Source organism: Parus major, chromosome 1A, assembly GCF_001522545.3.
Source record: "Parus major isolate Abel chromosome 1A, Parus_major1.1, whole genome shotgun sequence".
Classification (NCBI taxonomy): domain Eukaryota; kingdom Metazoa; phylum Chordata; class Aves; order Passeriformes; family Paridae; genus Parus; species Parus major.
In genome coordinates, this window is record NC_031773.1 from 60620862 (window position 1) to 60765040 (window position 144179).

Sequence of the window (144179 nt, forward strand, 5' to 3'; positions counted from 1 at the left end):
GGTCTGCTGCTCTGTGTGATGCCAGCTATGTTACTGTTTCAAACAACTATTTCATAAAACTATCTACCAAAAGCCGACCTATGAATCATTAACAAGGTTGTTTACAACATGACTTTCATCTTCCTCGTGCTTTTCTATAGTAAATTTCCACTTTAAAACAAGCCACAGCTACACCCTTAAGCGGAAATTCATTACCCTTAAGCTGAGTGAAGATTTCTGCAAAAAGAGTTTGGCTTTTGTGCCGGTTGTTAACGATTAATGTTTAATAGGTTTTGACAACGTGTTCAGCCACTTGCAAGACAGAACTGAAGACAGTCCTCAGACTCAGTGCTTAGGAAAACAGTGCATGTAGCACAGTAGTAGCTTGTCAATCCAGAGAGCTAAGGACAGAACCTAGAGTTACAGGTACCTGTGGAGTTCAGTCTGTAGGTGACAGGATCCTGCCAGAAGCACAGACAATAGAACCCCTTCTATCCACAACTTTCATACAGAATCACTAGCTGGTTGAGGTTGGAAGGGACCATGGTGGGTCAGCTGGTCCCAACTCCCTGCCCTAGCAGGGCCATCCCAGAGCACAGGGCACAGGATTGTGTCCAGACAGCTCTGGAATATCTCCAGTGAGGAGACTCCCCACCCTCTCTGGACAATCTGTTCAGTGCTCAGTCACTGCCCAGGACAGAAGTTCTGCCTCATGTCCAGGTGGAACTTCCTGGGATCAGTCCCTGCCCATTCCTCTGGTGCCATTGCTGAGCCCCCTGGAGCAGAGCCTGGGCCCTGCTCTGAGCCCTCCCTGCTCACAGGGACACCCAGGGCTGAGGGCCCCTCTCAGCTGGGGCTCCTCTCGAGGCTGGACAGCCCCAGCTCCCTCAGCCTTTCCCTGTCAGAGATGCTCCAGGCCCTAAATCATCTCTGCAGCCTCTGCTGGCCCCGCTCCAGGAGCTCCCTGTCCCTCCTGTGCTGAGGATCCCAGGGCTGGACACAGCTCTCCAGGTGTGCCTCACAGGGCTGGGCAGAAGGACAGCATCACTCCCTGACCTGCTGGCACTGCTCTTCCCAATGCACCCCAGGAAACCACTGGACTTCTTGTTCCCCAGGGTGCTGCTGCCTCATGGACACCCTGTTGTCCATCAGGACCCCAAGTCCTTCTATGCAGAGCAGCTTCCCAGTAGGTCACCCCCAGCCTGTGCTGCTGCACTGAAATATTTCTCCAAATAAGTGCAGGATACTACATTTGCCTTTACTAAATTTCAGACATCTCCCCAGCCTGTTCAGGTCCATCTAAAGGACTGCCCAGCACTTGTGGTTACTCCTTTTACAGCTCAAAATTTGAGCACCACTCTGAGAAAATATCTTTGATAGCACAGACAGGAAAACTGAGACAGGAGCATAACAGGAATAGAGAAGTCTGTGGCCATGTAGAAAGTGATCCATAGATTTACTGGTGCTGAGATAGCCACATTTTTGTTTTACAGCTAAGTGCCAGCCATGAATGTTGGCTACTCAAGAACAACACACAGAGTAAACAAAGACTGTGGATTTTCCATGTAAAATGTTGACGTCTGAGCTCACAATCATCACAGGTAGCTCCTGCTGTGTTTTGGTGTACATTTGCCTGAATCCTTTCATTCTACCCTGCAAACTGGATTGTAACAAAACCTCAATTTTCACATACCCACTAAAGGCCGAGTGATCCCATTCTCAACCCTGCAGAAAGATCCTAAGCATGGAAGAGTTGGTGTGAAGAGAAACAGGATATGGCAAGTTACTGAAATTGTGTTGAGGCTAGAGAAATGCTATGTTTTTCAAGTGTTAACCTGTGTTATCAGACAATAATATATCCATAGTAGCTTAAAGAAATGGTGGAGATTTGCAGTAATTTTCCAGGCTTTTCTTCATTTTCAAAAATGAAATATGAAATGCAGGCAAATGTGTGATTAGCTAAACATAGTTTCTCCCATTGATTTTCCTTCCCTTGAAAAATCAGTTAAAATTTAGATCATTTGGAGCATTTTACCAGCTTTCATCAGTGCTGTTATTGATGTCCTGGTTATTTGCATTAACCACTTGATACGAGCTGAAATTATGAACTACTCCACCCCAGTCATGTTTCTCTATAATACAAGAGAAAACTTCACTCAAGAAATAAAGGCTACCACAAGTAAGAAATGCAGTGATGCTGATTGGTGTAAATTGGAAGGTGCTGAGAAATAGCAACATTTTCCTTCAACCAAAAGGCAGTAAAGTCTGAAAGAGAAGTTAAGGACGACTGTCAGTCAAATTTGATAAACAATTTGTGAAGAAAGGCAAAAGGAGAGGTGCCAGAGTCACATCTAGAGGAAACTGTATGAGTCTGATTTAGAGTAAGGCACAAAATGCACTGAGAATCCCCATAAAATCAGCAGCCATCTGACTGTAAAGTCTCTCCAAACACAGGTTGTGAGATGTTTTCTTCATAACATCATGGGGCATGCCAGAAAAATTAATAGCTCCTCTCATACAGACATTCAAACATTCAAATATTCAAACATTCCCATTGACACTGTGCAATGGAGTTTTTTTTTAATATTTTTTCTTGTCTAAGATTTCTATTCCTAATTTGAATATAACATGCCAAGATTTTTCCTTGTAAATATAACCAAGAAACCATAACTGTCCTTTATGAGATTAAAGAATTAAAGAATTCAGAACAGCCTCTAGGATGGGATGGATTCTTTAACTTCTGGGAGTTTTAGCTTTGATCATCCTCTATAGGCTAGGAAAGGCATTGTATTAACTTTAGGAGCACTACACCTGATTTAAAATAGTGGGAAAATGTGTGGGATCATGTGAAAATGGTGGTTCAGGTCTATATGTGCAGTGACTCACCACAGGTATTATAAAGCATTATTCTGCATTTACTTCTGACTTACTGAACAACAAAGAGGTCCTGACTGCATTGGAAGATTAAAACTCTTTTGCCACAAACTCTTGTTTTCATGTTTACAGTTCTTCCTGGGGAAAACCTGATTAGGATTAATTCTCCTTGGAAAATGTCTAAGTGAAGTTTAAGCATAACTCATTCATTGTGAAAAGAAAACTTTAGACATAATACTGTACATAGCCTGACAAGTTTTTACTCTGATAACTAGAAGAGCACTGGAAACATGGAACGGAGACTGCCTATAGTTCTCAGAGGGATGGTCTGTATTTGTAACCAAACTGGAAAAAAAAACCTGCCTAGGGATTATAAAATCTGGACTGTTTAAGAACTATGGACAGTAACAGCAAGAAATGTTATTAAGATTGAGAATTTGCCTCGGAGACATAACCAAGAGGCATTTCCATTCAGCTCAGTTTAAGGAAGATGTGGTAGTCTCAGTAAGACCTCCTTGCGTTTGCAGGATTTAGGAGCCACACACAGAATTTGGGGGTCAGAGTGTTTATTCAGTGAATTAAACATTACACTTATACATAATTACCAAATGAATGTTTAAAATGAAAGTTTAGTAGCATCAAAACTCTTCTGAATTTGGAACTGTTTAGAGTAGCTTGCAAGCTTTTTCCTTGTTCCCTAGACACAGCGATGTAGGAGTTGCTTTTTTAAAGTTCAAAGTAAATGTTTTCTTTCTTTGGTCAGTCAAAACAAAAAAAACCAAAAAAAAAAACCAAAACAGAGGGAAAGTGAAGCCAAAGCTTTTGTGGTTTTTTGGGCTCAGTTTGCTCGGTACTTGTTTTTGGCAATTCAGAAGAGTTGCCCACCTTACCTAGAAAGTTTGCCTGGGAAAAATATTTCTAAGAACAGAATTCCCTTGCAGCTTCCATAGACAAGGCTGACTGCAATTTTCTCTGCAAGATGTAGAATAAGTTTAGGCATCACCAAACAAAAAGGATTAACAGTGTTGTGTGCTGCATCATGTGTCTTATAAGAATGACTCTTCTCCAAAGTTCAGAGGCTGGATTTTGATTCATAAGGCAAAGGAAAAAAATGCCACTGATGTCCAAAAATGAAAGCACTTTCTGCTGGAAGAGAAAATTAGTTTCTTTAGTTGGATGAGAAAAATTCCAGTCAGCAACAAAATGAATATATTCCAGGGGGTCCAGTGGAGATAGTTTAGTGTCTGGAGCATCTCTGACAGGGAAAAATTGCTATCATCAGCTACAAAAGGGTAATTGGATAACAACAATTTTGCTGGTTGGAGATGACGATGCACATGAAGTGTGAAGCCATGATATCCTTTAATCACTTCTCTGGTTCTTTAATTTTTCATTTTGGTATGAATTTGGTGCATAAAGTTTCTAACATTGACAGCTTTATAAACTGACTTGACCTAAGTCAGCATAACCTCACTGACTTCCAAACAGCAAAGTTCATTTACAAGAACAAAGATGCTGGCCTAAACTTTTTTAATGTGTTCTCATAACTTTATTCCTGCATATCACCAGGTTCTGGGTGTCTGTCTGTGTTATATACACAATAGCTTTCAAGCCCCCAAATAAATGTTTATTGGTAGTACCATGGAAAGTTTTATTAACTTAGAGTTTGGATGCGAAAATGTTAACCATAGACTACCCAAACAAAATCAGTAGGATTGCATCAATTTAAAGCAGTGAAAAATCTAACAAGAAAAATCTCCTTTTTTAAAAAATATTCTATTTTTTCCCATTGAGAGATCACATGGGTTTCTGTTTCTATTTTTTCCTTTAAATATAAATTATCTGAGGAATACATAGTAGATAGTTGTATAATCTTACAGAGACTGAGCTGATTTTTCTTTTCTTTTTTCTTTTTTTTTATTCAAAGTACAAAGGCTGAAGTGCTAAACTTTATGAGACGTGTAATAGGTCCTTGGCTTGCAAAATAGTAAGGAATAAAAATAAATAATAATCATCTAATACCAAGCACTTATGTCATGCCTTTTATCCAAGGAAGTCAAACCACCTTATAAACAGCAATGAATTAATAAAGGAATGTTTTGCCATAGGCAAAAAAGCAAAACAAGAAACCATCCTTCTACTCACTACAGTCTTCTGAACTGCACAAAGGCAATAATTCTGTGAGTGAAAATTACATTGCTTTTGGTGCTTATTTCTTAGCACTTCTGGAAGCTTGGATCATGTTGCTCCTTCACACAAAGTCTCTCAGAGTGCAAGAACCATGTGGCAGGATCAGTTCAAGCAAATGTATTCTTTTCATCCTGTCCGGGCATCTCCACAACTCAGGAACATATGAAAAAACATGTTAAAATCAAGGCACTCTGTTGGGGTCAGAGGAACAGAATATGTGCCCTTATCTGTGATACCTGGCTCTGACACCCAAAAAGCACTGAATTTCACATAACAACATGGAGACAGCTGTTGAAGTTAAATAGAAAAACTGGGAATGTGAGTGTGTAAGTTAGAGAGTTTTCTTAAGTCATTGGGCGAGAAAGTTAAAGGTTTAAGCTATTTTAGAAAACAAGAGACATGATGGAGAACTTAGAGTGTTGTCCCTTTCTACTTCTTCTTCCTTCTTCATCTTCTTCTTCTAAGGGTTTTTGGATAATAATAAGTGGATAAAAAATGTTGCAGTGCAGCACACAGGTGTCAGGTCATTGGGTCATTAAGAAAAATAATTTACTTGGCATTTGTTAATTGGACAAACAGACATATAAAAGACCTTGAAGAGGCTCTTCGTTCTCCATTTTGCACCTCTCTATCTTAGTGTATATAGCTCCTTGTATTCTGTATATATGTAATATAGATAAGAAAAGAATAAACATCCAAGTGTGAACATGAGAAGACAGCCTCTGTCTCATCACTCTCCATCCTGGGGAAAAGAACCCAGTTATCAGTGTCGCATCCTGACAACATTCAGGCACACAGTGGAAACAAAGTGTAACTACTCTTTTTTGTTTGTTTTTCATATTTTCTAGAGATTTGTCCCTTTTTCTTTCCTTTTTCCACACTTTTTTTCTTTTTCCCCCCTTTAATTTTTATTTTCAACCCCTTTTTATTTTCAACCAGAAAAATTCTGAGAAACTCAAGTGGAAAAACCCAGACAACCCAAGGAAACAAAGCAGTTTTCATCTCTTGGATTACACATGGCAAAATAATATCTTTTAAATAGTAAAATAAGGTACCAAACTTTTACTCAACAGAAAATCTACCAAGAAGACATATTCAGTATCTTGACAATTTTTTTAATTATTAGTATTAATTTTTTTATCCTTTTTTAGAATCTATTTTTTTTTCTTTTTTTTTCTTTTTTTCTCCATGGTATAAAGGGATTGTTCCTATGTAAAACAAGCCACATGTTTTAGATTTGGGTTTTTTTGTTTTGTTTTAAATTTCTTTTTTTTTAATCTTTTTTTTTTTTTTTTAACCTACTCAAGATGTGCTATCATCTATTTTATAGCAAAAAAACCACTATACAAATGAATCACAGAGTCACGGAATCACAAGGTTGGAAGAGACCTTCAAGATGATCAAGTCCAACAAGCCCTAACACCTCAGCTAGACCACAGCATCAAGTGCCACATCCAGTCTGGTTTTGAACACATCCAGGGATGGTGACTCCACCACCTCCCCAGGCAGACCATTCCAGCCAGTATTTTATCACTCTTTCTGTGAAAAACTGTTTCGTAATATCCAACCTATATTTTGCTTGGCACATCTTGAGACTGTGTCCTCTCATTCTGTCAGTTGCTGCCTGAAGAGACCGACCCCCACCTGACTACACCCACCTCTCAGGAGGTTGTAGAGAGTGATAAGGTCACCTCCGAGTCTCCTTTTCTCCAGGCTAAACAACCCCAGCTCCCTCAGCCATTCCTCACAGGGTTTGTGTTCCCAGCCCCTCACCAGCCTCGTTGCCTCCTCTGGATGTGCTCAAGCGTCTCAACATCCTTCCTGAACTGAGAGGCCAGAACTGGACACAGCACTCATGGAGCGGCCTCACCAGTGCTGGGTACAGGGGAAGAATGACCTCCCTGCTCCTGTTGGCCACACTATTCCTCATCCAGGCCAGGAGCCATTGGCCTTCTTGGCCACCAGGGCACATATGATGGTTTGGCATTTAGGAAAAAAAGGTAGAAAACACAGAAGTGAAGGCTTTGAGAGAGAGGCTGCTGGGAGTTTCTTCTCTGTTTGAGACCTGGCCAATAGGTGGCCATTTCTGAAAATTGACAGTATTGTTCACCATTGAAAAGTGAAATCAACCCTGTGAATACCACCTTTTAAACCTAAGCCTGGGAGTTTCTGGGTCTCTTTGTTTCCATCTTTGAATGGTAACAGAACTCTGGCTGGCTCCCATTCCTCACCCCAGGTCCGTGCAGTTCTGGGGGGCCTGGGCTTGGCCTGCCATGACTCCTGGGTGGGGAATGAAGCCTGCAGGGCTTCCCCTCAGCCCTAGGCGAGGGCCAGGCTCTGCTACAGCCATCCCAGGAAGCCTTCCAGATCCTTTTCCAGCAGGGTGGCTGAAGACTTTCGCAGTCAGGGCCGGGCTCTCCGAGGCCTGATGAAAAGGCTATTGTATAGTTTGTACTGTTTTAACCACCAGGTTTTGTCTCTATGTTGTCAGTTGGACAAAGGAATGGTTGGGTGGTGGGGAGGAAGGGTTTCCAGAGATTTTATTCTGGTTTCTTTTTCTTGTAGTTCTATTAATAAACTTTATTTCTTTTAAGTTTTGAGCCTGTTTTGCCCTCCTCCTAATTCATATCTCACAGCAAGGTGTTCCATTGTTTAATGTCCTGTGCCTCCACAGCAGCTATTCCAAAAGCCCACCTGAGTCCCTTTGAGTCTTTGTAATAGCCATTCTGAAGGAAGTCCATGCCCAGAATACACGGGGCCTCTGGGCCAGTCACAATGGGATGTTTCTGCCACTCTTTCCCAGTCAGGCTCACTTCAGCTTCCAACAGAGTCAACTGCTGCGATCCCCCCGTCACCCCAGCAATGGAAACAGGTTCTGCCCCCACATGTCCTGATGGCATTAGGGTACACTGTGCCCCAGTATCAACTAAAGCTTCGTATTTTTGTGGCTCTGATGTGCCAGGCCATCGGATCCACACCATCCAAAAGACCCGGTTTTCCCGTGCCTCTTCCTGGCTAGAGGCAGGGCCCCTCTAGCACTGGTCATCCTCTCCTCCCTGGGCATACATGCTAGAGGATCCTTCAAGGGGATTTGACAGATCATACTCTTTTCTGTAATATCTGACAGTTTGGTCATAGGATGTTAAGACTACCTTCACTTTAATGGAACTTTTCCCATTTGTGTTTCCCACCCTGATTTGATGCACTCGTGCTGCCAGGGCAGAAGTAGGTTTCCCATTCCACTTTCCCATATCTTCCCCATGGTCACACAGAAAGAACCACAGCTAAGCTCATGGGGTGTATTGTCTCTCTCTAGCTGGGGGACGCTGGGCTTGGAGTTTTGGGCTTGTGACCCGCACTGGTGACATATGGGAACTGTTCTTCCTCATCTCCTCCCTCATTTCTCTCATTTCCTCTTTGAGTTTCTTAATCACAGCAGAGACCTGAGCCTGCATCAGGCCATGGACCATACTGCCAAAATTTCTAAGCCTGGTGGCGACAGAACCCACTGTCTCTTGGTTGTTATCAGCATTAATCATGGCAATGAAGGTGGTGTATTCACGTGGCCCTAGATTTGCCAGACTCCACAACATCTGCCCAGTGCACCTGACTTTGTCGGGGTCATTATCATGCTGTCCACCCCTCCCAAAAAGGACCTCTAATATCTCCACTTCTCTCAGCTGTTGGATCCCTTCCTCAATGGTTTTCCATTCCCTTCTACGATAGTGCTCTTCCATTCTCTCTCTGTGGACAAACCTCTCTCTTACACTCATCAAAACCCGCTCCCAGAGGGAAAGGAGCCCTGGCTCCCTGACGAATATCTGATTCACACCTGAGTCCTGGGTCAAGGGTCCCACATTCCTTGCCTCACCACCATCCAGCTGCACACCTGTACCCATAAGGTCCCAGACCCGAAGTAACCAGGTTGTATAAGGCTCAAGCTCCCGCCTCACAATGTCTTTTTGCAAGTTACAGAGACTCTCATATGTCAGAGACTCAGTAATGATTTCAACTTCTGGCTCCACTGTGGGTTGTGAGGGCCCTCCTTTCTTATCCTTATCAACAGGGTGCTGTGATTTCATCTTAGACTTCCTTGTTTCCACAGGGGCAACAGCTGCTGGCTGTGACTGCCCTTGTGGTTCAGCTGAAACCTGGACGGTTGTAACGTCTGTGGGTTCCACTGCTGCACCATCAGACTCTCCCTCTTCGAGGCAGGGGGAGGGTTTCCCAACAGCTGGGGAAATGCACTCTATCTTCTGGCCTATTTCATGTATCTCCCTTACTAGAACCCCCACCCACTCTGGGTGTTTCTTTTCTGAGGTGGGCTGAGGGGCAGGGGCAGGCTCTGGAGCAGCACCCCTAGTCTCTGGGGCTGTGCCAGGTTCTGGGGCAGCAACCCTATTCTCTAGGGTACGCGTCAGGGTGCTTATCCCAGTCCATCTCCCCTTATCTCTAAATGACAAACAGAAGAGGCACATCAACAACACCAGCCACTGTATGATGTAATTTGCATCTAGAGAAGATTTTAACCCTTTGAAAACTCATGGGGTAGGCCCAAGGAACTGGGTGAAGGATTGGGAGAAATCTTCCCCTGGTGTCATTTCCTCACAGTAGGTACCATTATTAAAGCAACCCCAAAACCATCCAGTTAGTGTGTGATAGCTCTGAACCAATATGCCCACCTTCCAGAGGAAGTTATGCATCTATGAATTCCTCACCTTATCAACCCACAAAACAAACTGGATAATAGCCACAGTAGCCTTAGTAATAGGACCCATATTTAGGTAAGGTGCAGCAAATGGGAGAAGTATAGCTGTGACCACGTGCCCCCAGCCAAACTCTTTGTGTTTCTCAAGCACTCACCAGCAGTCGGATTTTCCCCACCACTAATGGGTAAAAATTCCATATGTGAGACAGAACAAAAGGAAGGACACGTAACTCCCAACACTGTGTCAAAATCTCCCCAACTGTTCTTTTCCCAATGATATGTCAGATGTTTTTAGTTGATGGTTTTATTTAATGTTTACCATGTCTCTGATTTCCTCCCCATCAACCACTCTCAGTGGCCTGCTAGATGACAAGGAGATAACCAGGAAAGCAATCTTACAAAATTACGCTGCCATTGACTTTCTGCTTCTTGCACATGGTCATGGGTGTGAAGACTTTGAAAGGCTCTGTTGTTTTAACTTAACATCCAAAAGCAAAATTGTCCACACTTCCATCAATAAAATGCAAGAACTCCTTGGAGACATCAAACAAGAAACCAAGGATCAGATGAGTTCCATCTTTAAAGGATAGGGACTAAAAGGATGGCTAGCTTCTATTGTCAGGACCATTCTGTTGATTTTCTTAATTATATTTCTTATTCTAATTGCCTTTTCCATTTTAAAGAGAGTTGTCTTTGTCCCTTCCACCAATGAAGTCGATCATACAGCAGTATCCACACAGCAGTCCTGGTAGAGAACATGTACCCCAGGTCAGAATCTATTCCTCAACACCAAAACTCTCCTTAAACAGAAAATAGGGAGTTGTTTCTTTTTAATTGTGTGTTCTGTTATTGCCCAAGTTGATGGTTTGGTCCAAATGAGACCCTTCCGCCTCACATTGTCAATCTATCCTGAATGTCCTGTCTATCCTGTCATAGGTCCACCATATGCTTAGAATTCCACTTCGGAAATCCCCTAAACTTTGACATTTGATTAGTCCATGTGACCCAATTTTCTCCCCCTCTACCTCCCTCATTGGATGATGATTTTATGAACCCTGCCTTTTCCCGTCCCCAGGATATCTCTGATTAGCTGATGCTTTGTACCCTCCCTTTGAACCACCTCCATATTTTAGCTGTTGCATGCTCGCATTTTCTCTCTTTTGCCCCCAAGATTCCTCAGAGCAATAATTATTATTACCCCATGCAAAAGACCTCCCTCTTGTCCTTGCCTCCTCAGAGCGCAGACTGACAGCCAAAAAGCCGTAGAGCAAGTGCTCTTGTTGCACCTCAGGTCCTCCTACTCCAGGGGTGTGACCCACTCTTGGCACGGGCCAAAGTGATAGAGCCAGATAAGCTCTGGCCCAATGTGTTAGATCCACCTGCAGCATCTGTTCAAGATCCCTCCTCTTCAGGAATCTGGCTGCACAATGCAATGTTTCCCGGGAGGTCTGGAGAGCAGCAAAGACCCAGAGATGGCACCACAGCCCAGGGCACAGGAGCATCCCAGTTCCAAGGCCCCGAGGAGGCTACAGCCTGCAAGGCTCCAGGGCAGGAGGCAGTTGAGCTCACTCCCAGGGGGACACCAGCAGCTCACAAGTCCTCACCTCCACCATACACTGGTTCTGGTCATGGCAGTGGGAGGAGAGTGGGTGTAGGCTCTGGTGCACATGTGTGTCTTCAGGGCCTTTTCTCTCTCTTTCATTAATAGATGCATTATCTCTTGGAAGAAATGCGTGGAGCAGAGCTGAACCTGGTTATCATCCTGTATGAAAGGAAGGAAAAAAGACCTCAGCATCAGCTGCTTCAGGCCCACCTGGGCACAGACCTGAAAATTCATGGGGCACCAAGTGTCCAGGCAGCACCCAGAGCCTGTGGCTGTGGCCACAGGGATTTAACATTGCCACAGAGTGGCAGGAGCACCTCAGCCAGCTGCAGGGCGATGGGGCTGGGTATCAGGGCGCCATTATCCATGAACAAACAGCTGGGTAGAATGACGGTCATCCTGTCATCCGCATCACTTTTTTTTTTCCCACAGGTGCTCCATAAGTCTTTCAGTCAGACTGCACCTTCTTTTTGGCCTGTGCAGAACACAAGTCTGTGAAACCCCACCCTGCTCCCGTAGGGCCCAGAAGCCAAAGGCATGTCCCGAAGCACTGGGGCAGCTGAAGCAGGAGGCAGGAGAGCTGGGAGTAGCTGCCTCAGTGCCCAAAGCCCAGCCAAGCCCTATCAACTGCATTCCCCTGCCCCACACTGCCCACATGGCTTCAGCCGCTGCCCCCTTCTCCCCATTGAGGGATTATCCCTGAGCCAGAGGAAGGCCCTGAGAACCTGATGACGCATCTCTGTGAGCTTGTTCTGCAAGGTTCTTTGACATGATCTCCAGGATGCTGTCACTGCATTCACTCGAGTTCAGGTACTCCAGGATCTAAAAGTGACAGAGGACCCAGCCGGCGGGAGCCAGGAACCGCATAAGGCAGCAGCACAGGGCGCAGGCATCATCCCAGGCAGCTGCAGCTATGCGAGGGCAGAGAGCTGGGAGGCAGCTCAGCGAGGCAGCAGTGGCCATCAGGCTCACGTCCTCAAGGAATGCCAGGGTAAGGAAATCCCAGTATGGCATCTCTTTGCTGAGCCGCCCAAGCAGGTAGAATGCAATCCCGGAACACAAAGCGTATGGACGCATGGCACATTTCTCTGACAGGAAGAAAAAAAGAACCAAGACCCTGAGCCAGCAGGGGCAAACCTCTCCCAGGACTAACTCACAGACATCTTTCCCTACAACCCTGTGAGGGGACCTGGGCCCTTTGGGAGGCAGATGCTCTTAAGCATCCTCCTCTTGCAGCCTTTTCCAGTCTCCTTGGCCATCACTTGATGATGAGGCCATCTGGCCTATGACTGTATGGGGCACCCCAGGCACAGTGCTGGGTGTCAGAACAGAGAAGCATGTCCCACCCATGCTTGCATTTCATTGCCATGACCACATCCTCATACTGAAGAAAGCAGATATTAAAAACGAGATTCACTTAATAAATTATAAAAAGAATTTAATATAAATAAAAAGACAATTAGGAGACAAAAGAAATAAAGCAAAGGGTTAAAACGGCCGGGTGCCCTGGCACCTTGCCAGGAACACACCTGGTATCCCAGGAACTCTCCCTTTTATCTCCCCCTGCTATGAAGGTCCAATGAATATTCAAAGCGTCCCCTCCCCTGGTTCCGCCTTCCTGGATCATGCTTTTGTACAATTTTTATTTTCTGCTGGTCAGCATTTATTTTGCTGGTCAGCATTATTTTGGAGTTTGGTTTCCTTTCTTCTGCAGATGGTCATTGGCTGATAATGAGTCTGGGCCCCTCATCCTTCCCCTGAGGGTATCTGGGCTTCATATCTTTCCGCTGATAACAGTTTGGCTTCTATTGTTCTCCTGATAACAGCCTGGGCCCCAGTGTCCTTGCCCTCTGGGGTTTCCTTGCCTTGGACCTAGGAAATTCTTTTAAATTTAAAACTTGTTAGCAAGAAAAAGGTACATACATAGCTAAAAAGTATTTAATATATAATATTCATCTGCGAAATCCAATATTATAATACAAATTTATAACACAGAGCAGGGCCTTCAGGGTCTGCACTGCATACCTGTGTGCACAGCAAAGCTCAGGTCATGCTGGGAGTACTGGCTCCTGCCCTGGGGACATGGCAAGGACAGGAGGACTGGGATTGAGCACCTGTTGGGGCTGCTGGCAAGGCTGTGTTGCTCCTGGCATCCCATCCAGAAGGTATTGACCTCCTCTGGCATATGCAAAGTGCTGAAGAACACTTGGAAGAACAGATGCACAAAGAGGCGGGAGAAATACAGCATCACTATATGTGGGACACAGGGCACCTGGAGAATCTTCCACATCACCACAGTTGCCTGCAGAGGACAAAGCACCTTGAGACAGTGTTCAGTGCTAAGGTATCCATGTGGCAGGGCCCAAGCATGGCAGGGAGAGGCCAGGGGAGATGCAGGGAGAGCACTGGGCCTAGTGCCTCTGCAGCTGCCCCTAGGCAAGATTTTAGCCCAGTGCCTGAGGCAGGGAGATGCAGTAGAGGAAGGAGGATGGAGAGCTGCAGGAGAGGTGGCCTTGGGGTGAGCAAAGGCCAGTTCCAGAAACTTACAGCCAGGGCAAAGACACCCATTTTGTCCCATTGGAGGTACATGTGCTGGGCTCTGGCCAGTTCCCCAGTACACCGAGGAGTAGCAGCTGTGCCAGCTCTGCAGTCCTGGGTGAGGACATGATCATCTTCCACATGGTCACAGCAGCTCTCTCTGCAGGGTCAGAGCTCTGACTCAGGGGTGTCTCAGACACAGCATCATTGCCTGGGTAGTAGTGGGGAGCTGAGCAGGCTGAGCAGGGTTCCAGCTCTGCCTCTGCCCACTGCATCTCACTGGCAGCACCCAGGCAGCCCAGCCTTATGGGGACAGGCCCCTGAGTGGCAGGAAGGGAGCATGGCAGGAGGCTCAGGGGCTGATGTTCCAGGTCTGGGAAAGGGAGCAGCCAGAGGGGCCTGGCACTCTCATGGATCAGACACCTGGGACTGGCTGTGGCAGGTAATGGGCTGGGGAGCCCTGAGCCCTCTGGGCAGGTGGGCCCCATACCTGTCACATGATGGGACTACGTGCAGGAGAGCAATGACCATATCTGTGGGGTCATTACTCTCCTGTAATGACCCACACCAAGGCAGAGTGTGCCTTGGTGAGATCCAGCGGAGTCCTGTCCAGTCTGTGCTCAGCAGACTCAGTTCTGTTCCACGGAAAGGGAGTGACATACGTTGGGGAGGATGAAACAGGGAAACCTTATGAATATGATTGTTTAGCAAAAGGTTCTGAAAATATGAAGCCTAGAATCAAAATAAATGAGAGCTAGCTTTGAGTCATGGGATACTGAATGCTAGTTAATAAATATCCAAAGAACAATAGCCTAGCCAGCTAAAGGAGAATCCCTGTTGATGAAACAATGCCCTTCTGCTGATAGAGAATCCAAAGGTCAAGCAGCAAGAGAAGAATTTGTACAGCTTTTAGAGTTTGAAATGTAACACTGTATGGTAATGTAGTAATTCCTATAGGCTACATATAAATTCTTTAGTGGGTGTTTCTCGTAGTGATTGGTTACTGGGAATTAGAATATTCACTATAGAAAGACATATATTGAATTGTAATAGGAACTTCGCTCTCTTACTCTTGTGTTTTCCAACTCTTACTCTTACTCTTACTCTTACTCTTACTCTTACTCTTACTCTTCCCACCCTCTTAACCCTCTTGATTCCTCCCACCCTCTCTCTCTCTCCCTCTCTCTCTCCCCCTATTCTCTTGTTTTCCCCCTCTCTCTTAAGCCTCCCTTGCTCTCCCTGCTCTCCCTCTCTTGCTCTTGATTCCTCCCTCCCCCTCTTTAACCTCTATTCTCCCTTTCCTCGCTCCACTCTCTCAGGCCCTCCCTGGCCACCTGGACGCCGAGGCTGGCAGCGGACAAGGGTCTCTCCCTCTCTTTACCCATATAATAAATTGCTTATACCTGAACAGCTTGACCCTGGAGAAGTCTCTCACCGCAAGCGTTTTCAACTACAATAACACATAGGGAATTATGAGTATGTTCCCAGTCACAGTGCAGGGATAGATGAGTTTTTTGGTCCTCAACTCTCTTACCTACCCAAATAAGAGCACTTTCCAAGTGCTAATCTAAGTTCTAATTTCTAATCTAGCCATTATTTCTTTATCAGTGTTTTCTTGTGTTTATAATTCTTTTGTGATATTAGTTAAAGCCTGTCCCATGATATGGGTAGTTTGAATGGAATGAGTTAAGGCAATGACAGCCACATAGGCTATGGTTAATATGATTATGGCAGGAACAATAACAAAGATAAACCAACCCAGAAATTTGTGAACTCATTTCTTAGTTGTTTGGATCTCCTCTTGGACTATTTGAGACAGTTGCAAGAGACCATTCTGTCTTTCCAAAGCCTGAGTCATATTTACAGGTACCCAAATTTCATATCATCTTTTAAATGGAAGGAGGACAGAAAAGTTACACATATCTCTGTAGGTTGTACATGATTTGAAAACAAAAGAATCAGATGATAAAAAATATAAACCATTTCTATAATCTACCGAAAATCATTAGCTAAAGCAAAAACATACAGGTGTGAAGTACAAGTCATTAATAATTGTTCCTCTAGCAGTGTCAAATTAGCAATTGCTGCATTCTCATCTAATTTTGCTTGGTATATTCTATTGCCAAAAGCAGGTAACAACATTTTCCATGACTGTTTGTGTACATGGAACTGAGTATTACTTAAATAATATTGAATTAATGATCCGGCCATCCCACCATCATGCCAAACAATAGTGCAGTTTGTCTGTTGGGATGGGAGAATGTTTGCATTGGTCCCACTTTCTCTAAAGATACCATGTGGTCTCAAATCAATTACCCTCCCACACTGTAAGAATTGTTATTGTAGCCATTGTCTTATACACTATGTCAACTCCAACTGCCTTCCCAACTGAGATGGGTGTAAAAGGACCTCAGGAAATGAGGTGGAGTGGCATCCACAGATTTGTTGGAGGTAGAATGGCCAGAAATGTAATAGCAGTCAATTTCCTTGCATTCTCTGAGTGTACATCTATTAAATGCAATTGCAAAGAAAATTAAGCACAAGATAAAGAGGTATTTGTCCTACTTCATGTTAAGTATATAACAGGTATAAAGTATATAAATCAGTAACAAAAGTAGTGTTACTGTAATACAATATGTATCTACAATATCCTGATCCAGGGGAGGAAGCCAGGTTCCTCCTACCTATTCTGTTCCATTGTTGTTGAGGGGAGGCTGTAGATCCTACCACGTGAGAGGCTGAAACAGTGGAAGTTGATGGCAGTACAGCAGAAATATTACAAGGTTAATTGTTGTCATCCTTGGCTGGATTTGATTAATCTTGCCAGGACCCAGTATGGTCCTGTAGGTAAAGAAACATCCATAACCTCCTCTCCAAGCTAAAAGTAGAACTGGACCTTTCCAATGTACTGACTGCTATGTACATCCTTGTATGTAATTTTAATTTCTGGGTAAACATTTTCGCCATAAGTGGTCTGACCCAGGAGCCTTTTATGTGCAGTTAAGTTGTCTCTAGTGGAGAAATCCAGAAAATTTAAAACATAGGTTGCTTTGTCAAGCTGCTCTTGAGGGAGCATTCCTATTTTATCCTTTATGATATATATTAAATATAATATCAAATTTTGGTTTTGTAGCATGTTTTCTAATGTATAATGTGCCCTTTCCACTATAGCTTGCCCTGTTGGGGAATGGGCAATACCAGAGACGTGTTTGATATCTCGAGCATGGAAGAATTCTTGTGTTTTATGAGATGCATATGCACATCCATTTTCTGTTTTTATCTGCTGAGGGACACCCATCATGCTGAAGCATCTCTTGATTTCTCACCCTTGTGTGCTGTTGCTACTATGAATCTGGAAATGGTATCAATAGAAACATGGAGACATTTAAAAGTCCCAAAGCTCAAAATGTGTGATACATCTGTTTGCTACAAGTACGGGATGTAGTGAATATTTGCTCACAATGTCAGCAGATTCTTTCTTTGCCACAAATTTAGGTACAAACCCATGAGGGTTGAAACCTAATGACATTTGGCAAAGTCAGATTGAATTGTTTTGCCAGTGCTTGGGCATTTTGATGGCAGAAGTCATGAGAAAATGTTGCCTGCCCTAACTTTTGTGGTATGGTGACTGTCATGGCAAGGGCATCTGTTCTCGCAGTACCTTCTACTATAGGTCCAGGCAGAGCAGTGTGTGACCTAAGGTGCAGGATGTAGTATTCATGAGACCTGTGAAGTAAAAAGCTATACAGAGTGGTTATAACACAAAAAGATCTTTTTTAGAGACTTCCTTCAGGAAGTCTCTAAATTGAGTGCTCAATTCTCTCAACAATTCCTGTAATCTAAAGAGAATCACAAACAATGTTAATAGGTTCCTGTGAAAAAGAGCAGTGTTTCTAGCACAGCTGCCAGTCCCACTACCTGGGTAGATCCAGATTGAAAGGTTATTGAATGTTCCCACTTGTGGACATGACTTACTGAGCCTGAGAGAGTTTTCAGCCTGTCAGTGGATGATCTGTTCCCAAAGGAAAGTTTCTGGAGAACATGTTTCTCTCAAGGACTGTTTTTTGTAAATAAGTTTTTGGTTCCCAGAACAGTATTATACAAATGTCTTGAGTGTTTGTCTTGTTCCACCAATGGTACAAGAGAGGTGTTGTTCCCTTTACTAATCATGTTAAACCTGTATCGTAACACCTTATAAAAGGGACTGAAAACCCTGAAATAAAGCCTTCTGCCTTCTGCCTTCTTTGGATGAAAAACCTCTGGCTGCTGTGATTGAATCCACGCTCCTATTTTGTGCTGACTAGTGACACCCACTGTCTCTTATCATTTCTCCACAGGGTAACAGCTTTGTGTGTCTTTCCTGATCCGTCAGTGAAAACAATCTTTGCATCAGGAACTGAAGTTTGTTTGTAGTCACTGTTGTTGAAAGGGGAGTTCATTGAAGGATTGTATTAGGGCATGTTGAGGCATTTTGTGAAAAAAATTGTCCATTATAGTCAGCAAGAGCAATTTGAAATTACTCTGAATCCTTGAGCAGATTCTCTAATTCTGCTGCAGTAACAGGGAGATGGACTGCTGGATCATATCCTATCAGGCTCTGGCATCAAAGTCATCCCACTGACAGCAGTCAAATAAGCATCTCAAGTTGACTGGTTACAGTTTTTGAAAAGGTGTGTGGCAAAAAACCCACTCTAATAACCAGAGACAATGTTCCTGCACATCACATTGACAAATAAAAGGCGTGGGGTTGGAAAGATTGCAGAATCCCCAACAGTTGCAAGGGCAAATCTGGGTTTTGACGTGTGGCAAAGAACTTACTGATTTTATCACTTACAGTCTCTATAGCCTTTTGGCTGTTTTTGTCAACTGCCATGGGGAAAAGAGATCTGGGTCCCCTTTTAACAATTGAAATAAGGGGGATAATTGCTTTGTGGTGATTCCCAATAAAGGGCAAATCCAATTAATGGTTGTGGATGCTAGCTCTGGAGCAAGCTGCAGGGAGCCTGCAGAAACTGCAGACCCCATAGCCTATCAGTCCTGCCTGAGAGCTAGCCTGAGAAATTCATGGGAGGATTTGAAAACAATCCTCACAGACAGAAAACAGCCCTTGCAGGAGTTGTTTGTCTGCCTCTTGTTTTCTTTGCAGGAGAAGGTCAGGAGGTGGTGTACACCACTGACCAATGATGGTGATGTAGCAGTTTACTAACCAATAAGAGTTTCCTTTCTGTACTTTCCACGAACTAGTCTATAAAACAAGTCTAGAGTAATAAACTAGAGGAATTCTCCTGTTCTGACTCCATGAGAGTCTGTGTCGTCTCTACCCAGCCGTTCCTTAATAGACCGACAAATGGTACCTAAAAACTTTTGAAAATCATTCAATGTGTTCATTCATTCAGTCTGGTGTTAGGGTCACTGGCTATGGGGTGACAGTTGTCTCCAATAATTTAAACCCCAGGTATTTCCAGGGAGGTTGTTTGGATTTTTTCTGTGGCTATGCACAAGCCTCTGCTGGCAAGTGTTACCTTTAAAGCAGCAAGACAGTCACATAATTTTGTCAGAAGCAATTACAGTTTTGTCCTTGTAGTGATACAGCAAAATAGATGGTTATTTTTGCTGTACTGATTGTGTCACTGAATGAATGACAAATTGACAGATAGTAGGACTGTTTTTCATACCCTGAGATAGCACAAGCCAGTGGTATCATTCCATGGGAATGTCATGATTGACAGAAGGTAAAGAAAAGGCAAATTTAAGTGTGTCATCAGGATGCAAACGAACTGTAAAAATGCAGTCTTTTAAGTCAATTATCACTAATTCCCAGTGTTCTGCAATCATTGTGGGGTTATGTGTTCCAGGCTGCAATGTTCCTTATAGGTAAAATGACTGCCTTGATTGCCCTGAGATCCTGTAAAAACCTTCACTTTCCTGATTTCTTAAAATAAGGGGAAAAATAAAATAAATGACAAAATATAAATTGCAAAAATAAGTGTCTTCCAGGGGAAGGAATTATATGAGCCAAATGTAATTGTTCTTGCACAAGGATCTGGGCTTGCTGAAGCTACTCATTTTTCAGGGGCCATTGGTTTATCTAGATCAGCCTATTTGAAATCTAAGTCAGTTTAAGAAGCAGCTTTTCATCAATGGCCTTTATCAAAAATGTGTTGAAATGATCAAACCCCATTGTGTCATCAGGTGCGCCCCCACAGAGCTGGTGGGATCAGGAGTACATACAGTTGCAAGGGAGTAGTCTTGCCCTCCGGTCTGATGATTTTCAGCTTCCTAGTGGACTGCCAAGGAATCTTCTGACCTCTGACGCCTGCTACAATTGCTGCTGAGGGGACCAGGGGCCACTCCAATGGCCAGTCCTTTTGGGATATGATGGAAACATCTGCTCCAGTGTTGACTAAACCTGTAAAAGGCTTGAATTCTATTTGACAAGTAATGATTGTTGTACCCCTAAAATATTAGTGACCAAAATATCTGTGAGGTGCCTGTGCTCCCAAATCCTCCTGCATCTCGTTGTTGCTGTAAAGGTTGGTGCTGAATAGGAAATTGCTGGCAGTGGTATTAATTGTGCCAGTCTGCTCTCCTGTGCCACAGTACAGGGAGGATTAGGTGTCCAAGCCATGATTTTAATTTCCCCTTTATAGTTGGCATCAATGATTCCTGGCAATATAAACAGTCCTGTGTGGGTGGTAGAGGACCATCCCAGGAGTAAACCATGTGTTTGAAAAGGCAGTGGCCCACACACAGAGGTGGGCAGCAGGTGAACCAAGGTATCATTAAGGGTTATGGTAGTGCTGATGGCCATGGCACTCCCAGTGGTACCACTTGCAAGGCTTCTGCTTGTGTTTGTGTCAGATTGAGTGGGGTCCTGTTGAATTGAGGGGTACTGGACCCCAGCATGCCCCACTTTGAGTTTCCCTACTGTGGAAGAAGGCTGCCATGTTTGTCATATATAGACTGGCATTGATTGCTCCAGTAAAATCCTTTTCTGGCAGTGAGAACAGGGTTTACTGGGCCTTTTATTGCCCCTTTGGCCCTTTGGACATTGCTTCCTGGTATGTCCTAGCCCCACCCGCATTCAAAGCACTTAACAGCTGCTCTGGCCACTTGCAGCTGTTGGGCTATTGAAGTAGCAATTAGTTGTGCTTTAAATTGTTCCAAGACGAAATTTGTGCATGCCTTGATAGAATCACAAAGTTCAACAACAGCATGATTACAAATTGAGTCCAGGGCTTTTTTAGAGTCATTGTCAGCATTTTCATAAGCAAGAGATTTTAAGACAGCATCAGCTGCTTCTTGAATATCAATTTTCTGTCTAACCACGAATTGTAATCAATCAATGAATGTAATACATGGTTGCTGAGGCTCCTGCCTTACAGCAGCAAAACCAGACTCCAACTTTTTTCTATCAGGTACCTTTCACTGTATACTATATAGTACTATACACACTATATAGTGCTCACATGGCAATAACAGTAGACTGATCCCATGCTTGGGGGGAGAGTCTTAATTGAGCCCAAACAGTAGCATATAGATGTGTAACAGAGAACTGTGATCCAGTGATACTGATGGATGGTTGTTGATTACCATTATTCAATGCCTGAGTCTGAGCCAAATCCACCAGACAGAGTATTGTCCTCCTGTCAAAATTGTCTTAAAAAGAGATTGCCAATCCAGTGGTAATATAGTATGTCCTTCTGCAATTGCATCCAATAAATTTGTAGTAAAGGAGGAGTGTAAACCATTTTCTTTCACCAATCTGCACAGTTCATTACCATCTCATATGATAAGCTGTTCATTATGCTGGTTTTGATTATGATATACAACAGGCATTGCTTGAAAGAATTTAATATCGCCCTCCTCTAACACTTGCTCTAGCATTTCTGTATAGACCTTTCTGGCTCAGGTCCTATAGGTGGTATTGTTTTCTCTTTATAGTCACTAGAGGAATAGGACAAGGTATAAGACAGTGGTAGAATATGTGAAATACTTGCTGCAACCTTTTTGCATGCTATTTATAGTATTTCTTCTGCACTAGAGGATGCTGCAGCCACAGCACATACTGGGGCTAAAGGACAACATAAATCTCGTTCTTGTCCACAATCAATAGGACCAGGATCAAACAAATCCTTTTTCTCCAGGTCATTATCCTCAGGTGATGTTTCATTAATAAAAACAACAGAATCTGATGGCAGAGCATCCCCAAGGGCATGATCTGCTAACTTAAATTGTTGCAGAGCCGAGTATACCACACACCAAGTAATAACATCATCAGGGTGGACATTGTGATGAGAAATTTGGTGGGTTGGTAAACATTCAGCAACCTTTTGCCAGTGAGTAAGGTCATAGGAAGCATCTGATGGATACCAGGGACAAAACTGTTTGACCCTTTTAAGTAATTGGATGAGGCTTTGGGGTTGGAGTTTATAACTTTGTTCCCTGGTGATGTGCCACAGTCAGTCTTTATGCCATTTTTGGGATTTCATTGCACCTCGGCCCATTATAAGAAATGCTGCCCAGACATTCACAAAAGTCTAACTTGTTCTATAGCCAGCGATGAAAGGAGCTCCTTCGTGATCAGCTGAACACACACATGCTTGATTCAGTCAGGTTACACCACTGGACTGGATCAAAACAGTAGCACTGAAGTCCCTGTAAATTGGGAGCCATTGTATGAATGAGAGACTCACAAGCTGAGAGCAAAATTAAACTGTTCATTGCAGAGTTAAGACAGTACTTAGTATGAGAATCTGTTCATTCCTTTGCAAGAAACAGGGCTGCAGGAGCCTTGTTGTAATAAATTCATCAGCCTGACAGTTTGTTAGTTTACTCAAAGTTTGCAAGTTTTGAAGAAATGGGATGCCTTTCCTGTTCTCAGATAGTGCGTAATCTACCTTCTTCCATGCTTCCCAGGAATCTTCTGCACTGTCAGGCTTGCTTCTTCCTCACACTTACCTGCCTACCTTTTTGTTTCCTTCTACTATTTCCATTCCTGTTTTAAGAGTAACGGCTCTATACCTTTACCTTTACACAGTATGTGTTTGGCTCAGGTGTTGGTGAATGAGACATCATGAGATGTAGGAGGTTCCCCATGTAGGGATTGTTATTCTTGGGGTTTGCACACTACATCTTCCCTGACTTTGTGCTGTCTCCCCACTAAACAATCTCTTAGTACAGTTGGGGTCCCTCTCAGAAAAGGTCTTAATACATTAAGAATAATTTCTACAGAGGTTGGGATCTTTTCATCTGCATGTTTGTGTTTTGTTGCTAAGCTGTGAGTTTTTGTAGCAGCAGCAGAGATATTCTTAGCTGACAGCATAGGGGTCAAGGTAGGTTCCCCTTTTTCTAGAATATATATTCCTCCTGCCCAATGTAGCAGCAATTCTGCTGGTTGTTGAATGGGTTTTGTCAGGAGGGTCTGGCCTGTGGTGCAGAAGGACAGATACATCCCAGAATCCAACTTTCCATACCATCTGTATTGGTTCTGACCAAGGTAAAGTCCACAGCCCTTCCAGGGCTGTGCTTTGCATTGGTACCTAGGTGGGTGTTGAGAACAGACCGGTGTTTTGGCTACTGCCTGGCAGTGCTGTCCCTCTGACATTCCTTCCCCCATCAAAGGGGATGGGAGTGGGCAAGATCCTGGGAAGGGACACAGCCAAGCCACCTGACCCAAATCGGCCAAAGGCATATTCCATACCTTGTAATGACAGCTCAGAAAGCTAAGCTAAGGGAGAGAGGAGGAAACGGGGGCATTTGTGAGTTTTCAGTGTTTGCCTTCTGGAGGACATTACACATGCTGAAACCCTTCTTTCCAGAAAATGTCCAAACATCACTGCTGATGGAAAGTAGAGACAGACATTTTTTGTCTTTAGCCCATGCACACACAGATCTCTGTTTATTTCTTTCTCTTACTGCAATAAAATTGCCTTATCTCACCCTGGTGGTTGTACTCCATCTTATCCTCTTCCCTGTCCCAGTGGGAAAGAGAGTATAGAGCAACAGAGTGGACACCTGGCACCCAGCCAGGGTTGACCCACTACAGTCATTTTGGCACCTGAATGTGGGACGATAAAGCTGGTGAAATGGACTATAGCAGGAACCTCAGGGCTCTGGGCTGGAACAGCAGAGGAGTGCAGGCCCGGGGTGGCAAACAAAGTTTAGCAATAACCCCAAAGCTGTGGTAGGAGCAGCATGGGGCTGGGTGGACCCAGGTGTATCAAGCTAAAAGTGTACTAAAAATCCAGAACAGCAGCAGAAACAGTGGGGGCTGGGCAGCCTGGAAGGGCAGATAAGGTGTTGGGGGGATTGTTTCAGGTTTCTCCTGGCTATTGCCTGTGTAATGGCCTGGCAATAGCAGCAGCTGCCCGGCTCCCGCAAGCACCCCTGAGAGCCTCCCTTTCAGAGGGTGTCAGGGTCCCCATTTTCCCCTGAGCAGATGGTAAGGATACCTTCCAGAGTGATTGGGTATTGAAAAGATCCACTTATACGGCCACACTTGTGAGCAGAGGCTCACCCACAGTACAGAGACACAGAAACGGAAAAGCTCTGCAGTAGCACTGAATCCTCTGGGCAGCAGCAGCAGTCCAACACCAAAACCTCAACCATTTGCCACTTGAGCCGCATCCCCTAGCTAAGAGACAGCCACAACCCCACCACCTCTCCCAAGCATGACTCCCAAATGCTCCTTTCCCTTGGCTGACTCCAGGTGGGATGTAAGAGTTCTCAGCCACATCTTTTGTTTCTTCATGACCTGTATTTGTCCCCCAGAGAACCACTCCCTTCACAGGCTCTTACTTTCAGATGGGAAAAAATTCCCTATAGAATCCAAACCAAAAGAAGGGTCTCTGCTGTATTGAGACAAAATTAAACACTAAAAAGCAGCTAAAATATAGAATAAAAAAATAATTTCTTAGCTCATAATAAAGATACAGCCCCTTATCAAATTCAGGGATCACTAAATTTCTAGTTAAATACAATCTAACTCTTTTTCAACGTGTAAACAAAAGAGCCAGTCCTGTCCTGCAGGGTTCCAGCAGTGCCTCACAGCAGTCCTGCATTCACGCCAGGATGTTGACCAACACAGGGCTTGCAAACTAAGGCAGCTTCCAGCAAATTAAAGCAGTACTGAAAGGTCAAGAGCTCCCTCAGGATATAGTAATCCTGAACAATCACCACAGAGCTACCTGATGACTCCCACTCCTTGTGGCACCAGTTGCTTTCCTGTGGAATGTTCTACCTGCTCTGAGAGTAAAGAGGGATGTGGAGAAAGAGCTTGCCAGGCTGCTCTCAATCCCTTACCAGCAATCCTGGTTATGTGGAGAAGTCCGAGCAGAGTGCAAATGTGCAAACATAACAGCCATGCATAGGAAGGGTTGGCAGGAAGGATGATCCAGGATCCACTGGCCTGGAAGCCTGAACTTGCTGCTGGGAAAGGCTTTGGAACAGATCCTCCTGAGTGCTATCCCACAGCATGTGCAGGGAACCAAGGGGTCTGCTGGAGGATGGGAAAGCTCTGTGGAGGGATGGGGACAGCTGGGGCTCCTGGCAGGATGCTGAAGGATTCTGTGTGTGTGTTTTGGGGGCATTGGTGTTGGCAGGCATGTTGGAGAAGGAGTTGTCTGGAAGTGAGAGGTCTAGGCTGGAATTTGAGTCAGTTTGACAGCAATATCTGTGGTTCGGCACAGCTTTGGTTAGGGAAGACAGAAGGAATATCTGTGACTTTACCTGTTAGTAGTCCTAATTCTCCTGCAGGGAAGAAGAGGGGAGAGCTGTACTTTATTGGCCACTTAGATATCTGTACCAGGGGGAGGATTAGCCTTTTTTCAACCTGCTCATTTGTTTGGGCTACTTTTGTAATACTGAGTGGACTTTCATTCCTTGAGAACTTTTATTTCTTAAGAGAATTAGGATATTATCATCCCTTCATAGAAAATCATTTGCAATCCAAAGAATGGCCGTTTGTCATGAGGTGGCTTTACCTTTAAGGTGGTTTTGAGAGCTAAGGAAGTTGAAGCTGCTGGTGACTGATGGGAGTCTTTTCTCCTGACCAATTATCGGTCATTTCTAAGAACTAACAGCAGTTTTGACCATTAAAAAGTGAGATCAACCTGTGAACACCACCTTAAGACCTAAGCCTGGGAATTTCTTGGGCTCTTTGTTTCCTGGCTGTGAAAGGTAACAGAGCTCCAGCTGGCCTTCCATTCCCTCCCCAGGCCATGTGGCCCAGCGGCTCTCAGCCATGAGATGGGGCCTGCGGGGCTTCACCCAGGCCCAGGCCGGGCCAGGCCGGTCCCTGGCTCAGCTACAGGTTTTGCCGTGACGGAATTCACCAGAGACTGCCGAGTAAAGAAAGAAAAAAGCTTTTTTCTGCTGGGGGCTGAGACAGTGACCACACTCTCTAGAGCAGCCATGAAGAATCTTCCATCGCAGACAACTCCAGCTGCTGCTCCAGCAGAGGTCACAGAACCATCTACAAAGCCTGGGCAAGATTTTAACCTTTTCATTACCTAGATGAGACTTGCAGATTAATCCTTTTTTCCAGAGAGAGAAAAAGAGAGTAATCAACATGTAAAGAGACTTTATAAACTATCAGAGACGTAAAGAAAAGAAGCTTCAGAAAAGGTAGAGAATAAGGAGATGCTTTATAAGCTGAAATATTTTTCTGTTAAAGCTATGGAGATGGACAATAGGGTCTTGAAAAAAAACTCCTTTAATTCATGACAGAGTATATAGGGAGGAATGGAGTGTTCAAAGTTTAGATTTTGAGCAAAAGGTGGAGTAATTGTGATACAGTGAAGTGCTGGAACAGAGTGAGATAAAGTAATAGTTGAAGATTTGAGGCCTTGAGAGCCAATGAGAAAACTGTTTCCAGGGAAGCTCACAGAAACAGATGAAGAGAACTTTTACCTTTAAATAATTCATCCTTAAAAATGACATCCCTAGACTCATTGACCCATACACACCTCAGAGTGATGTGAAATGGGAGGAATGAACTGATGGCAGGATTTCTGGGCAGCTGGCATCAGAAAAATAGAAAGCTATAACAGAAATAGCTTTCTTGTGGAAAACTCCATAGATTAGCAGAAGACTTCTGTTTCTCTACAAAGACTGATGAAAAGACTCTAGCAGGAATTGGGACTGTTTTAAACACCAAAGTTCCAAAGTTTTTTGTCTCTATGTTGTCATGTGAACAAGGGAATGGTGAGTAGTAGGAGATAAAAAGGGTTTTCTGGAAGTTTATTCTGGTGTTCTTATTCTTGTAGTTTTGTTAATAAACTTTCTTTATTCCTTTTTAAGTTTTATGCCTGTTTTGCTCTTGCTCTAATCCATATCTCACAGCAAAAAAATAAGTAAGTCTTCAAGTAATTTTTTAGTTACTGCTTTAAAACCATGACACCGTTTTTTACTCTCTGTGTAGTGTTATGATTTGTAAAGTGACTCTCAATTGATGACGTTAACGAAATGAGTTGCTGCTTTGAGATGGGAAGCAAACTTCCAAATCTTTCATATTTTCCTGCCATTCTAGTTAATTTATGAAGTTTGAAACTTTTTGGAACTACTTGAGCTGAACACCGGGGAAGTAAAGCTATCCTGAATTGAGGATTCTTAAATGCCCTGAGCCTGCAGAGCAGGGCAGCATTTGCTGATGGTTTGACCCATTCCTAAAGATCCTGTCAGGCTGTCTTAAACACTTGTGTCAAAGAATTCCTTCCAACCTGGGCCACTTCAGGTGGGCTGGGGGTGGCCCCAGGGCACCAGGTGGCAGTGGGTGCAAGGGCCCTTTGTGACACGGTGCAGCATGGTCACCCTGGGATGGAATGGGACAGGGTATCCAAGGTCACATGATGACATAGGAGCTGGCGGTGACAGGGCCACACCGCAGCATTCAGAGCACACAACGGGACAGGACGCACCAGAGCAGTGCTGTGAGGAGCCCCCGCACAGCACACTCGTTCGTGCCTGACCCAGACCTTTTTGAGGCATTACTCCTGCAGCTGACCTTGCGGCCAGACTGTGGGATTCTGTGACTCAGACCTTTCCCAAGGCATCTTCTATGCCTGCGGCCTGTACCCTTCCAGGCTAGACTGTGGGATTTGGTGACCTGAATAATTTACATGGAATCTCCTGTCATTGTGTCAGGAGCTCTCAAAACCAGATCGTGGGATTTGGTCACCTGAATCATTTATGACCACTCATTGGTCTCCTGTCATTGTGGCAGGAGCCATCAACACCAGAGTGCAGGATTTGCTGACCTGCAGCCTTCCTGAGGCTTCTGTCACAGGTGCCCTCCAGGCACAACTGCACAACTCGTTGCCTCAGAGCATTCCTGTGGCATCTCTCTCTAGAAGGTGCCCTCGAGGCCAGACTGCGGCATGGCGGGCAGGCTCCTCAGCCTGTTCAGGCAGAAAAATACTAGAGGCCCTGGAACTGCCCCAGCACAACAGCCTGAGGAGCCGGAGCAGTTCCAGACATGTCAGGATGGTGAGGGGCAGAGCTGTTGCACTATATTGGGAATGGTGAAAGTAACAACACGGACTCTCTTGTGGATTGTACAGGAGAGCAAGGTTTATTACTCTGGATCTTCTTTTATAGAGAAGTCCAAGAAGGTCTGGAAAGGTAAAACTCTTATTGGTCAGTAAACTAACACATCACCATCATTGGTCAGTTGTGTACACCATCCCTCGACCTTCTCTTGCAAGAAAACAAGAAATTGACAAACAACACCTGCAAGGTTGTCTTCTGTCTCTAAGGATTATTTTGATTCCTCCTTATGATTTCCCAGGCCACATCTCAGAACAGTCTGAGCAAGTTATGTGACTTGGTTTTCCACAGACACTGTGCTCCCTGCTTGCTTCTTGCATTTAGCATCCACAGCAGAGCTGGGCCACAAGACTGATTGCTGCAGCTGGCTTGGCCCCATCCCATCCCATCCCATCCCACCTCCTGTGGACATGCCCACGGATAGGACAGAAGCTGGGCCAGGGCTGTCCCTCACAGTGACTATGCTCCATCTCCTGGGGCATCCGCAGGGCTGTCCCTGCCTGGGGAGCGCAGGGCTGGGCTGTGTTCTCCCGCCTCCCCTGCAGTCCCTCAGCTCTGACTGTGCTTGCTCTTTGCCAGATGCAGCCATGGACCCGACACGAGAGCAGCACCCTGCCCATGGCAGCTTCCACAGAACTCTGAAGGTACCTGCAGCCATCCCCACCTGGGCCTGCTGTCACTGCTCAGCCGAGAATTGTGCTTGAAGCACTCCATGGAACATTCCTTTCTTCCCTGTCCTTGGTTCTCCTGCAGATGTTCTGGAAGTTTGTGCCCATTCAGCGCAGAAAGAGCAGTACCACAGCAACTGAGAGCACAGCTGAGCCTGACTCTGGGCTGACCGAGCTCCAGGCAGAGCCTGATGTCAGCCCAGATTCAGCTAAGTGCTCAGAAAACTCTGACACCTCAGCGACTGAAGACTGGGCAAAGGCTCTCCTCATATCAATGACTGAGGATGTGGTCATCACGTACATTATCAATAGAGAGACTCAGGGCATAACAAAGACTGAAATCAGCCCAGATTTGTCTGAGTGCTCAGAAGACTCTGACAGCACAATGAATGATCACAGGGCAAAGGCTGTCATACCAGTGATTGAGCACATGGCCATTGCAAACACCAACACCGGTGGGACTCTGAGGATCACAAATACTGACACCATACCCACTCCCACTGTGATTCACACTCCCATTATGGATTTTTTCGAGGAAAGTACTGTATCTTCTCTGCAGCAGGTAACCAGCCTGGGGCCAGGGCTGGAGGCCTCCCAGGTTCGTGTGCTCCTTCATTCCGTAGTCACTGGGCCCCCTCAGTCTTTGAGGCCAGCACAGTGTGGCAGGAAGGGAAGCACTTCTTGGGGGAAGCTGGAGAAGTGGATTCCTTGGACAGCACTCCAAGTCTTCCTCATGCCTCCTCCAGGTGCCAGACATTGTAAGGACCATTCACCAGAGTATTATGTTCCACACCACTGTGTGTGCCAGGCTGCAAATCAACATTCTGAGGCTGGCTGAAGAATACCCTAATGATGTGGTGCTGAGCCTCCTTCACTGTGCTCCAACATGTGACAGGTACAGGGCCCACGTGCCTTGAGAGGTCAGGGCTCACCAGCCTTTAGGGCACATCAACCCTCACAGCCTGTCCAATGGGGTCTGCCCAGCTGGTGGAGCGGTCCAGGACCCTCGGGCCCCTCTGTTTCCCAAGCCTGCTGCCAATGGTCCCTCCCTTCCCCTCAGGGCACAAGGCCTCTGTCACCTGGGCCCCACAGCTGCACAGGGCATAGTACTGTGACTGAGATGCCTCTGACACAGAGCTCTGATCCCACAGAGCTGCCACAATGATGTGGAGAGTCATAGGTTCGTCAGGACCAACACTGCAGAAGGTGCTTCCAACACTGCTCTGTGTGATGGAGCACTGGCCACTGTACAGGATGTGCACTACCAGTGGGGACAACAAGGACGTTTTTGCCCTGGCTGTGAGTTTATGGAATTAGCCTTTGCTTACCCCCAGGTTTCCTCTCCAGCAGCTCTCCATTCTCTCCATGCTTCAGGCGCTGTGCTAAAACCTGGGCTAGGGGCAGGCTCAGGGGGCACCAGGCCCACTGCTCCCCCTGCATCTCCCCTCAGGCCCTGCCCCAGGGACACCTCAGCACTGGGCGCTGTCTTGGGTTGTTTCTTTTGCAGGCAGCTCTGGTGCTCTGGGTGATTGTGCCTCAGTGCCACAAGGCAGTGATCCCTTATTCTGGGCGACTGTTTGTGGCTCTGCTCTTCCATGTTGTCATCACCACACAGCAGATGCCACCAGAGGAAGTTGGTACCTTCTGGAAAGCATGCAAGGAGGAACATTGCCTTCCCAGCAACCCCAACAGGTCCCAGTCCTCCTGTCCTTCCCACACCTTTGTGGCCAGCACCTGTGCTTCCAGTGTGACCTGGGCTTTGCTCTGCACACAGGTTTGCAGTGAAGGCCATGAAGACTCTGCTCCACCGACTGCGGTGTGACAAAGAGTTGATGACTATGGAGCGCAAGAGTGTCTGGAACATGCTGGTCTCTGCTAACACCCAGCACTATGGCACTGGTCTGATGGCCAGGTGAGACCCCCTTCTCCCCACTACCTCTAGCATTTGTGACCTTTGCCTGGGGGGCCCCCCACAGTCCCTGTGGTCATGGTCAGAGGGCCTTGTCACCGAGAGTTGGTCGAGCAGACTGGAAAAGGCTGGGAGAGGAGGGTGTCCAGAAGGAGCTGCCTCCCAAAGTGCCCATATCCTCTCCAAGGAGGTTGAGGAAAGACAGGACCTCTGTGAGTCAGTCCTGGGAGAGATCTGCCCCCCAACCTCAGGGTCTTGGTGCCTTTTTCCCCCTTCCAGGGAGCTGCGCCGTATCTTTGTGCCTTTGTGTTCCCTCATTGCATTACACCTACTCCGGCTGCTCAACAGGGAGGAGACATACTGGGATCTGCCCTTCCTGGCATTCCTTGTGGAGGTGAGCCTGATGGCCAACACTACTTCACTGAGTTGCCTGCCAGCCCTCTCCCCTTGCATAGCCACAGCTGCCTGGGACAGGGTGCCCGCACCCTGTGCTGCTGCCTGGACCCAGCCCTGCACAGTTCCAAGCTCCTGCTGGCCGGGTTCCCTGCCACTACCTGTGCCTTTCAGGTCTTCGAGTGCCTGGACTTGAGTAAATATGGTGATAGCATCCTGGAGATAATGTCGAGGCACCTGCACAGCAAGTGCAGGGAGAGGCGTCGCCTGGCACTCAAAGGCCTCCTGGTGCTCAGCAAGGATCCCTCGAGGGTGAGAAGGGGGCAGCGGCTGAAGCTGTGCTGGAAAGGTGGGGGTGGGGAAAGCAGCCCCTTGGTCTGGCTGGGCTTCAAGAGCTGAGGCATCTGCTCTCAGTTCTCCTGCCTCCTCGCTCAGCTGCCTAAGTGCTTTGGGACACACCTTTGGCCTCTGGGCCCTGCAGCAGCAGGGTGGGGTTGCAGTGCCAGGGTGGTGTTGGCAGTGCAGCCATTCTGGCTTCCCAGCACAGCCTTGTGTTCCACACAGGCCAGAAAAATGTGCAGTCTCTCTCAAACTCTTCTGGAGCTGCTGGGTGATGCACATGGATATGTTGTCAGCATGACCCTCTCTGTGCTCACAAATATACTCGAGAATGAACACATCCTGATATCCAGCACCACTGCCCCAAAGCTGGCTGAGGCACTCCTGCCACTCTTTGACAAGGTAAGGCTCTGTGCCCCCAGCCACGAGCACTGATCGTTGCTCAGAAATTTTGTGGATTTTCAGGCCCTTTCCCAGATGGGCCTTAGGCAGTTGATGCTGAGGTGTTTTCTTTTTTTCCAGGATGACATCCATATGCAGCTGCTCTCCCTACACCTCTTCTTCAAGGTCATGGACTTGGCAGTGGACAAAAGAAAAAAGCCCCTGAAGAGGATTGTGAGGCAGAGCCTGCTCCCACTCTTCTTTCATTGCTATGATGAGAACAAGCGCGTGGCAAAGGTGAGGTTCTGAGTGATTCTGGTGCATCCTTGGGAAGGGGCTCAGACATCTCCTGGCTTACCCTCTCCCAGGCTCCAGCTTTCTGCTTCTGGCCTTGCCACAGGGACGCAAGTCCTTTTCTTTAGGCTGCAGTGGTATGCCCATATGTCTGCTGCTCTCCAGGCCTCTCTTCAAGTGCTCCTTTGTGTGACCACACTCCTGAAGAAGAAGAAGCTCAAGAGACTGCTGAAGAAGAAGAAGATGTGGAAGTTTCACAACTGCCTGGTAAGTACAGCCTGGAGAAGACTGAGCTGAAGCCTGGAGAAGCCCCTTGCCCCCATGCTGCCTTCTGCGAGGCAGAGGACCTGGTTCAGGAACGGCACAGGGACCAATCCCAGGTCACTCGGTCCATTAGCACACAACACCAATGTGGTGGATGGCAAAATGGCGTTGGTGAAGAATTTGACACTTTATAACCTAGATTCACAGTGTCACTCCGATCTGCTTTCATCACAGCTAGGTGCTATTGGCTAATTACGGGATAATTACCATAAACTATAGAGGAGGGGGGTGACTCTATCTTTCCGTACACCACGTTATCTTCCGACCGCCGGGCCCTAGCTCCGCACACCCCCGGCACTCAGTGTATGGGGCTGGCAGCTGTGGGCCCCGCCCAGTGGTGCACCTAGGGGTGCCAGCCTGCACCTCACACGCCGCTCCCTTCCCTGGGCAGCACAGCTTCTTCTCCAGGCTCCTGTGGCCCCGAGCCGGGTGTCGATAAAGCCCCGGCCCAGCGGGGCTGCGGGGCGGGCGGCACCGCGGTTCCCCTGGTAGCAGCCGGCCCTCTGCCCCCTCCAGAGCCCGGCGCCAGTGGCTGCTGGCCGGGCCTCAGGGCTGTGGGAGCTCAGGGTTGTGCGGGCAGGGGAGGCCAGGGCTGGGCGCAGGGAGTGCCCGGCCGAGGGGCAGAGCCCGCGCCAACTCTTCCCTTCTGCCTCCCTCTCCAGCTGGCACAGGACAGGAAACGAGCGGCCGAGTACGCACGCCAGGCCCTGCCATACCTGGAGAGCCGGCAGGAGCACCTGAGAGAGGTGGCCAGGAGGTTCATCGGTGAGCCACAAGCCCGGGCTCCCTCCCCGCCCCTCCGCAGCTCGGCCCCGGCCGCGGCTGCTGCCCCAGCAGCGGCAACCGGGCCCGGCGCCCTGGAGCCCCCCCTGTCCTTGGAGCTGCTGCCGGCCTCTGGCAGCCGTGCCCCTGGGCGTCCGGGTGCAGCAAGGGCTGAGCCCTGCTGGGGCAGGAGGGCGTGTGGCCACAGGGAGCTGTGCCGCTGGGGCTCTGACAGGTTCTGTGTTCCCAGGGTCCGCCAGGATTCTCTTGAGGGGGCAGAAGGAAGAGCTCCGATTCCTCAGCGAGGGTGAGTGAGGGCAGTGGGCTGTCAGCGGAGGCTGGCACAGGGAGCTGCAATCCCTGCCCCAGATGCAGAGGACTTCACTCCCTGTGCGGACGAGGGTGGCGTGGGCAAAGCACAGAGAGATTGCAGGGATGCGGCGGGGATTTGTGGTGAGCACCTTCTGGCTGATCCTGTTGGCCTCTCCTCTCTTGAGGTCCTTGCAAGAGCTGAGTGGGACACTCTAGGCAGGAATGTCTCCTAGGATTCCCGCAGATGTGGGCCAATGACTGTGGCTCTCTTCCTCTCTGTTGCAGCCCTTCAAGCCTCAAAGAAAAAAACGGTCTAACCTGTATGTTCAAGAGCAGTTTGCCAGAGAAGCAGAAGAATTAGTCATCTTCAGGATCCAGTGAACCAGTGTCCCAAGAACAGCAGGAGACACTGAAGAGGACAGACACCACCTCCCAGTGGCACTAGAGCTCCAGGCACAGCTGAGCCTGTGGGAAGCTCAAGTAGCTTCAGCCCTCTCCCTCTCTCCAGCCCTGAGACCGTGCCTACCACCTTTTTTTCCCTTCCAGCTCATCCCTTTGCTTCATCTTCCAAATAATAAACAGTTTGGCTTTTCATTTTATCTGCATCTCTGTGGAACTGAAGTGGTGCAAATCCTGAGTGCTGGGACACACAGACCCCTCCTGCCATTCTCTTCCACACCGTGTTTTGTGTAGAGACGCAGAGGAACGAGGGCAGATCAAACTGGAAAGGTCCTTGGGCTGAAGTTCCAGTTACACAACATTGTAGAGGTAAAGATCTTGCTGAGCACCCTGAATGCCAGTTGTGAGAGAAGGAGCCTGTGTGTCAGGAACCAAAGTTGTGTCTAAGGCCCTGCCATATTTGGTCTGCTGCTGTGCACATTGACAAGATAATGACTAAACCCATTTACACCACTGGACCTTCAGAGGAAAACTGTGCCCTTCTACAGGATCATTACTTCAACAGAAACACATCTGTTCCTCCAGGAGGACTGCAGACACCATTTAACTGGACTGCTACCAACACCCTGACTAACAGGGTGTCAGATTGAATTCAGACTCTGGCACTAGGTTGGTTTTTGTTAGCTTTCTTTTTTGTACTACTCCATTTTCCTAGTAAAGAACTGTTATTCCTATTCCCATGTCTTTGCCTGAGAGCCCCTTGATTTCAAGACTATAATAATTCAGATGAAGGGGGTAGGTTACATTTTTTCATTTCAAAGAAACTTTCTACCTTCCTTAATGGACACCTGTCCTTTAAAACCAAAACGAATGAATTAGTCAGTCGATGGGAAGTTAACGTGTGAAAGAGGAACAGTACACAATGTAGCTGTTGTTGGCATGGAGGTGGTATCACAAGCTGATGTGACCTTGTCTCACGCACTGGCTAAGCATGAGAAGATGTCATAACTGTAATAATTCCACTCCAGTGGTGTAAGAGCCAATGGAGAGATGGGAACTTCAGATGGCTTTTCTTTATAATGTTGTTTATTCCATATACTAGGTTACAGCAGGGCATCATAGGTCAGCCTACAGCTGCTGGCTATAGGCAAGCCATGTGTCCTGAAGCCCCTATGGTTCAGGTTATAATGCATTATATCTCTTCCTTTTTCTGCGCATATTATTACATAACAACCAATCAGCGTAGTACACAATACCTTTACATTTACATATATCCTATCAAAACTGCTAAAATTACAATACTATGTTAGTGACTAACAATCACCTGAGTTAGCAATTACATGTTAAACTTGAAACTTGTTTTGCAGTGGAAAATTCTTTTTGCTTTGGTAAAAAAAACATCTTTCTGTCTGCCTATGCTTTTTTACTTGGTAGCAAACATGCTTTGTTTGAAGACCACTTAACGTATTGGATTTTAGCCATAAAACTCCCTTCTAATTGATTAAACCTTTGCTATAAACCTTCCAACTCGACTAAACCTTTGTTCTTTCAGCTGTTTCAGCAACAATTATCCCTAAAAACATCTTTTTATAATATCAAAGCTTGCTTTCATTTCTAGAGAACTTTCTGCTAAGCATTCATATCCATAAAACTTTTCTGTTAAATTCTCATCCTTTCCAAGACAGTGGAGAAGAGATGAGGCCTGGTTCTGGAGACGCAAGGACAAAATGCAAGCCTTTTTGATGCATAGGGTGCCCTGAAGGTGCACAGCCTGCCTGCCCCTCCCACTGGAGCACCATATCCATCTCCTGCTGCTGCTCAGTGGCTTTTCACCAATCCAGGTGTTGGTATGTATTATTTGCAACAGCTACTAATAAAATAAAACTTGCTTTGCAATCACATGACTTTTGCATAGTTGTCCTCCATAGTCCATGAGATTATTGTCAATGAGGATGGGATGCCCAGAGCACAAAAACTGATGGTGTTTTGAGCATGTGTGAATGAAAAATTGGTGCACATTTGAGTGTGGGTAAGAAAACAGGGACAGGGTTTGGGCAGTGGAGCATGTGGTTGCACCATGAGCATGGGCACATAGCTGGAAAACAAGAAAGGAGTGCCATGGGTGTGTGTGTGCCAAGAACAGGGCCTGGTCAGTGGGGCACATAGCTGTCCCAGCACAAGCTGTTCTGTGGTCAGTGGGTGGTGTGGTTGCAATTTCATTGGATAGAGTTACCAGCCTCACTTCTTTTTGTGGTCTGCAGTCTCTTTGTGTGAGTGCATTGGTAACAATGTTTGGTGAAAAGGAGCCTCGGGTGGTGGTTTTGTCAGTGGAGCCATCAGGCTGGATGCAGGAACTGTGGAGCACATTATCACATAAGCTAGAAACCTGGATAAGTATTGGGCCAAAGCATGGGAGGCCAAGAACCTTGTGGGGGTGTTGAAATATTGCAGAGAACTTATAGAAACTTTTCTCCGAGACCCTCTAAAGAGTGGCTGACTCCTGCTGCTCAGATGGCTGGTTGCCTATTATTTGCAGACACAGTTGCTGTTTAAGTGAATGCAGAGCTTGGAAAACAGGTGAACAAGATGAAAAAACAAGCTGGAATGGTGATACAATGTTGAGCATTTGTAACTGCTGTAGAACAGATTGAGCAACTCAGGTAGGTCTACCAATGATGCTGTTTGGCCACCTGTGGCCAAAGGATGGACTACTTTAGGACAAGCAGGCAATCTGCTTAAAGGAGAAGGAATGAAAATTCGTGTCCTAATGGGGTCTCTCTAGCTTTATATGGGCCAACCCTTAAGCCCCAGGATAGAGAACATTATCCTAGAGGGATGCCTGAAGGGATGGAAAGCCTACAGTCATGGAACACCACCCCTGCATCTGCAGGCTACTGGAACATGCTGTCTCACCTTAAAATTGCCTCTGTAATTTTCTTTTCCTTGTCTTCCTGCCATTCCACCAAATACCAGGGAAGGAGATACAAATCTCTGATGCATTGATTACTCATTTAATCTTTTTAATTTTTTCCTCTTACTTCTACAGGGGTAAAAATAACCATTTCATGCTCATGACAAATGGGGGGCAGCCCCAAATTTCTCAGCCCTTATCAACTTTGTGGCCTCTTCTGGATGCTCCCCTACCCAAGTGCAGCACCAGCTTGGTCTTGGTGAACTTCATGAGGTATCTAGTGTGACTGATGTTTCCTGCTCTTGGGTGACACTAAGTTTTGACAATATCAGTGTCTTGGTTTAGGGCAAATTTGGGACAGAACTTCCGAATGGGGTCTTTCCAGAAAAAAAATTCAAGCGGCCCCTCCCCCAACTGGTTCAGGAAGAGATTTCTTTGGAGAAAAGTGGAAAAAAAACCTATTTATTTAACAGAAATTGAATAATATTAAACAATAAAACTTGTCGCTGTTCGATGAGATGGCAAGTTCAGGAAAAGTCCTTTTCATATGGTGTAGCTCAGCTCATTCAGTCTCTTATCACTGGAAAATGCCAAGGCCCAGGCCCCTGTGGGCCACAGGCATGAGTTCCCAGGGTTTGGCTGGGTTTTCAGTCCAGAGCAGGTTTGCACAGATCCAGGAAAAAGGGAAAAAAAAATTGTCCAGGGAACTTCCCTGCCTCAGCTACCTAAAACTAACTAAAAGCAAAGGAGAGCTCGGTCCTGCTGTCTGTCCATGCTGCAGACAAAACAGTCCAGGAGCAGGATGAGGGGCAGTGAGTGCTCTTTCTCAACACAAACTGTGGTTTCTTCTTCCCCCTCTTCGCTCTCAGAGCCAGTCTTACAGGTGCAGAACTTAATATGTAATATAAACCAGGTGACTGGGGATACAAATATCACAAAGTCACCCCAGGACAGAGATCACTGAGAAGGAAGGAGATATCTTTATGCCACTGTGTACGTATCTGATAGACTCCTGAGGCGGGGCTCCACAAAGACTAGGACAAGTCTGGAAAAGGCTCACAAAGGAGGTCAGAAAAAGAAAAGTCTTCCACATGCAGTAAGACTGAACAGACTACAACTCATCAGCTTGGATATCTGAAGAGAGCTATGATGGAGGCCTGTAAAGTAGCAAATGATGTGAATAAAGTGACTGAGGAGTGATCATTCATTATTTCTTGCAGAACATGAATCCAGGAACATGGAGGCCAAAGAACCGGCCAACAGGGAGCTTGCTGTGCTCCCTTGGAGAAGTTATCCATGATCCACAGACCCTTTTGTTATGGTGAGCAAAATTTCTCCCCCAGAGGCCTTTGCAACCCTGTGTTAATCCCTGGTTCACTGCTGTTTTTTCTCTTTACTCTCTGACCATGCCTGCATCCCATTGGTTACTGGTTTCTCCCTGCCCCTTGCATTCCCTATATCTACCCCATTTTCTTCCCTCAGTTTGGAAAGTTTCTGTGCTGGGTCTCTTCACAGAGGGCCCTGCTCTAATAAAGGCTGGTTTCTCTGTGGAGTCATTAGCCAGAGCTCTAGTTCATTCTTCCCTGCGTTGCCTGGGAGAAGCTGCTGCTGAGCTGAACGCCACTCGCCAGGCCAGGAGAGGGTTGTGCCTGTGGCTGTGAGAACTGTCCTTCTCAGGATGCTCCTTCAGGAAGGTTGTGGCCCCCCTGCCATCCCAGCTGCCACAGCACAGGAATACCAGAGACAGCCTTCAAATGAAAAATAGGAAATTCTTTTCCATTCCATTATCACAGAAAATAGTGTACACTGTATGTAGAAACACATTTAAAATCTGCAAGAGAAATTCCTGGACACTAGGCAGATACTAAACACCATTGAACAGATATGAGCTCCAGATGTGGGAGCTTTTGTTTATAATTTCAAAATAATTCAGAATACAGATTACTGTAGTCATCCACATTCTTCTTTCCCTGTATACTGGGCCAGACAGATCTTTGGTCTCCCCTAGCACACCATTAGTTTCATTGATATGTATCATCTAATGTCTGTCAATCAAAATCCAACTTCTAGGCTTAAATCATGCTTGAAGACTGATTACCTAGTTTTAGAAAGGGTATATTTTATTTGTTCAGGAATAACATCTATCATTTTATAGATTATAATTTAATCTCTCAAAACCAAAATGAAAACTGTTACAAAAATATCAGGTAAAATCCTCCTGTCTGATTATGTATTTGTCATCAGAGAACTTTTAGAGCAGGTTAAATCATCCTGCAATAGAAAGAGCACTAGTATATTTTTATTGCAAGGTAAAATTGTGATTCAGGAAAATGCTTCTTCAATAGATAAGGTTACTATTAACAGTCACACACCAGAAATTCAGTATACCATTGTATGGGCTGCATTTCAGACATGTAGCAAAAGAAAAGTCATTGCTATGTCAAACCATTTAAAACCGTCAACACACCTTTTGATAGGGGATGTGGCTGATGTTCAGCATCAATTTCTAATAAAAGACCCAAGACAGGTGTAAAAGAGGAATCTGGTATTTTTGGTACCATTGTACACAATTAAAAATAAGAAATCTTTTGGGGATGAAAAAGTAACCAGGGCTTAGATAAATAAAACTAGAACTCGGTCTCCTGAAAAAAGTGGGATCTAAGAATCAGCAGTTTCATTTTGTACCTGAAAAAATACTGCTCTAAACAGCTGTAGACACAAAAATCCATGTACAAAACTGAGAGGGAAAGTAAGAAGCCTTTAAAAATAAAAACAAATAAGCTAAAGAAAGATAATGGGAATGGCTCAGGCTGTTTGATGCTGCTGTCACTGTAAAAATCATCCTGTTTTAGCACAAGGAATCTTTGCTGGCATAAAAGCAGCATCTTGCAGCTATGCCAGGAAGAAAAAAGATGTATGTGGTAGAGGACAAGCATGGGAAGAATTTAGTTGCATGTCACATTCTAGGTGATGTGACGTGGCTTGGCAGCCAATCCCCAGATGACCTCTGAAGTCAGGGTGAGTTAGAGCTGGCCAAATGAGTTAGCAATATGAAATAAGGCAACAGAAGAGACTTACTTAAAAAACAATTCTGTTTTCAAGCCAAACTGAGCCCCTTTTAAGGTCCTTAAAATGCAATTAGAAGTCACAGGAAGTTCAAAATACACCAAGAAGCAATAGATAAAAGGAAAAAGAAATTTCAATTTTTTTTTAATTTATTGACTATAATTAGTGTTAGAAACTATTTCTCAGGCTCTGTTAATTATTCAGAGAATGTCACTTCCATTTACATTTATTCCTTTAGTTTGTGAAAAACACCTCAAAACAATAACACGTCAAACTCACAGATTCCATGTGTCCTTTTCACACTTGCAAAGGTACAAATCCTTGTGAACACTTGTGAACACAGTGATTTCTCTTTACTCACACAAGGATACTTTTGCTGTGCTATCCAGAGATATCCAATGTCATCCAGAGATACACTTTGGATAAATATTTTCTTCCCAATTATTAGTGTAACTTCCTTATAAACAAACTTGCAATTAAATATCCTTTAATTTGGAAGTCAACCCTGTGACTTCTTTGTGACTATTTTTTAGTAACTGAGTTTCTGATACTTCTCTCTTTTTTTTCTGTCTGTTTTACATTTTCCCACTGCACTCTGCCTCCAAGTTTTCATTTGGGGAGACAAAAATTACTAAAAGAAGCAGGAAAATCAAGTAGAAATATAATAATTGAGTAGAAATTAGTAAAGATGTTAATCTTATAATATTAGGAAGAAAAAGAAGAATTATAGAGAAGCACCAGAAATTGTACAACAAACCAATTTTGTCCTCCTTTTAGTATAAAAACATCTGATTTAAATGATGTTTTCTCTTTTCAGATTTTGTAGATTTTTGCCATGATGCTTTGCCATGATGCAGGTAGAGTTGCACAATTCTGGTGCTACTGGAGCAGGCTGAGAGCAGATTTGGGGTTTTCAGTCATAACCTGGTCTCCATTAGCTGTGATAGAAAAAGGATTAAACTGCCAGGGCAAACCATGATTTGATGCTCTTATGAGGTGTAGGCCTTAAGATCAATTAACTATTCAATATTTTTAAAAATCACTTGATCCCTGAAAAGCATGAGGTCCAAGATGAGGTCCAACAATTCAGACAACAACATGCTCCACAAAATTGAAAGCAGAAAAGGCAAATTAGGCTTAAATCTCCAGAATATTTTATCAAGATGTCTGCCTTTTGCTTAGAATGTCAAGCACTGATTTTATTGTTTTGAGGCATGTAAAGCCTCTCCTTTAAAAGGCAATTTGTATAGACCAATGCAATGTAGGTCTCCCCTGAACAGCCCTCCCATGGATAAGTGAATCTTTACAGCTCCAGAAGAATTTTGGCTGTTTTGTGGCAGGAAATCAGGTTAATGAAGAGATTTGAGCCCCACACGTGCCCACAGTGACACTGGCCAGAGAGCTCCTCCAGCTTCAGACAAACAAGCCAGCAGGAATTCCTGCCCATGGCTGAAGGCCAGGATGAAACTCTTCCCTGGACAGCACCCCCCACAAACCACTAACCCAATGGGAGGGCAATTTCATTACAGCTTTACAGCATTTATGGAGTATTTAATTACTTTCGTACACCCTGGTCCCATTTTAAGGTTTGTTTAATCATTTGTATCTCTGTTTCTAATGGGGATTTCAGTTTCCAAATGGGCCTGAAGCCAGAGATGTAAATGGAAGGCACAATATATTGCTTCCTGAAAGATGACACAGGGCAGAGGGGAGGAGAAGAGGAGGGCACAGAAGGAAAACAAAGGATGGGGGAATGTGAGGGAAAATGTAATCTTAAGGGTCAGGCTAATTGAACACCCCAGCAGAAAATGGATGATCCTCTTGTGCAATTAGCAGACTAAGCAATATCAATAAATGAGTCTTTTATAGGAGACCTTCAACAGAGAGAAAGTGGCTCTGATGGAGGAGCTGAAGAGAAGAGCTCTGATGTGGGAGGGAAGTGAGATGCGCAGAGCAGCCATTAAATCAAATTAGGGAGGAAGGTGGTGACTGGAAGGGTTGCCGCTCTGAGCTTCCCAAGGATGGAATTCAGGAGAGCTTAACCTTCAGGGAGATGAAGAGTTTCCAACAAGCTAGGACACAACACAGTGGTAACAGTGGGTTCAGAGCCAACACTGGGTCTCATTTCCAAGCAGTTCTTCCAGGAGCATTTATGCCTGGCTGGCAAAATGGCCCCATCCCACAGGAATCACACAATGGGTGAGGCTGGATCAGCTGGTCCAATCTCCCTGCCCTAGCAGGGCCATCCCAGAGCACAGGACACAGGATTGTGTCCAGACAGCTCGGGAATATCTCTAGTGAGGAGACTCCCCACCCTCTCTGGACAATCTGTTCAGTGCTCAGTCACTGCCCAGGACAGAAGTTCTTCCTCATGTCCAGGTGGAACTTCCTGGGATCAGTCCCTGGTGCCATTGCTGGGGCCCCCAGAGCAGAGCCTGGGCCCTGCTCTGAGCCCTCCCTTTGGATATTTATACACACTTATACTCTCAGTCATGTCTACTGGAGCAGTTTTTTATCTGGCTTTTTTCTGCCTTTTTTTTTCCTTAACATTCTTTAGAACCACAGGAGAGAGGACGGGATTTCACAGGGTCACCAAGCCCTAGCTACTACAGTCTCAGGAAATCGTACAGTCCCAGTAAAAAATCTGCTCAGATTATTGTCTTGCTTCCCCTTTACTCCTGCTGAACAGCTGTTGCAAGAATCTCTGTCCTTGAAGATTTCAGAGTGCTTAACAAATTTCCAGCCTAGATGTATTCCTGTCTAGGTTATAACCATGTGTTCTTGTGCCAATGTTTTCCTTCAGTTTAATCTCTCTTCTACCTTCCTGCTGTTTATTTAACTGCTTTTATCAACTTGATTTAAGAGCTTGTTATGAAGTGGTTTTAACTGTCTTTTAGTTTTAGTAACTGAGTTTCTAACTAGACTGTACAATGCCCCAAGGGGTTTGGCAGGGGCTTTCTGTTGTCATAATTCTCTGATTATTCTTAATCCTGTGCACCATTCCTCTATCAGGGATAATTTGGAGGTATTTAGAAACAGTACTGCTGCGGTGTCGCCAGGTTACTAAACCAAGAATAACTCAAAACCCAGTTCCACTGACAGCTGTGAAAATTCAGAATGCAGGATTTGTATTGGGCTCTATGGGGTCCCATGAAAGTGGTGCTGTGACATTTTCCAGTTTAGAGTGACTGAACTGCTTCTTGGCCCAAGAAATTATTGGACATCATTCAAATGACTAAGGATGTTTTTCAAATACGAGTGGAATCTATGTAAAGTGTCAGCTTCCCACAGATGTACTCATAAATAGCAATTATTGATAATATTCCTGCCACTGTTTAAACCTTTCTGTTAATATGTGTTTAGAGGGTAGTGTGTTTATAAGAACACACTGCTCCTTTCTTGCTCCAGTATCCTGGCATTTCTTCACCAAATGGGCTTTATGCCACGGCATAAATACTGTCCCTTCTGATAACTCACATTTGGAAAGGTAATTCCTGCAGCTAGATGGTGATGACTGCATCTTTTGCACCATGACTGCCTAAACCACCAGCAGCTCATGGAAGGTTTTTCCGTATGAGAGCATCACGCCAGTGACATGTCTGCAAGTTTGGTATCTTGTACTGAATTGTTGGAGCAGTTCCCCTCAGAGCAAATCCCTGGATGCCTCCGCTTTGCTGGGACCCTGCAGCCTGTCTACGGGAGCAGGGGAGAAGAGTGCTTCAAGCTTTCCTCGTACCTGCTTTGCCACTCCTGAGCCAGCAGACAGCATGTGCATTTGATTTATTTAATGAATGAGAGTCTAATTATAAAACAGAGGAAATCACTGAAGCATAAATTTATGGGCTGCCTGAGTTCACCTCCCATGTTGGCAGAAAGCAGTGGTGGGAGTGGATGTTAGCAGTGTTGAAGACGTCAGGGAAGAAGGTGGATAGCTGCAGGCTTTCCCTGACTCCTGGGTGGAGGGGAACAGGGATGAGGTGCCAGCTATAGGAGAGGCTCAGCTGGCAATGGCTTTCAAGCATCTCCTTGAGTCCAGGATGTTATGACAAGAGAAATAGGGAGACTTGGATAAAAAGTCCAGTGTGTTCTGACAGCAGTCTGTCCCTCTGTTTGGATATAGCTTGAAAAACTGAGTCATAAAGGGCTGCAGCTATACACTGTAACTTTGTGCCCATTTTTGGCTACGTCTTATATTACAAAAATTACAATGACTTCTTAGAAAGGAAATCCTTGCCTTTCTACTAATATGCTGTAATATTCCTGGAAGGGAGCCAATGTGTCGATTTAAGTACCCTCTCAAAGTGCGAGGGGCTGTGATATTTCCAAGTTCCAATGCCAGCTAGAGCCTCTCTGGAATGTGTGCCAAAGTCTTCCCACCGAGAAGAATGCCTCACATTAAGCGTGTCATTCCTGGGCTGGCCTTCAGCTCCTTCCCCAGCTCGGGAGTCTCAGCTTTAACCTTCATTCCTGTATCCCATTTCCCAGCCCCATGGAATAAAATGTCATGGAGAGCTCTCCCCTCACCCCCATCATCCCTTTACATTTTAATGTGAAATGAAGCGTTCTCATGGCTGGCTGTTGAACAGCAGACAGCAATTCCTGCATGGGGAATTTTAATGTCACATTTATTTCCTAAACTGGATGCTGCTCAATGTCACTGCAGCTTAGAATTTGTGGGTGCCCAATGACCCAGCCCTGCAGAGCTGATCAAAAAATTTTAAAAGTCCAAATTTGAGCCCAAAGGATGGAAAATAGAAGTTTTGTCTAGATAAAACATATTTCAGAAAGACTTTTTGTGACAAGCTATCTTTGTCCTCAAGAACATCCCCAGACTTGTGCAGTAACACATTTAAAAATCCATCATGCACTTGTAGTTTAATGGAAACAAAAGTACAGTCCATTTTAAGACTGAGGGAAACTGAAGCCCTTAGAAGAATATAATCATATTTATTTTCAAATTAAGCCTAAATTTTTGTGAAGCCAAGCTCACAAATATTGATGATTCCTTAGAAAAATTTAATCTGCTTTTATGAGTTTTTAAAAACACCAAAATATTAATCTTCATCTTGACTTCTTTGGGCCTCAAATATTTTCCATTTTTTCTCAAAATATTGGAGCAAAGTCTTTTTAATTTTTAACACTTTTCTTTGACAAGATCAGTAATTACAGAAAAGAAGAAAATCTTAATAACTTTTCATATTATTTGGATCTTTCTTTTTAAGACATACTGGGACAGGAAATGACATATTTGGACTAGAAATATACAGGATATCACAACTTAGTAGCAGCGGGAAATACAAAGAAACTGCACACAGGTGTGAAACTATCAGACAAGTAGAAGTCTTCTAAAAAAACAAGACTAAAAGCCCTAATTTGAAAAAAAATAAGTTTAATAATCTGTTCTCCCATATTCTGAGGTCTGAAAGGAGAGATGCACCATAGTAACATTGTGACATTTTACCCCATACTTGGTCATCCTTTTAACATCATTCCCAATCACATTTGAAATGTCTCAGTCTTTACTGTTTGGGCTTTTTGCTTTTGCTTTAAAAAAGTTTGGGGAGATAAATGAGTAAGTATCCTTGAACTCCCCAGGACATGGGAAATCCAGACAACTTACTTTGAATTTTTCTTTTTTTCTTGTATTATTCAATCCATCATTCTTTCTTTACAAATGACATGGAAATGTCAACTTTTCTCCATGTTTTTTATTTTGATTTTGTTTCAGGGGACATTATCAATGGTTTTTTTTGTTTTGGTTGGATTTTTTTCTTTTTTTTTTTTGCTATTTTGGTTTTATTGTTTTGTTTTTAGGGTTTTTTAAATTAAGGGATATAGTAAGGGAGATCCTCTGCTGCTGTAAATCAGGATAGAGTTAAGAATTTAAACAGTGTTTTGAGACTGAGTTAGGTTCCAGCATTTAGGGACTGTGGATATAGAGTGAATGAATACAAATAAAAAGGTTTCTGCACTTGTTAACCACACAGAAATATAAGAAGAGTAGGCTGAAAAATAATACATATATATGTGTGTGTATATACATATATATATTAAAGAAAGAATACATAAATTAATGCATAAATATTATTTAATGTATTTTTATGTAATAATGTGTTTATTTAAAATAAATGTAATAATATAAATGCACTATTAATCCCTTTACATTTACAAATATGTGGATTTAGTGATAATTAATACTTATATTTATTAATATTAATATTTAATATATTTACAGCAAAAATGTTGCTTATTTGCTGCTTTTTTAGAAAACAAAGGCATTAAGGATTGACTTTATAGTTGAGAGAAGGAAGGTGGAATAACACAGATCAAAATTTGGAAATCCACATCTGCACATCGGGTTGATCATGAATGACCTTAGAGTACCTTTTGTTGAATTTTCCTTGGGCATAATTTGTAATCAAGGAATTAAACCTGAAAATGACTGTGCTTTCTATTAGGAGTCTTTACTTACAGAGAAAAAAAAGCCTTCCCTAAAAGATAACTTGGCTTCTCCTTTTTCCTAATGGAAAAAACTTTTGGGAACTCACGCTCAAATACAGAATTACCGGATTGGTGAGGTTGGAAAATAATTCCAAGGTCATTGAGTTCCACCTATGACTGATCCCCACTGAGCCAACCAGACCACAGTACTGAGTGCCACATCCAGGCATTCCTTGGATACCTCCAGGGATGGGGACTCCACCACCTTCTTTCCAACTTTTATCAACCCTTCCTAGGAAGAAATTCTTCCTGGTGTCTAACCTGAATGTCTAACCTCCTCCAATGCAGCTTGAGGCCATTTCTTCTTGTCCTGTCAGAATGGCACAGTCTCAGGATTATGGCCACAGATGAGGAGCTAGGACAGTCTTGTCCTTTCTTTGACAAGCGAGAGGACCAAGATGCTTGGAGTTTCCACAGAGAACCTCTGAGCCCGTTTTCCACAATTTGCTTATTCCTACACTGTCTTTAACCTTAGGCACTCATAGACACCTTGAAGAGTCTCTCCAAAGAGTGTTGAGCTCCCCTCTTGGCTATGCTGGTGAAAATCCAAGAAGTCCTCTGGAAGTAACTTGGGTTTTGATCTCTGATTGACTTTGGCTACTGAGGGAGCTGATCCTGCAGGATGCTGAGCCCTTCTGTTAAATCTGAAATGTTTGGTTGTGATTTCACTACTACAAACCCCTGGTTTTATGGGGCAAGGGACCTTTCCAGGGCCAGAGCAGCAGCTGAATGAAGTGACCCCCTCAGAGGACTGGGCCTGTGGTTTGTTTATGGAAAACTGATCCGGGGCTGGAAAGCCGTAGTGGTGATTACACAGAGCACTCGCCGGCTCCCGCTCCGTCCCTGTGCCAACAACAACAGCACGACGGCCCGAGTCAAACCTGTTCGTGGAGCTGCGGCTGAGCAGAGGCAGCAGTCAATGGATGGGATTCCTGCCAGCTCCCAGCCAGCCAGGGGTGTTTTGTTCCTCTTTAATTCACTTGGATCACGCTTGTCTCCAATGCTGAAATTCGGAGGTGCCGCAGGAATCCGCCAGGAATGCTTTGAGAGCTTTGGCACTGTCCCCAATGGCAGGAGAGTCCAACCACCCAGTGTTATCTCCTTCCTTTGTCCATCCCATGACACTTCCCAGCTCCTTTCAGCTTCTAGTTTAACCTTCCCATGGAATAATGTGATGCAGATTATTTAACTATGTCTTTGTTTTTAAAATTTAATGTTTTCATTTCCTTACCCAAATTGACCAGTGAACTTGAGGCATGGGTAGTGTGGAGGGAAGAGTCAAGAATATAAATATTATAGACAAAAGAAATAGTTAGGTTTAAGCACACTTACCTTTAATAACCCTATGTATATGTTATATACATACATATAAATATATATATGTTTTAATATCAATTGAGATGTATACAAGTATAAGCTGCCTATGAGTACCCTTTATAAAAATCTATGTTTTAAAAGACATAAATGCTTGTTGAGGGTGAAACAGCCGCTAGTTCTTCATCACTGGAAGGTGCGATAGAAATAGAAATAAACCTTTAAAAGTCACCAGTCAATTTTTTAAGCTCTTCTGCTCAGCACTAAAAGAAGGCAAAAATCATGAGAGTACCAAGGAAAAGGAGTTCAGATGCCAGCATGCTGGAAAAACAAAGATCCTCACCTGCAATAAATCAATACACTTTTAATTGAATCCTCAGCTTCTTCAATTCCTACAAAGAAATAATTTCTTTGTAAAATTTTGCTGTTGCATTTAGGGAGAGAAAAGCTTAGCCAGTTGTTTATTCAGGGAACATGAGCAAAAATGTGTAAATTTTAGTGTTATAAATTCTTGTAGCTGCACTGAAGCAAAAGAAACAGCTGCTGTTGATCTAACACAGCTTAGCACCTTTCTAAAACATCTTCTAATGCCTCCGAGCACTCTCATGAGGTTTTGTCATTTTGTTTTAATTAGATAGAGGGGGTAAAAAGCCTCTAGAAATATAAAGACAAAATCTTCAAGGAAGGGAATGTAAAAATCTGTGGGATAAGGGAAATGAAAACATCCAATTTTAAAGGAGGACAAAAAAGGGCAAATAATAAGATTAAAATAATAAATTTATTAATACTATTCAGAAACTGAAAAACATTTTAAGTGTAAAACTCCCAAAATTTAGAACTGCTGCTAAAATAGAATACAAATAAATTTATATGGAGAAATGGATCAGAAGTACTCTTTGTAATATTTTAAAAGAGTACTTGACTTTATGAAGATGATTCTAGTAAAATTTTCTTTACATCTGTTCAAAGAGACAAAACACTCCTCACCATTTCTCATTCATATAATGAGAAACTAGAGGCAGGAAATCAGCATTTATTATGCTTTTAAAACTATTGAGAACCGAACTGAGGTATGGTTTACCCCTCTGATATCTGTCACCAACATTTTTGTTGATCTTGGGGTTAACTATGATCAAAAATATGACTTTGGCCTGCATAGGAAGATTATATTGTGAGATAACCTGAAGCACAACTCCCAGGAATATTGTAGATAAAAGAAAGAAATAGAGACCCTGATTAATGTGAAACCAACCCACAGGAGAAAATTCTGCTTAAAATATATTTAATGTCTTGGCATAATATATTACTATTTATCTAGCCTTTTTTTCAAATATATTTTCTTTTTTTTTTTTTTTTTTTTTTTTCTTTCTCCACTGAAAAAAAGCTCCAAAAAATCCCCAAAAACCTTGGAGAAAAGATTTTTTTTTTCCTTCCTTAAAAGAAATGTAGTGGTTTTCACTGAAATTCAGACAAGAACTGCAAGGAAAGAGTCCAATTTATGCTGCAATCTCTTCTGTATCACTCTAGTAATGAAGAAGAGATATAAAATGGGAAAGAAATTACATTGGGTTTCACCTGTTTGATTTGGTTTTCAGCTGTGTGTAAAGCAATTTTATTCTCAGTGGGTTTTAGCTCTGTGGCAAAAAGAGTTTCTGGACTGCCTAAAATTTGATAAAGGGGTCGTTTTACCTCTCCTGTTCACAGGGCAGTGAAAGGAACACTAAAATTTCCTCCATACTCACAGAGCCAGAAGACTTTCATAATAGTATCTAATGGAAGAAAAATTCCTCTATGCTCTATGTCTTTCCTCCACTAACCCAGAGCAAAAGCAGGGATATTTCCCAGCACAGCAAGCAGCTGCCAGCGAGGGAACAGAGTGTTTATCCACTTCCCTGGGAGCTGAAGTGTGCTTTTCCACTCTTGTTATGTTAACCTCTGATACCAAATGTTAGTCTTGCCTGCCCTGTGTATGACATTGGCAGGCACAGGGGATTAACAAAAAAAAAAAATTATTATTTTGGCTCTTCACAGAAAAACAACAAGAAAGGACCATTTGTGCATCCCTTCAGTTGCTAAACTGTCATCTCTCAGGGTTTTCTGCCTGTGTTGTCTCAGTCATATCCATCCAGAATGAAGGAGCTCCAGTGCTTTATCCATGTTTGCAAAGTTGCAAAGTGGACTTTTTGCTTGAATCTTAGCTGGGAGTGCCCAATTGCATGGGTCTCCTTCAGAAGAAGTTATTAGAAAATATTCAAGATCAGCTTTCCTGCACCATTTCCAATGCCCCAAGCCAGAACAGAGCCATGAAAGGGTGTTAACATTTTCATACTGGGTAGAAAACTTTTAGTCAAAAATTTTTGCAATAAATCATAAATATAAGGTAAGTATTGTAGTAGCATGGTGTTCTCATTCAAGTTTTCTGGTCTTTTAGCTTAAAACAGTGACTGAACACTGTTTTTGTGTCTGATCTAGATTAATCTCACTGATAACTTTTAAGGTTTTAACTGGACTTTAAAAACAGAATATTTTGGAGTACAAGAGTTGCAAAACCAAAATAATCTTTTAAGCAGAAATTTCAATAGTAGAAACCTTTCCTCATGCAAAATATTTCTGAAATATTTTTGTTTGCTTCTTTGTTTCAGAGAAAAAAACTGTTGGGTGGGGTTTTTGGGGGGTTTTTTGTTTGTTTTTGGGTTTTGTTGTGTTTTGGTTTATTTTTTGTTTTGGTTTATTTTTTGTTTTGTTTGATTTTGTTTTGTTGGTTGCTTTGTTTTGGGGTTTTTATGTTTTGATTTGGGTTTTGGTTTGGTTTTTTTTGGGGGGGGAAGGGGGTGTTACAATACAGTGGCAAAGCAAACATCTCATTTGAGATTTGGAAACATCCAGTACCAGCACCAATGTTCGTGATAATCTGGGAGCACTGGTGAAAGACCATGTTTACACGTCAGAGCTGGACTCTGGGTGCATTTTTGAGTAGAGAGGATGACTCGAATTATAGCTTTGAACAACTGGCCTGAGTAGGCGGCAGGGTAAATAATTGCAAAAGTGATTGTGCCTCAGGCCACTGTAGAAGAGGTAAAGTCATGCCTTATCACCTTCCTCTGCATGTTGACATGATTTTATAGCCTCAGATTGCAAAAAGTGTTATCTCTGCTTCTCTAAATTCCTCTGGCTGCAGCTATTCTTGCCCTTTTCAGTCCTATTTACTTTTCCAACCAGCTCTTCTGTCCCTCCTTTGTCTTCTTGCTGACCTCCCACTTCCTACAGGCTGCTACTCCACTTTCATTCACACAAACACAACAAGTGTTGCTATAAAAGGGTAGGTGATATGTTAAACATTTAGTTGTGACCCCAGCCCTTGTGTTATATGCACAAAGTCACGAGTGCAGAGCACGGGGAGGTGGGATTTTCTGTAAAAAGGGGTCAGTGATAATGGCCTGCACAGCAGCTGAGACGCCAGATCAGGCCTATAGAAAGAATCACAGGGTCATGGAATCACTGAGGTTGGGAAAGACCTACAAGAACATCCAGTCCAACCTGTGACCAAATACCACTACATCAACCAAACCAGAGCACTGAGTGTCATGTCCAGGCTTTTCTTGGACACCTCCAATGATGGGAACTCCACCACCTCCCCAGGCAGCCCATTCCAGTGTTTAGGAGCCCCTTCAGTGCATCCCACACAGCCATCCATGAGACTGACCCAAGCATTGATGGCTATCCAAGCTCCACAGCAGGATCTCTGTGGGGTGTTTTAATAGCACAAGCTATTTCTGTGTGAGCAGGGAATGCTCTACTGTATTTAACAAGCAGTCCAAGGATAATCACACCGAAATTTTCCATGTTCTTCATTTTATTGAGCTGATTCAGGATCCCATCCCTGGGAAAAACATGGTGGAGCATGGAAATTGCCTTAAAGAACTTGAGACTGCAGCAGAACTGACATGTGGCATTTCTCTCGGTGCAAAGTAAGGCATGCTGCATGGTCAGTTTTTCCCAAGTGAAACAATTTCCACTTGCTGTAGGTATCACATCACAGGACAAAAGCCTCTGTGTGGGGGGAGGACTTAAAACTGGGTTGCATGCTAGGAAATTTGTAGGTTCTAGCTGGGCATTTTTAGGATTTAGTGATATTTTCTCACTTTACTGGCTCAGTAAGACCCTCCGATTTGTCACCTTGTTTGATACAGTGCAGCATCTTTTTTTTTTTTCTTTTTCTTTGATGTATTTAAAGAAATAGAAGTCATGCATAAAAGAGAAATTTTCAAAAATTAAGGGAAGATATCAAGGTACAATGAAGAAAGTGAGCTAATCCCTGAGGATGTGGAGTTTGGTATAGACAGATTTAAACAAGTGCTTATTTGTTTAACATTCTGGGCCTAGCTCGGTACACTCATATTTCTATAAAGAAATCAGGCATTTCTGGAGTTTTGCTTTATTTGGGGTTAATGAGTGTTGCACTATAATAGGAATGGCGAGACACTGACTCTCTTAGCTGTATTGTCCAAAAGAGCAAAGTTTATTATTTTAGATCTTCTTTTATAGACAGGTTCAAGAAGGTCTGAGAGGTAAAGCTCTGGCTGGTCATTAAAGCAGCACATCACCAGCATTGATTAAGTGGAACACTATCCCTTGACTCTTTCTTGTAAGTAAACAACAAGGATCTTAAACAACACCTGCAAAGATTGTTGTCCTTTACCAAGGACTGTTTGGATTTTTATTTACGTTTTCTCAGGCTAGAGTGAGAAGCTTGTGTGACTTAGTTTCACACAGGCTCTGTGTTCCTGCTTGCTTTTTGTATTTAGCATCTGCAGATGAGAGCCAAAATATCTGTCTCTATCAGATGAGGTGTGACTGTAACACTGACTGTGCCTTGTTGCAAGAATAATCTCTAATTTCAAAAGATGTAGCCATGCAAATCAGTCTTATTCTCTCTCAGGATAAAAATTTCATCTTATTCTCTTCATAATATTTAGGCAGAGACCACAATAATTAAGGGAAAGCCTAGATGCTTCCTTAGACTGTAAATAGTGCCACAAAAATTGTCCTTAATGCCTTTAGATTCAACTTCTTACACACATTTCAAGCAATTCTACAGCATAAGGATGTCTTGCTTTATATCAAAGGCAGAGCTTGCAGGGACAGAGGTTGTGTTTAACAAACACTGCTGGCTACTGAGAGAAGCTATACTGGGGAATTGCCTCCAGCAGGAACTTCTCAGCAAGGGAAAAGTGTCGAATTAACTGCTAAAGGAAAGATAAAAATCAAGCCCAGCGTGTGCACTGGAGAGAACATACATGCCATAACCTCATAACAGTCCTAAAACCCCATAAATTTTCCTATTGTTGCTTGTGTGTACAAGCTTGGATGATTCACACATTAGGCTATGTCAGTCAGGGATGATTGTGTGACCATCCCTATCTTCCTGAAATAAACACTCTCTGTGTCCTCTGCTCAACGCGTGATTTCTTCCTTTTCCTCCCTTGCAGGGCAGAAACCTCAGTTGCTATTCTGGTCCTTGATAAAGGAATTGCTCAGCTGCAGAACTGGAATGAGACATGGGGCAGACAGTAAAGCATGTGAGTAAGAACCTTTTACACAACCACAGGCATGGGTTAAATGATGATATTTGGGAAGAGAGATTTGCCACGAGCATGTAGCAGAACAGAATTTGGCATGAGCTTCCTCAGAGGGAAAAGAGTTCCTTATAAACTAAGAACTTAGTCTAAACTTAGCTCCAGGCGTGGACAGCCTGAAGCACAATCAGCCTCAAGCGTCAGTAGTGCAATTCAATCAAAAGAACGTGCTGGATTTTTCCATCCAGCCGCTTTTTTTACCCACTACTCCCATCATGAGAGATGGGGTCAAAAGCCATATAGTTTTCAGACCAAAAAGAAATTATAATTTTAAAAGTTGCCATGCCTTTGTTTTTTTCCTTATCCTGCTTGATTCCTAACAGACTGAATTTGTTCTTCCAAATAAAACTGGAGAACCCTGGAATGTGGGTGAAAACCATTTGTCTGTTTACTTGGTTTTAAAAAAGATATGCATAGCAATGAAAGAAAAAGGTAATCCCTTTCTTTGAATTGAGGCTAAGAAAAGGCTCTGAGCATACAGAAGACTCCATTGCCTGTTCATGCAGCTCCTAAGGAGTGGTTTTGACTTTGTTGTGAATCCTTCATCCCTTGATCCAGGTCTTGTGCCTGATGCTCTGCATCAGTACATCCCATGCCTGCAGGAGGGAAGGGGCATCCCACTCAGGATGGGGTTGGAATGGTCCAGCTGCCTGGCCTTCCTGGAAGCTGCTGGGGACACCATCATTTGAAACAGTCCCAAATCAGTCCAGGGACTTCCTAATTACCTCAGAGAAAACTCCAGTGAGCTTTAACTTAATACTATGGAAAGATGCATTAAATGTTCTACCTATAGGCCCTTAAAGAATACTTAGTTACATGCATGTACTAGGCTTGGGAAATGCCTTATTTAAGAATAATAAATAAATAAATAAAAAGATAGGCCAGAATGGACAGAGAGCACACTTTGGCCCAGGGTTGTTCCAAACCCCCTGCCTGTACATATGCATTGTCTCAAATGGCCTTTTGGTTTTTGGCTGCCTGAAAATTGATCCATACCATGTTTTCTGCTCTGCCCCTCCTCCAGCAGATGTGATTTCACACTAAAGTTTTAGGAAATTAAGGTGTAGTAGCTCAGCCAAATGGGCATCAGCATCCATCAGACAAAAAGTTTGAATAAAAGTTGTTTTAATTTAAATAAAATTGCCTTGTAAGGACACAACACACAAATATTAACTACAGGAGATACAAGCCAGTGCTGAGAAGTTCCCCACTGGCTTCAACAAGCTGACTTGTGCTGTTAAATATACCTTTTCAGCTCTACTTTGAACCAAGACTTTTTTTATTCCAGTAGACAAAAATAAGAATGTTAACTCAATAGGTTTATGCAGAATATCCTTGCCCATTGTTACATCAACTTTTGTTGCTGCTTGCAAGTGAATGAGCTTCTCTTTTAACAGAGTGTTTCACTATTCAACCTTGCTTTTCTTTGGTCTTTCTATTTCTTCTGGTTGTGACCATTAAGAAGAGCACATGTATTTGACACTAAGAGTAGGAATAAACACACAGGTTAGGACACATTTCCTGGATGTGATGTGTGGAACTGAGCCTGTCATTTCAGTGATGGGAAACCTGCTTGGATCTAACAGATACCAGAACAGAAGTGCTCTGATCCCCTTCCATTTGGAACTGCTTGACTTGTGTTTATTTTTATCTTTGTTTTGAAAAATATTAATATGTTGTCCGTTTTTTCATCCTCTTTCAACTTGCTCCAGCTATTACAATTCCACTGCACCTGAAAGATGCAGAAGCACCTGTCCAGGAGGGAAAACCAGTACAGGTTTACCTCTCTGTGGAAAAATTTCCCCATTATAAAGACATTTAGTGTCCCAAACCAAGTCATATGAATATGTAGTGGAAACTTCCTGAAAGATTTCACTGGGAAGTTTTCTTCAAGAGCTATGTCAGAGTCCTGAGTACAAGATGTTCCTGAACATTTTTGCTTTCTGTGATGGTGTAAGTCACGTAGTCATGGGAGAGATGGGGGGAGAGAGACCACCTAGACCTTCCCTTGCCCTAGCCAGGGTCGATTACAGGCTTGTGAGTCCTGACTGATTTCTTAACTCTGTTGGGGTTTTTAATCATATTTTAAACTACACATTTAATCATTGCTTCTGTCATTTCCCAGGTCTTCTCTGACTTGAACATGGTCAGAATTGAGTCCCAGCATCCCAGCTGACAACTTACCAAGCACCTTATATATCTTTTTATATGTCCCAGTGTGGAATTTATCTTCCTCACAAAAGAATGGTGTTGTGACTCCAAATCTCCTTCATCATTAAAAACTTTTCACAGTTTTAGCATAAGTAATGGAACCAAACTTCTTCACATGGTTTTAATTTTATATTTTTTCCTTAGCATTTTTCTTAGTGATAGTCATGCAAATTCTCTTCAGCTAATTTGGAATTATAACAAATGAGTAGGGGTTCAAAGTATGCTTATAATTACAAGGAATAGATTTTCTTTCCCAAAATGTTGCCTATCATCAACTAACCTTATAGTTAGTTATAGCTGCAATAAAGACCATCTTTGGAAAAAATGGATACCATCAGAAAAAGACAAATATTATATAAATCCAAAATATGAGTTAAGCTGATAAGGGATGTAACACATTAGTACATTGGAGAGATTTGTAATCATCCATAACTCTATTGACAAAACACACCTACATATTGAAGAGTGTAAATCCCCTTTTGTATATCACCTAATATATAGCTTTATTTTGATATAGGAGTACAGATCAATACATTTCCTTTGAAATGAAAAATATTTGTAAAATTAATTAAAATTTTGGTCTGAGCACTGGAGTGTTGTGTGTATGTGTGAAATCTTTCATGCAAGAAAGTAATTGTAGTTGTACTCACTAGGTGCATTTTAATGCATCTGGATGTTATTTAATTAATACTATTATAATTTCATTTAATCTCACTTTTTTAATTCTCTGTCAAGGAAATAAGCTTGAAGGTGAGCTGCATAAAAGCTGTCTCTGTAAAATGCCTTTCTTTGAGGAAAAGCTCTGAAGAGTAATGTCTTTCAGAGTGTGGCCAGAATTCCTGCTTATTTACGTGCATTATTCCCATCCTCCCTCTCAGCATGCACATACAGTTCTGGGTACACATTTTACACTGTGTCATCTTTGACCCACCATGTTAATTGTTATGAGCTGTCCCAATTATTTTTAAGGAAGAAGAAAAGCTGCAGAAGACAACTTTCCAAGAAATGTGTAATAAAACCAAGTTTGAAGTTGTTTGTTTGTTTGTTTGTTTGTTTGTTTGAATCTTGCTTGGAATTCCTTTCTAATCCTTCTCGTTTGCCTAGCCTGGGTGCAAGTGAGGATGCCAATGAGGTTTCAGAAATTCCTTCAGCTATGAAATGGTACCATTGGTAATTATAATGTTTAAATAAATAATTTCAATTCTTTTGCATCACAATTCCCACCAAATAAAAACATAGTTGGATTCCTTTTTAGTTCCAACAAAACATTTGCAGCACATTTCAAGAAAAAAAATAAATTCTGGAGATGTTGTCAGGCCCTTTATAAAATTCTGGAAATACGAACAAAAGTGATTTTGGCATTTGTAAGGTGAACAGCCTTCTGTACTGAAGATACCAGTTGGTCAAAATTCTCAAAGCTAATCTTCTGCTCCCGCTTCTTCTTCCTTGCCTGTACTTCAAACCCACCATCTTAAAAAGAGAGAATCATATGGCTGGAACACATTTCCATCTCAGGTAGGTGCATTTGTCAATGGATATTAAAACCAACTACCATGGGAGCTGCTCAGACTTGCTGAGGTACATGTGGTGCCCCTACAGTCCCTTTCTGGGATCTGTTTGGGATTTCAACCACAAAGTGGTGCTGTTGCAAAAGCTAATCATTACAGAACATGCTCCCTGTTTTTAGAATGACCCAAGGCATGCATTAAACCAAATAAAATTTTCATGTATTTGCATACTCACACGCATATCTTCCCTATAAATATTCAATTTTTTATCATCAAACGAAGTCACAGAGGTATCTGTTAATATGTAGAGAAAAATACATGTCTTCAAAGTATATAAAATATCACATGTTTTGAAGTCTGGTCAAGTGCCTAATTAATTAGATCAATGCCTTGTAATTATCCCAACTAAAATCCCCAGAACTCAAAGATGACTTTCTCCAGCAAGCTTTGAGCAATGTTTCGGATTCTTCAAGACAGAGCAGGGACTTGTTCAAAGAAATACTTTATTTATTTTTTTTTTTAACTTTTTTTTTCTCCCTTTTTTTTTTTTTTTTTTTTCATGTCAGAACCTCAGATCCAAGGGCGACAGATAAAATAAGATAACCATTTGGGAGCTGGATCACTTCTCATTAAAAATTAAAAAAGCTGCTTAAAGTGTCAAAGAAAGGCACCTCTGCTAAGGGTTAGCATGAGGGAAAAAACCTCCCCACCCCCAGAATAACAACAGAAGGTGTAGAAATACCTAGAAAGAAGCAGCTCCAGAAACATCTGTAGGGGAAAGGCTGGAAAACAGCGAGGACCAAACATGTCTCCATTTTCCCTGGCTATGAAAACAGGCTGTCTACAATGCTTTTTGCAGTGCACACATATTTGGCGAGATTAAGGTGTCACATCTCAAATTACAAGGCATCTGATTGCCCACAGACCCAGACACAGAGCACAACCCCTCCATTCGTGCAAGCTCTGGGAGGTTTGCCTCCCATCAGAGGTAGGCAGCCCCTCTGCCCAGGTCTTTTGCTTCTTGACTTCTTCTTTTGCTGCTTTTTTTTCTATATTTTTTTTTTCCTTGCTGCAAATGTGAAGTTCCCGGGCTAGGGCTGCCTTCAGAGGCTTAACCCTTTGCCTACCTCCAGAGGAACATTCGTTCGCCAGCCACAGGAAAATTTTCTATTCCTAGCACGGTTTGTCTACTTCAGGAGATTAAAAGCTGAGTCACATTTTAGGCATTTCTCAGATATGACTACAGTGCCTGGGCTGGGTGGGGGATGCACAGGATTTAATTCGAGTTCCCTCATCTTAGCTGACAAAGCTCTAAATGAGATGGAAACAGCATTCAGGAACAGGGTGAGACACAAACCATTGGACCTAGAGTTATTCAAGTTTGAGGAGGGTGTTTTTTTGGTTTTGTTTTGGGGGTTTTTTTTGTTGGTTTTTTTTTTTGTTGTTGTTTTTTTGGTTTTTTGTTTTTTTGATTGGCAGAGCAGCAAGTTTTAGTACAGAATTCCTAGGAGGCAGTGGTGGGAGATGACTTTTGTTCTCCCATTTGGGCAACAAAAGACTCAGGCAGAACTTATAAGATAGATACAAATTGTGGAATCCTTTCAACAGGACCATTTAAATGGCAAAATCCCCTAAATGGGACCATTTTATACTTAAAACAATTCAGAGACAGGACAACTGCAACTAATGACACCATCTGTATTTCAATCTATGGTGGTAAATATTTCAATAAAACTGTAAAAACTTTCCCGGTAGATTAAAATGTCTTAAAGGAGATGGTACAAATCTTTGACAGCAAGAGAGGGCTAATTATCTTTACACAGGGAGGAAAAAGAGAAAAAATCTAGGGTTAAACAGGAAAAGAAAAAACTTACTGAGCTAGTAAAAGTATTCGTTAAGGAAACAATCTGGTGACCCTTATGATTTAAAGTGTCACCTCATATCTTATATGACCACATTCTTATGGTTATGACTTGCTCAATTATGCTCAAATCAAACAGAAAAGAAAGATGACTTAAGCATGTAAATTTAGAGGGAGACTTAGAGGCATGCAGCTAAATTTATCAGCCATCTCTGTGAGCGATCTCTCTAAATAAAAAGTTTGGGAACCAGTCGCTGCTGGTTGCTGATGATCTTTCCATGTTTTTGGCACTTGCTATCCTTAATGGATGAATCTGCGAGTCAAAACAGGAGGAACTGTACATAAATCCAGCCTAAAGTCTGTTCTTAACTGTGGGTGTTTTCTCCCAGCACTTATTTTCGTGTCAGGGTGGGTGACTTCCATGATAGAAATGGTGACCAAAGAAAAATTTGTCAAAGCTTTGCAAATAATTGGGAAAAAAAAATTAATAGAGAAGTCAGAATGGGAGAGCAAGGGCTTCTGGTACTGTAGGTCTGTATGTCTGTTTCACCTGTTTGACACGTCCTGTAGTGACTTATGAACAGGGGTAGGAATAGCAGCACATGCTGGCAGTGTGAGCAAAGTGTGTGCATGTGAGAGACAGAGGGAGCGTGGGGGACCGAGGGGCGGGAAGTGGGGAGTGGATGGACCATTAGAGTGCAAACACAGAGACATTCCTGCAATAAAATACTTGTCTGCTGAGAATCGCAGTCTGGAAGGGATGGTGGTGATTTAACAAAAGAATTCTCTAAAATGTTCCCTGGTGCTAATAGTGTTCTTAATAATATGAAGAGGTTTTGCCAGGAAGAGGAATAAAACCATTGATTGGATTTTAAAAAAAAATAGGCACAGGATGGTGGGTTTGTTTTTTTTTTTAGAGCACACAGGGGGAAAAATGACCTTTACAACAGTTTTGTCATTTTCAAAAAAATTCCTCATTCTCTGAATTTCCCCAGCCAGGCAAGGTTGTTACAAATGGTATGTAGGGAAAGCAGAGTGTGGCAATAAAGGGGTTAATCCACAAAGCACAGAGCCATCTGGCTGAGCTGGTTTGTTATAATCGAGCAGATTATGTTCACGGGACTCAGAGTTTAAGGCTCCTCTCCCATAGAGCAACTCTGCACAACCCAAGCAGACCAACTTTGAGACTTTGAATGAACGTATTTACATCCACCTTTCTCTTCATGTCGACTTTTCTGGAAACATTCACACGGATGCCATGGTTACTCCTACCACGGTAAGGGAAATTTGACGTTTTCTAATAGGGTCCTAAGAGGGCAGGGAGGGGAGGGGGGAGAGGGGTCCTTTAAAGAAGTATAATGGGGAGGAGGTGGGGGTCTTGAAAGCAGTAGACGTGTCCCAAATGTTGCCTTTCCCATTGTGCCTCCTCCTTCCCTCACCCCTACTTGCCGTATAGTTTGCTTCAGTCTTGAGGTTCCCCTCTCCTCCTGCTCCTCACACTGTTGTTCGGGTCCCTGGAAAGAAAGTGGCGGAGGAGAAATATGAGGTGCTACAGGAAATATGATTTAAGAGGTAAAAGCAAAGGAGACTTTTTGTTTTGTCTTAAGAGGGAAACCAGCAAGTTCAGATATAACAAAAGGGGTTGAAAGTCTTGACCGTGGATTGCAAGAACCAGCTTCAGCACACATAGCGTAGCACGCTCGCCCTCTGGCAAAGTTAGAGCCCCTGACAAGCAAAGCCAAAATTCCCAATTTCTAGACCTCGCCTGCTGCAGGTAACCAGTTTCACTGGAGCTTTTATATTTTGTGTGTGTGCCAGACGCTGAAAACCCTGTTCATGACCTTTGAATCAATCCTCATTCTTCCCAAACCCAAACACTAAATTCTCTGGGAAGAGCTGAAGATCAAAAGATTCTCTGCACATCTGTGTCTAGGTGAAAAAGATACACTTGCTCTGTGCTGGAATGGCAGGGAAACTAGTCTTATGTTGCAGCTCCCAGCACTTGGTGAGTGCCTTCTAGGAATGCAGCACACAACTAATCAACAGAGATGCACATCTAGAGAGCAAAATAGAAAGCTGTTTCTCATCTAAACAGCTGAAATGCAGCTTAAAGCGTCAGTTACTGGCGAGTCCTTATGGAGACACCAAACTGCTCTTAGCCAAGAGGGGAAAAAGTCCTTGGATGGTTTAGATAGTTTTCTGATCAGTTCTTAATCCTTCATTAAAATAAACGGGAAAGCTCTGTGCTGGTCCTATCTCTCAAACTATAAATATGCAGTATCTGGAGAGATGGATATTTTGGATTGAATAGGGCTGCTATGTGTGCATTCTCTGGTTCCTATATTGCAAAACCAGTTATTTAGAGATGACTCTGTGTGTGTATGCGCGTGTGTGTGCGTGCGCGTGTGTGTGTGTGTGAGGGGAGTTGCTTCTCCCCCTTCCCCCTTTTTAAATAGACAGGGATATGTGTTATTTGGTCCAGACAATTGTTGTGAGCTACAACCTTTCAAAAAACACTCTTTGCTCTCAGGCTCATGTGATTTGTTGCATGAGGAGTGCAAATGGTATGTAAAGTTTTGCTTTTGCATTGTGCCTTCAGGAAAATATCCAGACAAGTAAGAGAGGCATTCTCAGGCACAAAAATACCTGATATGTGCAAGCTTGCATGTGGAGAACCAGCACGAGAAGTGCATATAAATGGGATGCAAGGAAAAGGGAAATTTAATAGTAAAAAAGAAAAAAAAAGAAGGAAAAAAAAAAAAGGAAAAAAAAAAGAAAAAAAAAAAGGCTTGCCAGACAAAAGCAGCAAATAATGGAAGAGTTCAGCATGGTCCCAGCTGCTGGTAGTAAAAACACTGGTCTGAGATACACGTGTAAATACCAGGGTCTCTGTGTGTGAGCACAGTGCGGGGACAAAATCCAGGAATGACTACAGGTAGTAGAGCCAAAACATGGGGAGAAGAGGAGGCACCAGCAGAGGCAAGAGGGGAATGCATTGTGTAGAAGGGTGCTGCATGTTGAGTTATGCAAAACACATAGGTTTAAGGGATTTTGTTGGTATTGTTCTGCTGTGGGTTGGGGTCTTTTTATCTTCAGGGAACAAAAAATGAGATGGTGCCTATAAAGGTAGATAAAAACTGGAGGGAAGGTGTTATACAGCAGAAATAAAGTCCTACATGTTCATTGTTGTGCACTGGGCTAATAACAGCAGGTGAGACATGCTAAGGTGGTTGGCTTGAAAGGGAAACTGCTGCACATCAACTGGAAAAAGAGGATCCTTGTGGGTGGCAGAAAGTTTAGGAGCTTGCAAGAGGAAGTAACACTCGAGAGGGATGGGAAAAGGTACGGGCTGGAGGCTGAGTGAGGATATGAAAGGGACATACAAGGATGGTAGGATGGTCTGCAAGGGGGAGGTTGGGCATGGAGTGGGAGTGGAGGGAGAAAGGTGAAAGCACATAGGATGTTTGGAGGAGGAGTTAAAATGTAAACTATTAGCTATTTGGAGAAAGGTATGGAAAATAATCAGCTACATGATGCTTGTGGGGGGCCTCAAAAGGAGACACCTTTGATTCATCAAGAAATAGATACACAGATGTATTTACAAGGAAGGTATCAGAGTATGAAAGGCAAGACTTGAATGGTGATGGAAACATGTGCTGAGAACAGGAACACAGAGGGGAAAATGAGCAGGATGGAGTTAGGATGTAGTGAGGGGAAAAGGATTCTGTAAGTATGTGAAGGGGTAACTGATTAGAGATATTTAAGAGGAGGCTGGAAACCTGCTGGAGTGTGCTGCCTGCCTGTAAGGGAGAGACAGAACTGCGGGAAAAGCCACGAAGAAGTGGTGTGAGGAAATGCAAGGGAGTGGAAATCACAGGGGCAAGATGAACTGCAACAAGGATATAAAGTCATGGCAGGTGTTGAGAAGTGCACGAATGAGGAAAAATGAAGAAATGTAGGAGGCATGAATGGGGATGAAATGAAGAGCTATGTTTTCTGGAATGCCTAGGAAAGAGGTGATTTAGAGATAGAGGGTGAGAGAGCAGAGAGTGAAGGGAAATTTGGGGGTATGTTTCTTAGTAGGCAAAGAAAGGGAGTGGTGCAAAGATGGAGTGGTTTCCTCAGCAGAACAGGGGATGCCTCTTTACTGGGGAGTAGGAGCAGCACAGGGAAAAAACAGGCAGTAAGTTACAGGGGAAACAGTTGGGGCAAGGAACAGCAAGTAAGGAATAATGGGAAGACTGTGGGAGGAGGAGAACATAAACAAAAAGGAGCGATTTTCTGTTGCAACAGACGTAACAAATTTGTTTATATCTCTGTGGTAGGTACTGGATGAGTGAAACAGCAAGAGGGAATGGAACAAATGTGCTGGTGGAGAAATTACTAAAGATATGGTAGGAAAAGGAATGGGAGGAGAAATTACCTGGAGGGCCAAATAAGCCACATGACTGTGCTACGGTCAAAAGTAAAGTGTGAAGTGTGTGGGGAGGCAAATGCAGGTGGGATCTGTGGGGCAGGAGGTAGAAGTGGATGGGAATGACAGTTCCTGTTACAAGGGGCGAGGAGCTCATCGTGGGTTGGCACACAGTGGTGTGGGAGTGAGGAAGGGACCTGTCAGGCTGTGCCTCCATGCAAGGGCTGTGGAAGGGAAGGTGAAGGGAGGGAAAAGTTGTGTCTGATGAGAGACATTTGTGCACACAGCATGCTTGAAGAAAATGAGGGAAGTGCAGGTGAGGGTTGCAGACCTAGGTGTGGGGCCTGGGAAGGAAGGAAGGAAGGAAGAGTGAGAAAAAGTTTATGATGACTTAAGCCATTTGTTGTTATTTGCCTCTTGCTGTGAGGGGGGCTTGCTGTGCAAGGGGCCCTAGGTGCATGCAGTGCACCAAGAGAGCAGATTGGGAGTTGAGTGCAAGGGCACAGGTAAGTCCATAGAGACCTTGATGATAGGTACATGGATAAATGGAATGCTGGTTCTGTGTAAGGGCCAGGGGTGAATATGTTCAGTGGGTGCTGTGCTTATGGGACTGGAAGAGTTGCAGGTGATGAGGACAACCCAGGAAGAAGCTGAAACCCTTGTAGGGAGTGTAAGAGCCCTGGGCTGCTGTAAGGGACAAAGGCCTGCATGGAAGGCCCAAAGAGCCACAAAGGAGGCCGTGCTGACATGCAGGGTAGCATGCAGAGGCTGAGTGGAGCATCACGTGTCCACTGCATTCGTGGCACAGCTCTCCATGTCGAAATCACTTACGTAAGGCCAGCACCAGGGGTGAGTTTCATGAGTGCTAGGAAAGCAATGTTTGCACTGAGAAGGAGGGTAGGAAAGGATGACTAACCGGGAAAATGGTTTGGTGCGTGGGTAGTGATCGGACCCGACGTACTCTAGATGTACCTGCCTTCTACATGACTTGCACAGCAGGCAGGCTCTCCTCTAGAGGTATTTTGAAGGTTTTTTATAAAGAACTGCTGAATAATCCTTAGAAAATCCCAGTACATTTAACTGCAATATTTAAACCAGCTTCATTCAGAAGGATACCAACTCACCTTATTTTCACACATTAAAACCTCTGAATACTGCCGCTGGTGCAAAAGGGCAGAGAGGTTTCTCTGGGACAAGTTATCAGGGCTCTTGGATGAACAATCATTGGGCTGAAGCACAAAGAAGGACTACAGATGTCAATCAAAAGAAAGAGGAAAGCACTGGCTTTCTCCATGGCTTGAAGCAGTGCTGAAGTAATATGCAGTTGGTTGAAGGTTGAAAACATAGGATGCATCTTGGGTGTCAGAGACAAGCACTATGAACTTATTTCACTTCAAAACAACTGCATTTATTGACAACAGCTGTTCTTCAGATCGGGTCTAAAAACATCTTCAAATTGTGTGGCTCACTTTGGACTTTGGGTTAGTCTACACTGAATAGGAAAGTGCTTGTTTCCACCTGTAGCTGATGAGAAGATTGTGAGTAATCCTGTGGGTCTTGCACTGGAAGAAATCAGTCTGATCACACAGAACCTCTAAACTTAAATGTTGAAGCGTCTGAGCCTAGACCTTAATAGACCATGGTTCATAGATCCCTTTTCTGTTCATTGCAAGGACAAATTCCTGCTAAAATAAAAGCAAGCACCCTGTGAAATGATAAGCCATTACTGTTCTTGCAGCCACAGGTTGGGTTGGGAACCCATTGTCCTGGTTTTTACACTGGTTTCCCACTGCAGAGTCCAGTTCAAGCTCTCCAGCTGGATAATTTTTCCTGCCAGTTCTTGCAGCTCGTTGCAGTCTGTGGGAAGCACCTTTCTTTTCTGGTGGGAGCAAACTTCCCACCATGGCAGGCTGTGGGTGGAGGGGATGGTGAAGCAGCTGTCCATGAGGGGGAGATGCAGTCTCAGATATTGGGATTCAGCTGGGCTGAAACCACACACCACAGCTTACTCAGTTCACTACCACCAGTGCTCCCCTGGCCTCTGACCACTCTGCTCCCTCCACTAGGAAAAATAAAAATCAAACAATGGCATCAACCTGTCAGCTGGCTGAGAAAAGAGAAAGGGATCAATGGATTGCTGCAGGAAGGGAAGCAAAGCAAGAATGAATGAGTTGTTCTCAGTGTGGAGAACATGGGCATTTGTGTCTGCCTGGACCCTTTGCAGCCATGACACAGCCATAGATATCTGATTGCAAGGGGCTGGAACATCTGGGTGTCCATGAAGAAGTTTGTCTGGCCATGTGTGTGTGTCTCCTGGTGATGTCCAGGAGCAGCCAGTGGGAAGGGATGACAGAGGGGGATGGCAGCTGTTGCTGTGTGGGAGACTTTTCGTGCATCTGTCAGTGGGGGATGCGGGGATCAGTCACTTTCTGAGGGGACAGATGGGATGTGCGTGTTAAGAGAGAAGCACTAAGGGTGGGTATGGAGTGGTTTCAAGGTTGTGAAATGAGTGCTAGAGGGAACATCCACAGCTATGTTTCTGATTGTATCATGAGCCTTAAGTCCATAGGGGAAGGTGAGTCCTCTGCAGGAAGCCTCAAGGGAGATTATACTTCCCAAAGAACTAAAACAACCTCACTCAAGCATCCAGTTCAGTTCAGAGCCTCCTTCTCTCCTTCAGATGGTACAAGCAAGCCAGGAAACATGGCCCTTTCCTTCAGGGCAGCAAGCACTTGAAAGAACACAGCAGGACCATATACTCCTTCCTTTCTGATTTTTCCCTGCCTCCATCTCATCTCCACCTTTTCACACACATGAGGCAGGTCTTTCCCTCTCAGTTTGTGTGTGGAATTCCCACCTGAGGGAACGCATGACAAAGCTGAGCATGAGCAAGGACACAGCAGCATGGGGGAAGGCTGTGTCTGTGCATGTCGAAACAGAAATTGCTGGTTGTTATCTCAGCCTCAGAGAAGGAGCCTGTTGGTTGCATTTGGATGCACATGGGAAGGATGGCAGGGTATTCCATGTTTCCATCAGGCAGAGTGTGACTCATTGGGAGGCACTGCTTGAGTAGCTGTGAAAATGCGCAGATCCTGCGGAGCAAAGTCCACTGTGTTATCTGTTAAAAAACCTGTACTAGAGGTGATAAAAACACTCTGGAAGGACTGCAACCCACAGGCTAAGATTTGCAGCACTTCTCCAACATTTCCTGTGCTTCCAATGTCCATGTTGCCCGTAATGGAACCACAGCAATAAATGTGCTCCTCAGATGCTCTTTCACACTGTCCAGCAATAAATTTCTGTATTTTGAGTCTGACCCTGCTATAGATTTCACATATTTTATCTTACAATAGCTGAGTTAGCATGCAAAAATCTAATTAATTCAAAAATATGTATTTCTAGGCAATGTCTTAAAAAAATTCAACCACATTTGCCAAAAGTCTGAATCAATACAATCAGAGGTAACTTGCAGAGAATTGTAGAGCTGCAGAAGGAAGAAGTATTTTGTACTTGTCGTGGTTTTAAATCAGTAACTAAAAAATTACTTATTTTTTGCTGTGAGATATGGATTAGAATAAGAGCAAAACAGGCTTAAAATTTAAAAGAAAAAAGACAGTTTATTAACAAACTACAAGAATAAGAACACCAGAATAAACCTTCAGAAAACCCTTTTATCTTTCACTACTTGACCATTTCTTTATACACATGATAACGTAGAGACAAAAAAACTTTAGAACTTTGGTGGTCAAAAACAGTCTCAATTTTTGCTAGAGTCTTTTCTTCAGTCTTTGTAGAGAAACAGAAGTCTCTTTCTGCTAATTTATGGAGTTTTTTAGAGTTCACTCCTCCCATTTCTACATCACTCTGAGGTGTGCATGGGTCACTGAGTCTAGAGATATCATTTTTAAGGATGAGTTATTCAATGGCAGAAGTCTTCTTCATCTGTCTCTGTGAGCCGTCCTGGAAAAACAGCTTTTCTCTTGCCCCCCCAAGGCTTTAAAATCTTCACTTTACTCATTTCCAGCAACTCACAGTATCACAACTACTCTCTTTTTCTCTCAAAAGTCCACACTTTGAACACTCTATTCCTCCCATACTCTAGTCATGAATTAAAGGAGTCTTTTAAACTACTATTGCTCATCTCCATAGCTTTAACAGAAAGATATTTCAGCTGTACCCATCTTCTTATTCTCTCTTTCTTATTTAAACTTAACTCTTTTCCTCACTGGTTTTTGGTGGTTCTATGTTGTCTTTTGCATGTTGATTGTCTCTCTTTCTCTGTCTTTACTGTCAAAAGCCGGAAACCAAAGAGGGCAAGAGAACTCTGTCTGTACTTCTTAAGGGCGTGTTTACATGTTGAATTCACTTTTTAATGGTCAGATCTGCTGTCAATTCTTGGAAATTACTGATAATTGGTCAGGAGGAAAAACTCCCATCAGCCACCAGCAGCTTCAACTTCCCCTCTTTCCAAGCTGTCTTAAAGGTAAAGCTACCCCATGACAGTACTCTATATGAATTCAGGTTGTGAGTGTGAAATTTAAGCCCAACCACTTCTTTTGAAAAGCTCTGTTGTTAGACAAGTTTGAATACAGCTTCCTTTCCTGTGACTTCTGCCTCACCCAGGAGATGGACACACTTACAAGACAAAATCAGCTTCTGTCCCCTCCAGAGATGGGATTTGGGATTTGGTTTCTGCTCCAAAGCAAGATGAGATGTTTTGGCTTTTAGGTATCAAATATAGACCTCATAAATCTGATGGAGATTAAACCAGAGTTGTTAAGAGGTAGGCATCATTTCATGTGCTGAGGGGTCTTTCCTGGATTTGTACATTCAAAAGTTAGAAAATATTTACCCATTTCAGGGTTTTCAGTTCTTGTGAGAGGTAAAACTATTTCCTCCACTCATTTCTCAAACAATTTGCACAGTCAGATTTTACATGATCAGCTTTCCAAATGAATGATGCAGATAACTCCATAACATAAAAGTATCTTCCTGAAGTGATGGTTTTTCTTTGCTGTTTTTTCATATTTGCATGTTATCCCACTTAGATCCCTTAACATCTTTAGCAGCTTTCCTTCTTTATTATTGTTTACTACAGATATCATTCACATATTTGACTTAAGCTGTCCTTTGTTTAGGCCCATTCTTTTCTTACAGTTAGTATGACTTTTTTTCCTCTAAGCATATTCTTCAATGTCTTAATTATGTTTTTCCAGTTTTCTGACTTAAAGCCATACCTCTTTCCTCTATTTGCCTGCCTTCTTCAATTATACTTTTTGCATTCACTATTTTTCTCTTTCGTGTCTCCTCCTACTCTAAAAGAACTTCTATCTAATAAATCCAGCACTAATTCCTTGTTTAGCTAATTTTCAATATTACACCTTTCCAACTTCCTCCCTAACACTTAATAGAGTTGCTCTGAATTGATTTTTCCTAGACATATTATCATAGGCTTTTCTCCTCTGAATCTCTTACTTTTTTCCCATTTTTCTGACAAATATGTCCTTCTATGTAGCATTTTTTTCTATGCTTTCCAATTCTTCTATTCATCTACAGCCTGTTTCTTCTCCCGTTTAATTTTTCTTTACCTTTACTCTTTAATGCTTTCAGACTGAGATGGTTTTTGAGGTCCCTTCCAACCCAAACCATTCTATGTTTCTAAGATTTTTACGGAGTAAAACTCTTATGAGAGAGAGGAAAACCATCTCATCATATAGGGGCACCTTCAGGAAATATTGCCTCAATATGTAATTCTTCCTAGATGTGCTCTAGATGTACTTAGAACAAAGTATTAATTTATTTATACAAAATTTATTCATGAATTAATCTGGGCAGAGACTTTTTTTTCTGCTCAGAGAAAATGTCTGTGTTCAAACTGCCTTTCTGTGTTCCCTTGCTGTTTGAACTGCTTTATTAAGTCTGAAACACTCAGGAAATATATTTAGTTTTTCTATTGAAAGACAAACCATCACAAGCTCTGAGAAAAGAAAAACAATCTAAATAGTACTGCAAAATGAGATGTGGGGGGAGTTTTTGTTGTTGTTGTTGTTGTTTTACCAAAACAAAACAAAAGCTTCACAAAGTTAAATCTTGCCCTGGGAAGCTAAAGCTGCTTTTCACATCTGCTAGGACAGGGAGTTGTCTCCATTGGAAAAGTTTGCATTTTTGGGAAACAGAAATGTTTTTAAAGTCTGGTGATTTTTATTTTTTTTTTATCCCTGTCTTTCCTCTAGTAGGAAATCTTCCTGTTAATTTTTTTTTTCTTTTTGATCAGAGGTTGTTCTCTTTTTTTTAACCACTATTAAGCAAATCTTATTTGTGTAGTTGTCCTTTGGCAAGTTAATTTGTTTACTTCAATCTTTCTTTGCACCTCTGGTTCAGACTGTGCCTTTCTTGGCTCTGGTTTGACACCAGCACTTCCACTGATCCAAATGCATTTCTGATTTACCCAGGATCAGGGCAAGCACAGAAACCCATCTGACTGCAGGTCAGATGCAGTTCTGCTCTCAGTTGCACCCAGGTGATCTTAATAAAATTTGTGAGGCTGTTACTTTGAATTTGTGTATTTGAGTTTGTTTTGGGGGATTTTTTTTAAGCCATGAATGCACATCCAAAGCATTTTTGTATGTTGAGCCACAGAAATCACAGAAGGGGAGACAATATGCCTACATTAGATAAGTAGTATTTTGACTGGAAAAACTGCAGAACTTTTTTTCTTTCTTTTTTTGTTTTTTTTTTGGTTGTTGTTGTTGTTTGGAATTTGTCAGTTCCTCAGAAACCAATCATTCCCTGCTTGTTCTAATAAATCTCAACTGAGTCCCTGTGGACACTAAAGTTTAAAAGACTTTTTCAGGCTTCTCCTTTGCTCAAAACCCTGTGTCCTTGTTAACCTTGTTAACCTTGGTGACCCATCCACAGAGCAGGGAATTGGTACTTGGAACTACAAGGGCTAAACCAGCAAAGCACATTAACCTGGAGAAAACAAGGGCATGATGCTTCTGCCTCACAGGGGACTCGGGATTAGGAGGCAAAGAGAAATTCCTCAGGACTGGAGAATTAAACCCAACAAAATCTATCTCTAGTACAGTCTAATATCTCCTAATACGGTCTGTGTCTCTAAGATCTCAGCCAGTCAGATAGAATATTCTTCAAAGCTCTGTCATGTCTAATTTTAAATTCATCAAGTGATTGGGCTTCCACCACTCCACTTAAAATTTTCATACCATTCCCAATCCAGCTTGAGTGCCATTCATTACTACAGGATTGAGTGCTTTCCCATGGGCAACTTGTTAGCAACGACACAGTCACGGGTGGCAGTAGAACAGCTGGCAGGAGACCAGGTTGGATGAGTGGTTTGGCTTCAATTTTATTTTTTCATTAGTTAAATTCTAGTGGTTACCTTTTTGTGATGGCATTCTTTGAGGAAAAAGTGAAAATAAAATGTGTCATTGTTGAAAGTAACATATTTTTAATAAATAACCTGTTCTTGGAGAACAACTCTTTTTTCAAAAGGAAGGTTGCACTGTGAGGCCACGCCTTGAGTCATGGGCCCAGTTTGGGGGCCCTCACTACAAGAAATACATTGAGGGGTTGGAGTGTGTCCAGAGAAGGGAATGGAGCTGGGGAAGGGTTTGGAGCACCAGGAGGGGCTGAGGGAGCTGGAGAGGCTCAGCCTGGAGAAAAGGAGGCTCAGGGGAAACCTTCTGGCTCTGCACAACTCCCTGACAGGAGGGGACAGCTGGTGCTGTGCTCCCAGGGAACAAGGGACAGGACAAGAGAAAATGGCCTCAAGCTGTGCCAGAGGAGGTTCAGATTGGACATCAGGAGGAATTTCTTCATGGAAAGGGTGCTCAGGCCTTGGAAGGGGCTGCCCAGGGAGGTGGTGAATCCCTGTCCCTTGAAATCTCCAAGAAACTGCTGGACCTGTCACTCAGTGCTCTGAGCCAGGTGACAAGGTGGAGATCAGTCACAGGTTGGATTCAATGATGTGGGAGGTTTTTTCCAACCTCAGTAATTCTGTGGTTTTGTGAAAAGCTCAGTACAATCTCCTCAAGATGATGTGTGTGTCTGTAGCCTGGCAGCAACCTGGACAGTGTTCCAGGAGGTAACTCCATACAAATTACTGGGCCTGTACTTTCCCCCATGAGGAGTCTCCAGATCCTCCAACCTATTAGCAGAACTGCACCAGGATAGCCAACCTTATTTCTGTTTGGATGGCAGAGCAAAACTAGCTCCTCAGGGACAAATTGCCCAAAGACACTCTGCAGGCTGGTGTTAAGACATCCTGCTGTGTAGAGCAGTTCTGGTGGGGCAGCAGAGACAGCAGTTTCTGAGCCAGCACCCTGCAGGGTGAGCACAGAGGGCAGACCCTTGCTCTGCCAGGGCAATGCAAACTGCCTGAGGCTCTTCTCAGGTATTCACACTGTTTGGTGAGGCACATGAGCTAAGCTAAAGCCTTTTTCCAGCTCCCCCAGGACAACATGGTCCTTTAGGATGACTGGAATCAGAAACCTTCCTGGTCCTCTACAGGAATCATTGAAAGGCTTAGGTTAGAATGGACCTTAAAAATCATTGAGTTCCAACCCCTTCTATGGGCAGGGACACCTTCCACTATCCCAGGTTGCTCAGAGCCCCACCCAACCTGGCCTGGAACATTGCCAGGGATGGGGCAGCCACAGCTGCTCTGGGCAACCTGTGCCAGGGCCTTACCACCCTCACAGGGGAGAATTTCTTCCTAATACCTAGCCTAAATTTCCCTTTTCAGTTTGAAGCTCTTCTCCCTTGCCCTGTCACTACAGTTCCTGATGAAAAGTCCCTCTCCAGCTTCCCTGAATCATTTTCAGATTCTGGAAGGTGGTCTGAGGTTTCCACAGCCTACTCCTCCCCAGGCTGAAGAGCTCCAGCTTTCCCAGACTGTCTCCATAGGGAGGTGCTCCAGTCTTCTAATGAACTTTGTGGCCTCCTCTGGACTTGCTCTGACAGTTCCATATCTTTATTTTGTTGGGGCCACCAGAACTGGATTCAATATTCCAGGTGGGGTTTTACCAGACCACAGTACAGATGGGCACCACAACCTTCCTTCAGCTGGGTCCATGAATTCAATTATTTTCATTTTATTCATAAAAACCCTAAATATTTATCACTATTTAGGGAGATTTGTGTATTCTAATTGCTTTCTGAACTTTCTTCTGATTAACTAATTTTTTTTAGCAGTACATGGAAACTTATAGACTACAAAAAAGCATCCAAAATTATTTCCTGGTTACCTGGCAGATTTCCATTGATGGATTTCACTTTGGGTTTTTTCCATCTTTTCCCATCTATCCACTTCTATTTTTCTCTTGCTGAATATTCTTGAACAGCCAGTTGCTAGCTCTAGAGCTAACTAACTTAACAGAGGCCTAATTCTGACCCCACTTACTTGGAAGAAGCCTAATGGCCCCCCAGAGAATAAGTTCATCTTAAGGCAGTGAAAATTTAGACCAGAGTCAAGACCTGAGAAGTCAACAGAGAAATTATTGCAAATAGCCAGGGAAATGAGAGTGGTTGTTTCTGAAAATAAAAAAAAAAGGGGGGTGGGAGTTTCTTAATGTAGAAACAGTTTTCCAAACATGAACTAGCAAAGCTTCCTCCAAAATTCTGCTCTGACCTGTCAAAAATTATCTAATCATAGATACTGCTCTTGCTTGTTTGTTTGTTTCCTTGGTTGTTTTCTCCTCTCTTTTTGCAAGAAGGTGTTGGTGAGGTGACTCCTGCTCTTTCGATTTTTCCATCCATGAAGTTCTCATCCAGATGAAATATATCAGACCAAATATGAAAAATGAAACCCGACATCCTACCTTTGATCTGAGGCAAATAATTGTAGGTGCCATCGCCAGCCTTCTACAGGAATGTGGTCCAGAGCAAAGGACTTGAAAAGAACCTCAAAGATACTTCTAAAAGCCATAAAATGTTTTAGCAATTTTGGGTTTTCCTCCCCTTTTCCTTTCTGAAAAGGAACAGATGGGAACAGAAGTAAACTCTGCCATCTGGAAAGACTGAAGGATCAGTATGAAATGAGCCAGGTGTCAAGTTTGTTCATCACCAGCCCAGCTTTGTCAATTATCAACATCAAAACCTTGTCTCAACAACGGCTGAATTACACTAAAGAGAAATGGCTTTGCAAAGCCATTTTTTCTGTATCTTTTTGTCACCTAATTGTTCTACTACCTTGAAAACTCCAATTCTGAACAGAAAAAGGAAAGAAATTAATTTAAAGTTTTACTTCTTTTGCCACAGGAAATTGTCTGCTTTGGTCTTTCTTGCCTTCCACTGAACACTGCAGTCTGGATTCCACTTAAAGTCCATTATCTCTGTCATGACCTTTTAATATTATGCTAAACTGAATTTATATATAGGTAATTTAGACCTTGTTCTTATAACAGTTTGAAATGGAAATGTAGCACCTTTGGGAAATCAGAAGCACGAAAATCACTATAGTGCTTTTCAGTCTCTGGAGAGTGTCTGAATCACTATCTTTTTTGCTTTAAATATTGGAAATTGTGTGTAAATACAATTATAACTATATATATATAATAGTATTACATATGTGTACACATATACATGTGTGCATATATACATGTGCACTTACTGTACCCAGAAAAAGACTGAAGATGCCTTGTTCTTTATCTGAGTAGATTTTCATTTTTTAAATTATGTTTTAGTTGCATTTAATTTATGAGATTTCACAGCACCTTTGGTTTTAATCTTATTATGTAATGCCTTATCTTGCTTTAAGCTTTCTACTAAAGGACATATGAGCAAATAATTTCCTATCCGCATACTAATAAGACTGGTAATACAATGCCCAAAAAATATAAATAAGGTACCTGGAGTGGCAGGACAAGGGGGAATGGCTTCATACTGAAAAGGAAAATTTAGGTTAGATATTAAGAAGAAATTCTCCCCTTTGATGTTTGTAAGGCCCTGGCACAGGTTGCCCAAAGAACCTGTGGCTGCCCCATCCCTAGCAGTGTTCCAGGACAGGCTGGATGGGGCCCTGAGCAGCCTGGGATAGTGGAAGGTGTCCCTGCCCATAGCAGGAGCCTGTAATGAGATGATTTTTAAGGTCCCCTCCAACCCAAAGCATTCTGTGGTTCTGTGACTCTCATATGTATATATATACATATATACATATACATACATACATACAAATATATATATATATACACACACACACACGTATATATATGTTATCCACCAGTTCCAATCAATATTTCTATTCTTCAGACATGCACACACACTGATTTTCTTGGTAAATACCCTCAGCCTTCTCTTGCCATCTTTGCAGAACAATATTACTTCTCTTTTGCAAAACAAATCTTTCCAAAAAGCTGGAGCTGCATAAACTGGTACTGTTTTTCTATGCATAATGCAATCCATGATGCTTCTTTTACATCTTGGCTCTGATTGCCTTTTGTCAAATTTTGACTATAGTCCTCAATTATATTCTGTGTCTGCATATTTCCATGGGTTTTTGGTTTGGTAACATAGTCAGCTGTGGTTGTCTTCTGTTTTCCTTCCAAAACATGCAATTTGTTTTGTTTCTGCTGTGCAACCTGACAAATTTTCTTTTTTCTCTCTGTGGGGCAGCCACAACTTCTCTGGGAAACCTGTGCCAGGGCCTCACCACCCTCACAGGGAAGAATTTCTTCCCAATATCCAATCTAACCCTGCTCTCTGTCAGTGTGAAGCCATTGCCCCTTGTCTTGTCTCTGCAGGCCCCTGTCAAGAGTCTCTCTCCATCTTTCCTGTGGGTTCCCTTCAGACACTGCAAGGCCACAATGAGCTCACTTCTCTTCTCCAGGCTGAGCAACCCCCAATTCTAAAGCAATAGCTGCATGGCTAAAAAAATATTTCCTTTCCAACAAATATTGTCATATCTATTTTGTTATCATACCTAATTTTTAACATTTATTTCAATGTAACTGGGAGCCAGACCAGACTGTCTCTATGTTGGGGAATTCTGGAAGAGCAGACAAATCTTATTTCTTCTTTTCTTGTGTATTCTGATGGTTACTTGCCCTGAAATAAGTTGAAGACAGCTTTCCTTTTTAGTCCAAAAGGGAGGTCAGTCTGTTATCCAGTTTAATTTTATTTATTGCCTGTTGCAGTGAGGGAAGCACTTGATCACAGTGTAAACCTGTGATCTTCAGTGCTGACAGTCCAATTTGTACAGTCCTCATACTTAGTGCCTCTGTAAACTCAGCAAACTCAAAGGCTTATAGTGAGGGCCTGATACTGGAGAAAAAATGCAATTATCTGATTTACTGATCACTCCAGCTGTTTCAGAGGGATCAGCAGTCCTTGAGAGTTATAATCATGCTATTGAAGAAGAGTGGGACCAAAGCTTTCAGGCTCTTTCACCCACAACAAGCTGAAACTTGCATTCGCATTCGCACGGAGCTAAGTGAGTAAATTCCTTTCATCACCTGGTTGTAGAAGGGTGTGCATCTGAAAAATGCAGTCCTTCTCACTGGGCATGGGTATGTGGGGGGCTTTCCCAAAGCTATTGATCTTGCCTTTTTATCAGGTGAGAATCTTCAAGTCATGCACTGAAGTTCCAGGTGACAGACAGCTAGTGCTTGCCATAGAAAAATCCTTTACAATTCTTTAAAAAGAATTGGACCAGCTTTACCATGTGTGTTTGAATTGCCAGGTTGTACTAGAATCAGCTCATGGGGATATGTGTTTTCATTTTGAACCCTTGCTCTGCAAATATCTCAGGGTGGGAATTTGTCAGGCAGTGGTCTGCCCATATCATAATGAATTCACACCCAAACCAGTTTGAATGAATGCTTTAAGGAAGATTCCTTGAGCTGTAATTAGTAATGCATTGCTAGAACCCAGGTACTGCACGTTTAAATACTCCTCCATTGGCTCTGATTAGTAACACACTGCTAAACCCCAGCACAGGCCTGTGACATCTATTCAGTTGTTTATTCACTCACTCGTTCATTCACTGTTTCTTTTGTTTTGGGGAGCAAGTAGATTTCTTTATATTTTTCCATTTATACACTCAGTTCTTGGGGTATAAGCTGATTTCCTCAGATGAACAGAAGATTTCTGAGGGATTTCAGTTGAAACAAATTTAATTCTTCATGGATCAGGTGTAAAGCTGTTTTGGCCTCTGTCTCCAAAGCACCACAATATAAATTTTATGGACACATTGATACAAACCACCTTTCTATTTATACATAAAAATTCCTTTTATGTTGACCTACGTAGTTTCAGCTTCTAGGCAGTTCCTCTGCTTTAAAAGAAAAGAAAAAATTATGAAGTACAGTTTGAGAGAGCAGAAACATTTTTTCATTAACAAAAAAAAAAATATAATAATTTTGCCAGTGGTCAGTCCCCCTTTTTGGTTTTCTTTCCACAGTTACTACTTCAAGCTCATGTACTTGTAAGGGAATTTTGGACTTCAAGCTGAGGGTGGTTATTGTAAATTCATAAAAATAAGTATCGGTATAGAGACTTCTTGAAAATGGAGAGTTTTGGAGAGGATGGGACAAACCCATTCCACCCATTTATCACTGCAGCCTGACACTTTGGAATACCCAGCCAAGCAAGGAAAAAGGTGATCAGGACCAATCACCAAAAGAGACACATGGCAGAACTGCTCCCCTTTTCTAAGAGGGGACCCTGCAGATCTTTTGGGATGCAGGAATCTTTGCTGGCAGCAGCTGGTAGGAGCTCAAAAAATGGAAAGGAGGATGAAGGGCTGCCAAAACAGGCTCCAAAGTGTCTTGCTGTGACTCTGACCAAGTGCTTACAACAAACTGTCCAGGAGTAAGTTCCAGCTCAAAAAAAGCAGTCACTTCGTGGAGGTTATTTGGCATGTCTGCCTGAATAACAAACACACTGGGGTGGTGGCAGGGCTGTCATAATTCACTTAAAACTTGTACTCAAAGCTAAATTTCACCCTTACAGAGACCCAGCTTTGAGGTCTTCTTCCTCTTAGGGCCTATTTTTCCAGGAGCTCAGCCTAAGTCCAGCCCCCTACCCAGTCTTGTAACAGAGTGAGTTTCAGACAGAAAGAAAAAGGGAATTCACTGAATATTTTAATATTTTTGACATTTTCATTCAGTTCCCCACACCTTAATGCTCTTCATTGATCCAGTGATATCTGGGCCATGTGTGGTGGTGCCAGCAGTTTCCAAAATTGTGCAAATACCCATGAAACATGGCTTATTATGCATAGCTTGGCAGTTCAGTGTAAAGAGTCTGCCAAAAGGAGACAGGAGCCTTATCAGAAAGAGACAGGAAATTCTACAGCAAATTTGGGAGTTGACTTTTGAGTTAGGAGTGTTGACAGGCGCAGATCCCTCTGTCTGGCAATTACCAATTCTTCCTCTCATAGCTACAAGGAAAATCCAAGTACTTCGAATTTTGACTGGGCAGGAGGTATGTCCAAGACCTGTTTCTCCAGAGCCATTCCACTTCTGCAGTTCTGTTTCTGACCTCAGACCAAAAATGCAAGGGTCACATTTCCCTGCTCCAGAGATCCCAGACCAGCTTTTGTTGCTTATGGAAGATTTCCACCCAAACATGGTAGAAGTTTCTAAATATGTCTGACAAAACTATGACATTGTCAAAATGTGAATGAAACATTTAATCTGAATATAAAACCTTGCCTAGGAAATGTGAGAGGTGCTGTTCCAAGTTGGCAGGTTGGTTTCCCTGTCAGGTGTGTGGGTTTCTTTGTTTTGTTTTCTCAGCCATACATCACTTGGCTCTGCCAAATACCTAGATAGCTGGGATCAGCTCTAGCCATGAGGATGTTAATCTCTTTGTTTTAGTGTCTTATAGGATTGCTTCAGCACTAGACAATGCATTCAGACACTGGAAGGAGTAGGATTGAACACAAGGTGAATGACAAACTCTTGAAGTGGAAAACTTGCTTGATTTTCTGCTAAATTATTCTGTCCCTATTGGCAGTTTGCTATTTCCACAGACTTGGCTCATAAATATTGGATGTCTGCCTAGCTGGGAAATTGCATTTCCATTTTCAACACCTGCTATGTGCTAGACTTCTATGAGAGTGCTTAGCTGGCTCTCTGCAAAGAGGGGTGCTTACAGTTAGTGTTGTTACCTGTGAGTGTCTTTAAAACGTGCTTAATACTCACCCCAGTTTTACCTTTCCAAGACAACTCCAGTTTTCTATGGATTTTGAAGTATTGGTGAGATTCTCACCAGATTTTCTGTTGTTCTTACACCACCGTATCTCATGCAGACATAAAAGATTCCATGCTCTTCCCTTATAAACCCAGGCTTGGATATTCCTGTCTGGTATCTCCTCTACACTCAGCTTTCACATTGTGTTTGTTCAGGAGTGTTTAGGAAGAGCCAATGTTTGCATTTCATGGCACTGTATGTATAGAGGCCACAGAGAATTCAGCAGATCCACTGAGGTGTTATGTAAACAGAGGATATTGATGATAATTGTAATTATACGCGGTTGCATAGAATTACTCATGGAAGCTCGGAAACCGTTGTTGCGTATTTTGTTTACCAGATCTCAACAACTATTTTAGTAAGACAGGCTCAGGGCTAAATTCATTCCCTGACAAGCTAGCAAACCTGGGTTTCTGCCCAAACGTAGCATGGGTACAGAATCAGTGTCATATTCTGGGATTTTCTTACACAATGAGGCATAAATAAGCAAAGGAAGAAAAATAGTTTAGGAAAAACTTAAGCCAGTTGTTTTTCTGGTAGGTTTTGGGGGATTTTTTAAAGATCTGTTATCTTTTGTTGTCCAGTGTGTTTGCAAAAACAATGAATTCAGAAGTAGGCATTAATGGAAAACCTGAAATAACATATCACAGTGTTTCTGTGCAAGTTTTGTCATCTATTGATCATAAATTTATAAATACATTTTTGTGCATGAAACACACGTCCCTCTCCTCTTGCAGCAGCCCTGGGAATCTCATAGAGTAAAAGATTCAGTCAAGAAAATCACATAGAATCATAAATGAAAATAAAGAGATCACCATTTTCTTATTCACAGACTCTTCCCTGTAAATAAATGCCTGTTTATCCTGTTCTCAACTGCCTCCAGTGATGAAAATTGCATGTTTTCTAAGCAACCTGTTGCTGTTAGAAGGACACCCTATGCCTGCCTGGTCCTTCAGCCAAGCAGTTCATATCTTGCTTCACTGCCATGTTAAGATGGCAAAAATGTTCTGGCCACTTGAGCTCATGGGGTTTTGGCTCATATCTTAATTTTCTCCTCATGTAACAGTCATTTAGAAAGAGGCACAAGTGCATGTCTCATTCTGTAGCAAGGCTATATTAGTAACAGGATTTGGCTGGAAAATTAAGACACATTTGCTGAACAGGTCATTGACGTTTTCCTGAACCTTAAGATCTCTTACTTTCAATTGCGCAATTCAGATTCATTCTAAGGTTGAAGCACTTGAGGTCCCTCTCCACTTTTACATTTTTGGTAGTGCTGGAACCAACAGCACTGTGCAAAGCTTCACCTGCTGCTTCTCACAACTGCATCACATAGGCAAAGTTCCTCCTCCATCTGGTACAACCATGAACAGTAGAAGGGTAGAGCTCAAATGACTGATGAGCAAAGTGGCAGGAGATTGCTGTACTTAATGCATTTGTTGCTACAGCCTTCAAGTATGGGTTTAGCTTACAGCTGGTGGAAGAATATTGCATGAAAATGCAATTTCCTGCTTCTCAGACTGTGTGAAATACACCTGGGAGTGAACAGGACTAGGGAACACAATTGTCTGGAGTCCCTGAAATGGAGGCTGGGTGGCACATGAGCTTTGCTGCTTGTCATAGGAACACATTTATCTGCTGTGTTCTTTCCTCTGGACTCTGCTAAAGGTTATCACTGCCCTAGCTTTTATGCTAGTTTCAAACATTTATGCATTAATCATCAGAGATATGGCACTTTTCCTTGCAATGTCTGCATATTTACGGTCTTGCATGACATATGTATATATCATTACTGGATGTTGATAAGAACAAACGAGAAGGAAATATTTAACAGACCCAAACAAGCACTATACTTAGTATGTGATTTATAGGCTTAAAATGGAGTCCAAATGCTAGTGGTGGGAGCCCTGTAAGCTCCATGTGCAGTATTGTATTCTGCATCAGCACTTAAAAATGAAAAATTAAACATCAGCTCCATTTACTTGGGCTACAGTGAATAACTTCAGTGCTTTATGAATTACTGAGGTGTGCTTACATGCCAAACTAAAAGCAAACTTAAAAAAAACCCAAACACCTACAAGAAAACTCTTCTCTTCTCTTGACAAGACTTTTTGAGTCAGAGAGTAACATGTGCTTATGCCATCACAGTCTGGATAAGGCACAACAGAGCATTGCAGAGTACATGGAAACAAATTAATTCACTGGGAAAGTCCTTTGCAGGTCACTCCTGGAAGGCAAAGAAAGTGATCTCCATGTTCAGTCCTCCCCAAAATAATGACCCAGCAGCATTTCAGAAGGTCAAGGGGTCTCAGAAGGAGGTGGAACCAATGGAAAAACTTTCCAGTGTCAGACTTTCATCTGTAACAGCTAAAACTAGGGATTTAACTAGGAAAGGACTGAAGGAGAGGAGTGGAGAGGAGTGGAGAGTTTTCATACAAAAGAAAAACACAAACAGAGAGAACCTGCCTTCAGAGAAAGCAAACAGTACTGTTTATTTTCTGACCACTCTGAAAGCGAAGATGTTAGAACCCTATAGACCAGTCCACATGAAGTTAGCGGAGAGATTCCTAAGTATTTTGGTGGACTTTGGGGTTATGCTGAACTTTTGATGTTTCATGGGCAGGCTGCTGGCATGTGGGTTGGAAGGATCCAGTCCTGCCCATTTTATTCCAGAAATTAAGCAGTTAGTCACAGTCCTAGGGGTTCACGGCCTACTTGTCCCATGGAAAAAAAATAGGTAGGCTTTCAGGATGCTGAAAATTTTCTTGTTCTCTCCCCTTCCCAAGACTTGTGAACTGGAAACAGTCTCAAATCAAGATAAAATGTTAAGGCAGATAGGAATCAAGAGCAAGCTATGCTGGCTAGTGCTTGGGGAGACGAGAGGCATCACTGAGATGGAGTGTTTACAGAAAAAAAAATCTCACAGCTCATATTTGTATTATGCATTTATAAATTTCCTGGAACTCATTTTTATATGTTTTTTTGATTAATGGCTGTGCTGCAGTTCAGCTCCAGGCCTATTGAACTTACTGTACGGGAACTGAGCAAGCCAAATATGAGAACTACTACTGGACTATGATTTAAAGGTGGTTCTTTGTTCAAAGGCATTGTTGGGGCAGCTCTGCTTATTGTACACGTAGAGATCAAAGTCAGAGCAGGGCCTCTCAGCAGCCTTCTTAAAATCAGAGTCAGGGTTATGTTTGTCTCAGGTACCTCCACAGCAGAAGAGCTGAAGAGCAGTGAAAAGTGCTGCGATTTCCCCAACACCTTTACAGCAAAGCAGGTGCAGATCTTGTTGATGTATGGATTATCCTAATTACATATTTATGTCACTTCCATCACAGTATCTTCCAGGAGCATGGCCAAATGCTCCATTTCCTTGTGCTGGTGTTGCATGCCAAGTGTTCCCACACTGTGGTATTTGACATTACTGCTGTTTCTCCCACACTTCAAAGAAGACATCTGTGGTTATGGCTGGCAAATGCCAACTTAATTGTTGATTATCATGGTAATGTAGTCAAAGCAGTCTCAGTTCTGCTGAGGTGGGAGTCACTTCATTAAATATAGTCCTTATGGCAATTAGGATTTGTGAGGCAAAACGGGATGCTTGTAATTCATTGGTGTGCCAACTGGAGTCAAATTAAGGCAATGTGAAAAAAACAACAACAACAGAAACCCACCCAAAACTGGATGGGAAACCTAAAGAATTGCCAACATTGAGAGAAATATCAACAGACGACACCATGGTCTGTGGTCTTCCCAGACAATGCAGTGAATCACTCTAGAAGGTGAAATATCTGTTTGATCCCAGAGGTGGGATGGAAGATCAGGATCCTTGGCATATTTCACCCAGCCTCCTGCAATCACTTCTAGCAAGAAATAAAACAAAAGATTGATAATCATTGTTGATAATGCAAATCTTTAAAAATACAAGGGACCCTTTGAAAACATAGGATCCAGGCAATTAAATCTGTTTCACCTCTCTTCTTTCTGAGTGTAGCAGAAGTTTGAAGCTCCGTATCTCTTCTTCCATGCACTTTGTAACAACAACAACAACAAAAAGGACGCCACCCACCCCTGAACAAAGAGTAAATTCTGGAAAACTGAATTTTCAGGTAAAAATTAATACTGTAAAATTGTTTCTAAGAAAGAGTTTCTCCTCTAGGGGATTGGTTTTGTGTTTATAAAGACAAGAAACAGTTGCAATGAATGCTGGATTACTAAATAGACCCAGACAAAAAAAAAAAAAAAAAAAAAAAAAAAAAAAGAAAATTAGGAAGTATAAAGTTGCTGAAATTAAATTAATTTAATTACACTTATGCAGTGTAATGGGCTTGACATGAAGACAAGCTTAGTCTAGCTTTAATGAAAATGTTACTAGTTTTTATGACTGCTTGCACTTGGATGAATGTCCTTTATTGTTAAATATAAGTATTATACGTATGAAATTAGTGTGATCTATTTATGGCAGAATTACATCAAATTTTTTTATTTTTTTTTCATTACTCATCCTCAATTAACTTCATTTTTTCTTAGCTCTTTTTAATTTCTTTGAGCTTTGCAAAGCATAGTGGCTGTGATTTCCTACTTGGGGTACTATTTTGAAAGATCAACTGTGTGGAGCAGCTCATGTGCTTCCTTTTAAAGAAAACTTTAATTCATATCTGTTGAAGTCCTTGCTTCCAGATGATTCAAATATAAAGTAGCATTTATCTTGCCATGCCACACTGTGATGGTTCAGTCACAACTGGAGGCTGTTGAGCAGATGAGACCCTGATTTGGTACTTCAGAAGTCCCTGCTGCACAATTTAAGGGTGCCAAGTGGGTCAGCCATCAGTCAGACACTGCACCAGACAGTCAAGCTGCAACAGGAGTGACAAGCAGTCATAAAGTTGCCATTTTTATGGGAGATTTTTTTAAAAATAAAAATTATTTAAAAAATACAATCTGAGTACATTAACCCTGGAGCAAAAAAAGAGGTGCTTTAAAGAGGAAAGGAAAAGCTGTTGAAAGTGTGTTCATATATCTATAGACTGTCAAGATTTTGGATCCATACACATTCTCATGCTTTCAAAGCAGGAACAACATGAGGTTATGTCTTTGAAAGTAGCAGAAGTTAGAGTTTAGCTTGAGGATGCAGAAGATCATTCACACTGGATAGTTCAGGTTCATAAACTGGTGATCTGTGCCACCTTGGATGCCATGCCTGGGAGTATTGGGGAGCAAAAGGTGGAGGAGCCACAAGTAACCTCACTCCTCACCTCCCAGAATTTAGGTGTCCTTGACACAGCATTGAGATGAACAATGTGAAGAGATGAGAGTCTCCACTGCTTGGTCTCACTGTGGGTTTGGTGGGTTTAGGGGATAAATTCCAGACTCCAGTATCTTAACATTCAGTATGACTGAAAACATGGAGGATTAGGGAATACCAGAGGGATTGTGTATTTTCATCTTGACTCATTAAGTAATTCTGAGTAAGTGTTCCCAAAGGTTTCCCGGGTGATTTTTTTATCAGTCCAATTCAATCTTTCCAAAAGGAGACAGACAAACTCCCACTAACTTCTGGAGCTGGACTGAAATGTGCTGCATGCAGAATACACAGCTGTTTGCTTAGAAACATGAAAATAGACAAAATCATATCAGGGAAAGTGCATGGAAGCTCATTAATTGAAATTATTTTTGTTTGAGTTGTATTCATGTGATGATTCATGTTTCTGGCTGTCAATTACAAACCAATGACCAAAAGAAAAGTCATAAAAGATTGAGAAAAACACAGGATCACAGTCTCTGATTATGTCATGTAACCTGTGTGACAGGAGAACAAGGACAGTCTGTTTTTGGAATCAGTGAAACTATGACTACTTAACGCTATTCATACTTGTAATTTACTTTTCTATGTCCATTCTTAGGGTGATAAGATTTTTTTTCACTGACATACTTTCAGAACTAGATACAATTTTCATGCTTTCCTGTGAGAGTTATGAAAATGGGAGGACTTGCTGAAACATTGCAGTGATTCATTCCATCCCTAACCAAGAGACATACTTTTTTGCAGAACAAAATTATCAACAAAAGGTAATTCTACACAGACTGCATGTGCTAAATCCCTTAGTGTTCCTATTTATCTGTGTAGAGAATATAAAACCAGATTCTCTTTTTTATCAGTCCCACATTCCAGGGAAGCTGCGTCTTTGACAGACTGCATAGGAGCAGGACTTTCCCAGCTAGTAGATGCACTCATCCCATTAATTCTCCTCAGACACCTATCCTGTCCAAAAATGTTGAGCCATTTTCTAAGGCCATCAAAGGACAGGGAATTTAATGTATTTGTCACTTCCCAGAGTGTTAGAGAGCTCTTTAGTTATTCATCCTGAAAACTGCAAAGGCACCAAAACATCTTTGTCAACTGAGGGGGTTAAGCACTTCTATCAGAGTTTGGAAATCCCTCCTGTCATACTGGTTTTCCCCATTTTTTTCTGGAGTGGATGATTCACTGAAAGGAACTGAATGTATTTGTGTTCCTTCTTGAACCAAGATCTTGTCTAAGCCATCACTGTGAGGTTTTACATGTAGGAGGGGCAGATCCACAAGGAAACTTCATTACTGTGATCACCTCAAACGTTTTCACACTGATAACAAAGGGAGGCTGCACACACAGTTTCTATGGTTACACATAGCCATGTAAACAGTTACAGAGAATTAAGAGGGTCACTTTTTTTTTTTAAACTGAAATTGATTCTGCATGGCCTTATGTAAAAACAAATAAAGAGCTGGGATCAAAAATTAGTGTCTGGATAAACGTTTTAGCAAAATTGGTATCATGGTTTACACAGACAAGCCAAAATATGTGAAAGTCAGGTTGGATGGGGCTCTGAACAGCCTGGGATAGTGGAAGCTGTCCCTGCCCATGGCAGTGGGGGGTGGAATGAGATGATCTTTAAGGTCCCTTCCAGCCCAGGCAGTTCTGTGGTTCTGTGATCATATGATCCACTAAAACATCAGCAAAACCCCCTCCCTGCAATTATCCTCCTGGAGGTGAGGGCTGCGTGAGTGCACACCTTTCTCAAACACTTTTTCAAGCTGCCCACATTCCACTCAATCACTGTCTGCATCAATCATGAGTCTCAGAGGTCTGTGTCTGGCATCACTTGTAGCTATGTTCATGCAAACCTTTATTACAGATATTCTGCAACTAGGGAAATAATGGCCAGCAAAAACATAGTTTTCCCTAGTTTTTATTTTTAGTTGTTGTGACACAGATGAATGAAATGTCCAGTTGAGACAAATATCTAGACATATTTTTGTCCATACTTGAATATATCCAGGGAACCTTGGGTACAAAGCTATCTTCATCTCCCACAGCAGCTCCCACCACAAATATAACCTCAGTTTTTACAGTAACCACAGTATCTCAATAGTATCATTGAGATTAATTACTTTCATTCCCATTTCACAGGTAGAAAAGTAGCTTAAAAAAGCTGTATTCTTCTTTTACTTCAGAACCACTAAATGCATTCTAGTTATAAAACAAATCTTTCAACTGTGCTACTGAATTAACCCAAATAAACCCATCTCAGACTAAAACGAACATGTTTTGTCTGTACTGGTGCAAAATGTAGCAGCTACATGTTCGTCAGTAATGCTGCAGGACAAAAAAAAAAAATTAAAAAAAAAAAAATTAAGTTAATTTTAGCAGCATAAACAAGTCCTTAATATCTTTCCCAAACTTATAAAGGCAATTCCCAAGGGAGTTAGAAGCTGAACAAGGGTAGTGACTTAACCACTGGACACTCATTTCTGGCTAGCTGACCTCTGAGGAGGAATCCTGCAAAATTTTCAAGACCCATCAGCAGGTCTCAGCAGGACTCAAAGTCCTGAGCGCTTGGAATGCCACAAACACAATCTCCACAATGCTGAAGCCAAGTTACGATAAGACCATGGGTGTTGGCAACATTTTTATAAACCCCTTTGAAAAGCACAATCCTAAATGTATTGTACATCATTCACATAGTTATGGTGCATTTTTAATTACTGTTGCAGTAACATCTGGAGGCCTTGGTCAGGATCTGGCCTCACTGCCCCCAAACTGTTGAGATGCATCTTTTCTGTGTCGTAGTGAATGAGACCCTGCATAATTCCTCGTGTACGGGGAGAGGAAATGGGGACATGCTTCTGGCATCTGGGGCTGGCAGGCAACCAGGATGCTGTGGGATTGTCCGATGGGCACACGTCCAGCCAAGAAAAGGGCCACAGCATGAGGCTGCAGCTGAAAATAAAAACTTATCCTAGGTCTGCTTTCATACCCAGCCCCATGAGGTGAGGCCAGTCATCTGCAGGGCAGGGACACAACACTTCTCCTGCTCTGTAACCTCAGTTAGTCCAGCCTGCAGTTTGTTCGAGCAGCAGATGCTTGATAAGGGCAGGAAGGTTGGCCTTCCCTGCTGGGGAGAGATGGGAGCATCACTTACTGCTCCAGATCCAACAGTGCTCACATCCCAGCACAATGCAAGACACCAGCCTCCCTCCCAAAAAGCTCAGAATCCAAGAACTTTGAACACTCAGCTTAAGGAAACAAGACTGATGAGAGGAAGGGGTGTATTTCTGGATGGAGATGGGAGCTCTATTCCCAGATATGCCCTCAGGCAGTCTATACCAGCAAACACAGCAGTAAGCTGTACTTGTAAATATATATTTTCACTTACTCAAACTGTAAACAGTGATGACAGCTGGGAGAAGAGCAAAGATGGGTAAGAGGGAGGAGAAGAGAGATTTTTTTGTTTTAATTTCTCATGAAGAAATTAAATTGCCAATCTCAGAACTGGTGAAAAAGTGTGCTGGCATCAAACCAAAACCAATGTGTCCTGCATGACACATGCTGACAATCAAGGTTCATTGTTTTTTCACTGAATGAGATAATTTCACAAAGCATCGGAATATTTTCAGGTTAGGGCCAGATCCTCACAGTGATGCAAACCAGTGGGGTGACTCAGTTCAGCTAAACTACAGAAGATCTGGCTTTCTAGAAAAAATTCAGGTGCCTGCATTGTCAGAGAAAATAGACTTTCAAGGCTTTTATATCCTTGTTCCTCAGATCATGTGGATAATATTGTTAGATCTTACAGTTCCACACTAATGATATTATCCTTCAAGTCATAGACTTCCTAAGGAAATCACGAGAGTCTCACATTGTAATAAACACTCATACATCCCAATCTCCCAAATTCCTGAAAAGGTTTTGAATCAGAAAAATCAAATCAATTAAATTCAAACCATGTGGAAGGAAGGCCTGTTAACTTCAAACAGTTAAACAATTTGTGCTTTTAAACATATTTTGTTTGTTTATTTATTTTTAAGTCAAATAAGCTGTTTTGATCTGTTGAACCGAACCCAAAATATTTTCAGATGGTCAACTTGTAAACTTTTTGACTCATGTTTTTTCTTCCCAGATTCATGACTTTGAGACTCCCTTGGCTTTTAAGTGCCTCTTCTCAATTTTAAATAGTGGTTCAAACCCCCGTTAGGTTCTTTGTACCTGAGACAAGTTACAGAGATTTAAAGCATTTTCAACTCCTTGCAAAGCAGAAAAATTATAGTGCAACACCAGTTTCTTCTGTACACTTAAAAAAACACCACTTCAGCTTTGCAGGGCACTAAGCAACAAAGCTGTAGTAGAGATGTAAAGCTCAATCACTCTCTGATAATTTTGCTCCATTTTCTGCATTCAAAGCCTGTCCTGCTTTGCCCACCTGAGCTAAAGTGTTCATGGACTTCTCTGGAGTAAGAAAGTACCTGCTTAACATGTGAAGGGGGGGACTATGTTTTGCAGCTCTTCTTTCTTCTGTCAGCTGTTGTGCAGAGATGGCAGAGAGGAAAGAACATTTTGTTTAGCTGCTCTTAGTGGAGGAGACACCAGGGGAAACTGGGGCTGTGGCAGAGGGAATGAAACAACTGTTGTGTGCTGCACAGACTGAGAGGGTCCAACAGAGAAAATGGGGCAAAATCCAGAAGTGTTTCTCCATGTCTCCATAGCCCATCTAACCCAATTCCCAGCAATTTCTGTCATACATGAGTCAGATGTGCTGATACAGCCTGTGTGTCTTTCTCTAAGTCCCTCCTAATTAACTTTTCACTTGGCCACTGCTGAGAGAGGATCTCAAGGTGTTTAACTTTCACCAGACAGCCAGAGTGAAAGGATGGAAGTGTTATTCCCCCTGAGAGAAGTCCAGCCAAGGGAGAGAATCTTGAAGCCATTGGTATCAGGCAATCCACACAGCATAAAAATTTAAGAACATCCAAACTGCTGAAGGAGTTTCTGTTGCAGTTTGATTTTTTAGGAAACCAAAGAATCTAACCACAAGTCACAGCATAAAACAAAAATCATTTTTGGTACTACTAAAGGAAGTGTGTTGCTGCAGGAACCAGCAGGTTCAGACCCAGAAGCTTCTCTGGCCTCTGCTTAAATTGTCTCCTTGCAGTTCAGCTCTGTCATACCACGGGCCTCCTGTGCACCTCAGGCAGGTCAGCTTCTCTGTTTGGCAGGAAGATTTTCACCTGCAAAACAAGAATCACTGGAGCACCATTCAGCCTAGTGGGAATATCATGACAGTAGATACTCTAAAATACCAAATCACAAGTTTCCTGAAGCTGAGGAGAAAAAAAAGGCTGGTCTGGAGCCACAATTTAGGCAGTTGCCTCTGCCCAAAAAGCTCTAATGGGATGACAGGAGATGACCAAAAAAAAAAAAGGATTTCAATTTCACCTCCACCAGAGCCATTCCCTTTCCCAAGCATAAGCTGTATAACACAAGAACATTGCAACAACATGTGTGTCCATTCTGTATGGGTAACCTCTGTCTGACAGAGACTTTTGTTTAAAAAAATAAAATTAAAAAAACAAGCATAGATCTGGCCTGGGCTTACAGCATGTTTGCCAGGTTGAGTCCATCTGGAAAAAAACAGAGACACAATCATGTATAGGTAGATGGAGCTGCCTTCCACAAGCAGAGACACTGAGAGAATGAAGATCCATCCCTGACAGACAGATTCAGAAAGTCTTCTGCCCATGTGGCTGTGTCAGAGGCAAGAGGAAGCATGGGATCACAGAATCATAGGGTTGATAAGGTTGGAAAAGGCCTCTGATATCACCAAATCCTACTGGTAACCCAGCAGCTCCAGGGTCACCACTAAACTGTGTGAGTGCCATATTCACATGTGTTTTCAACACTTCCATGGATGGTGACTCTGCCATTTCCCTGGGTAATCTGTTCCAATGCTTTACAACCCTTTCTGTGGAGAAATTTTTCCTAATATTGCAGCCCCTGATTGATTCTGCTTTACACCAGTGCCTCTTTGATACAGGATCAGTTAAAATTTCATGGCTGAGCTGGTGCAACTTTTCTATGTGATCCTTTTTAAAACAGTTTGATTTTTTTTTTCTCCACCAGGAGAACAAACAGAACCTGGACTGATAGCATGCAGATTAACCTACTGAAAAGGCATCATGTCAGGATCGTGGTTTGGAATATTTGAAGAATGGGAATATTGATAGAACAGAATCAGGAAGAGTGGGGGCCCTTCTTTTGTCACTTGTGCTTAGTTTGCACAAGTTTCACTTTATCACCTGCAGTGGAATTTCTCCCAGTCTAAACCAGTGTTAGAAAAAGAGGTGAGGCACAGGGAACACCAAGAGTGAGAATTTTTGAATTAGTAAACTGAACAATCTGGACCATATTTAAGCACAGACATTTCATACACAGAAGACTGATGGGAAGGCATAAAGAAAAAAATAAAAAAGCTTGTGAAGATGCTACATGCACTTTATTCCAAAAAATAAGATCAAAAGAAGTGTTTGAGCCAGAAAAAAATATGTTGTATGCAAAGCATAAAAAAAACAACTTAGCAAAAATAAATCCTCCTTGGCATTTACTCCAGAGAATAGCAACCAGGAAAACAAGAAGATAATTAAGCTTCTGTGTTGCATTACTTCAAAAATTCACTTGAATGAAAGCAGTAGTACAATAATGAACTGAGTCAGAGAGCACTGTTCAATTAGAGGTTGATTTTAAGGGAGTTTATAAGAATAACACTTAACAAAGAACAACTTGGTTAGGCTTATTGTTATGGAAAAAGGGGGGAAAAAGGTTGTGGTGAGTTAAATGGCATTTATAAAATAGAAGGGTCTGATCAAACCAATCCAGATTAGTCCTCCACAGCAGTAAAACCTTAAAATTAGGTCAGGGGGATGAAAGGAGAGCTGAGTCTGAACCGTTTCATACAAAAGCAATGTGACATATGGAACATGTTACAACTAAAGCAGGGAACATGAATGTTTTCAGGAAAGAAAATGACAGGGCACTCCATAAGGAAATTTACAACCATGGAAGTTTCAAAAGCAATACAATTCCTATTTATTTGTGTATTTGTTTAAGGGAGGCAACCACTGTTTGTGCTCCGAAGGATAGGCATTATTTATTCTCCTTTACACCTTCCCAACAATGGTGTTTGTGAGGTTTGGTTTGTTCCATTTTCCTTTGGATGCAATTTTGCTTTCCCAGAGCACAAAAGACAAGAGCTACCAATATTTTAAGGGCTATATTCTTAAAGTTCAATAGTAATGTTTTAAAGACCTTCTTTTGCTGTAGTCTCTTGTGCTTTCACAAGGAGTCTTATAAGTGAAGACTTTTTAGTACAAAACTGCCCTTGAACAAGTTGTTCCTCAGCCCACCTGCTAGGTATCTCAGATTCTGTCTCTTGAAGGAAAATATTGAATATTAATCCAGAACTTCAATTTCAAATCTTGAACCTGCGACCTTACTGTAGAAAAGAAACTTTCTCTTCAGTTAGAAACAAAATTTAAAAAATTGAGAAATCATTTATTGTCTTTACACTCTGCATAAAACTTTCATTTTCACTGCCAAAAATTGCAGGTTATGAGGAAGGCCATGAAGTTACATTACATTTTTGTGTAGTGATACCTATGTCAAAGGCATTTCTTCTGTTAGAATGTAGACAAACTAATCTCTTTTCTCACAGTAATGCTGGTTTTTTCTTACTCATAGCTGTAGACCAGCATAACCAGCTCCTAAGATGTCTAAAAAGTCTAAGATCAGTATTAATCCCAAATTTAAGGAAAAGGATTTAAAGGAATTTAATCTTTAATTTAAAATTAAAATATTAAAATATTAAAAAATAATAAAATTTAAATTAAATTAAATTTAAAGGAATTTCTTCCACATAGCTGTAGACAAGCACAACCAGCTTCTAAGATGTCTAAGCTCAGTATTAATCCCAAATTTAAGGAAAAGGAAAGAATTTGGTGAACTGCTTATCTTAGCTTCAGCTTCTGTGCTCTATCAAGAGCACAGAAAGGAGGACAAAAAAATTTTGTTTCACCAGCAAGTTGTTAAGACATTTGCGTATTCCATTTTTCAATATTGTTAGAGATCTGCTACAGAAAGATCTTCCAAAAACAGTCACACTTTCTTCATCCAGGTAAATCTGAAGCAGTACCACACAAGTCTGCAGAGTTATTTTAAGTCTATGCAAGCAACTTTTAAGCCAGAGACACAGCACTGTTTCTTAAATTCCTCCAGTTTATTTGGAATCATGCTGATTGTGAGCATTAACACCTGACCCATTCCCTATTGGATTTCCTCATAACAGTTTACCAGTACTGACATTAGCTGAAGAGAAAACCAAGCCAGCTCAGACTTTATGCCAGATAATGACCTCAGTTTTATGCAACTCAGTCTGTAGTCGCCTGCTTTCTGCGTGACCAAAAGCAGAGTTTGGCCTCAAGCTCTAATTTTAAAGAGTTGCATATACACAACTGTCTCCAAGCATAATTCCATTTAATAATTTAAAACGGGAATAAATGTCCTTTTCAATTTCCCCTAATTTCTAACAGTCTAAAAATACATGTCTTATCTTTGCTGTATAACTCTAGCAAAGTATTTTGCTTGTAAACCCAACTTCTGCACATGCCCCTGAGTTCTATGGTCCAGACAATTTGAATCCCCCAGACTTGACCTGCCAAGTTCTCTTCTGCTTTCCACTCACCTATATCTCAATCAAAGCCCTTCTAGAGGTTTAATATCCCAAACTGTGCTCTCATATAAATTCTGACAAGAAAGAGGTCTTCATGACACTGTAAAGGAAGAAATTTCTGAGGCTTGAGGTGCTTTCAGCCCAGAGATGTTGGTTTAGGATGAGATGATGAGAGAGCAGCACAGAAAAGAGGCTTGTGTATGGTTTTGTCTTTTCCTGGGAGGGCCCAGGAGATATCTTCTGGATCTGTATAAGCTTCCCATCAGTGCCATCCGCAGGAAAAGCTGCTTTCCATTGAAAAAGCCCTTTACTCCTGTGTGTAGCTCAGCAAAGCTCTTTGTGTTCTCACTGTCAAAAAGGCCTGAGAACTTTTTATCCCCTTTACATGCAGTTATCCCAAGATATTGACTGACCTCTCAGCTTTTGTAAAAAGTTCCCCCATATGTTTGCCTCCCCAAAGTTCCTAAGGATGTGATTGCTTTGTTTTGTTTTTGCAGTGGGCTTCTTTCCATATTTTCTGGTAATAGACCACAAGCAGGTTAGGAAGGTCCTTCCCAGGTCTCAGGGAATATGCTCCCCAGTTTTGCAGCATTAGTAATAACCTACCTCATTTGAACACAGGCCTTTACCTCACAATTTGCACAGGATGCACTTGCTACTCACCACATATTGTCAGTGCTGGTACCTAATCAGGAATATAAAAGGGAGGGAGGATTGTCCCGTCCCCCCCGTCCCTGCCCTTTCCCAGCTTTGCTCCCAGCTTTGCTTGAACATGACTGCTCAAGCTCAGCTTGCTCAAAACAACTGTTCCTGCAGCCAGAGGAGCAGGGACTGCTCACCCAATACTCCCTACTGAGAGGAAGTGGGTGGAGAGGGGATACTGAGATGACAGGAGTGCAGAGAGCCCAAGCTTCACCCCACTCTACTTCCTCACTCGCCAAAAGAGCTGGCTGGGAGCATGGGAGAGTAAACTGCTCCATGAAAAAAAAAGAGGATGAAGTAATTGACTTTTGCAGCAGAGCAAAGGGAGTGCAAGTGGTGGTGGAGGGAAGATAGGAAGGAACTGTGACTGACTCACAATATATTCAATTCCCCGCTCTTGGGGAGATGCAGCTGTGCATCTCCCCTCGTATAGGCTGTAAAGTTACACCATCGTCCAAAGTAAGCATCCCTAATTCTCCTATTTCCTGAAGCACAACAGTGTTTGGCTCCTTTTTAATCAGGGATTTCTACTGTGCAAATTGAAGTCTAGAATCAGCCTTTTCCTATGTGTAGAATTAAAAATCCTTCCCTTGATTTTTTTGACGGTTCCTGGGGAAAACTACTGAACTGTTACAGCTGATTTACATTGGCTTTATCCTTTTTTAAAGCTCATTCCAAGTTATTCTTAATTCCTCAAGGCACCTGAGGTGTTATGCGTGAGCCAGCCACAGACACCTTTGGCAAATCTTTCCACATCCTTTTTCTTCCCCTCTGCTTCTTCCCAGCTACTCCTGACTTCACTTGAGTAAGGACTGTTTCCCTTTTCTACCACTTCACTAGGAAGAAACATGGCATAGAATTACTTCTGATTTTGGCCAGCTTTGGTTAAGGCTAGCAGAGTCTGGGGAAGAAGCTGAAGAAAGAGGCTAATCTAGTGTGTAGAACTAACCTAGACCAGCCCAGACTTCATGAGAGGAAGGGCTGAAGGTCCACTCTCCCATTTTCTTCCCATGTGAGCTTTGGCCTGCATGACTTAGGAAAAGTCACACAACCTGCCTGGGTTTCACTTTCCAAACTGTAAAACAACAGCAGCCCTCTCTGACCCTCTGCTAGCAGAGGAGTTGAAACTAGATGATCCTTGAGGTCTCTTCCAACCCAAACCATTCCATGACTCTGTGATTCTGTGAATTTTGGGGTGCTTAGATGTGAGTAGGATCCTTTTGAGAAATGTATAAAGTGTGCATCTGAAAAGAGGTGACCAAAAGTCAGCTAAAATATTACTCTTTCCTGGTTCTCATACCCTGAGAATTACTTCTACCCTGCCCTTCTATAATATTTTTCATAACTATGATTTCTTCAGTAAGAAGGTTTTTTCTAAAAAGCCATACAAGTTAGTGACTGTATAAGGGGAGCTAAGGCCAGCTGTGGTATATCGCACTTGCCTCCTTCACATGCCCAGTTTAAGACTCTGGTTTTCTGTCAAATATCTGGAGATAATATGCTTGGTAAGAGACAGTATGTGTCAAAACACTCCCAGGTCTAAAATTCCCCTTGCAAGGATTTTTGGCAAGGGAGAGCAGGGAATGCATTGTGTATCAACAGCAAAATGGCATCTGGATTGAAAGATAAGAAAAACCGCCATGGTTTCCAAAAACCAAGGCCATTTTCAGATGAGTTTTGGACCTGGCAGAGGTGCAGAGCTTGCATTAGTGCAGTGGGAGAACACAGAAATCATGCTTTGAGTTTGGAAAGGCTTCTAGAGATCCTAATTTGCAAATTATTTTGGATGGAAATTAGCAGAGCATTCAACCATGAGCTGAATGTGTGAGCAGTCTGCACTTCACTCACAAACTTAAAAATCAGATATTCTGCTAGACTGGGACCAGAATACTCTCACCACCCTTAAGCATTAATCCCCAAATATAGTCAAACTCATGGTGAAGTGTGAACTGAGAGTTAAAACTGGAAAACTTCCACATCTTGAGGAGAATTGCATACAGGAAATTTTATCCACATGCACATCAATGAACTGGGGTACTCTAAGACAAAGTTCCTCTTCTGGCAGAAGAACTTTTCTACCAAGGAAAAAATGCAGAGGAGCTGAATTGCCAGAACAGTCCTTACCCTTAGGACAGGCCTATGTGTAAATAATTTGCTGTAAACTAATGCAAATTAGCAGGATGACTTTTTTCTCTAAATGGGCAATGGCTTTTTGAAAGATTCAGATACATTGGGAAAAAACACAAGCCTGTCACGGGCACACATTGTATTTGTGAGCTCTTCTCCATAAGAAGGGCTCAAGGGTTTCACTTTGCACCTAGGAGCAACTCTAGGAGAGCCCTCATGATTTCACTGAGGTAGAGGTTATATCTCCTATTAACCAGCTTATTTAACAGGTCAGAACAGACAAGCTCTTTCTGTACAAAGCTCGTTTTAAAGTCTGACACCTTTTGCAAAGAAGCAAACTTCTAAACTTTCCTCCCACCAAAACACTTATGTTTTATCAGAAATACAAAACTCCTTTTTCTCTGAGAATGAATTTTAAAACATCATTTTAAGCTGGTTGTGACTGAGCTACTGCACCTGTGCAAAGGGCATGGAAAAAATATTAATTATACACAGCAATGCTAATTTTTGACCATAGTTCTGATGGAAACAATTCAGTTGCATGCTGTGTGTGTTAAAATAAGGTTCAAACATCAGCTGTATGTAATTTCATTGTCATTCCCTGCTTCCCTTACTGTCCAAAAGCTTTGCACAGTATTCCAATTAATGCTGATTTCTCTTAGTTCCTATGGTGGTTTTAAAGTATTTGGATCGGGTCTGGGGTCCTTTTCTTAAGAATGCTGCATCAGATACTTTGCACCTGCAAAAAGCCTAACCAGATTTTTTATATCTGGGGGGCTGTGAAGCTTTGAGGAATAGGGAGAGGCAATTCAGAGAGCAGCCTTTGATTCACGGAGTGTCGTGGATGTATTTCTGCATGGATTCAGGGAAACCTCGAGTCACAGGCTTTGGAAAAGCAAACACAGGTGCAGCTTTGGGTGAAACAAAGCGGCTCTTCCCTGGCAAGGCTCAGTGCTTGGAACAAACTCCAGAGCAGCAATGTTGGTCCTTCTAAACCATCTTAACACTGGAAGGGGCTGCCCAAGGAGGTCTGGAGCCCCCACCCCTGGCAGTATGCGAGGAATGACTGGATGCGGCACTCAGTGCTCGAGGCTGGGTGACAAAGTGCTTGTCAGTCACAGGTTGGACTTGATGCTCTTAAAGATATTTTCCAGCCTTAATGATTTTGTGATTTAGTGATTCTATACCCTCAATGCAAACATCTATGTTCAAGGGTCATGGCAGAGCTCTCAGAAAAACAAATAAATGCCTTTTTTTAAGAAAAATTACAGAAATAGCATAACTTTAGGATCTATTTTAATTCTACCCAAACAAAAACTCACTTCATTTCTAACTAGCACTCCCTATATTCCCTATATTTCTTTTTCCTTTTAGGTGTGAGTCCTGTCTGTACTAATGAATCAGACTTAGGAATACAAGATTTTTTCATAATCAGACTCTAACACTTTTGAATTTGCAGCCCTTGCTTTATTCTGTTTGTTTGCTTGATTTCACTGTTTTCCTTACTTCACAAAAGATAGAGGAAATCAGAATATGTTAAAAACTACAGAAGATGCTTTCAGCTTCTGAAACAAAACAAAAAAACACAGAAATTCTTTCTCTTTCAATATAAAATCCTGCAAAATAATGATATCCTGAAAGTCAAAGCTGAAAACAGTTTTCCCTTTGAGTTTCCTAGTATCAGAAAAACTAGCAAATAGTGGTTTAAAACTTCTCTTTTTTTCTGCAGTTTTTTTTTTTCCCCTAAAAAAATGAGTTGTCCAGTGGCAATGTTAATGTAAAAACATGTCAGACCATCCAGCATCACAGGGTCTCCAGCAGGCTGCTCTTTCAAAATAGCCTAACAGGACAGGGACAAAATTCTGATAATTTGAGAGGTGCTTCCCCCTTTTCCTCCTACTGCCAGGTTAAAAAAAATCCACTTCTGGCATTTTTAAATGGAGCAATCAGGACAATCTGTTACAAGGACAGGCTTGAAGAGCCAGAACTGTGGGGAGGTGAAAGAAGTGAGTTTCATCTGGAAGGCTGCCCTCAACTTTAATTATGGACAACTTAAGCCCTCAAAGCATCTCTGATAAAAATAAGAGGAACTGCATCTACTGCCTGACTTTAATACAATACAATTAATATGCCCTGGTTGAGCCAAAGTAGGTCCAGGTTGGCTTGAAAGGTTAATGGATCTTCAAACTGTTTCAAGAAAAGACTTACATGGAGTTTCAGTGCTGCAAGGAAACATGAAACCCAGGCCTCTTTGGTGTGGCTTTGGGTTTGTTACAAACATCTTGCAGAGCTTGAAAACTGCTTTTGATGATCAACCTAACTTCCCTTTCCTCAGCTTAATCCCAGTTTTCCTGATTGCACTCCTTTGCCCCACCCCAAAGTGAATGTTCCCTTTCCCCAATGCTTACACTGTCCAGATCTTTGCCCTGGGTTTTCTGTCATGTGCTTTTTGCCAGCTCAAGGCAAATGCATGCACCTTCAAGGTAATTTCCTCAAAGGTCAGTTTTACAACCCTTTCAGTCATTTTTGCTTCTCTTTCCTGATTTTCCTTTTGTATGACAATACCTTCCAACTTTCTAGCAGCTTTCCCAATTTTACTGCTGTGCTACAAGAAGCAGCAATTCCCTTCCAGCTCTGCAGTGAAATGCCCCAGTATTAGTATATATTAAATACTGTGCATTTCCAAACTTTTAGATCATTCCTGGGTCTGATCAGGTATTGCTCCTTTCTAAATTTCTTTTCCCCTCTGTATATCACTGCTCAATAACAATATTTCTCCAGCATATGAGATTTTAATTTCTACTTCAGCTTTCATTTTGTAATTTTCTGCCTATGTTTTTTTTTCATCTCCCCAGTAGAGATTGTATTTCTCTTCACTCACTGCTGTTTGCATCCTCTCCAAATTCAGCTGCAAATTTAGGTTGCTGCTTAGCTCTACTGCTATTAACAAACAGTAATGAAAAGATTAACTAACACACAGTGTATCAGCTTAAATTATCCACTACCATGTTTTACTTCTAGAGCTTGCTATTCTTCTGTTTGAAAATTACTTCTGAGGAAAAAAATATGCAAGTGCAAAAATCTGAGTAAATCTGCTTTTTGTAAAATTAGTAGAAGCCCAGTCAAGTCAAGCTATTTATTCAGCTATGGACATGACCTTTAGATTTCTTTTTACTTTGGGCAGTTTTCAGAGTTATACAGTGAATAATATGAAGAAATACTTCAGCTTTTGTTGAAATTATTTACCCCACTACAGCTATATCTCTAGGATGCTATTGTTTTTATTTCTTTGTAATTGATGTTTTTCATTGATAGATAAAATTTTCAAACAGAATTACACGTGGAGTTCCCTGATCCAGCCAGTGCAACATGAAAACCCCAACCTGTCTGACCTTCCAAATATTAGCTGACTTCTATGTATTCCAGCTTCTGCTCTTCTAAAAAGGGACAAATGGCAGTACTCCTACTTTGACAGTAATAACCAAGAGAAATAACTTATGGATTGCTCCAATATCGGTGATGTGAGAATGACAAAATGGCCTGGGCTGAAAGAGACCTTAAAGGTTGCTTTGTCCCACCCCCTGCAGGGTGTCCCTTGGGCAGGGACACCTTCCACTAGCCCAGGTTGCTCAGAGCCCCATCCAACCTGGCCTGGAACACTACCAAGGATGGGGCAGCCACAGCTGCTCTGGGCAACCTGTGCCAGGGGTTCACCATCCTCACAGGGAAGAATTTCTTCCTCATCTCCAATCTAACCCTGCTCTCTGTCAGTGTGAAGCCATTCCCCCATGTCTTGTCACTCCAGGCTCTTGTCAAGAGTCTCTCTCCATCTTTTCTGTGGGTTCCCTTCAGGCACTACAAGGCCACAAAGAGGTCATCCCAAAACGTTTTGTTTTCCAGGCTGAACAATCCCAATTCTCCCAGCCTTTACTCTCTCAGTAGGGAAAATCAGCCAGCTCTTTGAGGGAGAACCCAAAGGATGTCAGGGTAAATACCCAGAGTAATGAAACACCACAATCATTCCACAGAGTTCCTTCCTTTGCAGATACAGAAAGTAAAAAATAGACATTTTGATTTGACAAAACTCTTCTAACACACCAGGGAAATTGGGATCCCAGCCTTCAAACCCCTTGTTCTGACTCCTCAATACACAGATTAATCAGTCAGCTGCTTAATGCAAACTGATACCATGGCAGTCAGGGCATTGACAGGTGTAAACATGTAAATACATCACAGAAGTGTCAGTGAGGGATGGAATTGGAATGGAAAAGAGCCTCGTTGTGACTGAGAAAAGGCTGCCTACTTCTATAGCTGATTACAGACCTGGGGATGTAGCTGGGACGGCTGATTACTAATTACATTGCTAATAGTCCAGTCCCCCAGGGAGGTTGTGAGAGGATGCTGGGGAGTGCCAGATACCCCCAGGGAGCTCTCAAGTACCCTGGTGTTGGTGGCAGGGAAGGGAGGTGCAGGGCCAAAACCTGACCAGAATTAACTGTGCACAAGATGTGAGAAGCAGCAGCTGGTCCAAAGAATGAGGTAAGCAGGAACTGCTCCTGACCTTTCCCTTGGAATCAGGCAGGTATATGTACAGCGGGCTCCTCTTGATCTCCAAAAAACACAGGTATATCTGTGGAAGGATCAAATATAGGCACACACATGCCATTGCAATCACCTGCATGACTCCACACAGCTCATCTGACCATTCAGAGCACAGACTGCTTCTTGCAGAGGTGTTATCACAAAACTGCCTCCTCAAAACTGGTGTTATCACAAAACTGGTTGGAAAAGCTTTCCTCACTGATCAGTAGGGTCATGGTCACCCCCACAGCGTTGTGGGTTGGTTCAAAGTGCAGAGGAATTTTACACACTCAGGTAAGCAGCTGTCCTGTTGTGCTTTGCTCAACTAGTCATTTGAAGAGGAAATGTCAGTGACCCTGTGGGCTGAACTCCATTTCCATAAGAAATTAGGTATATATCATTCTCTGTAGGCTACTGAGGCTAAATGTTCAGATGTGTCTTCTCTTTCATAAATGCCTTTGAGTAAATTAATTAATACACCTCTCAGCTGCTGCAAAGATGAAGAAACTTTGGTGGGCTGTCCCCCAGATATGTAGCTGCTCTCCTCTGCCAGCATGCCAAGGGAATGGATTAGTTTCAAATCCCCTCACCCAATGGTCCAAGTTTGGTTGGCCCTCAGCATGGGAGGGTTAACATTTTGGGCTGCCATCACTTGATTTCGGCTCTGAATTCTTCAGCTTGTTAGAGGACCTGGTTCTTGTGAAAGCTTTAGCTTCAGCATGTGTGTGTTGAAATTTCCGTATCCTGAGAAGTGGAAGCGCTCACAAGGGTGTCTGCAAGGACATTCAGCACTCTGCAGCAATCTACCTTCATAAACCCATATTGTATAAACAGTTGATAACTACTCTGAAACACAGTGCAAATTTTCAGACACAGTTGTTTTACACTCACACCTTTCTGAATGTTCAGAATGCTTTTCTTATTCTGTACCTTTCTCATGTCCCCCAAAGCACAGAGGAGTAGGGCTGCATTTCTTCCCACCGTAGTTATTAGGAAAAGTGAATCAATGGGGCAATCCATGACTTGGGAGGTTGTGAAAGCAGTGCTCAGCAAACAATGACAATAATTACACTTTCCTCCTTGGTGAAAGCCTGGAAAAGCTGTCAGCCACCACAAAGGATCATTAGTAGCTGGGTCTGAAGAACAGAAGCTGCTCCTAAATTTTTTAGAAAGTGCCAAACACTTCAAGCTGATTTACATAAATCATGTGGAGTATTACAATGCTGAATGTAAAACCCACCAGTCACTTTTCTTTCTATTCCAGTTCCTCTTAGCAATGACTTCCAAGTAAATACATAGGCAGTCTCTCACAGTATTAGGATTTCTTGCTTTCTGCAGAACATTTTAAATTATGTTTTTCTCTTTCCTTATATGGAATGTTCAGAAGCTGACCAGAATAAAGCTATACACATATTTTTTTTAATTACCACAAACAAAACTAAATGAAATTTTTCACTACTACATAAAGTGGTGAGTCTGAAAAGAGCAGAAGGTGGTTTTCCAGAGTTTATTCGCAATTGAATTTATCAGTGGAAGGAAGAGATAAGCTTATTTACTTCTCTTAAATTTAGACCTTTCCTGAGCCACCTAGCTAAGACAGAATTAATACCCCACTAACACAAACCATTAAAATAGAGTAAAGATAAGCCACAGCTGGGAGACCAACTAGATTTGCAATGCATGATCTTTTCTTTTCTGTGCTGTTTGCTTTTCTCCTCTGAGTCACAAATGTCAGCATTTTCAAAGTCAAACTTGCTTAGTGCAAACCAGCCACAAACACAACCAAAATTTTTGTCAGGAATTCACATGTGTAAAATTCCAAGAAGCACCATAAAGGACAACAAAAATATCTCACTAACATCAGCTAGCCATGAAAAACTTAGCTTGAGCAAAATCTTTCCACCTGAAATGAACAAACTGAATTAAGAAAAAAAAAAGAACAAAGAAGAGGAAAAGTCATGTGAAGGATTGAACTCTTGTGAAATTTTTATACCATTCTCCAAAATGCCAAAGAAAGAGCTGAGTGTGCTGAAGTAGCTTCTGCTGAGGTCCACAGAATCTTGTGCCCCTCTGGAATCTGGAATTTGAGTCAATATTCTCTCAGACACCACATGTATGCTGAAAACTTGCCTCCAATCTAAGTCCCCTCTATAGATAATTTACTCACTAGGCTGTATTGAGTAAGCACTTGTTCCACTTTGTGAATTGCATTGTGGAACTTCTGAGGCATGGCCAGAAACACCAGAATTATTTGCTTTGAAAACATGAAAAGATAAACATTTTAATGTTTTACATTTACTCTCCTTTTTATGGCTTTAACAACACACGTGGCAAATAAATTTCAAATTACCTTAATTTCAGACAGGAACACGGTTTCATTTTGGGCAAAGAGCCATTCATCAAATGCAGTACTACTCAAACCTGAAAACAAATATACTTTTAATGTATCTTATAACCAGATTACAGCCAAGGCCATAAACCAGCTGCAGCTTTCCAATAACACTCATTTCTCCTATCTAGAATAGTGCTTTAGACATACTCTTATGGTGCTGGACTTTATGGACAGCCTGACAATTTTTAGTCATGGACTGGAACTTCTGAACATCCCTCATGAATCTCCCTGAAAACTGTAATCTCACCAAACTTTGTGTTTTCTGTCAAAGTTTTGCACCCAGAAAAATATAAAAATTTGTTCTGAAATGTTTTTACTTTTGCAGCAAATAATTTGTGAAGGATAAATCAAACTACAGGTTGAACTTCAAAGTTAACATCTTTCCCACCAAATCCATAAGACATTTCACATGAAGTTCAGGGAAATACTTTTTACCATTTTTCACATTAACAGGGTTTCTCCACGGAGAAGAAAAATAGCTCGTTTTAAGTTCTCCAACTCTCAGGTCCCCAGCCCTTCCTTTCTGTGTGCAGTGTGACATTAAAGAGAGCCTGAAGGAACTCCAACCTTACTTTTCCCACCTCATCACCTGCTCCAACTTGTGTATTTTGCTAGTGCCACTTAGTTTTGAGACTGAGCAGAGCAGTGATTGCATGCAGCTGCATGTTGGCATGAATAATGCTTCTGGCTTTTGGGCTGAGCCTTGCCAGAGCTTTGCTCACCATCCTGTGGGCTCATGTGTCACCCCGCATGTGGATTCCGGGTGCTGCGAGAAATCTGCTCAATGACATCTGTTTAATAATATTTTCACTGATTTTAACAGCAAATCGTATGGTGAGGGAAGGCAAAATCACACTGCAATTTTTTATCCAGAAAGCTCTGGGCTCTGAGGTCCATCTACTTTAAGTTAGTATTTATTCAGGTATGACAATAATCATATAGTAACTGAACATCTTCGATTTCCCACCCCCACCCCTTCCCAAAAAAAAAAAAAGCAAAACATTGCTGCAAGCAACAGTCTAGATTTAGGTTAACTCACACTGTGACAAACTGAGGATGGAGAAAACACATTTCTTGTCCATAAAAGGACACCTCACATCCACAGAGGGTAGCTCTGATTTTGCTGCAGTTCCAAACTGTGAAGTGGGGACTCAATCTTGCAAAAAGGGGCTTTGTTTAGAGTAGATAGATGATTAAACAGTAAAATATTTTTTAAGTGTAAAATTTTCTGTTCAGGAGGGAGGAGATCCTTGCCGTCATCTCAGCACTGGTAAGGCACATTTGGAGTGCTGTGTCCAGTTCTGGGCTTCTTAGTACAGGAGAAAATTCATGAAAATTATTAAGGATTAGGAAAACTGTACCAGGAGAAGAGGCTGAGAGAGCTGGGGCTGTTCATGCAGCAGAAGAGAAGTCTCAGAGGGATTTTATTTAAGTGTAAAAGGGATTAATAAAGGTGCAGGGAGGGAGGAAGGGAGGGAGGGATTAATAAAGATGGAGTCAGGCTCTAGTCAGGTGTGTCCATGAATGACAAGAGGCAATGAGAAAAAATTGAGATATAAGAAACACTGCTGATACATGAAATGTGATTTTTTTTTAAGGGTGGTGAAACACTGGAAGGGGTTGTCTAGAGAGTTGTGGAGTCTCCATCCATGGAGATACTCCAAACCCGAGTAGGCACAGCTCTCTGCACGCTGCCCTGGCTGATACTCCTGTGAACGGTGAAATTGGCCTAGATGATGTCCTGAGGATCCTTCCAGCTCCATAAGGAAAATCAAATTCAAGGCTTTCCTGAGTCACTCAAAGCAGTGACAAAGCAGTCAGGGTTTATCACTATGACTATGAGGGCACTCTGAGTTTTGTATTTTCTCTTTCAATACACTACTTGTACAGCAAATTTATAACCAGGGGTGCTCTGTAGTAAATGATTCACATCCATGACTTAGGATTTTACACTGAAAATTGATTTAATTTAAATATAACTGCCAATACCAAATATGCAGGTGTTCAAATATACAAGGAGAAAAACCACCTCTCTGGACAGTTGCTCCTGGCTCTCAGCTACACAAACAAGATGACAGAAAGGCTTAAAAAGCAGTGACAAATGAGCTTCTAGAATATGAGCAGAAGGTAGAATTAGGAGACCACCAGAAGCCATATAGAGCAGTGTGTGGCAAAGTAGAAAGAAGCAGCACGCTTTTAGGAATGGTTCCCAAAACAGTGAATCCTTGAACAAGGCTTTTCCATTTTAGGAGCTGGTGGGGAGAGAGATGTCCTCAATTTGTCCTTGAATATTTTTAATTTATATCAGTTTTGTTTCACCTTATATAAATGTAATGAAGAAACTTCTTTTAAAACCATTAAAAAAAACAGTCCTCAGTCCTGAAAACAACCCCTGCAAAATGGTTTGTGGGTCCATATGAATTCCCCACTTATATTATAGAGACCTAATCACCACTCTCTGACTTTACCACATCATTTTCCTTCAAGAACCCTTTCCCTTACCAGGAGGAGAAAGAGAACAAAAGCGCTATTGAAACACAGGATTTATTTCCTTCTTATGGTAACATTAAACAGAAGCCACTTGATAAATATGAATTTGATGGGCCTGAGAGATCTCAGCACACAAAACCTGACAACAGTCAGCAAAGTCAGAACTTTTTCATTTTACACAGTGAGACAATTTTCTACTCTGCATGATCCTGCAATTTTGACACTAAATTTCTCTGTGGAATAAATTCTGTGGAAGTAACTTGGCCTCTCTCTGCTGCCAAGCCCTGGCCATACTATCCCAAGAACCGGCTACCTCTGCAGAGAAAGGGCTTAACCGATATATATGCCACTGTGCATGGAAAGGGGAAAAGGAAGGCCTAAAATATAGATGAAACATTGAAAAAAATAAAATAAAATTTAGAAAATAGTTGCACTCATTATAAAGTATAACAAATAGCATCTTCAAAGAAATACACAGCCTGTGTTTCTATATCTCTATATATGTATCTTTAAAGACATAGATGTTACTAAAACAATTTTCCGATTTTCATGTTTACAGCCTCTAGCAAACCTCCTTCTTGAACTGTTTAAACTTTGACTCTCTGTTTCTTTGCAGATCTTACAGGTGAACAAGGTGATGTCCATCTTGTTTTATGTGATATTTCTCGCTTACCTTCGTGGCATCCAGTCTTCCAACATGGATCAAAGGAGTTTGCCAGAAGATTCGATAAATTCTCTTATTATTAAACTCATTCAGGCAGACATTTTAAAAAACAAGCTTTCTAAGCAGATGGTAGACATTAAGGAAAACTATCAAAACACAGTGCAGAAAATAGACACTCAGCAAGAGATGGATGGAGAGGAAAATGTGAAATCAGACTTCCAGCCAGTTATCTCAGTGGATACAGATCTCTTGAGGCAGCAGAGACGCTACAACTCACCCCGAGTCCTCCTGAGTGACAACACGCCGCTGGAGCCACCGCCACTGTACCTGACGGAGGATTACATCGGGAATTCCGTGGTGGTGAACAGAACCTCCCGGCAGAAGAGGTACGCGGAGCACAGGGGCCACCGGGGAGAATACTCGGTTTGTGACAGTGAAAGTTTATGGGTCACGGACAAATCCTCCGCCATCGACATTAGGGGACACCAGGTGACAGTTCTGGGAGAAATTAAAACAGGAAACTCTCCGGTTAAGCAATACTTTTACGAAACGAGGTGTAAAGAGGCCAAGCCTGTAAAAAACGGCTGCCGCGGCATTGATGACAAGCACTGGAACTCCCAATGCAAGACATCCCAAACTTATGTCAGAGCACTGACTTCAGAAAACAACAAACTGGTGGGCTGGAGGTGGATAAGGATAGACACCTCCTGCGTGTGCGCCTTGTCCAGGAAAATAGGAAGAACATAGATCTGCATCTCCTTGCTATATAAATTATTACTTTAAATTATATGATATGCATGTAGCATATAAATGTTTATATTGTTTTATATATATTATAAGTTGACCTTATTTATTAAACTTCAGCAAATCTACAGTATATAAGCTTTCTTTGTCAATAAACAAGAGCAAAGGGTGTGTGCCTCTGCCGTGGCCAGCTCTGGGGTTTCTTAGACTACATTTGTGACACTGCTTGTTGGCAGCATACCGTAACCTTCCTGTAAAATCTGTAAATTCAGTATTTTTCATTCAGTATTGTCAAACCAGTGACTGTCATTTAGTAAACTTGTTAAAAATCAGATCAATGCCCAGAGTTGTGTACATATTTATATTCCTTGTTCTATATGTCCATATTTAATTGGATCTGCAGCATTGACTCCTCACCACCAAAACCAAAAAATGACCAAAATACGTGTTGTAGGCTGCAGATGATGTCAAATTTTCATTTGACATCATCTGCATCAGGTAGCCCTAAAAAAAAGTCTCTCTGTATTATGCCAGTTTTGCCAGTGAAATGACCATTTTCCCTCTGTTAGCATTTCAGAATGGCTGCTAGTAATCCAGGAACATCCATTTGTGTTTTGGAAGCACATTTGTTTTGCAACTGTTTCTAATGCTGCCAGTGCTTCATTGAAAAAATATGAAAGAAATCTGAAATATTTGTAGCCGAAAGTTGCTGAAGCCAAAAACTGATCTAAATGGATTGTTAATATAATACATAAAAGATGGTTTTTTGTGATCAGCCTCTTCCTCCTCACACGAATCAGTTATCTTCTGCTTGCATTGTTGGTTCATTCTTCTCTTAGTTTTTAAATTAGAAGCAAAGCTGGCGGTGTCTTTACCTTAAAAGAGACTTTGGCTTGCAAATTGTAGTAAAGAAAGATGTGATATCCTGGCATGGATATCAAAGCCACAAGCCTGTACAAAGGTTTCCTTCTCCTCAGCAATCCATCCTCCATCTTTCACAAGGGGAAAATGTGTTGAAGTGCTTGACAAACCTGGTACCTTTCACAGGAACATGAAATGGATGGTGACTAATATCCATGAAGTCTGTAGTTGTACTGAAATTCCCCAATTAAACATATGAGTTGTTGCTTAGGACAGACAAATTGTGCTAGCGTGTATTTACCTCAGATTCTTCTTTGGATTGTCACGTAGCTCCACTGGGGACACAAATAATGACACTACTTGAAGAGATGTCCCATTACACATTAGCTGTGCAATGCCCTGGATGGGATCCCACTCCCAGGAAGCAAATGAAAGTTCATGGCTGGGAACAGAATTCAGATTGGGCTGCAAGTTATCTGTGTCCAGAAAGATCTAACCCACAGCCAGGGCTGTGGGTCAGGGCTTTATTCAGAAAGTTTTACTCTCTTTGTTTTTTGTTTTGTTTTGGTTTGGTTTTTTTCTGAGGGTTTTACAGCTACAGCTTTTGCTGCCATAGCATGTTCAGCATCACAAATGGAAATGAGATCAGAGCCCTCAGACACGAGGTTGCAGGATGCCTTTGCTCATAAAGCTTTCATTCCTGGAAAACCAGCTTCAAACATGCACCAGGCCATGAAATGCTGCATACTGTGCAGTCTCCCCTAAACCCTTACAGAAAGTACTACACACCATAAAGCCACCAGGGAGTTGGACAGGTTGCCTTGAGGCCAAGCAGTGGAGCAGTCCTGTCTTGGAAAGCCAGGCTGGAGCACATGTGTATTTTCTTCAGGGGAGGCCAGAAGCAAAGCTTTTGAGACCCATCTCAATTTTCAACGTGAGGCCAGGGTATTTTTATTATTTATATTATTTATATTACCTCACAGGAAGTATCATCACCTTGCAGCACTAAATCCTAACTTTGCTTCAAGCAATAACAACTTCAGAGGTTCAATACCAAGGCAGTCATCAAAATGAGAGGATATAATATAACAAGGAACTCAGTATCTGATAGATCTGATTAGAATACTTCTCATTTCTTGGCAAAAAATTTAAAAAGAAAAAAAACCCCACACCACAGAGATTTTGCTACTTTTCCTAGTAGGAAAGTTTAAGTTTGAACTAAATTTTTTGGCTTGGGGGAATAAGCATATATTTCAGAGTTCTGCCCCACCAGAATTTTTGTAAGTTAAAAGCATTATTTTATGCCCTGAGTTCCCAAATAAAGATCATTTGCAGATCCTGGGAGCAACTGAGAGCCGATATAGTTATGGATCATAAACGTCAGAGATCTCTTTGTTTCACTGTGCCACATAGGCCTATCTCCATGTGAGAAGAAAAGGTAAGGAGACCAATTTAGCTTAGTGGAATCTCATTAATCAGAAACCACCTTGTTCCTGCAGTGTGAATGTCACTTTTCTTTATATCACTGTAAATCCAGAGAAAATCTGATGAAGACAGGGAAGAAAACGTAGCTTTATAGCAATGTAAACAACATCAGAGTTGATTCTAATGCCTTTATTTCTGCTCACTGAAAATCAAGGGAGGTTCATTCTTTAAAGGTTCAAAGAAAGCCATTTGTCATTTCCCACTGTAAATCCAGAAAAAGGAACTGGTCTTTGACTCTTGACTTTAACAAGTATTTTACAAGCAGCCAGCAAAAGTGTCTTGGAGTAAATATGCCTGTCATCTGAAACACATGAGATGAGAACAGAGTGTGGTGTGTACGGTTATTAGACCGGCTGCCTCTTTCCCACCCCAGGATAACAATGAGCGGAAGTGTTACCCCCTGGATCTGATCCAGCTTCCACTAAAGTCAATGGGAAAAAAAATCATCTCACCTTCTCCGGTGGAAGCTGGATCAGGCCCCAAGTGAAGAAAAACCTGCAGATCTCAACCAGAGAGCAATGCAATCCCACACATCAGTAATGTGTTCCTGTAAATCCTGTGTACACAAAAGATGCTGTATAATTTTGTAATGAGTTTGTAAACAAAGCCTGTAATAAATTTGTTAAGGTCTAATTCTCTTTTCACTGTAGCCAGGGATGGTTTCATTGTTGACTTTGGTCATGGCACAATGAATTCAAAATTCCTATCCAACTCTTTTTTTTGTTTGTGTTAAATAATTAAACAAAATATTCAGCTCTCAACACCAGTTCAATGTAAGCATTCTAAAAATCACTTCCATTAGGCAGCTCAGATGCTCTGTCAATATTGTTTTGCCAATAGAACATTATAAACGCACATTTGATTTAGATTTTCTCCCAAATGACCAAATGCTATTCTGAAATTGCCTGTCTGTGTCAAAGTGTATTTTCTCCTCTTTTCCCCCCTAGTTTTTTTTCCAGTCCATTTAGTAACAGCAAAAAATGCTCCACTGAGGTTTTGGAAAACCATCTGCATTTATTTTATCACCTTTGAACATGTGTTCAGGAATGAAGTCTGTGCAGAGAGTTTACTGCTACCAAGAGATTTGTGCGGCTGCACCAGGAAGAAACTTTGACTGGACTTTACAGAGTGTGTGCTCAAAACCACTCTGCTCATACTCTGTTATTTCGATTCTTTAGCAACCCGAGGCTTTTGCATTGTGTATCAGCAGACAATACCAAACAGGAAATGAGCCTGATTGGGAGTTTCAAAATTAAAAATTTCATGATAATGACCTGCTATCTCTGACCTCTCAGCGAATGAGTTTGCCTAGCGAAGTCAAGAGCAGGAACATTTGTTTCATTTTATAGAGACATTGTGGCAAAAGGAATGGGATTCTGTGCTCTCCATGCTTGCTAAGCATGTGTAATTCATCATGGATGTGGGGCAGGAGGAGGAGGAAGAGGAGGAGGAGTAGGATAGGATAATAAGCACTATAGCTTGTGAGAAATAAAAGGCTGTGCTCCGGCTTGGAGCATTTTAAAGTGTGGAGGGGTTGTTCTCTGAAATGCTTTGTCTGTATTTTGTTACAGCAGATGGCAGAATGACGAAGCAAGCACAGATGTGGTGTAAAAAAACCAAGCAATATGGGGATAACAAAAAACTTTCCTGGGAAAGTCGGCTGCTCACTACCACTGTGGGTCCCTGCAGTTCTGGGCAGGTGATTGCAGAGCTCAGTAATGACATCCCTAGTTCAATGATTTAACTAATCCCTGTGGAAAAAAAAAATTAAAAATCAGGTTTGTTTTCTTTTTTTTCCCTGAAGCTCATTACATTCATGAGCTGGATAATTTTCTTTCTTTTCCTTTTTTTTTTCTTGTCCCTTTGAGATTTGTTTGTTTGTTTGTTTGATTTTTGGTAATCCCTAGCTGCTTTCACACCTCTGATGAACAACAAGTGGTAATGCTTTGCATGAATGTCCCCAAATATAGATTTCCCCTTTGTTTTAGGTCTGAGCTTTGATGCCAGTGGCACCTGAAAGCCATACTTCCAACCACAGAACTGGCCTTTTGATGTCATGACCTCATGTTTCCGGACATTTTGATCACAGGGTCCTATTTTGGAGCTCTTACCCACGCAATAGGTGAGATCATGACCCTGAGGCAATTGAGAAGTGGCTTTGTACACAACAACCAAGGAGCAAAAAGTGAGGCAGCCCTGTGCCAGCTTTGCATTCACCTTCACACATCTGCTCTGATTTCAGTCTTGAGTTGCACAATCAAGAACTGGTCATCAAGGATTGCGTTCTGCATGCCCAAGGGCTAAGATGCCCAGGATATCCTATAATGGTTGGACTTGGAAATGACCTTAAAGATGATCTCATTCCAACCCCCCTGCCATGGGCAGGGACACCTTCCACTAGAGCAGGTTTCTCAGAGCCACATCCAACCCGGCCTGGAACACTCCCAGGGATGATCTTTGGCAGAAGGATAATTTCTCAGTTCACATAAACATGCCCTTTGAAGATCTGGGTATATCTTCTGTAAAAGGCTGCTGTGGTTGCAGCACTGGCCCTCTCCAAAACACAGCACATTGTCACTCTTTGCCTGTGTCACAGGCAGCAGACAGAGTCATTGATAGAACAGCTGATTCATCCAGGGGAGGCTGCTAAGGAGGCAGGTAGCGTGGTCCTTTCCTCTAAGCAAAAATATTCCCATGGAGGGTGTGAGGAAAGCAAAGGAAGTGCTGATAAAATGTAGGGAGTCAGAGCTGTTAGGCGGCAAAAATCTTGCAGAGATTTTGGAAAGTGAAGGAGAATTCAGATGTTCAACTGTAACATCAGATGAAAGGCTCTTTCCTGCTATGATAAGGGTTAAGTAAATATCATTAGATCATCTGTAGCAGTAATTCAAAAGCAAAATGAACCTATATTAATTGGGGTTAATCCCCCTGTGTTATTGAGGAATTAACCACACTTGTTGAGCACAGATGATGAAGCCTTGCTCTCAGTTACCCTGTTCAGCCCCTGATTTCAGCACTCAAGACTATGAAGCTGTTAAGTGAGGGCAAAATTTGGCTCCAAAGGTACTAAATCCACACGGACTGCATGATGGGGAGCCCACATTGGAAGCATTATCCACCACACAAAACAAGCCAAGTTTTTAACATGAGTTCATAAAAATTGCTCATTACTTTGTCTAGTTCCAGGGATTTAGGTTTTAAAATAAGTTCTGAACCGTCTGGTATGACCAGTACGTATATATTTAGCAGCAATTTACAAAAGAAAAGAACCCCGTAAATGGAAATATGCAGCAAAATACTGTGTCTAGCACTGCAAATAACCTCTGTTGATTCTTATTTATGTCCTTAGTGTCTCAGAGAGGAATTTTAATACAAATCTTGGTTTTGTTTTACACACCATATTTTGCAAAATAACCACTCAACTTACTGCTTGTAGAGGTTTGAAGTGTGCTGTCTTTGTGGATAATGAAGCAGAAACATGGCTCTAAAGCTGCTGAGCAATGTAAGAGTTGCAAGTCCCATGTTTGTACAGCAGAGAGTGAAAACAAACGTGTGAAAATGACAAAATCAGTTTCTCAGGCTCAGAAATTAAATATGTTTTACAATATCAAATGACAGCTTTTTTCAAGTTTTTACAAATATCTCTATTTGTATGTGACACAGCCCACTGCTCACATGGAGCGTAATTGTGTAATCTTCATTACTGCAAAAATCTACTCAATGTGATTCCCATTCAATTCAGAAAACAGAAATTTGCTCATTTCCACACTGCTAACAGATCATTCAGAATAACCCCAATAGATGAATAGAAATCTCAGGTCAGAGCATGATTGCTGAATTTATGTCCTAAGGATAAAACTACCAGGAAGGAATTTTTTTTCCTGCAGTGAGTGAGAGCTCTGCTGCCACATTCACAGTGTCTATGCCATGCATAGACCTGTTTGAAGACTTTAGGAGGAAGAATCTGGTCAGCTGAAGAATTGATGGGAAGAACTGGGAGATGGATGGGGCAATAATTATTACATGGTCTCATTGAAAACTGGATCCCTCAAACACATAAAATGCAGCCCTCAGGATCCTCCTGATCTCAGGATCTAACTCAGAGATGCTTATTCCCTAGGTCAATAATCTTGGATTACTGAGATTTGGCATCGGGACATGGTACTTGTCCTAGGCGGGGGTAAAGGTGAAAAAAAACCCTTCTCCCACCATAATCAGATAACAGCAATTATGCAAGAAGGAGTTCTCATGGGAACAATTTTGTCTCAAACTCCCATGGCTTTTTTCTTTTTTCTTCCCGCAGAAATGGAGGATATGGGTTTCTGAGAAAGGGCCTTCTGCCTGTAGTTTTCTCAGAGGGCACTGGAGAATGGAACTTAGGCATAAAAAAGAAAATTGTCATTGAGCAGAGTTTTTCAGAGACCTATTTTCCCTTCACTGCAAAAGTATGTGGTGAAATTTCCTGATGGAGACTGTGCTGCAGGGAGAATTTGCATGCGAGTGACAATGAAAAGCACCTCAGTATCGAGTCTGGATTGAGGAGAGGAGCTCAGAAATCCCTATGGCTCCTTCCTCTCTTTTCCTAAATGCCCAGGGGGATTCAAGGGTGTCAGTGGCACAAAAAGGGAGAGCAGTGACAGTCGTTGCAGAACACACTTCTCTGTTCACAACAGTCAGGCAAAGGCAGCACAAGGACAACGTCATTGCCGAGGCCGATCCAGGACATGCCCTTCATCTCCCTCCACAGCATCTCAAAAAGAGGATCCATAATTTCATAAACCAGCTTTAAAAAGTATCAAGGCAATGCTGCAATGGTCTGTACCTGGTGCACACAAAATGAAAGGCAAAATCTGGTGGAATTTTTTTAGTGGTATTTGCTGTCAAACAGTTTATTTGAATCCAGAATGTACAGGAAAAAATTATGTGAATAGTGGAAATTGTCTAAGTCACACATACAATTAGTAAATACTTTGCTTTATTATGATCTCATGCAGGTTTAATGTCTGACTTCAGTGGGATTAGTCCCAGTTTTTACTGATACAATAAAGCTTGGAATTACATCCATGACATTTGAAAGCAGGTGGTGGGCTCTGTACGAACTCAGACTCTCAATTTCTGTGTGCCATGTAGCTGCTGCCTGTGAAGCTCCATGATGGATGCAGATGGAATTATTTAATGTAACAGATTATAGGGACCTACAATTCCATGCTTTAAATTTCATCTGCCCTGCTCAGAGGGATACTGGTGACAGCTCTCAGACTGACTCAATGCAGCTCACCAGGCAAACCCCAGGGGTTTTCCAGGCCACCAGCTAAGCAATCTTCCCTGAGAACCACAATGTAGAGAATTTAAAATCAGCTCTGATTCTTGCTTCAGATGGGACTTGAGTGGCCTGGTTTTGCTTGAAGAAATTAGTCAAAGTTAGATGTGCAGGTACTGGCACTCAGAATTAAATTCTGAAATCCATGACGACTGCCAGCACAAGAAAACCAGGAGATGGAGATAGCATGTGCACACTGCAGGTTCAGTAAAGATCCTCTTGCTCAGAAACAAAACTGTTTAAGGCAACAGGAGTTTGGAGCAAAGACAAAGATCCCAGTCCTGCTGAACAGTGGTGCCCAAGCAAGTTTCTTTTTAGTTCACCAGAAACTTCATGGTTTTGTCTTTCCCAGGCATTTTTCAGTAGGTATTATTGAGCATAATTAGCATGATAACTTTTACTACATTATAAACATTCCAGAACTACAACCTGAAATAAACTTAAATGATTGATCCGAGTTAAGCATCACATCCTGAATTTTGAAGCCTTTACCCGCCTTCAATAATGGCTCAGTTTGCAAATACAGCTTGACTTTGTGGCTAGGAAAATTTCCTTGAGATTTTTCATCTGCTTTTCCATAAAATCTTCATAAATACCAAAGATTTTACAGTGCCTAAACATAATCTGAAGTGTCCACTTCTATTAGCCCTGAGGTCATCCATTCTCCCATGAAGTGTTTACTAAATATTCCATTACCCCAAGCAATGATTTCCTCAGTGGGAACAGTGCAGGCTCCAAGAGTGAAGAGCTACAGCTCAGGAGGTGTGGATACAGAGAATAACATAAAAGTTGATATCAAGAAATTCACTGGAAAGCCAGAACTAGAGCTTAAAAAAACAAAAAAAAAAAAAACAACCAAAAAAACAAAAACAACTTTAGGAGAGAAGAGCAGAAAATGAGGAAAAACAAAATCCAAAAATTTCATAACTTAGGGAAAAAAAATCAGCTGACCTTTAATAGTAGCCGCAATTGGGGTTTTTTCCCCCACAGGGTTCATCCCCCTCTGCCTTGCAAAATCCATTAGTTTCCCAACAAAATAAAATACAATAGCTTGAGCTGAAATTCTGCTGTCAGGGAGATTTTCGTGCTTAAAGCATTAAGTGGGTCTCTGCTAATGTTGTCTGTAGAAGTGGTTTATAAATCCATTCTCAAAAAAACCCCAAAAAACCCCTGTAACCACAATCAGGATCTACTGAGAGCCAGTTCCATAGCTTGGTTTGCATTAAAGTGGATTTAATTCACTCTAACTGCTTGCATAAGTCTTGATCCAAAATAGCCCTTAAGTTCATGTCCAGTTTTAAAGGAAAAAGAACTGTCAAGAAGTTAGTAAGATTAACCCCATGCTTAAAGCTCAACACAGCCTCAAATGTTTTTAAGGATCAGGGTAATAATAAGGTTCATTAGTGATTTTATTCCTAGAACTTATAATTGTTCACTAAAAAAAACCCAAATGGAACAAAAATATGATCAAGCCTCTTAATTCCCATCCTATAAATTTTGCTTTAAAATCCCAGCATAAAAGAAGTACTAAAGATAATCTGTAAGCATTTAATGCTTGATCCAAAGACCATGGAAGTTTGCAAAAAGATTAAAATTTTTTCTGGTGGGTCCTGAGTGAGCTTGATAATTGAACCATGGTCAATAAAACACCATGGATTTATAGGGCAATGACAAGAACACACCAAATAAAACTGATCATTCATTGTTTTTAGAAATCAAAGCACAAAATTAGCAGTAAAGCATTTGGCAGCACTTCACAAATTCTTCCTTGAAAAAGTCATTCAAATGGACTTGGATGTGAATTGCCTGCACGGAGTGCTGGGCAGAGGGAACAGTTACATGCAGAGATTAACTGGGAATGCCAGGGGGAAGGTCGCTCTGTGGATAACTGTGGGAACAGCTTTAGACCTAGGGTGAAGCTATCAAGGCCACCTCAGTGACTGAGATGTTCACCTCAGTGTCTGAAGGCAAATTGACACTTCAAATGAGAAGTGACAGCAGCACTTTCTAAAAGGTGCTGAGGAAACAGAAAATCTTTTAGGTGATGATGAGAGATTACTTTCTCCTTGCCTTGTACCTCTTATTCCAATACGTGCTACAACTGCAGGTGAATATTGTAGTGACATGCCAAAGGAAGCATTTCTCTGAATTTATCCATCCTACCCCATGCAAGACTTAAGAAAGTTGCTGCAATGAAGTCCTATGCTTTCCCAAGTCCTTGCTAGACTGCTCCAAAAATTTATAGAAGATTTAGAGCAAAAACACAGACTTAAATGCTGTTTAATGTCATCCTCAATGTCAGGGTAGGTGAGATCCTTCACTGTGGAGATCCAGAGATGTTAAAAGGGAAGGACCAATATCTGTCACTGCAGCCAGCAAATTGCTGTCAGGACAGCACTTAACACCTGCTTTCACGTCTCTCTTCCTCTCAATTAATTTTTTGTTCTGTCCTTAATGGTTCTCCAGATGAATTTATTAGTCTGTCACTCAAATGTGGGGGACTCTAAGCAAAGGTGGCCAAAACCAGACTGTGAGATGAATTTTTGGCCAGCTGGAAGCAGCTTGTAATGATGCAGGCTGGGCACCCCTGTCTTAGGGAGTGGTGAATTCCATCAAAGACATAAAAAAGAAGGACAAAATGAGCATATACACTCATTTTCTATCAGGATCACAACCTTATTTGCAGACCACTTTGTTTTTCTCCTGGTCTAACATGCACTGACAGGCTAAAAGTAGGAATTACCTACTAGGAGACAAGGGGTTGGGCTAAATGAGAGGGATTTCTGTAACTGTCAGAGTGAAGTGCCCAGAAAACATGAATCTAGCCCTTAATAAAATGAGATTTTCCTTAAGATAATAAAAATACAATTTCTTATCACAGGTAAATATACATTTATGTAGTTATTGATTCCCTTTTACCCCATATGAATGTTAATTATTTTTTTTTCTTATGGACTTACCCTAATTCCAGAAGCCTCCCATGGGCTGAAGACTTGTCCCTAGTACACATTACCAGTACTAGGTAACTATTTTAATTTGAAATTCCATCATTTCAAATTAAAATATTCTGTCAAGGGTAAGTCCCAGGTGCTTTCAGCACAAGTGTGAGCTCTGAAAATGAAGTTAAAGCTGTCAACAGTGACCAAAAATTAAAGGGTTCATAGGACAGAGATGGAAATCCCAGAACAAATGGCTTCAAATGAGGGAGGGGAGAGAGCAAAGAGGGGGGAAGAGACAATTCTTTTGGACATTTGGCAGTGGGGACAAAATGCCAATCCTCAAATGTGCAGTTTACAATAGAGATGAATTGGGTGCAAGACAATGAGCCATTGCTGGGCTGGGCAGGTGACAGGATCAACCAGCTCTGGAAGACTGACTAAGGTTAAAGTTTTAGCTGAGGCCAAGGAGCTGCAGGCCACCCACGCAGATCAAGTGGGAAAGCGCTAACGGGAAAGACATTTTGGGAGTTAAAAATATAACCGGTTCCTTAATCTGAGAACACAGGGCTGTAAAATAACAGCTGGACAGCAAGGCAGAACAAAGTTCTCCTTGGAGGCTGAGTGAAAGATGGTTGAATGGAAAGACACCATCTGCTTGATCAGAACAGGCCCTCAGCCAGGATGGCTACGTGTGGAGAAAGGCAGGGTCACATTCCTCTGAGATGGCAGCACAGCTCTGTCCCACAGGCCAGGGTAGCAGTCATCAAAGTAACAATGAAATATTAGACGTTTTAAAAGGATTTCCCTCTATATTGATGTTGTTCCCATAACACAAGCCAAGGAGTAGGAAGGCAGCACATCAAAACACGTTTGCACACACTTGGGAGCCGGCATCTCTTCTGCACCAGACAATGCTTTCTACTGCGTGTAAAAGCACCATTTGGGCTGTGAGTCCATAGAAAAATCTTCCTACGGCACCTGCACCAGAAGCAGGAGGCTGAGAAAGTAGCCTCCATTGCTGATGGTGTTTGAAGTGATTCACAAAGCGCAGGGGCATGTCAGATCCTGCAGTGCTGCAGATGAGCACTTACATTCTGCCCCAGTGTCCAGCTGTACCTTTTCCACTGCTCCAAGGACAAAACCTGCCCCCACCATTTAGGACTGCTGTGACTGTCCATGAGCCAGCAGTGTCCTGGGTCTGAGAAGGTCAGTGGTGTCTGGGGTGCATCAGGGAGAGCAGTGCCAGCAGCTCAGAGAGTGATGCTGTCCTTCTGCCCAGCCCTGTGAGGCACATCTGGAGAGCTGTGTCCAGCCCTGGGCTCCTCAGCACAGGAGGGACAGGGAGCTCCTGGAGCGGGGCCAGCAGAGGCTGCAGAGATGATTTAGGGCCTGGAGCATCTCTGACAGGGAAAGGCTGAGGGAGCTGGGACTGTCCAGCCTCGAGAGAAGCCCCAGCTGAGAGGGGCCCTCAGCCCTGGGTGTCCCTGTGAGCAGGGAGGGCTCAGAGCAGGGCCCAGGCTCTGCTCCAGGGGCCCAGCAATGGCACCAGAGGAACGGGCAGGGACTGATCCCAGGAAGTTCCACCTGGACATGAGGCAGAACTTCTGTCCTGGGCAGTGACTGAGCACTGAACAGATTGTCCAGAGAGGGTGGGGAGTCTCACTGGAGATACTCCAGACCCATCTGGACACAATCCTGTGTCCTGTGCTCTGGGATGGCCCTGCTAGGGCAGGGAGGTGGGACCAGCTGACCCACCATGGTCCCTTCCAACCTGACCCATCCTAGGATTCTGTGGTTCTGTGTGGGTAGTGGCTGACCCAAGGCAGAGCACAGACTGAAGCATGCTCCAGTTCAGGATTGCAGAGCTCTCCTCCATGTCATTTCAGAAGCACAACTCAGTCAAGGCAGGCAAGATGCTGCCACAGCTGTTGCAAGGGATTAAATACTCATCTGTCAGCAGCACCTCTGCCTGAGAGTGAGCTCTGCAAACACTCAAACCACCACACAACAATCACAGGTCACAAGATCCAAGCCCAGGAGCTGAAAACACTCTCAGCACTTCCCAAGGATCACATTTTGTAGCAGCACAGGACACAAGTAACTGATTCTGTCTGCATCCCTGCACTCTCTGCCAGCTCAGCATTCCCCACTATTGCAGCTTCTAGATTCTTCATTTTCAGACTGTGGTACATGACAAGTGCAGAACAGGGACAACTTCTGCATTTTTCTGTCTTACAGTCTTAACAGCTCTTCCTAAAGCCCCTGGAAATCTTGGAAGAGGCACAAGGCAGAAAAAGACTGTCATCTCGCAGTGTAACTGTCTGCTTTATGATGTAATAGCCACTGCTCACATTTTTCCCTGGGATATAGCTGTTGGCATTCCAGAAGAAAAGGGTAGATTCCTGAGCTTACTTATGAATTTCCTGCAGGCTAACCACATTCATAGAAAAAGACTCTCTAGATCCCCTGCTGTTATATTCTTTTGTAGGCAAGCCTGTCAGATCTTTCAGTTAAAACTTTTGGTTTGTGATGGATATCAGACTTCCAAATTTACTTCCTTTTCTTGCAAATACTACTCTTTGTTATTCCAAAGTTATTATTCCATTATCCTCATTATCACAGCATTATTTTCAGGGACTAGTTTTAAACCATTCAGTGGCATCCAGATTTTTAGCTGACATAATACGGGATGTATAAAGGGCGGCAACATTCTTTGCCGCTGTTTAGGGACCCAGAGCATGACAGAGGTCTGAGAATTGACATTTGTTTGACACATCACACTTCCTTCAGCTACTGTGCCTCTGACAATCATCAGCTGATAACTGCCTTGTATTTTCAAATCCAAGACTACTGCAAAATGAACTTTATTTATGCAATAAACAGGGCACCTGTCTGGCACCTGTTTTAAGCATTTACCACTCACAGTAAAGCTGCCTGAGCTAGAGAGAAAAACAAAAATACTCTTTCAGGTTGCAAAAGAAGGAGCCTTCAGAAGTCTGCTTAATCAGTGTAATCTGGAAAAGTGCTGCATCCTGGAACAGACCCTGCTCTTCAGTACTAGAGAACAGAGACAATTTTTCAAAGCTGTGGACATTCATACCACAAACAGTGTGTTACAGCATTTTTGCCATGACCAAACACAAAAGAAAAGGCAGACTTACCTCTGGGTGAGTCTTTTTGGATCATCACATGTGTGAGCTGCAGAGATGGAAGGAGAGGCACGTGGGAAAAGCAGGGCAGGTACTAACCAGAACAGGCACCCAGCAGTCAGCACTTGCAAAATGGCTGCGGGAGACTGGAGCAATTCAGCTCTGCAAGACTTAAAGGGACAGATTTCCACAGGCACACTGGGGCAAAAGCCTCTGGAAGAGCACAATTCCCCACTGGGAGAAGGCAAGCCCCAGTCCTGGAAATACTGAAGCATGTCCTTAACTCTAAGCATGTGAGAATTGCTGTGGACTTCAGGCACAAGCCTGCAGGACTCACTGACGTGCACAGTTACCCAGGGAGGGGATGCTCCATCAGAGTGCTTGTGACAGCTCCATCACAGAAGGAGTGAAGTGCCACCACTGCTGTGTTAATCTGACCCCTGAAGATGGTCCCACTAAGATACATTCCAGAAGTCCAGAAAGAAAAGAAAAGAAAATAATCAAAATGTGCCCTAAAAAAATCTTGAGTCATTGCAACAAACATTGCTCATGTATTCACTCTGGTATTTCTATAGTTTATTTTTTCATCATGATACCCACAGCAGATGCCCATCTAATACAATTCCAAAGCACTTAGAACTGCTCAAAACAAGTGAAAATAACCCCAATTACAGATTTACAGCTCCCCTCTTCTCAATGACTGAATGACAGTGTCAAATATTTCACAGTGAGAGCAAAAACATCCCAATGACAGGGCACAGAAGATTTTGGAGGCACCAAATCAGTGGGTTTCAAAAGAGAGTTTCTCCTTCACTTTGCTGCCCAAGACTGTCACAGTGTGGCTTCATAGGACAACTGGAGACTCCATGGTGTCCCCTGTCCTTTGTCCACCACAAAGACCCCCAAAACAGCACATATGATGGTCCTTTTCAGTCATGAGAGGTGGCATCATGACTTTGGGACAGTCAGGAGGGAATTTCTGCAGCTATGGGATATGAATAGGCAACACATTTGGGCTGAGGCTTGGTCTGAAGTAGCTCTTCTACATCATAGAACCATAGAATCACAGAATCACAGACTCACAGAATCATAAAATCATGGAGTGGTTTTGGTTGGAAAGGACCCTAAAGATCATCTTGTTTCAACCTTCCTGTTAAAAAATAAATATATGGTGTTGCTGATGGGATTTATTTGCAAATATTGGACCATAAAACAAGCTAAATACTGAAAGAATTGAAACCCTGGGGTTTTTTTCATATTTTCCCCTGTGATTAGAAGCTAATCTTAGCTGTTTTCCCAATGCCATCATTTTCCTCCTGACACTGAGTTTACTCCATACTTTGCTTGTGTTCCCATAAATATGAAATCAGCATTAGGGTCAATATTGGAGGTATTTTACTTTGTAAAATTTCATTAAATTCATATCACGAAATAAACCCCAGTGTATGCAATAACTTACACTTGCACACAACCCACAATCCACCCATCTTTGATTGCCTCCAGACACAGGGGGTTGGGACCCTCTCAGACACCTTAGCACCAGAGGCGTTGCCCTGCAGGTTTCATCTGCTGCAGGATGTTTCAGAAAACGTGGTGGGGTTTTTTCCCCCCACTAATTTAATTGTCCTGAAAGTGTCATGAGACTCGTTCTCCTCCTGCTTAGAGCACAAATTTTTTCTCTGCCAGTCATCTCAATGAGGGTGACACCAGATCCCAAGTTCCCCCTGCTTAGTGGAAGTAGCTCCCACTCCATGTTTTGTGTGGGTTTTAGCTGTTTTACGGTGTCATTAGCATGACTGATTACATGCTATTAACATGCCATGAAAGCTTGCCAGATTTAACTTAACATTGGATTCTTAATGAATCTGGGCCTGAATCTGATTTTTCCTATACTATATTCACACTGGAGCAGCAGCAGCAGCAATGTTGGAGTGAGATTAGAAGGGATCCATGGGCTGAATCCTATACCCAAGAACAACCATGAGGAAAATCAGGTGGAGTGATGGATGCTGAACATATTGGGCAGCTGGAACCCAAGTTTTGCATTTAATATTATGCATTTCAAACATTACTAAGAGGGTAAACATTCATGGATTCTGCAATCAATCAATGGGGCTCAGTTTATAATCTCAAGACTTTATAATAGAAAGTCAAAGGCAATCACTTAAGGGGACTTTATACCTGCCATTAAAACAAATGTTCCTTGTAAGGCATTAGTGCAGGTGGGAAGAAATTACCATGCAGGAATAAGAAAATCAGACAGGAAATTTTCCAATGATTGTTTCAAATATCTCTGGGTGAGGTAGCAGACAAACAGGGCTATGGAACTTTTAAGAGTTTAAAACCTTCTGCTTTCTTGTCCAGATTGCCCTCTCCTCAGACACACTCCTTAAAAAATTAGGTATCAAAAGATTTATTGGCTGGAAAGGGAAAATGTTTTAAAATAGTTTTCTTCATTGTTTTAACATGAAGCAACTCACAGAGTGTGTGTGTCTCTGAACATGAGAGCAGATTAAGATTAACCAATGAATTGATAGAACAAGTCCCTTTATAGCCTGCTTTAAAGTTTGGTTTAATTGTGTAAAATATGGATTTCTGCTCCTTTGAATATGTGCAGACATATTAATTTGGGTTTTTTACTGTACTGGAGCTTAAAAATTCATCTTTTTTCTGTATCAGATGCTGTCACATGCCACATTAGGTGCTTTCACCCCACATTTAATAATGATCCCTGGTGTGCAACTCCCTGCAGCCAGGGATGTGTCCAACAAGGCTCTGCACACAATGGAAGTGCTCTTTAGCATGCAGTTGTCTGGTGGCTGTTTTAGATGATGTGAAATTGCCTCTTTACTGATTTCCAGGGGTAAAACAGATTTCTGTAAAGGCTGTTGGCTGAAAAGCAGAATGATAAGGAAGGAGATAAAGTAGCTGGCAGCAGAAACCTGTAATATTTGCAAAAGGAAAAGCAAGGAAGAAAAAGAAGCAGCCCTGATGGAGGAAAAAAAGAGGCTAAGGAAGATATTTCCTGTCTAGTGAAGACAATAGTCACTTGCTTGAGAAAGCAGAAAGGAGCAGACAACAGCAGGAGAAATGTTTCCAGGGGTTCTTATAGAAATGGAACACAAAGTTTTCTTTGGCAAGTGAATTTGCTGCAAGAGCCAAATGTCTTCAGAAACAGCTTTTCCTCTGGTAGCTGTCTTTTGCTTAGACTCCCTCAGAAAAGCATCTGCAAAGCACTGTGAAGCATGAAGCCATTCCAAGTGCAATCAGTTAGATAAGGCAGCATCCATTCTGGCCTGGCCACTTATTCTAACAAACTCGGTAATTCCAAGCTCTGTGCAGGAGAAGCTCCCAGCTGCCTCCTGCACAGCAGGGTATCATGGATTGGCTGCTCATCCACAGCCCGAGTGGTTTAGCAAGAACTCAGCCCAGATGCAGAGACCAAAGGGAAAGCCCTGCTCTCAGACCTGCAGGGCTGATCTCAGAGCCCCACATCTAGGAATACTGGAAAAAAGGAAGAAAGCACCAAGAGGAGGAGCAGCAGTCCCCACAAGCAGTTTGCCCACTTGCATGCTGCACTGATGTTTGATTGGAGGAAGGAAGAGGCTGAGCTACAAGAAAACATCAGTCTCTAGCATTTCATTCCAAAAGAAAGAGTTTTTCTTCAAGGGCATACATCAAAGTTCCCAGACAGCTGCATTTTAAATCCATCCATTAGAATCATCTGATAAAGGGGAAAAGTCTCTGGGGGCACACACTGGTTCATGAGAGTAAATTATTGAATGGCACAAAACTTACACACTGCTGGATATGTTCTTGTTTGTCAGCTGCTGGCAACACATGCAATTAGGACAATTCAAGTCCAGTTGAAGCCTGGACATTGGTATGCTAATTTGGCACCAACCTCCCTGCTGTCAGCTCTTAATTGATGAATAGTCCCAGTCTTAGAGTGGCTCAAACATTTTATCTCTCATGTGTTTTAAATAAATTAAGAAAGGCAAGTGCAACAACAACAACAACAACAACAAATATACCAGAATAGTTTCATTATTACCTAAATGGACTGGGGTCAGAGACATGTATTCTATTTGATCAAACACTAAGGTATGATTTCAACAACAGAGGTGGGAAAAAACAACAGTTATTTAAACCAAGATTCTAAGGCTCTACTTATAAAATGACTCAGGTGTTTAGCTTCTCACAGTGCAAAACCAACATGTGGCAACACTGTTCACAGGTTTGAAGTGATATCTAGATATCTGCTAGACCTCAACCCCTCATTTTCTACTTTAAATGGAATTTTTGAAAAAGGGCTTCACATGTTGACCTATAAAAATCATATAGTATCATCATAGTCACAAAATGGTTTGGATTGGATGGGACCTTAAGGATCATTTTGTTCCAACCCCCTTGAGCAGGGAAGTGAACAACTTCCACTATTCCAGGTTGCTCAGAGCCCCATCCAACCTGGCTCTGGATACTTCTAGGGATGGAGCAGCCACAGCTGTTCTGGGCAACCTGTGCCAGGGACTCACCACCCTCACAGGGAAAAATTTATTTTTATTATATAATTCAAACTTACTCTCTGTCCGTGTGAAGTCATTCTCCCTTGTCCTGTCACTCCAGGCCGTTGCCAATAGTCTCTCTCCAAAATTCAGTTCACAATTCTGGGAGGAATCCTATAGCCCCATAATGAGTGGTAGAAATTTTCTTATCAAAGACAGCCAATGAATTGTAATCTCCTTATTTTCACAAGTTTTATACCTTTCTGCGAAATGGAAATGTGTGAAATTTGTTCAATTTTTTTGTAAGTTATCATTTTGTGTCTGTTTTGTTTCCCCTCTTTTGTCTTAGTCTGTTCATCTCTATGATAAGGATTTATTTTTTTCAAATATGAGACAAAAGGATTTATGCTTTCTTTAAAAATGGAAAGCTTGACATTTATTGTAAGGGGGACTAGGAGTTCACCTGGAATTTATTTATTTATATAAATTTAGATATGCCTAGTATTTCATGGAAAATGGTCAGTGGTTTCCCTGCCAGACAGGCCAGGGAGCCAGCTCAGGATCACCACCCCTCAGAAAGGCCACTTTTCTGCCTCCCCACCATGTGCACACCTATCAGAAGAGAAGATGCATTCTCACTTTGCCTATTCCAACTCTCAGCACTCTGGTTTGAGTCCTTTTCCAAATTCCCCAGGGGATTTATAAAACAACCACAACCATAATCACACATGACCATGTGACCATTGCTTTTGGATACCTCTGTTTCCAAGGCATAACATGGTTTTGGTGGATATTAACAGTGTAATTGGAATGACTCCCTGTAACATCATTGTGGACAGGTTTTTTTGTTCAGCACAGAGAGTGTTCAGCTCCTTCTGATCATGCTCAGAACTGCCAAAATCATTCCAAAAATAGCAGAGGTCCTAAGCATCCATAGATCCTTCAGTTTTGAGGTGAAGTTACTCTGTCAAGGCTTTCAATCAGAGTTCTGCTTAATATACTTTGCTTTCTGCCTTTTTGGAGGCAAAACAAGTATTTTGGGGCTGAAAAGCAAATATGAGTGTGCATTGAATGACCAGGACAGTTTCGGGCAACTTGGAAGTCAATGGAAAAATTTTCCCTGGCTTTGGTAAAGTAGAGGTAAAAGTGCGAGTCAAGGAAGAGTGCAAAGGATTGCCATGACTGTCCCTGCCTTCAGAGATGATAAAGGCAGTTCTGCAGGGCTTTTTGGCACCCCTGCTTCATTTAAAAGTCTATATTTGGCAGTGGAAAAGAGCCCTATTTAGAGAATTTTGTAAACAATGTTCATTATAAGCAATGAATTTTTTTCATCACCTATATATAGTTATCTGAAGCTCTGATATGTTCAGGTCAAGAGACAAGATGTAATTTAATTTTACTTAGGTTTCATACCACATTGAGCTGTTTTAACTGATGATGGAGAAGCAGTGGCACTCCATAAGCCATTTTAATTGCATGCCCCTAGAGAACTTTAGGGCGCATCTGATTTACCAAGATCACATCATCTACATTTGTCATCAAAAAGCCCCAGGCACACTGAGGGACAACGTTTGCAATTCCACGTCTCAAATGAGCTGGGTACAGCCTCGTGAATTGTTGATTCTCAGTTAGGAAAGGCATCACAGGGACACCCAGACAGGCTGTAAAATCTTGGAGTACACAATGCTTCTCTTCTGTTCAGTTGTAGCATCTTAAACCTGAGTCCGAACTAAAATCCAGGGTATGAAGCACTCCACAAACATAAAACTTGGATTTATTAAATGGAAAAGACTCAAGATGGCAGCAAAGTAATTAAACATTTCTATGCCATTTTACTGAGTTATGAAACTCAATTGTGTAAGACATCACAGAGGCAAAAATCAAATGTATTCAGAAAATGAATCTATTTGTGGAGGCTTTTGTTTCCATCCAGGAACTCATGAAGTACTGAAGGTTTCAACCAGAATGCGAAAATGAGAGTTCCTTACTTCTCTCTTGTTCCTTACTCCTCTTCCCAACCCAAAAGCATCCCACTGGAAGGGCCACATGCAATAGGGTCAGAGCAATGAGGAGAGGAGGCAGTGGAGGGAAAATGGTATCACTTTTCTTAATTCTGTATAAATATTCAGAAGAACAGTTATTTATTAAACTGTAATTAATAAAAGAATGTTATGAGCCACAGAGAGTAACAACATTTTTCACAGCATCATAGAATGTACTGTGTTGGAAGAGTCCTTGAATTTTAAGTCCTGGCCCTGCACAGGACACCTGAAGGATACAGATGGGGAATATCTCCTGAAGCAGAGAATTTCACAGTTTTTTTAAAGTCAAATGCCCAAGGTGCTAAACTTATGGCAGCTTCCCAACAGCAAAATGCATTAGAATTTTTCTTCTCATTCTTTACACGTCCTGCTTTTCAAGCCAAGTTTTTTGAGACTTTCTGATGCTGAGTACCTTTGGTGATATGCAGCTGAATCTGCTGAAATTTCAGGGATTATGGAATTGCATTATTTGGAGACTTCTGCTAAAAGTTAATTGTATTATTATTATTGTATTGTTTGCTAAGGTCAACGACATTCAACTAGCTATTAAAGCAATAGTTTCATCTACAGTGACCTGTGATGCTGATAACCTCCTCTATCACATGCCAAAGACCAGCTGTGGCAAACATTTTCAAGGAGAAATTCAAGACGTTTTTGTTTCTTTCTAATTCTCCTCCATGTGTTGCTCCGGGCATTGCGTGTGTAGATGTCAGGATTTGCTATTTCCTCTCTTGCCTAACTTTGTGATGGTTTTAAGGTTTACTTAAGGACATGCTGACCAGTTAGAAAAGATTGTTTGAGTTAAATTTTGTCAAGGTGCCCAGAGTCTTCCAGAGCAGTGGGTGCTGGGAGGGGGGGCAGAGAAAAGGACACTTATTATTTGCACATGCACTCATACAGCTCCTCTCTGTCATACCTCCCTCCAGTCTTTCATGTCTGAAATGGGCACACATTTTCCTGGAATTGACTCAGATCCTTTGGATGTGAGGCTTTGGGGTGGGCAAATACCTTGGACTGGAAACATCACTAAGCTCTCAACCATGTGTAAACATGGAGGATCCCACCCATCGGTTGGGAAGATCTCCAATTTATCCTAAATTCTCTGCATCTTGCAGGTTGTTCTTGGGAACTACCCATTGCTCCCACACGTGAACTATCCAACCCCCTGGACTTGTCTCGGGATCAGAAATGTCCTGTATTTTTGCTGCAGCATCAAGCAGTCAGAACAGACTCTTGTCTGAGGATGCACACAGATCCATCTACATTGAACCTCCAGACCACCACACTTTAAATATAGTAATGGTCACCTCAGTGGGATCCTGGGACAATCACCAGGATCACAGAATTGTCCCTGTCATGAGCTGGTGTGGCATAGAAAAAGTAAAGCCAATCAAATTCAAATTCTTGTAAAGGCTGAATATGAATATGACCACCTGGAAGGACAATAATCAATCCTCTTGAAATCCTGGCCAAGGCAGTGCATCGAGGCAAGGGGGACATGCCCACCTCATTCTTCCCAGCACAGGAAAGTAAACTTCATTATTTTTCCTCTAGAAGTTGTAGTGGAAACACCCCAAGTTACTACTTCCAGCTCATGCCTTCAAGAGGTGAAAAGCGGCAGTAATTAGAGCACCAAAGTGGGAAACAGGGAAGTGAATTTCTGATAGAGCAGTGACAAGATGGATGAAATTTTCCCAGTCATGTTTCACCTCCTATCTCAGTTCCTCACCCATGAAGTGGGAAGAGGATGATGTACAATTGAGAAGAGCTGTGGTAGAGCTGGCAATGGCTACATGGCCACTGAGGACAGCCTGGCACAAGCATCAGCTGATCCTTTGGAAGCCAGTTCTCCCCCTCTCCAAAAGAAGACATCAAGAGAGATGAGAAACTCCTGCTTCCCTTTATCAGGCAATTCAGTAACACTGAAAATCCTTTAACACTGAGAAGGGCTGCAGCTCTGGACAGGTTTAAAAAAGAGATGAAAGCAGGCACAGCCACATGGAAACACAAATGACATCCGTTCAGAATTAGCTCTGCCCTTTTTATCCTCCTAAGAAGTCACTCTGAACTCCAACCTTTGGATTCTCTCGAGGCTTTAGTTTTTCATTAGGAATGAATGGCTGATCACATTATGACAGACAAATGATGGGCAGCAGGAGAGTTTACCAACATGCCTTGCACTCCCACAGTCACTGAGGGGGAAGTCTAATGAGCAAATAACCTGCTGCAACTTTCTACATATTTCCTGTAATTGAGAACTCTTCTGTACTTCGTCTGGAATGCAGATGCCTGTCAGTCATGGGGTCATAAATAGGATTAAGGGCCATTTCTGAAAGACAGGCAACCAGCTTTAGATGCTCAGTTGAAAATACAGATGTTTTCTGGCTGCATGGCTGTTAGGCAGTGGGATCTCCACCTCTGTTTAAGCAGGCTTGGCTGATGGCTCTGCCTTGAGGCCCCAGGCTTGCAACTGGTGCAGATCCTATTAGGAGTGCAGATCCCTACTAATTTTTGCTTTTGCAATCAGCTGCAAGATCCAAGCATTAAAAGCACCCTGAGAAATCTGATCAAATAATAGTCTTCTGAGAATTTCCACCTTCTCAATCCCAACTATAGCTGCTGTGTGTTACAAAAAAATCTAAAAAAATAAAATTTGCTAATATTTAGTTAGAATTCTTAGTGACTCTGACCAATACATTCATTTAACCAGAGCAGTAATAAAAAAGTAAAGAAAGATGTTAACCAAAAAAGGGGGCATTTTGGTTTGTGTGTGTGTGTGTGCATATGCTTGTTGTTTAGGGATTTTATTTTTTTTTTATGCTGTGTCTAATCTCAAGCTGAATTGCTTGTGCAGGGACTGTGAAACCTGTAAAACTTTTGCCAAATGGCCACTTACAGCAACCAGTAGGCTCTGCCTCTCAGCTTTGCTGTTTTTCTGCTTGACCCTTCACTTCCACATCTATATTAGAACTTACTAGTCGGCAGAAGCTGTTTCTCCCATCAAGAAATCTTCTTATTTTAGGGATGTCACAAAAGAGCTTTAACATGCCCATCAGAATGATGGCTGGTGAGCCATTTCATAAGCATGCAGAAACAATTCTTCCCCTGTAAAGCAGTTCCAGCCTCAAAAGCCAGGATACAGAAGTATAGATAGGATGGGAGCTGCTGCAGTGAGGCAACTTCTTCAAGGTCACAAAGGAGATCAGGCCAGGAATAAAACCTTCACCTCCCACGCCTCTCTGCTGGGCTCAACTTTTCTTCAGCATAAAGAAGTCAGAGTTGAAGTTTATTCACCCAAGGCAAATTGCACTGGACCTCACCATAATGGAGGTAGGGAGAGGGGAGAGATCCAGTTTAATCAGTCTACCAAAGTTTGCAAAACCTTTGCATGGAATGCAGCTGAGTATAAAACCATTCCATTTCAGCAGCTTTTTCAGGATATGTAAACCAGATGGAAGTCTATATATTATATGATTAAATGTGCTCTAGATGAGAAGGGAGCCATGCCAAAATCATTCAAAGCAATGATATGAGAGAGGTCATTGTCTCCCATTCATCTCTGTTAAGGTCACAAAAGTCTCCACAGAGATAAGAGGATGTGGTCAGAGCCCTGAGAGGCTGACACACTAATTGCAGCCAGAACAAAGGGCCAGGGGATATAGCACGAGGCAGGGTGAGGGAATGACACAGGGTGATGAGGATGAGGCCACAAGGTTACTCAGCAGAGTGGTGATGAACAGTGCTGCCCGTGTCCCCTGCTAGCACTGGGCTGATCCTGCTACAGACAAGGTTCTGCCTCTTTGGGAGTAGCACCGTGAAGTGACCATACCCAAGTGCCCCCTTTTGTCACAGGACACAGAAAAGTGCTTCAGAGAAATGACTCATTCTGCTGAACAGTGCTCCTGTATTCTGAGATCACTGCCTGTCTCCAAGTCCCAGCCAATCCCTCTGTCTCACACACAGGTATGCATTGCATTTATGGTAAAAATTAGGTTCTACCTAACTTCCAGCCCTGCTTGTGGATTTTATTTACAAACAGCTTATCACCCTCAGCACAAATCCATACATTTAGGTAAAATATAACTAACCAGCATGTTGAGGTGGCAGCTGAGAGAGAACATGGGTGTTACCATAAACTTACCCTTGTTTTTCCCTTGTTATATTTTACATTATGAAACATAAAGTTATTCAAATTTTGGCATCTGAGATATTCGGATGAGTTTTACCTTGAAAGGGAAGAAGAAACTTGCAGGTTTCCAAACTTTTCTCACTCTGGCCTTTTGCAATGTCTAATGTAGCATCATTCAAACTGCCATGAAGAATGGTTATGGTTTGTCCTGTAGCTAAGCTAAAAAATTCTACTAAGGATGCACCAGTAAGAAAAAACCTCATTCAGTTCAATGTGGTGCTTCTCTGTTTTCCCCTAACATTTCATTTCCCTCAGCAACATCCTTGACCAATGAATTCCACTCATCATACACACTCAAATAGGAAAAAGGAAATCTTAAATTAGTACAGGACATGAAGTACTTCATGCAAAGGGACTTTACTCACCAGTAGGTGTTTCAACACACAATTAACAGCAATGAAGGTCCAAGACACGTCCAGGAATTTTTATGTTGCCAATAGCAGAATGGGATTGACATTTAAGCACCTCAGCTTCGATACTTTTCTCAAGATGGGCAGAAGATGTGGACCAGTCCCACCTTCACAAGTGCCAGTTCTCATTGCCAGGTTCTCAAATTTCCGCAAATCTAAACTTTTTTTTCTTTCCTTTGTCCATGTGGGCTCCCACAGCCATGAAGACATTGAGAGTCTGTTGCTTTGGGTCTGCCAAAGCCCAATTTTTACCAAGACATCTGTGGAGCAAATAGACATCATATTTGTCCAGGCACTTTGTGACCATGGTAGCACCTAGAGATAATGACTGATAAGTGTATAAAAATATTCAGAGGCTGTTTCCTAAGGAGATTTTAAGACAATCATTAGAATTCTTCCTTCCGTCTCTGCTGCAAAGCTGGATTTACTGCAGGGGAATCAGCCACACAGAAAAACAGTGCCCACCATTCCCATATATTTCACACCCCCTGTTGTGTTAGGTCTCAAATCCCCAGTCTTCCAGGGCTTTTCTCCTTTTTGCTTTCTCCCACTTCCCACTTCCTTTCTCTCTCTTCATGTTGCAGAAGCAGCCATTCCATAACTTCTAGCCTGTAAGGCAGTAAAATTCAGCTTGGGGCAGCATTGCCAAGAAGCTCTCAGCTGACTCAAACTGAAAAATGCCATTGAAAGCACAGCTGGGCAAAAAGGAGAGACCAACAACTCAATTCTGTTGCCTTATGTACTTATGTCTGCCCATTTGTGCTTGCCAAGAAGAGCTGAGCTCACTCCCAGATGTCCCCACAGAAAGGCACAGGTATTCCACAGGAGTTGTGACAAATCAGACAGATCCATGAGGATCTTTCCAACAGCCCAGAACATCTCTGGGCAGCAGAACTTTTTTGTATGGGGATGAGTGAAATGATCCTCAGGTGATTCTCCTCACTTCTCATAACAGCAAGGTGTGAACCTGTGCTTGCCATGCCAATGTCTCAGATATAAACCACAGAGCACAACAGGAGCCCTGGCAAAAGACTCCTTTCAAAGAGATTCTCTATTTGTGTCACATAGACAATGCAAATTTAGTGACTCAACCACCTACAGGGATGGGTCAAGGTAAAAAGACTGGCAGCAGACACCAAAGCAGTGTCATGAAAGTACATGAAAGAATATATGAGGACAAAGGGGAAATTAATAATTTATATATTGGAATAGGAACAGGACCCAGGGGCAGTGCAGCTCTTTCAGCAATCTTGCATGTATTCATGAACTGTCTGTACCAAGAGACTGGCAAATATTTAATCCTGAGCACTGAAGGTGACAGACCTCACTATGTTTCCTGGCCTCCAGGCAACACATTTTCAGAATCAGAAGTTCTGCATAATGTTAGCGCTTCCCTGCTGCAGACACAGTTAGAATCTCTCTTACAAGGCTTTCCTGAATGTGAACATGCATTCTGACAGTGGATGGTTCCCATGTTTTCAGCTTTCCTACCTGTGAAACCCTGGAAAACGCCCACTACCCATCTAGAGGCACCTGGGACATCAATGACATCAGTGCTGATCATCAAACACAGCAGGAGTGTCTTCAGGGAGCAGGGTGTTCTCTGTCATCTCAGAGCCATGAGGAAAATGTGTCCATCCATAGACCCCTCAATGGGCAGTGATCACTCTGGGGCTGTATAATAATTTTGGAGAATAATTCTCCCCTCCAGAGGAAGGGACCATCCAAAAATCACAGGGCAGCCCAAGCACAATATGCCATTTTTCACATTACCAGAGGGAAAGCAGGGAAGTCAGATCCCAGACTGACTCTGTCATGCTTCTTTCCAGTCACTGGAGCTAAGGGAAATATATTCTTATTGCATTAAAGAAGCACAGTGTTTGTGCTCCCGTGCAAAATGTGACTGACACTAGGGAACTGCTTTCCTAACAGAGTTTGGGGTTCTGCCTCAGCTCTTTCCCTCTGTTGTTCCCAATAACTACTGAGTTACTTGCTGTTCCAAATAAATACTGAGCTGAAATTGTTTGTTGTTCCCAATACCTGTGTGCTTCCATTTGGAGCTGGCTGGGATTCTTGCACCCAGGACTGCACCATATTCTTGTACCTATAATTTCTCATAAGGGAAAAAAACAACCCTGTTTTCTTCTTCAGTAATCCCAAAAACTTCTTAGCTATAAATTCATGCAAGGACTTTGTTTGCTTATGAGCATAACACACCCCAAGCTAAAGATCACTGCTGCCAGAAAAAAAAAGTGAAAAATTGATCTAAAGGTGGGAGTATCACTTGGGGATGTCCACTTCACTGGCACTAAGATGTAAACACTGAAGACTTTTAAAACAAGTAGTTTTGGAAAAGGCTGAATGAGCTCCTGACAGGTAAAATGAGCTGATGAAAAGCACAATGTCCCACAGAGATGAGCTTTATAGAAGGGTGTTAAGTTTTAAGCTTCTGGAAAATCCAAAACCTAAGATAATTCTAGCTGTCCACCTGGCCAAGTATTCTTTTGATCATTCAAAAAAGATAGTATAAAATAGCAGCAAAAGATACTAAGCTGTCCATGCCTTACATCGAAGATAGCACATTTTTCAGAGCACTCACACAACTTTCCTTTCCGGAACTCTGGTGGATATGCAGTTAAGCACTCTCAAGTGGATGAAAATTGGATGAAGTACTACAAGTAATGGGGAAAAAAAATATATCTGGCACTGTTTCAAGCTGAGAAGCAGCCTCTAATTATCCTCCAGAAAGGAACCAGTGTTCAGCTAGGGCTTGCTAATTCTCTGATTAATTAAATGTAACACACATTAATATTTCTGTACACTTAGCCTGCAGTTAGATTTTGATCTTGCCAGAAAGATTTCCCACGTCTGCACCACTGCCTTTTGTTTCCTTTTTCTCCCTGACTATACTGAGAGCTGGTAAATTAGAGGTGAGGAACAGCTCAAGAGACCCAGGCAGTTCTGTACCAGCCTGTGCTGGCCACCTGGCACCTGTTTCCCTCCTTGGTTTCAACTTGGGTCACTTTACAGAGCCATAATCTGACTCTATCTGGGGGAGGCTGCTGCTTGTGGGTGGCTGGGAGGACAAGACTGTAACTCAGGAGGAGAAAATCTTACAGTTGTTTGAAGGATGGAAGCCCAGGCCTTTATCCTGCTTCAAAGAGGATGACTTTGAATGGAAACTCAACTTCTCATTTTAAATACTCCTTTGAACTGAGTATGAGGAATGACAAGAATAGTCTGTTCCTAAAAATAACATCCTTTTGTATGTTTTTTTTTTAGTCCTGAAGAAATCTATTTCTGCCCAAACCTGGTATCCTCTTCACTTTTTAGCATTGAAAATTATTTTATCAGAAACTCAGGTTTGGGAAAGAAAAGATGGAAGTGATCTCATTGAGATGAATTCCTGGATGAGTACCTCTTACTGACTTTTTTTACTGCCTTCATTTCTGCTCTGAGTTGAAGGCAATGTCCTCGTTGTCTCTCTTTTTCACTGCCCTCTGGTTCATGGTTCACAACAGAAGTACAGGAGAATTTTGGGAGGAAACTAACCTGGAAGAGCCAGGATGGAACCCTGAGATACCTGAAGTGTGCAAGGTGTTCCTTTCCATGGTAGGGGTTTGGAACAAGATGATCTTCAAGGTCCCTTCCAACACAAACCATTTCATGATTCCATGAGGAGCTTCTGACTGCAGAAGGACAATACTGAAAATGGCTTATTTAAAAAAGTGTTCTATGGAAATGGCTTATGTGCTAATATCAATTATATATATATATATATATATATATGTATATATACACAATAACAGCTTTCAAATGCTTCAAGCATGTTTGTGTTATTGCAAAGTTGGCAGCTTCTGTGGTATCTGAATGTTCTGAATGGCCACATGGTCAAAATCGTGAAACTCCGGTGCGTAATAAAATGTCATCCCTTCACGAGCAGCTCTGCGTAAGCAAGGCCTATTTTTTTCTCATCGCTGTAGTATATTTTAAGAAAATACGATGGTTAATTGAAAATAGATATTTTTTCCATATGGCCTGGAACAAAGTTTTGGATAAACAGAAGACTGAACCGTCTGGAAACAACAGATGGCAGTGTTTTAAAGATGAAGAGATGAAAGCTTGGATAACCAGTGCTGAATGTCAGCAGGGACAGGATGGAGGCAGCGCACTTATAGCTGAGAATTCAGCTCTGCCATATTTCTGTGGGACAGACATGTGGTCCAAGGAAAGCCTTTTTTTAAATGAAAAGGAGGAAAGTGAGCTACCTGTCATACTCCAGCTCCCAGACACAAGGTCTCCTGGTATTCAGTTTCAATAGGATTACTTATGGCCATAAATAACGTCCCCAAAGCAATTGGAAGGTGAAGAAGTGTTTATACCACCAGTGCAAATGCTTAACCTTTTTCTCTTATCTATTTACTTAAAATCTTGGAAGAATCATTCTAAAGAGGACAGAGATGGGAAATGTAAAAAGAACATAAAAAGGTTTCAATGTGTCTGGTAACTGTGGTATTGTAAAAAGCAAATTAAGTAAATAAACAAATAAATAACCTACTCCATCCCTTTAGAGGTGCCACATTTGTCTCTATTTACCATGTTATATCACATATCTGCCATGCATCTAGTCATGATTAAAAGGCCTGTTCCTGAAAGCTGAGATGAATGCAGATTCATTTTTTTATTCATTTGAGTAATATGACCCATGGCAAAGGGAGAGTTTGTCCCAATTTCTGTAGCAAGCTGTGTTAATACTAGAAGGAAAACCCAAGCCAGCACAAGCACTGGATTGAATAACACTTCTTTCCCTCACTACAATGCTCAGTACCATTTCTGAAATTTTTTTTGTGGGGAATACTAAACACATTAGAGAAACTTTTAAGGCAGAGAAGAAAACAATCAATCTTTAGCATTTCTCTCTGATAACCTGTAACACACATTAATATTGTGTGTTAACATTAACAAAATGTTTAAAAAATTAACATTTTGGAGATGGAAGAATTCAACAAATTGTGCTGTCCCCCAGTGCCACCAACAACAGCCCTGCCAGCCCCCCTGCAAACACCCAGTCCTGCTGAGCAGGTAACACTCTCCAAATCCTTCCCTCAAGATGCACTGACATCAGGATTCCAGGAATAACACAAGGCAGATATGCAAAGGGCAAGAAAAAACTCCCTGTGTGCCTTTTTGCACTTCCTTCATCTCAGTAATGCAGGATAGCTCTGTTTCTGCCTCAGCTGGGAAAGGCTGGACACAAATTATCCTTTGAGCTTTGTCTTCCTTGGCAGAAGCAGAAACAAAGCTCTCACGTTAGCAGTATTTTATTGCTATTTTATTGTTTGGACTTCATCTCCAGTTTGTTGTTTTGTTTTTGGTTTTTTTTAATGCATGGAGTTCTGGGGGATTACAGTGGGTTTATGACAATTTTTGTTCACATGTTGCCAATATAGGCTCCCAAAGCCCCTTCCAGCTTCACATAGCTTTGAGTCTGGGAACAGCACAGAGCAGGGATACACACAAGCACATACTAAAAAAAAATCATCCTTACTGAACAGTATTGGGAAATTCAGTTTTACTGTTACTAGCAAATTGTACTGTGGATAGAGGCAGATTTTGAGTTTTAATAGAAACTTGTGCACAATGTTGTATCAGAGCCTCTTCTGCATTTAATGCTCACTATGTGCCACAACAGGCATTTAAATCTCACCTTTGGTGTGTTGTTTTATCTCTTTTCCAGAGCTGGAACTGTCTGCCAGAGCTCCCTAAATTTCCCTGGGTTTTACACAGGAAAGGAGCAGGAGCAAATGGGAAGTGTGCCTCAGCAGTGACAGCACAGAATCTGGAATTTTGTACTGGTTCTTGAAGGGTCTGCTCTCACCTCTGCTTTGGTGATTTGTGCCAGAGTCTAAGAGGGCAGAGCAGGTGGCCACTCAAAGGGTGATGTTTGGTCTCCATATCCACAGCTGTGCTGAGAGCCCATATGTAGCTGCTGGAATGAAAACTCAGCAGGCTTTAGGAAACCCTTGGCAGCAGCACTGCAAGGGCAGAGGATCCCGTGGGCTGCCTGGATGGTTTGACTGACTAATGGATTTTCCCAGGATCAGGTTAGAGATGTTAATTGTATCTGTGTTTAAAAGGAATGGAAAAATCCCCCAGCAACTGTAGACTTCTAGCCAGTAGAGCTGAAACATCTAAAATTTTTGCCAAGAATCAAAGAGATGTTTCCTCTTTCAAACAGGTGAAATCAGACCCTTGGAGTCCAAGGAGTCACACCATCAACAAAGGAAGTTAATTGTAGGACAGGGCAGGACCCAAACATCAGGATTTAGAGGGTAATGCTGCTCAAATGGCACACAGGCTTTGCTTGAACATCCACTAGATCTCCCTTTATCGAGTAATTGTGTAATTCATTCAAAATAACAACCAGATTGGTTTCATCTGTTGCATATTGTATGGGCCAAATCCAAGGAAAACCTTTCCTTGGCTCATCCCAAGAAAAACATTTACACATGCTGTTTATTTTAATATTTTCAAATACTACTTTTATCTTATGTTTTAGCTAGATATTCCTTTAAACTTGCTCTTCTGATTCCTTGTGCTTTTGGTGTCTCTTAATTAGACCTGGTGACTAATTCAAACAGAATTATTTATTTAATATATCCCATCCTTTCTCATCACAAAGCATCTACAAGCAAAACACTTCCTTCCCCCCCAAAGTTGGTGTTAATTAAAAATTATTTACAGACATTCAGAGCAGAATTCTTTGCCCTTGTGCTTCTTTGAGGTGCACCTCCTCTGCATGGATGTGCCATGCAGGGCAGTGATGCCTGAGTGGCTGACACAGGCAGTCCTGTGACAGCATGGAATGGAAAATGTTTATGTCCAGATAGAGATTCTCTGCAAATATAGACTAACAGTGCCAGAAATCTCTTTGCACTTCATTCCCTCACTGTTGTGCTTCCCCAGTCCCAGGTAAAGGTCCTGGTTCTGTACAGCACAGGAAGGGCTCCATGTGGTTGTTTGTCCATGCAGCTGTTTGTCTGAGCAGTGGCAGTGGACAGCTGTGAAATGCTGTGTGAGCACAGCCTGCTGCTCCCTGTCTCCCTTCCTTCCCCGAGTCCAGATCTCATCACTTCCATCTCTTCTCCTCTTACTGGAGGGAGAGAAAGTGGAGAGGAGAGCTGGGTTTACCTCTTCATGTCAGGTGCCCACCCTCCTGCTCTTGCCCCTGCAGTGTATGAGTGGTATGTACCTGAGCACACACCTGGAGCTGTTAGGTGGGAGCACCCCTGCCCCTTTCCATCCGCTGCCCTGTACCCCTGCTCCAGACACACGCCTCAGCTCCCTCTCTGCTTGTGGCTGACCTGCTACAGGACCACAGCAGATCTCCAGGGAGCATCTAAGAAAAGGCTTGTTTTTTGGACACGAGTGAGTCATTGCTTTTGAACTCAATAAGAGAGAATTAATGGCTAGAAAAAGTGGTGGAGTTTTTGTTGGTTTTATTTTTTTTTTATTTTTTTTCTGGGGGAGGGGGTGTTATTTGTTTTATTTTAATCAAAAGAAAGAGAAACTAGGGAACCATACAAACCTGCTGGGGTTACCTGCAGCAGAAAGAACCACTGCAGCCTATAATGCACTACAGATACAGATGCTCCCACAGCAAAGCTGCTGCAAGGCTGACATGACATTACAAACCACAGCTGGGCACCATAAAGCTGAGACAGCCCCAGAAACATGTCACAGAAAGGAGAGAAATAAAACAGTGACCACAACACCTACAAAGATTTGCTGCTGGTCCTGGGATGGGAACTTCAGCACAGGAACCATATATACCTTCCACTATCCCAGGTTGCTCACAGCCCCATCCAGCCTGGCCTTGGACACTGCCAGGGATGGAGCAGCCACAGCTGCTCTGGGAAACCTGTGCCAGGGCCTCCCTACCCTCACAGGGAAGAATTTCTTCCTCATTTCCAATCTAACCCTGCTCTCTTTCAGTGTGAAATCATTGCCCCTTGTCCTGGGGGGGGCTTGTCAAGAGTCTCTCTCCCTCTTTGCTGGAAGGTCCCTTCAGGCAGTGGAAGGCCTCAGTTTCATCATATCAGGGGGCTGGGATGAGTTGCTCTTTAAGGTCCCTTCCTACCTGACCCATTCCATGATTCCATGATTTCCATGATGTGCATGCCTCACCTGAATGATCAAAGTCTGCCCAGCCATAGCTCCAAGGCAGCCTTGCAGGCAAGTACCAGCACCAGCATCTCATCCCAGTCAGGTCCTACCCATGGTAAACACAGACACACAGTCTCTGGCAAAAATGCCTTTCAAAAGGCAGGCAGTTCTAAAGGATTTTAGCATCTTTGCAATAATTTTCTTGGGGTTTGGGGTTTTTTTTCTATATGGTGTTTAAGGAAATTGACCACGTATTTTCAGAATAGCTTGGTCAGCCCAATTTTGGCAAAGAAACTTGGGAAATCACAGAGAAATGTAGCTGGGAAGCAAAGCCAAGCAGACCATTGCTGTCAAAAAACTCCTGTGGAAATTGCCTGGAAAATACCTGCCAGTGGGGGTGGGCACATAGGGCTTGGAGGTGGTCCCACAGGGCTGAGTCTTAGCTTTGGGAGGAAGGAAGAAGAAAACTATCTGACTTCCCCTGAGCCTGGCAGTGTAAGCAGAGGAAGGAGCCATGCTCCCAGATGTTCCCCTTTTCCCTTCAGCCGAGTGTCACAGATTTCCTGGGACGATGACGGGACGCAGACCTCACGGATGTTGCTGCTCGTCTGCCGGATGCTTCTATGATAAATAGGTCTGGTGAAAAAAAAATAATCACTGATTTCAGCATGACCTCCTCTCATTCATTTCCACCAAAACAAGAGGGGCTTGTTTTGGTGGTGGTTTTTTCTGTTTGTTTTTTTAGAAGATGTTAACTTGGGCTGAAGGAAAAAAAAAAAAAAAATAATAATAATAATAATAATAATAATAATAAAGTAATTTCATCCCAAATAAAGAGCTTGGCCTTATTTTGGCTCCTGAGGTGCTGCAGGGTCCCCCCGGAGCTGGGGCTTAGCTGGCTTGTGCCTGTGCCAAGCATGTGATGCCTGCCATGACACACAAACTGATAATAAACAATGCAACATGCAGCACTTGCAGAGTCAGAGGTGGCAGGCAGTGAGAAGTAAGAGGCTGGAGATCATATGGGAGATGTAAAGTTTGTCTCTTTTAATACTTCTTCACAGCATTAGCTTTTGCTGAAGGATTAAGCTGCCCTAATCTCTACTAAAGCCAAGAGAAAAACAAGCCAGTTATAATTAATCTATTTTCTTGGCTTTGGAGAAAATCCCAAGTTATTTTTCTTCAGCTACTAAGCCAATTTGAAGGAAAAACTTCTGTCAGTGTCAGTTATATGAAGAGTGTTCCTGACTGAACTTGAAGCCATGGAGTAGATTTGAGAGTGCTTTCTCCTCTGATGCTTCATAGCTTGTTCTGAGAACCTGTGTGCACTTCATGTCCTGCCCCATGAGCACATTGGATATGATGATTTTAAAGGTGTTTTCCACCCTAAATATCTCTATGGCTCAATACCCACCTCCTCTGATTGAGTACCCTGGGTATGTGGCATTGCTTTCCTTCTGCTTTCTTGCTCCATCTACTGGAACCAGTTCTACATATCATTGGAATGAACAAAACATGTCAGAGACATATTTATTTCTTCTTGTCAGAAAAAAAAACAAAAAAAACCCAAAAAAACCCCCAAAAAACCTCCTTAATCCAATCTTTACTGTTGATTTATTTTAGTTTTATAACTAAGTCCACATTTTGTAAACTAAATCTTCCTCTTTTTCAGACTCAGTCCTGGCAGTAAGAATACTATTCCAGATCTAAATATCCTCATAGGGCTGTGTCCTTACTGACCTACTGTGTTTCTCATTTCTTATGAAAATATGTTATTGTATCTCAAAAGATTAGATGGAGCAAAACAACAACAAAAACAAGTCAAAACCCTCTCTTAGCATCAAGAGAGGATGTTTTGTTGAATTTAGTTGAGATTTGTGTTTTACAAGTCATGTATAGCTGTCTTTCTAAAAATTATGATCATTTGAAAAAAGTTAAAAAATAGACGGAATAAAAACTAAAAATATAGATGCCAGAGGAAAGCTTAAACCTCTCCCATAAGATGGAATGTAAGATTATTATAATGTTTATTTGTACCTTATTTAAAGTAGCTACTAGAAAAGCTCTGGGAAAATAACCCTCTTAAGAATTAGCTCATTAGGAGACAGCTCTCTGATTAAGTGCTTGGAAGAAATGTTAGATTTCTATGTATTTGTGCAAGCTTTTTGTTTGGATTTCTGCTGCTTTTGTGCTTAAAGTGCATCAGAGAAGTCAGGAGTCGCTCCAGAAATGGACTTTACCTTGTGGGCCAGATTCAGTTAGGGCTGTGACTTCTTCCTGTGATTTCCCTTTAAGCAGAGAACAGTTTCCTCCAGCAAAGACTGAGGCTGTGGACTGGCGTATGGCACTGGGAGGCTCTGATATACCAGCAAAAAATTGTGCAGAGCCCCTCATTTTCCCCACAGCTTCATGGAGCTCCTCTCCTTGCCCCATTTCCACCTTCTGACCAAATGTCCTTCTGGTTCTAAAAGCACAATTTGCATTCTCTTTCCCAAAAATGCAAATTTCCCAAATTTTTGGGAAAGACAATGAAAAAGTTTTGGTTTTTTTCCAGAAATTGGAGGGCTGCAGTAGTGTCTGTGAGCTGATGGATCACACTGCTACCCCATTAATTGCATTCCTGAACTTACTGAAATCAGACACTACAGCATTAGATAACAAGGAGCCTGTTACAAGGATTGATATCTCTGACATAAATTGCACAGATTTTACCAGATGGTGGATCAATATTCCTTATATATTTAAATTCAAGGATGATAGCTTTCACAAGTGACTCACAGTTGTGTCTGCCTTAAGTCCTTCCCACATGGAAGCACAGTTCTAAAAATCAAGTTCACTAAAGCCAGCCCTAACATCAGGATGAATGCAGACAAAAACAGCCAGTCAGTTTTGGAGGGTGATCCCATCTCTGGAAAATGCAGGGTCAAATCCCAAACTGCTATCAGTGCACATTTTCCACAGTGGGACTCTCTGAAGGCCACAGCAATGGAAGTTTGCTGGGGATGCACATTTTTCCACTGCTATCACAATTTTTCTACATGACTGGTTAAAAGCTGCACACAGAATTGCATAGAGAAAAAAACCAACCTCTGCTCAAAGGAATACTGGAGCCGAAAGACAGACTTCCACTGATTCCAGTGAGGTTTAAATCTGCTTTGCCTCAGGTGGCTGCATTGGAGATATATATAATCCTTTGATAGAAATCATTTTGCTCATTAAAGCTGTGTCTGTGGAACCGGGAGTGGCTTGGAAACACTGTGAGTAGAGGAGTTGTTTTTAGTGAGAGTCCTAAGAATCAAGAAAAGTAAAGCTTCAGGATTGTGTCAAGAAGCAACTGAAAACACACACAAATAAAAATATTTCATTAGATCATTATGCACAAATAAAGAGCAATATAAATCTGTTTCAAGAGTTATGGAATCTGGTTGATTTTAGCAATTCCACTGGGTGTGGGAAAGAGGCAGCAAGGCACCTTGTTAATTAATGCTGCCATTAATATTTGAATAATCAATTAATAATTTAATACATTTGCAGATGATGGGTAAAGGATGGGAACTGCAGGGAATATTCAGTTTTGGTAGTACTGAGGGATTTAGGACAAATTAAAACACATTTAGGAAAAAGCTTGTGCAGACCTTTCCCTGAAAAAGATGCATGTGGTGCATAAAGACTGTACTCATTTTTTTGCTAAAAATATTCTTCAGCCTCCATTGTCTGTGAGCCTTTCAGATGAACCATGGACTGATGGCTCTTGCAAGGTAAGAACTGGGAGCTCAGGTACAAATCCACCTCCTCTCTCTACCTTTAAGTGCAATTCTACTGTTGCATCTGAAATTTTGTGTTCCTGAACACCCAAGGCATCTTATCTAGTACAAGGTGTACAGGAATTTACCTACAAAGAACAGCTCACAAACAAAAGTGGTTTATATTTTCTTTTCAAAAGCAAAATAATTAGACCAGATGGGGAACAGAGAGACCATCTGTGGTTAATTAAAGGGTGAGACTGCAGAGCAGCAACAGATGTTATACTGCTGTAGTCAGAGTTTATTGCTAACAGTGGTGGATAGTGCACATGGTGGACTGGGCATTTCCAACCAATTATTTAATAGGCAGACTTCCACAGAGGTTACCCTTTTCTTCTTGGAAAAAAGAAGGTTTTGAATGTCATGAATGTTGGAGTTGCAGGAGTAGTCTAGATAGCAAAGTGTTTTATATACTGAGATGAGGACTGATAGTTCTCAAAAAGCCATTGATACCCATCACAAAAAAAAAACTTTCTGGAGCTGATGATTAAAAAAGTGGGCAGGTCTGCATGAAGAAGACATGACAGAAAAGGCCAACATTCCCACAGCTTCACTCAGTTCCTGAAAGGCCCCTTTAAAACTAGAGATAAGCACAGTGAGAGGGTTCACGTGGCTGCGTAGATCAGACAGATCCTCTAACTGATGGCATTTGAGCATGGAGCATGGAGTAACCCTGGAGCAGAGAACTCCTTCCATCTGGGTCCATTTCT

General features: G+C 42.4%; 1 protein-coding gene and 1 long non-coding RNA gene across 3 annotated transcripts; both read left to right on the forward strand.

Annotated features, from left to right (window-relative positions):
- The first annotated feature begins 33420 nt into the window (after positions 1–33420).
- Positions 33421–36099, forward strand: LOC117244498. The gene is made up of 4 exons (XR_004497708.1): positions 33421–33512; positions 33760–33816; positions 34107–34889; positions 35902–36099. It is a non-coding gene; the product is annotated as an uncharacterized LOC117244498 (long non-coding RNA).
- A 24233-nt stretch (positions 36100–60332) lies between these two features.
- Positions 60333–109579, forward strand: NTF3 (neurotrophin 3). Of its 2 annotated transcripts, XM_015629026.3 has the most exons (3): positions 60356–60504; positions 82856–82970; positions 105809–109579. In XM_015629026.3, the coding sequence occupies exons 1-3, from the start codon at positions 60422–60424 to the stop codon at positions 106601–106603; spliced, it is 993 nt and encodes a 330-aa protein (XP_015484512.1). In that variant the 5' UTR covers positions 60356–60421; the 3' UTR covers positions 106604–109579. The 2 variants fall into 2 exon arrangements, with proteins under 2 accessions (XP_015484513.1, XP_015484512.1); XM_015629027.3 differs by lacking the exon at positions 82856–82970 and having other exon boundaries at positions 60333–60504.
- The last annotated feature ends 34600 nt before the right edge of the window (positions 109580–144179 follow it).

Coding starts and splice junctions, on each gene's coding strand:
- NTF3 (XM_015629026.3), top strand. CDS start 60,422: ATGAACGTATTTACATCCACCTTTCTCTTCATGTCGACTTTTCTGGAA. Junction 60,505..82,855: donor CCATGGTTACTCCTACCACG/GTAAGGGAAATT, acceptor TTCTGAGTGTAG/CAGAAGTTTGAAGCTCCGTA. Junction 82,971..105,808: donor CTGGAAAACTGAATTTTCAG/GTAAAAATTAAT, acceptor GTTTCTTTGCAG/ATCTTACAGGTGAACAAGGT.